The 103,526-nt window shown below is 36.0% G+C and overlaps 4 protein-coding genes across 11 annotated transcripts; all 4 read right to left on the reverse strand.

Moving 5' to 3' along the window:
• Nucleotides 1-1,514: 1,514 nt before the first annotated feature.
• ypel1 (yippee-like 1) lies at nucleotides 1,515-27,721 on the reverse strand. Of its 7 annotated transcripts, none has more exons than XM_079607152.1 (7): nucleotides 25,883-26,140; nucleotides 23,024-23,153; nucleotides 22,451-22,529; nucleotides 22,080-22,367; nucleotides 9,808-9,851; nucleotides 7,317-7,425; nucleotides 3,202-4,904 (listed from the first exon to the last, which is right to left on the reverse strand). In XM_079607152.1, the coding sequence occupies exons 4-7, from the start codon at nucleotides 22,194-22,196 to the stop codon at nucleotides 4,815-4,817; spliced, it is 360 nt and encodes a 119-aa protein (XP_079463278.1). In that variant the 5' UTR covers nucleotides 22,197-22,367; nucleotides 22,451-22,529; nucleotides 23,024-23,153; nucleotides 25,883-26,140; the 3' UTR covers nucleotides 3,202-4,814. The 7 variants fall into 7 exon arrangements, with proteins under 7 accessions (XP_079463275.1, XP_079463280.1, XP_079463278.1 ...); XM_079607150.1 differs by having other exon boundaries at nucleotides 22,983-23,153; nucleotides 25,883-26,128; XM_079607149.1 differs by lacking the exon at nucleotides 23,024-23,153 and having other exon boundaries at nucleotides 1,515-4,904; nucleotides 25,883-26,136.
• A 6,350-nt stretch (nucleotides 27,722-34,071) lies between these two features.
• mapk1 (mitogen-activated protein kinase 1) lies at nucleotides 34,072-64,243 on the reverse strand. Its single transcript, XM_079607304.1, has 9 exons — nucleotides 63,797-64,243; nucleotides 48,462-48,644; nucleotides 46,104-46,293; nucleotides 44,680-44,796; nucleotides 43,738-43,852; nucleotides 39,994-40,125; nucleotides 39,622-39,731; nucleotides 37,724-37,852; nucleotides 34,072-36,717 (listed from the first exon to the last, which is right to left on the reverse strand). Exons 1-8 carry the CDS (start codon nucleotides 63,940-63,942, stop codon nucleotides 37,736-37,738), a joined length of 1,110 nt encoding a protein of 369 aa, XP_079463430.1. The 5' UTR covers nucleotides 63,943-64,243; the 3' UTR covers nucleotides 34,072-36,717; nucleotides 37,724-37,735.
• Nucleotides 64,244-66,357: 2,114 nt separating this feature from the next.
• Nucleotides 66,358-80,900, reverse strand: ppm1f (protein phosphatase, Mg2+/Mn2+ dependent, 1F). Of its 2 annotated transcripts, XM_079607475.1 has the most exons (9): nucleotides 80,654-80,900; nucleotides 80,109-80,257; nucleotides 79,777-80,020; nucleotides 77,657-77,787; nucleotides 74,981-75,183; nucleotides 73,900-74,088; nucleotides 72,088-72,231; nucleotides 70,403-70,496; nucleotides 66,358-69,433 (listed from the first exon to the last, which is right to left on the reverse strand). In XM_079607475.1, exons 3-9 carry the CDS (start codon nucleotides 79,950-79,952, stop codon nucleotides 69,096-69,098), a joined length of 1,275 nt encoding a protein of 424 aa, XP_079463601.1. In that variant the 5' UTR covers nucleotides 79,953-80,020; nucleotides 80,109-80,257; nucleotides 80,654-80,900; the 3' UTR covers nucleotides 66,358-69,095. The 2 variants fall into 2 exon arrangements, with proteins under 2 accessions (XP_079463601.1, XP_079463602.1); XM_079607476.1 differs by lacking the exon at nucleotides 80,109-80,257.
• Nucleotides 80,901-82,204: 1,304 nt separating this feature from the next.
• top3b (DNA topoisomerase III beta) lies at nucleotides 82,205-102,872 on the reverse strand. The gene is made up of 18 exons (XM_079605894.1): nucleotides 102,771-102,872; nucleotides 102,552-102,662; nucleotides 98,753-98,884; nucleotides 98,531-98,637; nucleotides 96,391-96,465; nucleotides 96,074-96,270; nucleotides 95,358-95,514; nucleotides 95,111-95,224; nucleotides 94,919-95,009; nucleotides 93,856-94,010; nucleotides 93,564-93,669; nucleotides 92,386-92,532; nucleotides 92,108-92,281; nucleotides 90,825-90,953; nucleotides 89,479-89,628; nucleotides 88,131-88,231; nucleotides 84,584-84,785; nucleotides 82,205-82,798 (listed from the first exon to the last, which is right to left on the reverse strand). Exons 2-18 carry the CDS (start codon nucleotides 102,619-102,621, stop codon nucleotides 82,320-82,322), a joined length of 2,586 nt encoding a protein of 861 aa, XP_079462020.1. The 5' UTR covers nucleotides 102,622-102,662; nucleotides 102,771-102,872; the 3' UTR covers nucleotides 82,205-82,319.
• Between the last annotated feature and the right edge of the window lie 654 nt (nucleotides 102,873-103,526).

Below are 103,526 nucleotides of genomic sequence, written 5' to 3' on the forward strand. Positions count from 1 at the left end.
GCATAAAAAAAACACCGGCTTTCAAATGTTGTGTGCATGTTTAGTACTGATACTGGCTCTACGTTTTTTTCACTGGGTGGTTTTGCATGTGTTGCTCTCAACACAGGCATGAATCTTTCAGTTTTCCATTGGGGTTTTTTTCGATTATTTTTTTTTCTGTTGCAAAAGAACAAAAATTGCTTCAACAGGTATTACTATTCAACAGAATAATTACTTCAGTGATTGTACATTTCGAGCTTAATCATTACACATGTGCTTCTTAGAAGATCTAAACAGGTCTAGTGTGAGTACAGATGTATAGTCCACACTGACTGACTTGGGTTTCAGGTCCATGAATGAGGTCAGAGGACTTTAACGTAAAAACTCTTCTTTACTGGTCTGACCAAACATCATTACATGCTTTATTTTCCTTAGTGTACCCAACTTCCATATCTGATAGATGCTTTTACTTCAATATAACCATCTCTTATCTACATTATAGGCATGCTGTTGTTACCACAGCAAGTCATTTCAACTTGTGCCTGAATTTATAAAAACAGAAAAGATTTGAAAGGAAATAATGAAGTCTAGAGGTCGACAATAAATGTTTAAAAGAAGAAAATGGCTTTATGGAAACTTAAAGGGTTCTGTCAGGCACTACTTAATGTACAATTGGGGGTTCCCATCATGGATTTAGTCTTTATTAATGTTGAATTTTAATTAAAGCTCATAAAGTACTTGACCCTATAGGGTTCTATATAAGAAGCATCTTAAATGATGTTTTACAGGTTACTTTTCTTCTTCTAATGATAGAGTATCTATTATTAGAAGAAAAAAAAAGTAATTATGCCATTGTTTTCTAAAAGTGTAGCACTAAAACATTTGTCAGTCTGAGAAATGTGTGGTAGAATATATTCATTAAATTCATGCCGACAGGCACAAAAAAATCTATTAAACATGGAAAATTTCACTTCAAATTACTATGCATACAGCACTAATTTACGTAAAACTTACTTAAACATTAAATAATAAAATTGAAAAGTAAAAATTAAAAGTTGTCCAATCACCCCTAGACCTTTTAAATGCATTTATAAACCGAATGAATGCTATTAATGGAATATTCCAAGTTAAATAAAACTGAAGCTCAATTATTTAATACCCTGCATAATAGATTATGATATAAATCTAGACCTTTGTGATATCAGATATTACAGAAACTACATCTCAGCAATAGTCAAATCCAAATGGGCAACGAGACTCAGAAGTGCTAAAAGCATTTGCTAGCGTTTCTGACAACGCATTGCTTTAATGCCACGACTTTTGAATTTTAAGCCAACATGCACAGCGGGAGAGTGTGTCAATTGACCAAAAACACACTAGTGAGGATGTTTGATCAACAGGAGAATAAAGTCCTACAACAGAAATGGATACGACTAGAAAATGTAAAGAAAAAAATGCTTTTTGATCAATTTTAACAAAGGACAACTGATGGATACTTGTGATATAAAATAAAAAAAGATCCAACAAATCCGCAATACCATTTAAGCTTTATTGTGATATCAGATACAGTGAAAACAGACAAATGTGACTTTTCTTTACTAGGACAGAGAATGCAAAGCAATGTAATCAAGTAAAAATAAGAAAAAGCTTCTTTTTTTTTTGCATTGAAGAAAAAAAGTTAAAAAAAGAAAACCAGGCACGACTTAATATAGCCATTATAAACACAACATGCTTTAGACCTTATATTTTAACAGTCCTAAGAAAAGAACTCTGCAAACGTATACAATCGTTTCCTTTGCATACCACTGTCGCCTAAACTAGATGTCGTTTGAATGACAAATCTCAAATAAATGTTTGAAACCAGTGTCACCAAAAGAAACAGCAAAAAAAGGGAAGTAAACAATCTTTTCTACCGCCAACACCTCAATATGTTGCTGTAAAAGACAAATAACGATTCAAAAAAACCCTAACAAATATTCATTTCCCACTTGGTATTCAGAGAGGCCACAAACTCACTTTTTGGTTTGACCAAGTGATTCACTTTCCAGATTGGTACTATATGTTAAAAACATGTGTTAAATGTATAAAAATAACAAACAAAAAAACATAATTTTTGACAGTGACACTGGCTTGGATCTAGTTCTGATTCTGAAAGTCTTCAGGAAAGCTGTTTTTTTTTTTTGTTAAACGGTCTGGGTTTCTATTGTGAAATTTGGGCGGGTGAATCCAGCTCACCGCTGACCATGATGCTAAAACACGACCAGCAGACTTTCTGCTATTAGGCTCTCAACAGGAAACTACCGAAGGATGAAAATCAACTTTAATATATAAAAAAAACAAAGCTTATTATCATCAAGCTAAGAGAGCACACATCAAAACACGCTGTGAGACAGCAAAAGAAGTGTAATAAAGGAAACAGCACAGAGGAACTAGTGAACAACAGCAAAAACGGCTACAAATAAAGTGAGGAAAGTAAGGGAACACGGATACATGCATCCACACACACTCACTCTGTCGTCATTCACACACACACATATAAAGCCAAAGGTACAGTGAACAAAAGTGCTTCAAGTCGGGGAAGTAGAGAAACTAACCCAGTAGAAATATGTATAAAACCTTAAATATGTTACTTTATGTACAAAACTGTGTGAGAGGGACAATGTATTGTCTGTAACTCTGTATCATCTTTCAAGTAAGATATATCTACAACTATTTTGTTTGCATTGTCTTTGACTGATTCAAAGGTCACGTGACCTGACTGACCTTATCGGTGACGAACCTTGACCGAGGGTTCGCCACTCGTTCTACTATTGCCCGCCGTCCCACCCGCCCATAAGCACGACAAAACCTCGATATCCATTCATTATATATAGTTTTACTTGATAGAAATCTACATTTAATTCCCCTCTTTACCTCTACAGGAAGTAAGCTCCGCCCCCTCCCGCTCTAACCACCCCGCCCCCCCCTTTATATACTTTGCAGGATACAACCACTGTTTCATAACATCTCTAGCTCTGAACATAGAACTATGAAAAAATACTGGATTATATTATGCTTCGGTATAGACTTTCGAGCGGATAGAGGTTCTGTGAGGTTCGTTTTCCAAGTTCGTGTCGTTTTTCGAGCTCCTGCTTCCAGTAGATGTGCTGGGTTCTCGGAGTCATGCGCCGCACAACAACAGGAGAGGGAGATTTCTTTTTCTTTTTCTTTTTTTTATCTTTTGAAGAGGCACAAGATTCATGCTGCTTAGAGGCAAAGACGTGGAGAAAAGCTACAAAAAGGAACGCATGGGCTCGCATGCTCTCAGACAGTCCGGGTAAAGTGCAGGAGGTTTAAAAAGTGAAAGCTCTGGATTGCATTTATCTCTATTAGCAGCAAAAGAATCTTTGAATGGTGTCTGATTGTTAAATTTGAGACCCGTTTCGGAATGCGCGCATCAAATTGAACGAATTACGAGCGTAGCGAACAGGTCTGCCGGCCTGTGGAAGAAAGCGAAAGCAGCAGATTTTGTGTGTTTGAAACGAGAGGGAGATGATCAAGCCAGCAACCACCCGACCCTGCAAATCATTCAAAGCATCTCATACAATCATTCGATTATTATCAATGAAAAAAAAGGCCATTCAATGGACAGACTTTTGCCTCTAAACCCATGAACAAGGCCTCTGCAAAGTGCAAACAAAGTAACTGCATTCAAGTATGCCATAAACATAATGCGTAAAACACACAGAGCTAACATGCGTGTGCATGTCCTAACATGTGGTTTAACACATAAATTACACATAGCAATGAACATACACATGATTGTAATATCAACGACAATAGTTTTGTAAAATCATTTGGCGTGAAGGGGGATGAAAACGTAATGCAAACATTGTTCCGAGGAGGACACTAGTTTCAGTTTTCCCCTAATGTCCAGTGCATCCAACCGGCTGTAGCTTGTCTTGTGTTTTACTCTCGCCTATAGTACGGTTGCAAACATGGAACCTGCCACAAATGCCAACTCAAAGACGCGTGTTTGTGTAATCTCACCGAAAGCACCAGAGGCAACTAAAGCTCCTGTAGGGGTCAGACGCTACTGCTGTACCAGAGTGTCCCGCGAATTGCACAGTGAAGTCATCCGAGGAAGAAAAAAAAAACATTTCGATTCGGAAATAAAATGGTTAAAACGCAAGGGAGATGCCACTATGCCACTGCAATGCTGAACGCCCACCCCATCCAAAATATACTGCTACATAGCCTCTCTAACGTAAGTCAGTCGTGTCGCTCGCTACCCCAACGTGAACGGAAAGACAATCAGAACGGGTCAGACTCGGAGAAGGAGAAAAATGCTAACCAGTAACATCAGTCCGCCAGGGAGGACTCCAGATTCCCGTCGAAAAGAAAGCATACACACTAGAGCGCACACCTCCCGCTTATTCACAAAAAGAGCGGAGGATGTTAAACGAAAAGCATGAGACTGTCTTCTGGATACTGTTAACGGCTTACGAGGAGGGCCGAGCACACCGAAACCAGTTAATGGGGCGGAAACTGAGTCCAACAGGAAGGGAGAAGGTTCGGATCCCAAAGTGTTGACATGTACATCTCCGTAAAAAGGTCCTAGAGAGTCTTTCAGTGACCGTAGATGTCTTTGATACGCTTTTCCGTCACTCTGCCTTTGAGTTTTGCGATGACCCAGTCTGGATGTGTCATGGTTGACGTTGGCGTGTGTGTGCGCGCGCGCGTGTCGGTGCGTTTTATTTTCGTTTGTGTACGTGTGCGTGTGGTGGTGTCACTCGGCAAAGTCCACAACAGAACAGCCCAAAGGTCACTGAGCAGAGAGAGGAAGTAGGCCAAGGTCACTCCCAGCCATTATCTTTGATCATGTGAGCCAGCTCGATGATGAATTTGCCTTCTTTGTATTTCTGACTGCTCTCAAATGCATGCTCCTGTAACAGAGACGAAAACAGACAAACGTTACAACCTAAAAAAAACAAACAAAAAACACAAAGCAGTGTTGACTACTGAAATCATAAAATATTTTTGTCCACTTTTTCATGCTCTTAAAGGGATACTCCACTTTTTTTGGAAATAGGCTCATTTTCCAACTCTCCTAGAGTTAAAAAGTTGAGTTTTACCGTTTTCGAATCCATTCAGCCGAAATCCGGGTCTGACGGTACCACTTTTAGCATAGCTTAGCATAGATCATTGATTCTGATGAGTCCAGTAGCATTTCTTTCAAAATGACCAACGAGTTTCAATATTTTTCCTATTTAAAACTTGACCCGGAGTTCGGCTGAATGGATTCGAAAACGGTAAAACTCAACTGTTTAACTCTAGGAGAGTTGGAAAATGAGCCTATTTCCAAAAAAAGTGGAGTATCCCTTTAACTCTGTCCCCCACCACTGACGGGATTTTCCGGCAATCCGCGTTTTCATTGTTATACGGTAGGGGGCGCTATTACGCATCTTCTGAAAGAGTAAAGGATCTCGGGATCGAAAAACAAGAGAAGAAGAAGCAGCAGAAACAAGCGATGGAAGCACTGCTTACGCATACAGTTTGTAAGCTAAAATGATCAACAAACATTAAACAGATTATGAATCAAAGCTGCCAAACGTTACTTAATGAAATGTTGAACGCATGAAGAGGTGCAGGACTGTGCAAACTATGCTTTGATTATCGTTCTGAATCTGTCAAACGTATCTGTCGATATGTTGTATGTTTAGATATTCATACAACAAAATATTCTGGGGGCCTGGAAAGTTTTGAGAAAATTATCAAAAATGCTGCAGCTGGCTGGCAACTTTTGTAAAAAAAACGAGAGAAAAAAAGAAAAAAACTGGCGGAGAAAGAGTAAAAAGATTGTAATCATCGGGAAAAAAATAAGCTCCAGGTTTACTGTGCTTGTTTGTAGGGCTACACAATGTGGCCAAAAATTTCAGAATATGTATCAATATGACTATAACATAATAATAAATAGGGGGAAATACAATGTTATAAACTTGTAGAATATGAGTCTTTTAGTGCTTTCTGTACTCCCCTATTACAAAACGTAGCTTGCTGAAATGATAGTCTTCTTAGCCCCTTTAGGCTGTCTGAACCTCCTCTCACACCTGTCCATTACTCATCTGGACTGAAATCGGCCCACTAGAGCAGTGGTGTGTCATCGAGCCTCAGGATGATAACTCTACACTGCGCTTCAACGCAGTCGGCCTGAAATAAGAGCTGTTCCAGAGAGCTTCTCATCAGATGAGGATGATGAAAAACTGGTCTGTGATCAGTGTTCCAGAGTGACTTCAATCTGAAGACTCAGTGATCAAACATGTGGAGACCTGAAGACTAACAAGATTGAGTCATGATGTAAAATCCCTCTTAACCAATCCCGATACACGATTAGAGCTCCTGTTTAATCGGGAAGAGAAACAACTAAATAAAGCCTCAATACCCGCCATCAACAAAAACTGAGCTTTCTGATATCATTAGTTTTAGGTGAAATGATTAATGGATTACAAAAAACTAATTTATTAACAATATACCAATGCTTTGACAACTTGATTGTAAATATTGTAAATATTTTGCATTAAAAGTAGATCCAAATTTACATTAATCAATATTAAACCATATTTCGCATTTAGTTATACTGTTCAAAAGTTTGAGGTTGGTTAAATTTTTTTAATTTCTTAAAAATTGCATTTATTTGATAAAAAAATACAGTAAAAACACTAATATTGTGAAATATGACTACTTACGATGATTAATTTAAGTTTTAAGTTTAAGTTTCTATCTTAAAATATATATTTTAAAATGTAATTTATTATATAAATGTCTTTACTGTTTGACTAATGCAATGTGTCCTTGCTGAATTTCAAACTATTTGAAATGCACATCACAGATCTGTTGAGCATTATATTATGAGATAGTGTTTGTTTAAGGATTTATCAATGAACGCTATTATGAAGTGTTATTGGTACTGATCTATTAAGTGTCTGCTGGTAAGATTGCATATGAAAACACAACAGCGTGAACACTTCCAGCATGAAAGTGGGCCGTAATTGAGCTGTGAATAAAGACATATATAGAGCTATATCTGTGCTGGACTGCAGAGAGAAGTCAATGCAAGGGCATGTTAATTCTGGTCACTGGAGCCCAGCTAAGTAACAGGATATCAGTAGACAAAAATAAAGAAACCCACACAAGCTCAGATTAGCCAACTGCAGAACAAGCACCCTGACAAGCACATATCAGCGAAGTGCAACACCTTGAAACAAAAAGCAGCTTGTATTGTGATGCAAGGGAAAGAAATGCAGGAGTTTCAAATAATAGTCTATAATTTGTGTGTAATGGAAGAAGAGTCAACTTACGTATTTCCAGCCCAGAGTGGTTTTACAGTTTTCACAGTAGATGTCCGCCACAGCATGTAAACCTGTTAGGAGAACCCTCTCCTCCGCTGGACCACAACCAACGTTCACACTGAGGGGAAAGAGGTTAATCAGTGGTCAAAATGATGATTCATGTGACTGACCTGCTTTCTGAAAGTCATTGAGGGTAACATTACTGGGTGACCACTAAGTAGGTCAGAAGCAGCATTACAGCAGATGTGAAGAGACCAACGGCCATGCAGCATCAAAGTGAAACGAGACTCGGATACAGCTTGGATAACTTTGCCACATTTTATTTGAACATAAATACACTGGCATTTAAAAAAAGACTATGCATGACTTTAGAACAAGTAATTCGCCAAACCATATATACACAAACTGCAGCATTCAATTAAATGCAAATGACTTAAGAATAGATTTACAAATGATTTACACAGTTATGCTTGTGTTTAATGGGGCTCAATGTTAGTAATGTTACAAATTTAGAAGCAAAAGATTATTTAAATTAGCGGGTGAGGATCAGATGCATAATGAGCTGGCTTTGATGTTATAGTCTAAACTTAATAATAAACTACCATTCAAAAGTTCAGGGGTGGTACGATTTTTTTAATGTTTTTGAAAGAATTCTCGTGTTCACCAATGCGGCATTTATTTGATCAAAAATACAGTAACATTTTGTAAAATATTATTACAATTTAAAATAACTTTTACTTTAACATTTTAAAATGTAATTTATTCCTGTGACGCTGATTTGCTGCTCAGGAAGAATTTCCTATTATTATAAATTTAGAAAACGGTTGTGCTGCTTATTTTTGTAGAGTTAAAAAAATTATTCATTGATGAATAGAAAGTTCAAAAGAACACCATTTAGTAAAAATTGAAATCATTTAGAACATTATAAATGTATTTAGTAGCTTTTGATCAATTGAATCCATCCTTGCTGAATAAAAGTACTAATTTCTTGAAAAAATAAAATAAAAATCTTACTGACCCCAAGCTTTTGAACAGTAGTGTATGAGGTATAACTCGAAAAATTAGAATATCACGCAAAAGTTCATTTATTTCAGTAATTCAACTTAAAAGGTGAAACTAATATATCATATAGACTCATTACATGCAAAGTGAGATATTTCAAGCCTTTGTTTGTTATAATTTTGATGATTATGGCTTACAGCTTATGAAAACCCTAAATTCTAAATGAGAATATTGTGGAAAGTTTTTCATAGCTGTAAGCCATAATCATTTCACCTGTATCTGTAAATATTGAGACGTGCATAAACAAGCTTTTCCAGTGCGTTTATAACACGAGTGATCTCATTTTGCAGCCAACTAAATTTGTTGCAATGCAATTCTCACATACAATTTCATAAAGTCTGTATAGGTAAATATTGTATTATTCAGTTCATTTCAGCATTCAGAATATTTCAAGGGACAGCAAAGCTCTCTTAACAAAATAATCTTTCTTGCGTTTACATTTGAAGCTGAAACTTCCACACGTGATGACAGCGGTCTCTATATTTTTGCAATGGCAGTGCTTAACACAGTTCAGTCTGTGAATTGCCTGAGGAATGTCACAGGTCACTAACACGAACAGTCACTCTCGACTTTATCATCGTAATATCTCACACACACCAGAGCGCTAGCTTAAACACACTGGTAGCACAATGCTTAAATATGATGAATCATCAACTGGCATCATTAGATAGCAGTGCTATGTTTAGGCCTACAGCTCTTGTAATATGCAAAACAGCTATAGCCATTCCTCTATGAGTCTCAGACAGAGATATAAGGGATAATGTGCAGTCAACCGGTCATTTTCGGCAAAATAAACCCCTGTAGGGTGATAGAAGACCCCCTGCTTTGCACTCCGTCTGGGTTTATTTTGCAAAAACATCCAGAGACATTCTCCCTTATATACACTACCGTTCAAAAGTTTGGGATCAGAATGATTTTTTTATGTTTTTGAAAAAGTCTCTTATGCTCACCAAGGCTGCATCTATTTGATCAAAAATATAGTATAGTACATGGTAATATGAATTATATTATTAACAATTTAAAATAACGGTTTTCTATTTGAATATATTTTTAAAATGTCATTTATTCCTGTGATGCAAAGCTGAACTTTCAGCATCATTACTCCAGTCTTCAGTGTCACATGATCCTTCAGAAATCATTCTAATATGCCGATTTGCTGCTCAAGAAACATTTCCTGTTATTATCAATAATAAAAATTGTTGTACTGTCAATGTCTGCTTAATATTTTTTATTAAAATAGAAATCCTTTGTGCCATTATAAATGTCGTTACTGTCACTTTTTATCATTTTTGATGCATCCTTGCTGAATAATAGTAATTTCTTAAAAAATAAATAAATAAACATTTACTGACCCCAAACTTTTAAACAATAGTGTATCGTCTTAATTCACAACAAGAAAATGCTATAAATTGTTGATGTGAATGAGATAATTACTTACACTGAATTAAAGAGGTAGGCTCGTCCCTGGCTGCCTTGGAATGACTAGAGAGACAAAAAGAGAAATATAATGTTATGTATGAATGATAATGTTCATATCAGAGTTCTCGCACACTCACAGATGCATCGGACTCGCACATGGTTTTCCATGAAAGATTCACTTTCATTAAGAGGCATTAAAAGAGTGTGTGTGGGAGTTATGGTGCTCTGTCTATGTTTGTTCATGTGTGTGTGTGTGTGTGTGTGTGTGTGTGTGTGTGTAGACGTTCATGGAAAGTCTGTCTGAAATACACTGTGTTCTGACAGCCAAGTTCTGGTCACAGGCCAACATGTGCATTTCATAAATGATTCTTAGCATATGTGTGTGCAAGTATGAAACAGTGTTTCTCTTTAGAAAATGTGTGTGTATGTGGGTTTATGACACTAAGCTCCACACATTGAGCGGACTAGCAGAGAGTAAAGGAACAGAGGTGCTTTTATTCCTCATCATAAAAATGGAGATAAAGCTCCACTGTATGGAGTCGCTTCTGTTGGGTTTCCATTCAGTGTTCAATGATAGTTCATTTTTTGAAGAATGTCCTGGCCACTCTTTTTAAAATAATAAAATCTGTCAAGTCCAAAAATGGCAAATAAATAAATGTAATGAAATAAATAATACAAATAAATGAATTAAAATCATAAGTGATCCATAAGACTCGGGTTCCTAAATTTCAGAACAAGGCCAGATTTAAACACTAATTCACAAAAACCTTGAAATCTTCAGTACTTCCATGGCATGTTCATTATAATTTATGAAAGTATAGTCATTTGTGAACAAATCTTTTTTAGTCAGATCTTTTCAAAGAATCGGTTCATTTAGTTAAGGGGTGATTATTGATTATTGCCACTTCCATAGACATAATTATTATTTTACAACTAAATGTTTGCTAGTACATATCTGTATTTAAATGACAGAAACATGAAATAAACATTATGTGGTTGAAAACACTGAACAACTGTATATATGACAAGCGCCAAGTATGTCTGGCTCTGACGCACTGAGCTTTCTAATCACACCGGTGTGGTCGCACACTTCAAAGGGTTAATTATCCAATTTAAAAATATTATGCAAATCTTTTTGAAGCTGCATTAAAATCCATTTGGGCTCAAAAATCTGAAGGGGACACGTGCCTCAGTTTGAATGGGCATAACGCCTCTGAACTCACATAAAGATATGATACAAAAAAAATGTAATAGCATATAAGTCACTACTTTATGACTTGATATCTTGATATCTCCATTTCCATTCAGTGTAACTACAAGGATGATTAGCATACCACTAAAAATATCTTCTTTTGTAGACAAAAAAGAAAGTCTAGAAAGTCTGGAGCAACATGCTTGTGAGTAAATAATGTCAGAAATGTCATTTTTGGTTGAACTAATCCTCTAAGTGTCAGGTGTTTTTAAAGCTGTCCTTCTTTCTTCTCTGTCAGTATCTCTGCCCCCTTAATCTCTTCTCTGGCCACTTTCTCCTCTTTGCTGATGGTTTTGAAAGCATGAACCTGTTTAGCATCTACCACACCCTAATAACACAGATAATAGAGTTCAGTCTAATGAGGGCAAGACTACTTCAGCCGTACCCAAACAGCACTGCAAAAGCATAGATGAACAGCATACGAATAAAATGTAAATACTGTTCACATGCTATCCACCTTATTCTGACGATTTCACTGCGTTTTGAATTATGGGTGGCACTTCCGGTTTGGGGAACTTCCTTTCAAAAAGGCTGAAACTAATAATTTCAAATCATAAGTTTGCCAAACAAATAAAGCTTATCTGTTAGTTTGACTGGATGAGCTGTCAATTTCCCTTCATGGTTTATTTTCTTAGGCATCATGAGAATAACGTTACACTTGGTATTTTAATTTCTTTTTTCCCTTTGCAATCCGCTGTAAAAGTATGAAAAAGGACAACATATACTGCGCATTTATGGTCTGTTTCCCTAATTTAATTTACGATATATTCCATTAATAACTCACTGGAATGTGCAAATAATCTCTCTCGTTATTCTAATCAAATCCTCACGTCTCTTTCCAGGTTTGTTTTCACAGGTAAATGCAATTTATAATCTGTCAAAATGACGGTAATCATTTTGAAATAGTATCACGTAATGCTGAAGTTAATGAACATTTTTGATTAAGGCAACATAAGTTACAGATATATTACAGTGATATCCAAAGACTCGCGCTTTTGGGGTTATTTGATCTGCTGAAAGTAACGTGTTGATGCTTTTACACTTTTAAATTTCCTTTTCATGTTCGATGTTTGAACGGTGAGTAGATTAACGTTGTTTTATGGTGACACTTTCCTAAATTGGGTTCATATCGCAAGCCTTTTCACTGATTGTTTACAGCTTAACGGAAGTTACACCCATAATTCGCGCAAAGCGTCATGGGGCGCAGGAATAGTGTGGATAAAGTTTGGAACAACACAACTTACCTTAAATGTTATTTGGTTTGTTATTATTAGTGGTCGACCGCCCGACAGATTTTTCGATGGCCGATATACAGCCATTTTCACACTATTTGATTTTAATTTGAATATGCTAAGTTTAGAAAGGATTTTTTACACTTCAAAACACTTCTTTTTAACATGTTCACATTCAGAATGAGCAACAGTTAAAGTGACACTTTCCTTAGCAAACACCACTACTAACAGCACTCAGTGATGGTGAGAATATAGTGAGGAGACTGTGAAAAAACACACAAGTGAACTTAGTCATTAAAAGTCGGTCTGTATATTCTAGCAGTAAGTCGTTAAGCAGACGTATTCATGGATGGAGCACTGAGTGCTCTGACAAACCAGCTAAAAATATGGATTACCAACAACAAGTGCGATGCTTTTCAGATTAGGAAAGCTTTTTTGGAAAACGTATGCATACACCCAAGAATTTTCAAACTATCCACATATGTACATCCATGAGTTGTCTACAAAAGCAGCGCATGCTTGTAGGTGTAGGTGGTTGGATTTAGGCCAGTGTGTAGCTGTCATCCTCGGTCGCAGGAGCTGGGGCATGGGCGAATCGGCTTTACTTTTCCACTGCCGGTGACCCGAGTATAGCGACAAGCCTAATAAAGACTGTTAAAGCCCACAGCGGCTGTCTGCTCTTCTAAGAGGAGTGTCTAACCAGCTCAGGCTGAAGGCAAACGGGTAATTTTATAGGGACATTGACACAATGAAAGGCCCCCAACTGTGTCGTTTAACATTGTGGGACAAGTAAATCTGGCTGTTGATACAATGGCAGTATGTGCATAATGCACCAGGGAATGAGAGGAGGGGCAAAAGCTGTGCATTTAGGAGGAAGAGAATGCATTCAAGCCAGATCGTTGAGATTTAATTACAGATCTGCCTCCATTATTATTATGTCATAATTACAAAAGCAGCACGCTACAGTCCTGGGAAACATTCAGTGCAAATAAGCAAAGAGATGCATTAGCAACTGTTAACAGAAAGTGATTTATACAAGCTTCCGATTCAGAGTATGAAATGTTTAAGACTTACTCTTTTTGTTTCAGAGCTTCTCTTAATAATTCATTCGTTACAGTTACTTTTTTTTACAGCAGAAATGACTAGTGGTGTTCCAAGTGACTCGTTTCTTTAAGGTTTTTGACATGCCTTGAGGATATCTTGGTAAGTGTTGCTTGGTTTTGAACTACTGTAACCATAACAGCAGGCCACACAGAAGGGATCCCTGGGATTCGACAACTCACTCATATTTGCCCGTGGTAAATTTCTCTTTTAAAGCGATTAATGAACACTTTAATGTTTTTTCCCCATGACAAGGGCCAAGGCTATTTGGGTTAATCTGCAGATGCAATGAAGTGTAGATCAATTATTTTAAAATGGTGGTTTGGACCGTGGGGCCTAATGCATAAAAGCTGCATACAAAAAAGGGGCTTTTGCCACAGTTAATACAGTTTCCTTCATCGGGATTAACAAAAAAAAAAAAAAACTTTCAAAACTTTCTACCAAAGCTATGCATACTTGTACTGGTGTTTTCATTTTAGTGACTCCAGTGGTCAATGAGCAAACTGCACAAACAGATACAAGATAACTTTAGCTGAATTTAACTGTCATTTTGAAGCCATTGTTCGTTTTACAAATATCTTTGGCATAATTGTGACCCTGGACCACAAAACCAGTCACATCGGTCTTTTTTTTATTTATTGAGATTTATACATCACAAATAAGTTGAATAAATAAGCTTTCCATTGATGTATGGTTTGTTAGGATAGGACACTATTTGGCCAAGATACAACTATTTGAATATACAACAGATTGAAAATCTGGAATCTGCCAAAAAATCTAAACATTGAGAAAATCGCCTTTAAAGGTTTCCAATTATGTTCGCGACTGTGCAGCATTCACTCACAAAAATAAATATTTTATATATTTACGGTAGGAAATTTACAAAATATATTCATGGAACATGATCCTTACTTAATATCCTAATGATTTTTGGCATAAAAGAAAAATGGATAATTTTGACCTATACAATGTATTGTTGGCTATTGCCACAAATATACCCGTGCGACTAATGACAGGGTCACAATTGACTTTCAGATATTAAACTGTGATTGCCTTGGACCAAAGTAGGTGATACCTACATTTTAACTAGTAGTCACATTGACAGTTCACATCAATTTAAAACAATCTCTTAGCAAGTATCTGAACTGTGCCAACTAGCTATATTATTAAGACATCAAATGGTAACATAAGCTGTGTGCCAGTTTAGAATACAGACAGGGAATACTGCATAAAACATACCATTCAAAAGTTAGTTTTTTATAAGATTTTATTTTATTCTGCAAAGATGCATTAAAATGATCAAAGGTGACAGAAAAGATCTTTTGTAAAATTATTGTAAATTTCTTTCATTTCAAATAAATGTTGTCAAACTTGATCATTAAGAAATGTTTCTTGAGACCCAAATCGGCATATTACAATGATTTCTGAAGGATCATGTGACACTGAAGACTGGAGTAATGATGCTAAAAATTCAGCTTTGATTACAGGAATAAATTACATTTTAAAACGTATTCACATTGAAAAGGGTAATTTTAAACTGTATTAATATTTCACAATATTACTGTTATTTTTTTTATTAAAAAGAAAGCAGCCTTGGTGAGCATAAGAGACACTTCTCTCAAAAACATTACAGAAATCATGCCAATACCAAACTTTTGAATGGTAGTGTATGAGAACGAAAAATTAAATGCATTCTGGCTTATATGCAGATAAACCCAGTTGTGCATACTTAAATATATACTTCAGTTTGCACTGAAACGACACACATACTTGAAAATCTCTGAACCACTGCGCTCTAATCAATAGAGATTTAGACTAGAGCATGTGTATTATCACTTTAAATACTAAAGTAGATTTATGGCATCAATGTATTGATTCATGCTCACATCATAAACTTTGACCAGTATCATCCACACACTTTCAAGTCCACAACCGTAGATCTCTCTCAGGTCTTTATGCAAAATGTTCATCCAACTCAGGCTGATTTTATTGTGAGGCTAAAACTTTCCACCTGGCTTGAAAACAAAACCACCCATTCTTTTACTGCCTTCATTTATCTATTGGCTGAAGATCTACTCCGCACTGACTGGCTGACTTTCCTCCCTCTCTCACTGGCTTTAAACTCTTCGGCTAACGTAACCTGAGATTACTGTTGTTAAAACAGAACAAGTGGGTCATTTACTGTTCTCATCAAAGGCACCTGGCTCAGAGACAAACTGCAGTCAATGCGGGGTTTGTTCTAATTCTTTTCAATCACTACCTGATTGTGGGAGCCGTTATGAGGCACATCTGATAGTAGGGGTTTGGTAATTCACTTTAACTACAGAGGAGGGGAAATGGGGAGATCGGGGCAGCATCCTAACCAAGATGGATCTTCATAAACCTACACAGGCAGCAACTTCACATTTCACACACAAAAAAGTATTCTTTATGGAAGAGTTGTATTGTTATCTAAGCATGTCTCTAATCGGACAATACTCTGATAAGCATAAAAATAGCACACTTAAATATAATTTTTTTAAAGGAATGGTTCGGAGTAATTTCAACCTAGGGTCCTTTGCACCATGAACTCGAGCCAAACACCCCCCCCAGAAGTTTTTTTCCCCCTTGGTCGAACATTATTAAAGTATTTAGAGATATCAGCCGAATGGCTTAGTGCAGGCGCTAATGAATCCAAAGTTGTATCTCGTAAATTACCCCACTAATAATGCCCGGAATGGTACCAAACTTCTACAGTAGTATAAATAGGTTCTGTACTCATAAAACAAGGCACTGGAAAGTTTGTAAGTACATCAGGAGTTTATTTAAATAACACTTGCCTGATGGCTTATGGTAGCGCTAACCCGGAGTGCTAGGTCACTTCCGTGATTCGGGAGAAGCCTGTAAAAGTTTTTGGGTATATCCCTTTTTTTTTCTCAAGTGTTGACAACTTAGTGTTAACTAATAATTGTTGCAAACTGATACTATCAACACAATATTAGTGCATTCCTGGAACTGGGCGTCCTTACACTACATCCTTATGCATCGGTTTCTGCCAGGACTTTTACAGGCTTTTCCTGAATCACGGAAGTGACCTCGACGTCCGGGTTAGCGGTAGCATAAGCCATCAGGCAAGTGTTATTTAAATAAACTCCTGATGTACTTACAAACTCTCCAATGCCTCGTTTTATGAGTACAGAACCTGTTTGTACTACTGTAGAAGTTAGGTACCATTCCGGGCATTATTAGTGGGAAAATTTACGAGATACAACCTTCGGATCTAATAGCGCCTGCACTAAGCCATTCGGTTGATATCTCTAAATAAGCTCTAACTTTAATAATGTTCGACCAAGGGAAAAAAAACTTCTGGGGGGGTGTTTGGCTCGAGTTCATGGTGCAAAGGACCCTGGGTTTAAATTACTCCGAACCATTCCTTTAATAAGATAAAATAGTACTTTTCAGATTTAAAAGAAAAAAAAATTAATAAACTTTTTTCTTGCTTCATCCATCATCTCGGTTTGACTTTTTCACTAAATTTGGAATAATGCATTCTGGGATAATAATTTGGCAGTAATGAGATTTGTTCATTTCTACCCCACTTTCTACATCGTATTTTGCTTAATTCACTAGTTCGCCTGCCCATTCAGCCTGAAAGGTTAATAGTAAACTAACTTGGCTTGCTGTCCTTGGAGGAAGCTCGAACCTGAAGCTCAGCTTGAGTTAAACCCCCCCTATGATGGAATTGTGCATAAGAGGATAGAGATCATTTACTAGAGGAGAAGGGCAGGAGGAGGGCTGCTGGAAGAATTTGTCAATGGGATGACGTGCTTATATACAGTAGTAGGTTCGTAATGATGATTGACAGGACTGATCATTTTGGCTCCTCCCGAACCTACTGTACATTTGGAACTTCATTACAAATAATAGAGCAATGCTTTGTTTAGGTCAATTATTCTGATGATTTTTGACCAGTTTTCGAAAAATCGTTCTGCCTGGTGTTACTTACAAAATATATCAATAGCCATGTAAATATATGGTATACATTTTCTATTTTCAAATATTATTATTGAATTTTGGGCAAATAAATATATAATATAAATGTAAATAAGTGTAAATAAATTCAGCAATAAATAAATATTGATATATATGTGTACACATACACACACACACACACACACACACACACATATATAAGGGATGTAACAATATCCTCGTGTCACGATTCGGTGCATATCACGATACTGAACTCAAGATACGATATTATTGCGATACTACATTGTATTACATTGGGTGTGGAAATGAACAGTCTTGGACTTGGTGCTGGAAACACAATGCACAGGAGAATAGAGACACCAGAATAAAAACATTAATGATTCTGAAGCTAAAAAACAGAATTATTTTAGACAAATATGCTTACACTCTTTCACCGACTAGATATATTTAAAATAATGTAGCCCACTTTTTACTGGTAACATAAGACATGTGGCATTATCATGACCCACAAATATTCCCCCATTGCATTATCATTATATATAGCAGTTTAATGTAGTACTGACACTAAAAACTTTTTTCACGCAGTCATTTTCATTTTGGGTGAACTATACACAATACATATTGTTGCATTTTTGTATTGCAATATATTGTGACACGATATATTGTTACACCCCTAATATATACAGTATATAGGATATTAGCTATTAATATCTGCTTTGCTGAATCACTGCAGTTTTAAAAATTTACCAAAACAACATATCTTAGAAGGTAAAATAATAATGCTGCCAATGGTTTGCATTAATCAGGAAAAATATGCCAATGATCATGGTGCATTATGATTCTGCAAACTAGGTTTTGGAGCAGAGAGATTAGGTATGCAAATCTTCCAAGAACTTCCAAGGACAATTTTTTTGGAGGCACCCAGTATAAGGACTTACTGACACTTAGACTTAGACTAGATTGCTTAAAGTAGATCTTGATGTAGTGCTATACGACCCAATGCCCCATGTCCGGAGCAGATGGGGTGTCTATCTGTGAATCAGAAGGGTGCTTGACGATGCCTTGCTGCAGACAAAGCCTTAGCTTAGCCTTTCCACAATACATTTCGTGCCGTGAGGTTTGATGCCAATCCAATAGTTCAGCATGCAAGTCCTGCTTTTTATTGGCTAGCGCCATGCCTGCTAATCCTTTCTAAAGTTGATCCAATTTTTGGCAGGTTTGTGACAGCATAATGCAAGATATCATGATACCTCACCTCCTAGTTTATGAAAGAATGCATTAGAAGGACGCTATGCATCCTTTCAATGGGGAATTCACCACAATTAATATGTCAAGAATGATTGCATTAAATGAAAGATAAAAACGAGAAGACTGAGAAAGATATCTGACATGGCAAGTCTCAGCAATGGTGGCCATGCTGGAAGAGTGAAAGTACGTCATAAACAAATTAGCCTGCTTTAACAGTTAAAACAAAACAAAAAATCCACTTTTAAGCGCTATACAAAGGCCTCCATTCTGAAATAAACTGGGTCATCTTTAACAAAGCCATCTTTAAGGCATCATCTAAATGTCAGGATATGTAAGGAACATCTGTTGAGCTTTTCATTGTGTAATGTCAATTCTTGCCCTCAAAATCTCCTCACAGATGACAGCGCAGAAACAATGTACCTTTCATAATATACGACCTGCCATTGAGCAGGTCCATTTGTTAATGAAATAAAGATGCGTGCCATGAAAAGAGCCCTTAGGTTTGCAGTAGCTACAGGAGAAAGGTGCTGGACACAGACTATCACCCTCAACGAAATGACATAATCAGCTTAGAGGTAATTCTTGGCATTGAGGAGATGAGGTAGAGAAAGGAAGTCGCAGGCGAATCCAGTGCAGTCGTACAGTATAGCAAAACCTCTTTTCACCAGAGCGACACACCTCCCCAGAGCATGTGGTGTTTTTCAAGTGCTAAGAGCATTAATGCTTTTATTTGGACACACAAACAATCCTGCAGGCCTGCTGGATGAAGGAAAAGAGACTTTCTGACAGATCCTGGAGGATGAACGCACTGGAGCTTGAGCTGAAGCCGATTCAAATGAATTTGGTTTTGCTTACTGTGAAAAAAGTTCACAGAACTAAAGTTTGCCCCTGGTCTACCTTCATGTCCAAAAAAAGATTGTCTAACTGGCATGGCCGCATACAGTCAGTCAATTAATCTGCGTGTAAAGAGGGCATGGTATTAGGGACTGCTGCTCTCAGTCTCCACAGATCTTATTTTAGATTTTGTGTGTATTTATATACAGATTGCAATGCATCACCAACCATTACAAGCCATAACTTGGTGGTCATAGGATTTAAACATTTCTACAGTACATTTTTAGATAAACTGTAAGGAAATGTATTTCTTAATATCAAAAAAAGACTGATTTAATTTAAAAAGTATACAGTCTGTTTGCACTGGGTGTTTCAAAGTGAAACCAGTGTTTTCCGTGTCTCTGAATGGCTCAGTTCACAATAAAATACTCCATCTCTAGACTCTACATTTGAGTTTAGCATGCATTTGGGACGTAGCGGGCAACGGTTATTTTCACATTTGCATAATTTCCACGATTTTTGTGGGCAGATGATTACAGCATTTCACTAGATTTGTAATGAGACATTTGTAAACCCGTTTTCACAGAAATGATGGTTTGGTAGAACTGCAGTTCCATCAAAATAAAAGCTCACGGGTTTATCTCTGGCAAGAAGTTAAGACATCAACAGTATTCTAATTTCCCTACTGCAGCATAATGTAAAATGATATACTTATTAAATATTCATTTGCATTTGTTTTACAATATATAGGCTATTTCTCTCATAGGAATAATAATAATTTACCATTATTATTATTATATTCTAATTGTTTGGCTCCCTATAACACCAATGTGAATGTAATGTAGACCGAGATACTATATATATCATGACTAAAGAGAGGGTTGATTCCCCTTTAAAGTTCAGTCAAAGTTAATGCACAGACTTTTTTCTTTGTTCAATTTGCAGACTGAACATTGGTTGGCTTAATTTTGAACTCTCAAAGTGCACCAGATTGATGAATTTTTCAATAAAAACTTTTTCCTACGAGGGGCCATGTCCCCGGACCCCCAAGAAGGACAGAGGTCCAGCCCCCATACTCTAACAAAATCCTCTGGGAAAGTACATTTAGCCTTGACCTCTTTGTAATCTTAACACAATACAGGATTGCATGACTGCATATCGACATAATCTATGACCTTAAAACAACAACAACAACAGTCTCTAAATATGTAATGGAAATACAAGTTAGCCAACATTCCATTCCTCATGTCAAAATAATCAATAAAAAGTTGCTGGATCACTTGGCAACTCATGAAAACTTGGAGGACACGTCAAACCGCTTCAGATTTCTGACCCATAATGTGACGTGGCTTCTTTTTGTTTGTAAAAATTTTAATTAGACCTTTTCTTTTCTAATAAAAAATGAGAAAGCAAATCTAACTGTGGCTGGATTCATGAAATTCTTCTTAAGAAGCTAAGAATTTTTTTAAAGATAATGTTCATAAGAATGTTCCAAAAAGGAATTCCGAAAACTTCTTAAGTTATCAGATATTTTCTTCAAAGGATATTTCACCCAAAAATGAAAAACCTGTCATCATTTACTCACCCTCAAGTTGTTCCAGACCTCTATGAATTTCTTTCTTCTGCTGAACACAAAATATATTTTTGAAGAATGTGGGTAACCAAACAGTAGATGGGACCCATTGACTTCCAAAATACTATGGAAGTCAATGGTTCTCATCAACTGTTTGCTTATCGACATTCTCCAAAATATCTTCTTTTGTGTTCAGCAGAAGAAAGAAATTCATACAGGTTTGGAACAACTTGAGGGTGAGTAAATGATGACAGGTTTTTCATTTTTGGTTGAACTATCCCGGCTTTAGGAATAATTGTAATCTTAAGAATCTAATTTTCAAATCCCTTTAGCCTGGAAAACAAGAAATCAAACAGGTTAACCAAACCACCTGTTCCCAGATCGTGTCTGAACTACAAGAGGGCCCGACTGATCCTGACAGGTGCTGTGCATACTGGGAAGTGGATCATCTCTTGCAGTAGCGTTAACAGCTTAGCCATCTGGGAGAGTGGCACGTGCCTCCTGTGCGAACATATCCTGCTAAATCCACCAAACAAGATGCAAAGTGTCTGCTGTGGTATCACAGTATATCATACACAAAACGGTACGTCAGCTAGGCTGGTAAACCTATTACGGGTGCTGTCAGGAGACACAAAAACAGTCCAAGCACAGCAGAGACGTGACTTACAGCATGCTGCAAGGTAACAGAAAAATGTTTATTACGCACACATATACATATGTATATGAGAGCTGTCATTTTACCCCACTAAGTTTATTATTTTCAAATGAAGTAAAATGACTAGGTAAATAATTTTTTTAATATTTTATCTAAAGCGACTTACATAAGGAATGCATTTTCAATTCAATGCGTTCCTTTGGTGTTTCTAACGCCATGCTCAACTTTTATATTTTTATATATATTTTTATGTGAGGACCGTTCTTCTCAACTCGTGTTTCTTGAAATCCCGTGGTTACTGCAAAAGCTACAATACTTTGAAAGAACCTGAGCTATGATCACAGTGTAGTTAATAATGTAGCATCGCTACTTTTAGTTAGTTGCTCCCGACACTGCCTGTAAGTCCATTAGAGTCGCCACTGACCTTTGAGATGAGCTCATCGTGATTGGCGAGATGTGCCCGGCAGTGGATGCAGCTGTAGGTTCGGTGACAGTTGGGCAGGTAGGCCTGGAAAGTCTTTGACTTTGTCATTTTGACCATCTCACAGTCGTGGTTCTCTTCACTGGGTTCTTCTGGGCTGGCGCTAGACGAGTTGCAGCTTTGCTGAACTTGCTGACAGAAGAAACACTGGAAGATGCAAGCAAAAGCCGTCGTTGTTGTGGAGTGGGTGTGTGGCACGCTCCACACAGACACCACAGGAGAAAATACGACCTGGAAATAGAAGGAGGATGGAGAAAGTCGTTATTAATTGGCTTCTACCAAGCTATAAAAAGAGAGGGTAATCTTAAACTGACCTTTAGGACCCAAAAATCCTCATGATTTTCATCATTTACTCAACTCATGTCATTCCAAAACCCTATGACTGTCTTTCTGCTGTGGAACACAAAATGAGAAATTGCACTGGTTACTTTTCCATGCAATTACGATGAATGGGAACCAGAGCAAAAGCAGCACAGAAGTAGTTGTAAGCTTCACAAAAACATTCTTTTGAGTCGGCTCTCAAGTGATCCAGTTCACAAAATCAGTCTGAGTGAATCTTTCAAGAAGACTGATTTGATTCTCTTGATCCGAAATCGAATTCCCTTCATTGAGACTAACTCAATGATCCGTTGTATTTAACAAAATGTAACTAAAAGGGTGTATGAATAACTACTTAAAATGATGGTCTGTATGACTTCAGATGACTTTGAATATAGTTCACGAGTTATATTGTCCACATTTATGATACTTTTATGGTACTCTTGCATCCTATTTGAAGCTTAAAATTGCATGGAAAGAGTAACCATTAAATGATGACAAAGTTTTACATTTTTGGGTTGAACTTACATTTGCATTTAGCAGATACTTTTCGCTCCAAAGCGACTTACATGGCATTTAAGGTATGCATTTTCAATTCAATGCGTTCCCTGAATCAATCCCATGTCCTTGGTGTTCCTACCGCCATGCTCAACTTGTATGAACTAACCATTTCCTGAACAATTGCATGAACAATTTGTCCTAGAATGGCAAAAAAAGATTTAGTATGCAAATAAGCAGCTCAAATCAGATAAAAAAAACAAAAGAAAAATAATTTCCTCTTCACCCTTAACAGCTTAAGCCTGATCAGCCTGTGAGACTGATGAAGTGTGAATAATAAAGATTTGCCCTCCAGCGAACACCACATATTTAACATTCACTTTTAGACAAGTTGTTTAAGCATGTCAAAAATGTCAGCTAGTTGCCCTGTGCACCAAGAGGACCAATCTAATCTCTATTGCCACAGTGGGAAACGCATCATCTATAACACAATAACATTCAAATCATCTTGATTTACCAGACCAGACTGCCCCCTTTTTTACAAAACCAAAATAACACTAAAGCAGTGAATTAATTCTGGAAGGTTATTAATACATCAATGATTTTAGCTACAGCACTTCCTTTGATTATCATGCAAAACCTTTGTACATGAACATGGCTATCAAAGTACCATATTGCATGTGATGCCACTGTATCATGGAACTTTTCTGCAGGGGAGGAGAAATTATAAGGAATAATAATAATTAAAGGCATTTCACATTCACACTTAAAGAGATAGTTCACCCAAAATTGAAAATTCTGTCATCCTTTACTCACCCTCAAGTTGTTCCAAACCTGTATGCATTTCTTTCTTCTGTTGAACACAAAAGATATTCTGAAAAATGTCAGTAACCAAACAGTTGATACTTCCCTAGTATTTTTTTCTGCATATGGCCAATGAGGCTCATCAACTGTTTGGTTACCCATATTCTTTAAAATATTTTCTTTTGTGTTCAGCAGAAGAAAGACATGCATACATGTTTGGAACAACTTGAGGGTGAGTAAATGATGACAGCATTTTCATTTTTGGGTGAACTATCCCTTTAAGGCACTGGCCGATTTTAATATGTGGCTTTTCTAAAACACCATCTCTTTTTGTCATTCATCATTCCATAGTTCCCATGCTGTTCACACAGACAATCAGAAAATAACAGGAAACACTGTATAATGCGCTAATGAGGGGGCAACAACACTGTATGCAAAAGAAAACAGTCACTTCCGCAATAGCACAGGAAGCTCCAACCATGCCGACCAACAAAGCGCGCGAGCTCTGGCGCCGATGGGTTGCCAGATCTCGCTAAAAGCATGCAACACACTCTGACGTACCTAACCAAAATAAGTCTGAAGGAGCAACCCCAAGCTGCTTTTGTTTTACATAAAACATACATTATCAATGCAAATTTAATTTTGACGCTAAAATGTATTTTCGAGAACCATCCTTTTCCTTAATAATTTAAATGTTTCACATATTACAACTGACCCCATAAATAAATCTCACTCGTGCACACACGCACGCACACAGAAACGGCTGACGAAAGAGAAACTGTTCAATAATTACATAATACACTGGGATTCGTACAGGAAGTGGGAATATTTGACATCTGCTGCTCATACGATCATACGTCATTTTGATGTTATCAATCTCAAATATGCAACTGCATTATGTTAACAAGCCCTCAAAACGGCCCATAATTATAAGCGACTTCACGTAAACAAAACACAAAGTCGCTTATAATAAACGGAGTTGGCAACACTGTCGCGCGTGCACGAAGAAGACAACAAGACCTCGCGCAGCGCTCGATGTGGCACACGTCTCGGTGGAAATGAGAACTTTACCTGTAAACATCTCTATAGATATTCAATATGTACTATATGATTGATTTTTTCCTCTTACAAATCTATTAATCACATAAATATGCACGAAAAATATCGAGATTATTCATTATATTTAATGTAATTAGCACGAATTAATGTTAACACAAAAATAAGCATTACACGTCAAGCGTGCTTTTACAAAGACAAGTTCATTGGAAAGAACACACATATCTGTAACATTGTTAAATGTGCGAAAAATATCATTATAACTGCTCAGTTATAATATGTTTATAACTGCTCACCCTGTAAAAGCGCTGAAGTTATGAAATAAAACCAGAGGACGATCGATCTGAAGGAAGATCAACAGCAGACAAACAAAGGAGGCTCATGAGCGCGTGTTAACCTGACAGGATAAGGCTAATCATGAGTATGATGATGGCTTAAGAAAACAATAACAGCTATAACAAATCTAACTATTTAAAAGCTCGAATAGTCACGCTAAGCTACTAATCACTTATAAATCTAAGCAACTTATTCAGTGCAACTTATTCCGCAAACGCATGTATTTGTCTCTTTTGTTTTACTTCCATGCAAAGTGACAAACAACTAAAGCAATATGTTCATAAAAGCAATCCAGTGCGCCAACAATAGGCAACCAGTTACAAAAGGTGCAAATTGATTGTTGTCAGCGGGATCTTTAGAGCAAACAACAAAGAAACCGTGAGACCAACGTGGATACAAAACAAAGGCTCGTGCGTTGACAAAACCAGGAAGCGCAGTGACAGAGACCAAATTTGAGTCTCGATATCTGCAAACAGTAATGCCAACGATATATTGTCATTCTTTATGTAAACCAAATACGACATTTGTGTTGTCGTACCGTACAATTAACTTACAAAACGCGTGCATGCATCCAACTCACGTTTTTTTTTCAAAGGCAGACGAGAGATTTAGACAAGGAAAGGTTTTAAGCTTGTGTACATTTACAACTAAGCGTTCTAAAACAATACTCTTGTTTTCACATATCAAATATAAAAGTATATTAGTTTGACATGAGCAGAAACTCGTCAACTTACCACTTGAACTGGATCTCAATGCGAAGTTTGGCATAGATTTTCTATAGGGAAGCTGATATTTTTTTTCCCCTCAACGTATGATTTGTGATATTTTTTTATTATTTTTGGTTCTGGTTGTCTTGTCTCGATGCAGGTTCCGTCTGAGATCTCAAACTGAGACTGTCTGACAGTTTTGTGTGTCGGTTAAGCTGTACATTTCTCTAGTCTTTGTTGCACTCTTTGTGTTTGTGTGGTAGACTTGCTGCTTTGTGAGTGGGCGGGGCGTCGCATTACAGGCGTGTAAAGCAGCCAATAGCGGGGCTGCGAGGGCGTGGCCATCAGTGAAGCGAAAATAATCCCGGATGTGTAAATAAATACAATGCAACTCAACGATTATATAGATGACTTCATCGTATCCATGTTTTGCATTATGTCCCCAGGCAGCTCTCAAAATGGAGAGCAATTCAACGAAGTGTAATGGATTTAAATGTTTTTTTATATAACTGAGTTAATTGATTGATAGTTCTTAGAATAGTCTGTAGTTTGAGCCCTATAGTGTCACTGATTCCTTTTTAGTATGATACACCCACACAAAAGTCCACATGTGAAACATGCAATTAATGTCAACGTATCAAAGAGTCATCATAGAGCAATATTGCTTAATTAATGGTTTGGGACTTGTGTAAGGGTGGGATTCACAGCCTGACAGCATTAAAGAAATGGCCCCATCTTTATGCGTCAGAGAGCATCTGCTACGCCTTATAAATAATAAGTGAAGAGGCTGCCTAAAAATAAATGATGGTCTCAAAAAAACAACCCAGTATTCTAGTAACTGTGCACAACTATAACGGCAGATGTAATGCATAAGGTACAACTTATCCTTACTATATTGACATGCATGTCATTATCATCATTCACTGACAGTGCGTTGCTCAAAGATAAATAACCCATTACCTATTGACACAGGCAGACAGACGCAGTGTTCCGACGATAATCAATACTCATCAATAGTTTCAAAAGCGAACAGGAAGGCGTGAATTCGTGGAATATTATCAAGTCTTCGGGTAAATAAGGAAGCCTGTCGCGTCGCCACCACTGTCCTGATGATGTCATATGTTTTCATTCTGCGTCCCATTTTATAACTCCGCGCCATAGTAACCCACAGTAAAGCTTTTCACACTGACTCAAGGCAATTGTTACCCAGCTCACCAAATAAAATAAAAAATACAGAGTGTTACGTTTGACAGCGTCGTGTTTAAACTTGCTGCCTGCTGTAGGGATATAAAAACACAGCACTCCAATGTGACCTTCGCTGAGGCACTTATGGAGTCCTCTTAAAGCAACTCACACATTCGGGTGTGTGCACTGGAAAATATCATCGAATTTAAAAAAGAAAACATGCCAAATGTTGCACGACGCAGAATGCGATACCTTTTAGGTGGACGTGGATCAGTTGTTCTCCCCACTGCAGGGTTTCTCATTCAGGAGCACTGCTGTGGTGTCCGCATGTGTCACGACGGTGCAAGATGCTGAGCTGCTGCTGCTGCTGCTGTTGTTGTTGTTGTTGTTTAGAGTCTTCTGTTCATATTTATTTCGCTCCGACACTCTTCTCTGCGGATTTTTTTTTTTTTTTGAATGAGAGACTGTGATGCGATCACGTAGCATACGAGGCGGAGGTCGCTATTAGTGTGCGCTCCACGCTCACCAACATTTACATCTGTCCCGTCTTCATTCACAAATATTTTGCAAGCTAAAGAAGCACGCGACCCTTTTTTAAAATGCATCCAAAAAGACCCCCCCCCCCCCCCCCCCCAAAAAAAAATAATGGTTTGGGAAAGCACCATTTGAATTTTAAAGAATGTAAATATACAGTTGCAGTTGCAATTTTAAAGAATGCAACAAATGTTGCCTATAGTTTTTTCACAGCTGTATGTAGGCTAATTGTCCCATTATTATTAATGATCACACTAATTAAAAAAGAATCAGTTTAAGCATGTTGTGGTTCACTTAAATTTAAACATCAGCTATACTGCAAAAAATAGAAAATATTAAATATAAAATAAATTACATAAATAGGCCTAATCAAAATAATATACTTTGTTAAGCTAATACTCTCTAATATTTATTTCGCATCTTGATAGTTTCTGATTTTTTTCTGGATAAACTTAAAGAGTAATACTGATACTGCTAGGGAGAATTTGAGGTAACCGCAAGTACATGTATGTGTGTCGGAAATAATAAGACAAATTTTAAATAAACGTTTTTTTAAAGATCATTTGTGAAGGCACCACTGAATGTTCTCATTCAATTTCCGTATTTCTTTCTTTAATAATTTCTGTATGTGTGCACTTACTGACTCGCTTGGTAGAATTAATTGTGAACTTTAAAAGACACCTCGTCATTTTTATTAATTTGCGTTTGCTTAATTTGAACGTTTCCCTCGAAAATATTTGAGAATACTTATGTTAATCATGACGGATTTCTCGTCCGCAGATATGACAACCAATCAGCTTGAGAATTATTTGTGTCAACCAATCAGCTACCGAGACAGATCGCTCACAGACCCAATCACCGCAGGCTCCGCGCTCCAGACAAACACAGAGCCCGCGCTCACAGCATCTCGCTTGTTTTCGATAATGCGCGTTCACTGCAGAGACACGTGCACGGCAGCGCGCTCCAGTCCTTAAAGCCATAACACGTGGTTCAGGTAAACAGTGCAAAGGCCCGGATGTTGGTGCTATATTCGTTTAAATTAAACAGCAAGGTCATAAGTTATAATGGAAATATTTTTGTAACGATAATAATGATGTAGCCCTAGTGATTATTATTATTAATAATAATAAATAAAACTGTTTGGCGAAATGGAAGTAGAGTTCTTGAGAACTGTCTCGAATAGGAATATGATAAACGATACGTAAAATAAGCAAACGGCCCTCTCACCCAATCTAACTCACACTGTCCATCAGCAGTTGTTGTTTAGAAACTACGGCCAATAATACGTATAACTACGTAGAATGAAAACAATTCGTTATTATTAATAAAGTTAAACTCTGTCGCCATCTAATGTATCAATACTGCAATTGCTCCAAACGCTACCGGCATTTCCATTATGATCACAGAAATACTGTGCTAAACTGCAACGTATTATTTTTAATAATAACTTTTAGACTATTATGCAAAAATAAATAAAATAAATAAATAAATAAATATCCCGTTGTAAGGGACACCCTTCATAAAATATACAGGAAGCATGATCATGTGTATATACAGTACCTCCTGCTTTAAAATGTGTGAGAAATATAATATGAAGATGCATGTATAATTATTTGCATTGTGAGAACTTACCCCACAATGTGACAACATGCCCCACTGGTTTAAAAAAATACCTTTTTATGAATTATAACAACACAGCATGCACTGCTGTTTTACATGAGGCATTTTCAATTAACAGCATCTTTTTCCCTGACTGAAATCGTCAATACGTTTTTTTTGTAGTCAAGACAGATGTGTCTAAACAGAAATGAACCCTAAAAAAAAAGAAAGAAAAAAAGAAGTAAAATGTGACAACTAGCCCCGGTCTCCCATATTTGTAATAGCCTGACAGTTCGCGGTTCAAATAAAGACCCTGCCATCATGCATTAGTGTTGGATAAGGATCTAAGCGTGTATGATGAATTATTATGTAATAGCCTAATGATGCATGTGATGTCACATTCTCACAGGAAAGCATTTATCCTGCAGTGTGCTTGTCATCAAGAACAGACACAGCACTGTTAGCTGCAGAGACTCGTTTATTTTTATCGAATGTCTAAATAGTTTTCATCAAGCTGCTACTGGTTGTCATGGATGGCAGGCTCTCACAGGAACCACATCAGCCGCTCATGCTTGTTTTATTACATCACTGCACTTTACCTTTTCTTATTCCCTCAATCAAGAGTGCAAAGATGAGCACTTCTGTTGCCGTGACAACCAAGACAACACAATGGAATCAGAGTAGGCTATTACGTCGCTGGCCTACAGACAACCTGAACAATACCAGTACATCTTAACTCAGATAGACTTGTTTGTTCTAATTAAGTCCAACTCATGAACTACTATAAATAATTACTATGGTTATTTTAATAAAGCACTATTTTTAGCTTAGCTTAAATAACTGATTAAGGGTAACTAGTAAGAGGCTTCTTTACACAGCAGAGTTAAACAGCTACAGACCCGCAGCACCACCAGAACCCCAGCGCCAGAACCGGAAGTGAGGGAGTTAATGAGACAAGTAATACAAGTCTACAATAACTACAAATTAATTTAGTATATATTCCTTCTGGAGATGCCCGAATGTTTTGTTCAAATATTTGACTTGCTGTATCCACATAATAGATATAGGATCTAAGTTACAGATGCACACTAGCCTACTCTGCATTGTGAAAAGCCAGTGTCAAGGTCCAGCACACTTCTGAATGATTGGTGCCAGTTTTCATAATTAATTTAACAATGTGTCACTTTACAATAGTTTGTGGCATTTTCTCTCATGCTAGTTTACAATTATTAGAAATACCTGATTGGTAAGTGTCAATTTGTAGTGCACAAACAACATACTCCTGCTGCTTGGAGTACCACTTTAATAAGAACATTTTACTAAAATAGCTAAATAGTTTCTATATTCTTGTATAGTTACAAATGACAGCTTAACTGTCCTATATACAAATATAAATAAATGTGTTATCATAACAACTGTATTTACAATATGTAGGTAAATACATTGTCAAAATTATTATATATAAAAAAAAAACATAGGCTAGTAAAAATAAATGCATACAACGGACCACGATATTAAAAATATGGTGAAGCTGTACCTTAATGTATCATTATAACATACATATAAAGTATGACGTTTCGTGTGTAATAAAAGCATACCGTTTCATGTCTAAGCAAATTACGCTCTAAAACGTTAGGTGGCGTTACTTGGTTTAGAACGTAAGCTCCGCCCCTCACTTCCGGTTCTGGCGCTGGTGTTAGAACGTAAGCTCCGCCCCTTTCTTCCGGTTCTGGCGCTGGGGTTCTGAAACTGGTGGTGCTGCGGGTCTGCAGCTGGATACTATAGGAGATAAAGGGTTATTAGTTCCATAGACTGTAAAAAAATAGGTTAGTTCAACCAAAAATTAAAATTCTGTCAGTAGGCTAACGTTCTTCATGTCGCTCCAAACCCGTAAGACTTTCGTTCATCTTCGGAACATTAAAGCTCTACTGCACATCAAAGTTTTCTTAAGCCCTAATGTCCAGTACATGTTTCTTTAAATGTTTGGAACCAATTACACTCTAAAAAAATGCTGGGTTGTTTTAACCCAATTTTAGGTCTAATATGGACAAACCCAGCCATTGGGTTACATTTTTAAATTGCATTTTTGATCCAACCTTTCGGTTTGTCCATATTTGATCCAAAATTGGGTTTAAAAAACCCAGCATTTTTTAGAGTAAAAAAGTATCAAAGAACAGTCCAATAAGGTTTGGGAGTCACTATCATGCACCATTTGAAGGTTGGACGTATTTTTCTGACACATGGTCACTGGTGCACATGGCCTCAGAAAGAAAGATTATTTGCTTTAGTAATGCTGTTTTTAATTGACATGAACTGTACATAAAAAAATGTATGTGTGTGTGTGTGTGTGTGTGTGTGTGTGTGTGTGTGTGTGTGTGTGTGTGTGTGTGTGTGTGTGTGTAAATTAGCCTTTTTTATTTTGCATGTTCACAAATTCAGTTTTTCTTTTTGTTGCCTCATCAACGTTGTGCGGTAAGGGGTACTTTTCAAGGATGTCTTGGACAATACCTCACAATGGCAAATAATGTGTTACAAGAAGGGGAGATGCAGGGTTCCTCAGTGCACAGGTACAGCCAAAGTCACCAAAGTGACACCAATGTGCAGCATCCACCTGGATGATGCGAAGGCAGCCATATTGCACCAGAACGCCCACCACACACTAGCACACCTCGCAGCCTCTGCTCTAATCTACCCCAAAGGTTGAGGTCAGGACAGGTGCGCATTCATGTTAGAACAGAAAGGGGCCAACTACAAACGGTTGCCACAAAGTTGGGAGCATGGAATTGTCCAAATTGTCTTGGTGTGCTGACATTTAAAATGTTCCTAATGTTGTTTAGGGAGTCCCCAACAACAGTTTTACACGCATGCAATGACAAAAAACACTTTTGTTGTCGTATAATATGCATTTATTTTTACCTGATTTGCTCACCGACTCCCAAATGAATCGTTCAACGACTCATTTTTCAAACCCCTCCTCTGCGCGACGCTAATCTGCGGTGATTGGTCAGATGACCCAGCAGTGTTTACAGAGATAATACTTATTGTTTAACACGGAGTACAATGATGCTTTTTATCAATTAAATTGTGTTATAATAATTATTATAGTCCACTGCTTTGTAGTTTGTAGTAAAAAAATAAGATAAAGAATGTAATGTTATGTTAGCGAGCATAGCCCAGAGTTCATATTGTAAAAGCACAATCAGTCTTTGTTTGCGTTAGCCCGATGCATAAACATAACGTTTTTACAAAAATAAAAAAAATAAAATGTAGTTACGCGTTACTAGGTAACGTTATTACTCTATTCTTTAAGACAACTCCGAAAACAACGACAAACACTTCACATAGGCTATCTCAATACAATTGTCATTGAAGACCTAGAAGCTAAACGGTGCTTACACAACAAACAAAATAATTATTAAGCATGCTACATAAAATATAAAAGCAAAATATTATTAATAACACTTACAGGTTGTGATACGGAGGAGGAAGCTGATGCAAATACACTTGGAACTGAACCTTCCTTCAATATCAGCCGACTCGCGAATCCAAGTTTGATTGCATTTAAGTTGGTAAAGCAATCGTCTTGAAAATGGCGCGAGCAAAGCACAAGGCTCGGACTATACTTCTGTGGTATAGTTGTATATATGAATTGTAGCCACTTAGTCTTCAAATGCTCCTCCTTGGGCAGATGAAAAAAGTTTGCTTTTGAGTCGCACTTCAGAACACAGCGTCTGGTCGCCATGATATTTTCCCCTGGCTTTGGAGCGCAATAAGTGGGCGTATCGTATTCAAATAACTTGACAAGTTGACGTCATCTAGTTAGAGAAAAAGCTTCGGTCTTCTAACGATTCATAAAAATGACTCAGAGTCGACTCTTACTTTTGAAAGACAATAACTTTATATACGGTGCACTTTCATATTTCAAACTTTGCAGGATGTTTTTGTTCACTTAGATCTATGTTACACACTACATGAAAGGTAAATTTCAAAATTCCATAAGGTGCCCTTTAAGAGTTATTCACTGGATCTAAGGGGCCGAGCCCAACCCCTGAAAAACAACCCCACACCATAATCCCCCCTCCACAAAACTTTACACTTGGCACAATGCAGTCAGGCAAGTACTGTTCTCCTGGCAACCACCAAACCCAGACTCATCCATCGGATTGCCAGACAGAGAAGCGTGATTGGTCACTCCAGAGAACACGTCTCCACTACTCGAGTCCAGTGGTGGCTGCTTTACACACTGCATCCCACGTTTTGCATTGCACTCGGTGATGTAAGGCTTGGATGCCGCTGCTCGGCTATGGAAACCCATTCCATGACCAAATTATGCCTGCTCTGACCCACAAAAGATAAATTTAGACCCAGTGTCAAAGTATACAGTTTAAATGCATTTAAGCCACCTCTGACTAAGCAGCATTACAAAAAAAAAGCCTGTGTAAAGACACCTTAATGCCAGCACAGTGATTCTGTGCCTCTTGTGCAGTGTACATTTAGATTGATCTAGACATTTCTGTTGAAGCAGGGACCTTTTTAATAGTAATTTTCAGACTAAATGCAACAAAAAACCTAAAAAATATAGATAAATAAAGGGACCCGCTTCATGAAATATATATTTTCATAGAAATACTGCTTAAAATGTGTGAGAAAAATACTATATAGATTGTGCTAAAGGCAAAACAAATATGAATTGTTTTTTTAAAAATGTATAGCATTTCTGTTTTCTACAGAATATAAGATTACTTTCAAATCAAGGCTGATTGCAGGTTTCCATTGTGACAACTTACCCCATATCATGATTCTGATGTATATGTTCAACACATTTGTAGTAGACTTGAAGATTGGCCTATACACAGTCCAACACTAGCAGGAATATCAAGGAGACATGAGGCAAAAATATAATACAATTTGTTTTATTCTGCTGTTTAGGTTACATGACTTGGCAGATGCAGAGATATCGGAAACGAACCGTGGCTGTCTTTTTGAGCAGTAAAAACAAGCCTTTGAGACATAATGCCACCTTTTTCAATATAGATTCAACAAAGTTTAATATATTTTTGAAATGTTTGTAATCACAAGTTTTCCAAGTGACTTTACTGCCACCCTCTGAAACTCCGAGGGTCCGAATCCTGGGAGTTTCCAAGCTTGTAAGTGAAATTCACAACAAGAGTCGGCCATTGCTAACAAAAAGAAGAATTAATACACAGACATTTTTTTTTTTTACAAGATTAATAATAAATCACTAGACAATCATTTTTTTACAATAAAAACAGTTCAGCACAAAACTTTCAAGAACTGAAGGCAAAATGCAACAGGATCAAACCAAGTAGGGCAAAAACAAAAGGCGTATTTATTTTTCTTTTAACTTCCTCAAACAAATCACAGAAATCACAAAAGGTGTGACAAATAGGACTTAAAATTACACAAGAGAAATTTTTTTTACGGGTTTTTTAAATATATATATAAATGTGTATATATATAAGTTCAAGAGTATACCGCAAAAAAGTCACAACTGATCCCCAACAAAACAAAGCTGCACGATAAATGTATTCGTGATTCATAAAGGCACACAGAAACAGACAGGCTGCACACTGATTCGGCAGAAGCTATCTTACAGAGTTTTTCTTTTTTTTCTTCTTTTTTTTTAATGCATGTATTTAAGATAACAGCCCATTCTCTCCTTGATCAACAAACATCTGATACCATCACTAGATGGCCCCTTGCCAGATATTATAGGCGAAAGTAACGCTGAGTAAGTAAACCAAAAAGGAAGCGAGTGTGGGAAAGAAACACTTCGCAAAAAGCCATGCACATGTGCGCACATCAGTATCAATAACTCAGAATCTAAGACATCGACTGAGCTCCATTATCACAAACGTTCAAGTGCTATCTCGCTCACTAATTGCACAAAAGTTTGCATTATAGCACACACACTTCCAGGTAGACATTCTCTTTCATTACGTCTGGGTCAAGCAGACGAGCAGAAAATATCTTATGATTGAAATGGATTAATAAAAGGTGCATTTCCATGGCTATAGAGTCCCCTAATTTCCATATGGAATTAAACCTGACGTTCTGGTCGAGCTGATTTAGGTCATCTAAAAAGCTAAATCTCTTTTTTTTTTTTTTTTTTTCAAACACTGAAAGGAACCTGGATTTTGAAAGAAGTGCAACCAAAATGTACAAGCAAAATAGTTTTTTTTTAACTCATAATACTCTATATAGGAAATATGAGACCACAAAAGGTAGGTTATAACAAAAACCTGAGAGTCCAATAGCGGAATCCCCAGCAGTGTGGCACTTCCATTTTCTTTGTATAGAAAGCTTTTTAACAGTCATGCAAGGGCACAGTCTTATTGATACAAGGCGGCTGGGGTGGACAGGGAAAGCAAAAAGACAAAAGAAATGTACAAAAAGAAAGAATAAATGCAGATGAGCAGAGCAGGCACTGTACTTTTATAATAGAGACATCGATTCGAAATTGACCAGTTATGACTGAAAAAACGAGATTGTTCTTTGTCCCTTGGCAGAAGTTCCTCTAAACCTAGCTAAGTGATAAAGTCCAGTTCCTAAAAGGACCTACGTGCATCTTTAGATTCAAAAACACCTGGATTTTGGGAAATACATTCGCCTGCATAGCAATTGCCTCTTTTTTTTGCAGGTAATGTGGTCAACTTTTGGACACAAGCGGCCTTTCTCTTTGGCTCTTAAGCAAATTTAACAAGATTAGTCTCTTTTCTAAAAGTGATTAAGGGTTTATGATTGAGAATCAATGTACAAATTTATATTTTTTATATATTTCTATATTCTATAACTGATTGGAAGGGGGATTTGGAGGAGTTAAAATGTACAAAAAAATTATTTGATAAATTAATGAAAGATTTAAGCAATTTTAAGGGGTTATTAGTAGGCATTTATGAAAATATATTAAAGCCTTAAAAAGACACCGTGGCAAATTAAGAGCTCTGTGCACTTTGAGGAGATTGGCGATGCACAATGTGGATAAATGCTTGTCCACTGCACATATATATATAATATAATAATAGAGGAGATCTGAGCCCTCGTTCTCTTAAACCCCCTGTTTGATCTCTGTGGGACTTCAAAATGGCTTACAGACACCTTAGAAAAGCAGCTTGTTGGAAATATTAACAGGAGGCTAAAAAGAAGCACGACACTAACACAATCATAGACGTTTCTTTTATGTATCAGAGGACCGAGAGGAAAAGGGTTAATCGAGATGGGTCCATAAACACACGCAGGCACACTTTCACACCGATAAGCAAGAAGAGAGAAGGATGAGATGCAGAGGAAGAGTGCGAGAGAAGCTCTACACATTTCTTCCATTGTAATGAGATTTGAAGAAAGCAGGAGGGCGCAGGAGTCCATGTTTTCAAATGGGGCCAGATGAACTTTGAAGGCTGCCTGTAGTTTTAGGAAAAGGAGGAGATAACGATGATGATGATGGTGATGAAGACCAAAAGATGACCACAGCGCACAGTGGTGTGGAGACAGAAGCATCAGCATGATCGAATCCAGACCAACACCTACAGACAGAAAGAATAGGTTCAGTTATGGTCGAAACAAAACAATGCAAATAGTTCCGGTTACACTACTTTAAGGTGTCCTTGTTACAGCGCAATTATATATTTAAGTACAGAGTAATATTAATTAACAGCATGCACTCACTAAAGGGTTAGGGTTTGGTTTAGTTGCATGTAATTATGCCTAATTTATAGTTATTTCTACATGTAACGTGTAACAAAGACACTGTCAAATAAAGCGTTAACCAAATTCCATCTGGGGTCCAAAATTGATGTTTGCAAAGTGCCAGAAGAGAGTAAAAATGGGATTTTCAGAGTAAATAAAACACATTAGCAGGTACACCAATATTCAGAAGTTTGGGGTCAGTATGCAAGTAATCATACTAATAATATTCATGTTCTTGGCACTGTTTTGTAATCCAGGAAGTGTAAAAAGGAACAACCTTGGAACACCCGGAAACATTACCGTACATGTCTTTAGGCTACTGGCACACACACATTTATTTCTTTATTTTAATTCATATATAAAACAATTTTTTTTTACTCAGCAAGGATGCATTTAATTGATCAAAAAGTGACAACACTTTTACAAATTTTACATTGTTACAAATTAATTATATTTAAAATAAACATTCTTTAAAATAAACTTTCCATTCATGAAATAATCTTGTCTTATGGTTTTCCACTAAAAAAATATTAAATTACAGTCCAAAGATATTGAATCCTATTGATGTGATGCATGCATAGTATTGAAATGAATCTGCAAGTGTTGAACAAAAACTAAGAATTTCAAATGTCTTGCATGTGTGCTACAAATCATTTAAGGGTTTTGAAATAGACAGAAGGAAAATTCCTCTTAAAGAGCTCACAATTGTTGAATCCTTTGCACTCGTTCATGGTTATTTTCTAGGTATAGAAAATACACTCTCATCCTTCTTTCTTTCACTATGTGATTGACTCTTTTGTCCGTTTAACACAAGCATTTGGCTTCAGCAAATATTCAGTTTACCTGAGAGATAGGCTATGGTCTGAAGGCTAGTTGAAAGCGTGCGGTTTCTTGAAAGATCAGGTCTTTCAAGGTCTCTTTGGGCAAGTCATCCAGCTCCATTTCAAACTTAAACGGAGCCTCAGCAACAGGCTGTGAAGAATAAATAAAGCATGGGATCATGGGATAAAACGCTTTAAACAACTCTTTTGCCTAAACCTGTACAACAATGTTATTCACTAAAGCTGCTTTTCAGTGTTGGTAGATAAAGTCCTACACACAAATAGCAACAGTGTGCAGTGTAGCTATTTGTCCAATAGGGCGGGTGCTTGACACGTGCAACAATGTCATTCGTAATGTTATAGACACAATAAGCATCAACAAAACTGCTGTTGTGAAAAAGGCTGATAACACATGACGAGGTAGCATCGGTAATCTTGCATTCATGCTTTAAACCACCAATCGCATCTTAACAGACACTATAGATAGTCAAAGGTTATTGTGGTCATGGGGCTAATAAAGTGCACTTCATAGCGCTTATGTTAGAAACGCTCAACCTTTGATCACCATAAACTCTGAGATGTGAAAAAGCGGAGAACATGAAACTAGTGTTCTTGACGTATACAGCAGGATATACGTTTTTACATTTATCCTTTAGTCACCCAGAATCCCAAAATGGCTGTGACCGGTAGGGGACATATTCGGTTCATTTAAGTTTTTAACATATTAACCTGTGGGAACATAATATGTCGAGGCCACGATTCATTAATTGGTGGGAAGGTCATTTTAACTTTTTGTCGAGGTAACGACATCCTTATGTTGTGGCCACGTGATGAAGTCATAGCCTCAAGATCCTATGTTGACGAGTTTAATGCATAAACAAAGCTGTGTGACCATGACAACCAGGGGTTATCAGAATTTGATAATAATAAATTAATGTAACACTTTATTTTAAGGTGACGTAGTTACACGTTACTACATGTACTTTCTATAGTAATATAACAGTAAATTATGCACGATTACAACAAGTAACTCTATAGTAAGTACAGATCATTCATATTTCTCAGTACTTCTTCGAGTAAGTACAATGTAACTACGTCAATTTAAAATACAGTGTAATTTTAGAATGACAAAAAATTGCGGAATAAATAAATTATTATTAACCTATATAATAGGCCTACTATAATATTATATTGCACAATTTTGCCTATATTCGAATAAAGTTTATATTCGAATAAAGTTATAATCAATAAATGTTAATAAAATAGTTCTACAAGAAAAAATTATCCATTCCATCCCAAAGTCTTTTAAATCCATTACCAGATTATCTCATTTTTAATATTTGTATATTTATATTTTTACTATTACTATTTATTAATATTGTTATGTACTTGCTAGGGATGCACCGAAAGCACTTTTTCTGAAACGACTCGGATACTAATACTCTCATTTTAGGTACTTGCCGATACCTTGATTTTCACTGCATTTGACATTTTTAAATACCTTGGTTAGAGAAGCCAAAATAATATGAATCATATTAATTGGTTTTGCAATCATATTAGTTTGTTTAGCAAATACATATTTCCTTTAGTTATTTTCATGCATAATGAAGCCTTGCTAAAGTGAAATATCACAATTCTCTATTCCAATTTTGATACTACAGCAAAAAACTACTAGCCTAATTAATGTACGGTAAATGTAAAACATTATTAAAGCAGTCAAATTACCTCTCTCTCTCTCTCTCTCTCTCTCTCTCTCTCGTCAGTTAACGTTAATAATACATGCCTCCTCGTTTTACTTTCTTTGCCAATGACATCTGACTGAACTACAAACTTCCCACTGATGTCTGTGAAAAAGCGATACACCCGACAAGCTCGAAAAAAAAAAAAAAAAGTAGAAAAAAAAAGTAGTAGTGAACTGACCTCATCTGAGGGATCATAGTACTGTTCCAGGTACGGGTGAGCAAGTGCCTCCTCCACCTCAATCCTCTTATGAGGGTTAAAGGTCAACATCTTATCCAACAGGTCCAACGCTACAAGAAAACACAGTAATCAAACCCAAATATCACACCAGTTTATTAATAACAAACTTAGTGGATGCTACTTATTTTTAATACATGTTACTAAGCACACTTCTGCTAAGCTTTTAATAGTTATAACCAGAAATTCAAATACCAGTTGTAAAATTGCTCGCAAGTAATTTGTGAGTATGCATACTGGCACTTAAATTGGCTTTGCCTCCAAAATATGAGGGCTAGTTTACTTTAATCAAGGTGTGAGGAGTTGAACTCTGACCTTTAGGATCTGCGTTAGGAAACAGGCGGTTCCAGGGCACTTTGCAGCGGAGAGGAAGTGACAGCAGGTAATTCCTCGCCTTCATGTTGATGATGCAGTTGAGGTCCTCCTGATTCGGGGAGCCCAAAATACCTACAGGACAAAGAAAAGACAAATAAAACTGATTAGGCTAAAGAGGGAGGAAAGGGCATAAGAAAGAAAAAAACAACAACGATAAGATATCAAGAGGATAAAGAAAAAAGGAGTATAGAAATTATGAAAATCTAAACCAGGAGCTCAAGGGAACAAAAGAGAAAAGGGGAAGCACTCCTTTCTTTCAGATGTGCTTAGTTTTGTTGCATCATTCCTGGCCAGGGACAACTGCAACTTTCACAAGTTTTATACTTTACAACATCACTCTTAAAAGATGATCCTTTGTCTTTTGAAATGTGAATTTGATATATACTCTAATGTTGTTTTTGAAAGAAGTGTCTTTTGCTCACCAAGGCTGCATTTATTTGATCTAAAATACAGTAAAAAATAGTAATATTGTGAAATATTATTACAATTTAAAAAAGAAATGTTTTCTATCTTAATACATTTTAAAATGTAATTTATTCCTGTGATCAAATCTGAATTTTCAGCATCATAATTACTTCAGTCTTCAGTGTCGCAGAAATAATTATAATATGCTGATTTGCTGCTCAAGAAACATTTCCGATAATTAATGTTCCACAATATTTTTGTGGAAAACGTAATATACTTTTTTTTCCAGAATTCTTTGATAAATAGAAAGTAAAAAAAAAAAAACAGCGTTTATTTGAAATAAAAATATATTACTGTTAATTTGACACATTTAATGCTATAAAAGTATTAATTCCTTAACCTTTAAAAACATATTTTTTTAAAGGTGCTCTAAGTGATCCCAGTTGGCGTAACCTCATGTTGATGTTTTAAATTATTATCAAACAAAACGGAGGCTAGCTAGACCCTCCCTCCTCCTCCTCATCCGCTTAATAACCCCCCAAACCCCACCCCACATCATTCTTTTCGGTTATTGGCTGGAACAGTTTGTTATGTTTTGTGGTGCGGGTCGATCTGTTTATTGCTCGGTTTGTTTTTATAGTGAGGGATAGTGAGGAGATGTTTGCGGTAGGTGAAAAAAAAAAAGTTTGGCCTAAAAAACGTATACTATACATTCACGTACAAACGTGTACTATAACATTCACAAAACCGCTTCCTGAGTCGAGTCAATTTACGAAAACTGCAAAAATGGTTCATTCTGAAATGGTATTGACATCAGAGCCAGGAGCTCATTAAAGGATAATTCCGGTATTTAACACCTTGAGTCTATATTGTAGTTTGTTTTGGATGAACAAGAGTCGTGGACAACATTTTTTTGACAATGGTTCCTCTCTCGAGTTTTTGACTATAATAGAATTGGCCATGGACCCATTTAACATTGGAGTCAATGGGCATGTCCGAAAATGTCATTAAAACAGCCAATAATGTTCGTTTACAAAACTGTTAAACTCACCGAGTGGTTAGTGGTGTTTGTTGATGATTATAAACAATATATCGTCGCAATATATGATTCCAATCCGTTTATTTTGCTATAGTGGAACTATTTTTTCAGACACTTCACAACCGTGTAACTTCCGCTCAATATTTGAATCTGAAGCGTTAGCACACTCCCGACCACTTGATGGCGATAACCGATGTTTATGTCTCGCGGGACACTCACGGTCACAGTCGAGTTCAACTTCATATTGCACTGGTCAGTGGTCACGTCTTTCAATATTTTCAAGGTTTTGTTTGTTTATTTCGCTTACTCTCCCGGAGCACAGATGCTCTGCTCGCTAGCCTTATGAGAAACGGAAGAGAGCAAAAAGACTACATCGACCAAATGTAAACAGCCCCCTTTCCGTTTCCGGTAGCGCATTTATATTAACGAGCACTTAGTCCTTCAACAGAATTCAATGGGATTTTACAAAATGACGAATAAAACACGACAGAAACTGTATTTCGCAACACTTTTTGTTTCTGGAACATCAACTAACATCACTAATCACTCGGTGAGTTTAACAGTTTTGTAAACGAACATTATTGGCTGTTTTAATGACATTTTCGGACATGCCCATTGACTCCAATGTTAAATGGGTCCATGGCCAATTCTTTTATAGTCAAAAACTCGAGAGAGGAACCATTGCCAAAAAAATGTTGTCCACCACTCTTGTTCATCCAAAACAAACTACAATATATAGACTCAAGGTGTTAAATACCGGAATTATCCTTTAACATATAACTGCTCATGTTTACATAACTAATCAGCAGCAGTGATTGATGACAGTGTGACTATACAACACGGAGGTTAGCCAATCATAAAGGAGGTCATTTGCATGTGGAAATCTTTGTAAGAAAACCAGCCTATAGGCTTTCATTTGAAATGACTAAACAACAAATTGTACAATTGTAGAATATGGCACATTTAATAACCCAACTACAAGATGACGCTTATTTTTGGTTGCTGTGGACTCCAATTTGAATATATGCAAGAAAAGAAGTGTTCAGAGAATGAAAGACGGTACAACAATAACCCAGTGCGCCAAGCTAATGTGCACACGCAATCTAAATGAGGAAATAAGTAGCGTTATCAACAGGGAAACATCTGCTCACACAGGCCAGACGGGTTCAAAGACACATGTTAATGGAAGAAAGTGTTACTACACAGATTGTCTCTTCAGGAGGCATCACTATGGGAAAACACACACCCTCAAACACACGTAGCAGCATGGACAACGTTATCAGCTCGTTGCAGGGTCAAAATCAACAGCATCTCTGACAGGAAACAGAGTTTTTAACTCGTGCAACAGACGGAGAAAGGAAAAATAAAGAGAAGGCAAGCGACTGACATCTGATATGCTTGACTTGCAAGGGAAATGATGATTAAGCCTTCTTGGCGATAACCACCAAATGCTTATCTCAGTCTTACGATGCAAAACTGACCACAATGCATCTTGTTTCAACCCAGAGATGAATGGCCTATGCTGAGCTTTTGAAGAGCGCTCAATGTGCATCAATTATTCAGAGTGAGTGAGCATGTTTTCCATTACAGATGGACAGCTTTATGAAAACTGTGGGAAACAATATAAAAAAATAAAAAGTATATTTAGAAGAAGAGTTTGATTTAAATTTACACAATGTAGAGTTTAGTACTGAATATGTCCCATGTGATTTAAGTACTCGCCTAAACATCAACAATACACATGAAAAGTTCGTAATTAGATATGCATGATTTGGGGAAAAATCGAACAGCAATTTTTTAGATAAAAATTGTGATTATGATTTAAAATGCATATCTCCAGGTTTGCTGTGCTTGTCTGTAGGGCTGCAAAATTTGGCTAAAAAATTACTAATAATTAATAATTATTATTACTATTATTTGTTTTATTGAATAAAAAACTAATATTTAGTCTTAATTTCTTCCACAGGGAGCCCTTAAAGCATCTCCTTTGTTGTCAACAGGTTTATAAATGCTATAATACCCAGGCAACCTATCCGTTAGAGTTCCTATTCATCTCAATGCAGCTCTGGAAGTACGTGACTTGAAATCTACAGCTTTTTGAATCAATGTCATGTGACTAAAGACACTATACTTTCAGGAAAATTACATCATACGACCAAACCCTTTACTAGTGGCTATTCTGAGCTGTGACGCCAAAGGCTGCATGCAGGGAAATATATAAAGTCCACGGGGATGTTTACCTAAGATGTGGTTAAGCTGGTCCAGATAGTGTTTCCCAGGGAAGATGGGTCTATTCGAAATCATCTCAGCCAGAATACAACCAACCGACCATATATCGATGGACTTAGTGTAACCCTGAGAGAGAGAGAGACAAAAGTGTTTTTATAATGCATTTTTTGGGGGTACATATAGTAATATGATATGGCAATCTAGGAAGTATCATGGTACATGAACATTGTACCATATTTAAAATCATTAATTTCATTTTTGTGTGAACTATTCGTGTAAGAAAAAAAAAACATCCGTTTAAATTCAGGGTTTTTATCATTAACTAAACAAAAAACAAATCTATGTAAAACTATTTTCACAGCATTTATTAACCTTCGTTTATGTTAGTTAGTAAAAATGTTAGTTCTTAGTGCATTAAGTAATATTAACAGATACAACTTTTTATCTTTAAAGTGTATCAGTAATGCTAAAATTGTGCCAAGATATGCTGTAGAAGTATTAGTATTGATTGTTAGTTTATGTTAACTAATGTAGTTAACTAATGTTAACAAACGAAACCTTATTAGGGCCCGAGGACACTATTGGAATTGCTCTGTTTATTATTGTAAAGTGTTACCATTAAAATAAAGATTACAAATAAGTTCAACCTAAATAGTAATATAAAAACTAATTAAAGTGACAAAAAAAAGCACATAACAAAATTACAAAAAATGAAACCTAAATATATAAAGTAACTAAAAATGTAAAGATAAATGCCAACTTAAAATTTATAATTGTATACATGTCTTCTAACTAAGGATTTGAACATTGAGTAATACTTCAGGAGAGAGAATACAAACATGTCATTAATACACAGACATTGCCAGACACCTGAATTCATTTCTTACAAATGTAATAGCCGAACACCAAACTGCTGACTGACAGTCGCACAGAGCAACCAAACAACACCTCACCTTTGAATTGAGCATAATCTCTGGTGCGCGGTACCAACGTGTAGCTACGTACTCCGTCAGGAAGCCGGTGTGGTCATGGTCTGGATCGGCCACCCGGGCGAGCCCAAAATCACAGATCTAAGATCAAATAAGCAATAACAAAGAGGTTACAGACATACGCAAATATCCATCGATATCATAGCTGAGAGCCTGCTGTGAATTTAACTCAATAATGGTGTGATGTGATGACAATAGAGTTAAAGGCAGGGCTTGACATCATTAACACCCGCCACCGGTGGATTTCAGCAGTCACTCATACTAGCCACTTTAGCTGGTTGAATTTTATATACAATATACATTTTTCAACTGTTGTCTTTTAAAAGGCATCTGAAATAAAGTAAGTGCAATCAATGTAGTGTTTTAAAAATATAGATTTTTAGATACTGAAATATATGAAACATTTTCCGCAGAATTGATGCACAATACCAGCTGTGCTTTCTTGCGCTCTCATGATTCTCTCTGACAGCAAGTTGACACATAAACCCGCCTCCCTTCACTCACTCATTTAGTTATCTCTGGATGAATATTGTTGGTGTTACAGGACTTGAATTTCGGCGTGAGATTGCGCATGATTTTACTCATTCCCGCATATGACGCACAAAGCCGCGTCTCAGTACTATATTGAGTTCGTTTTCACTGCTTATTGCGATTAAACTATCAGATACACACAAAACAATGTCAAAAAGCTGGCCTTGGCGAGTATTCACGTAACAGTCAGTTATGTTTAAGTGAATGAAACAGTTGAGAAAGAAAACGCATGTGTAACAGTATAACGGGGCGTAAAGTGACAGCCGCCAAATTAGGAGATAATGTAAAAAATATCTATATGGCAATTTTACCCCATGGTATAATGTCAAAATTGTGGCCAGTGAAAATGCTGAGTGGCTAGTAACTGAAAATTCAGCTTTGATCACATGAATCCATTTTATTTTAAAATACTGTATATTAATATTCTTAAAATATATTATCCTTTTGTAATAATATTTTACTATATTATTTTTGATCAAATAAATGCATCATTGGTGAGCATAAGTACTTTTTTTTAAATATTTTGAACGCTGTAAGATTTATAATACAAATATATGATCCACAATTTTATTTTTTTCATTTACATTTATTATACAAATATTTGATCATTTTATTTAATTTCGCTTACATTTTTAAAGGTTGTATGGACAAGCTGTTTTGTACAATGGAAAACTACATATTTAACATTTATAGAAAATAATATTAGTAAAATGGAAATTATGTGCTTTTTTTGTACAAATGACAGGTGTAGCGTTCTGAAAACATTTGTTCAATCCCATTTGGTGACGCAGAAATGGCGCACAACCTTTAAATGTGTTTAAAATGGCATGATGGCTTAGAACCGCAGTGTGCTTCACCTTGAGGTCACAAGTAGTGTTGAGCAAAAGGTTAGATGGCTTCAGGTCTCGGTGGAGAACGTTTGCCGAGTGGATGTACTTCAGGCCGCGCAAGATCTGGTACAGGAAGTAACAGATGTGGTCATTGCTCAAGTGCTGCGTCTTCAACAGCTTGTATAAGTCTGTCTCCATCAGATCCTGTACAATGTAGCTATGGTTTGTCAATGTCAAGGTCAAACACAAAGCTTGGGGTTCAGAAAAGGTTGCATATAAGAACTGATAAAAGCTTATGATATATTCACACACTTTAGACTGGAGATCTCAGTATGTGCAGCCAGTTGAAGAAACGCATTACATTTAATGTGAGAATCTTCTGAACATTTTTGTACTTCAAAATCAGATAATGAATGTTCTTGCTTCCACCATACGCAACTTCTACATATTAAGTCTAAAATCTAAATGTTTTTAAAAAGGGGTTTTGGGGAGTTTATTTAATGTCTATAAGCTTTCAGATATCTACACTACTATTCAAAAGTTTGAAGTCAGTAATGTTATTTTTTTTAAAACAAATAAATAGATTTAAGGATGTGTTAAATTGATAAAAAAATGACAGTAAAGGCATTTAATTTTACACAAAAATTAAGTTTTAACTAATGCTGTTCTTAAAAAATAAAAATTAGGTAGCATAACTGATTTCAACATTGATAATAATAAGAAATGTTTCTTGAGCAGCAAATCAGCATATTAGAATGATTTCTGAAGGGTCATGTGACGCGAGTAATGATGCTGAAAAATCAGCTTTGATCACATGAATCCATTTTATTTCAAAATACTGTATATTAATATTCGTAAAATATATTATCCTTATGTTAAAAATATAAAACACTCAAATTGTAATAATATTATACTATATTATTTTTGATCAAATAAACACATCCTTGGTGAGCATAAGAGACTTTTTTTAAAATCTTTTGAACTCTAGTGTATATGCCAGTTAATCCTAAAATTTGACCTTTTTTAAATACGATTTATTCCTCAATAGTACAAACACTACGGGACCAGAATAGTCTTAACAGAATTAGATTTAGTTAAACAGCTCACAATTCCCATGCCTACTAACAATGGTAAGTAGTAAATCTTTGTTTATTTCAGGCTTTGACAAACTAAAAGCTCCTGGATATTCAAAACAACAACAACAACAAAAAGCACAAGCCTTTTGATATGTTCTGTATTCATTTCAACAGGAAACACAGAAGCACAAGAAAGAAAATTGTAAATCTTGTTTCTAGTCCCTTCAACAGCAGCTCTGGCGTGATGGGAATCACACAAGAACAATACAGCGATTAGATCATACACAACTACTCTCACAATCCACACGCCTACCGATTATTGATTTCGGCCCCCAAATTAACTCTTTACTAGAGATTTTTGCATTGTCTCAGCCTACACAGTTGGAAAAGATCGTTGTTTGTGCCAGAGGCCGTATTTTCAGCCTGAACATGTATATTTGAAAAGCTGAACTGAAAAATTGAATGAATTTGAATTTAAATACATCTTAATATGTCGCTTTTTGCTTTAATGATGGCAACATTTGAACTGATAAACATAAAACCTAATGATCATGTTCTCCAGCATGAAAAAAGAAAAGAAAAAAAAGAGCAGCTGACTGTACAAAGAAGCCACATGATCATTGTCACATTTACTTATTTGATTATTTACTTAGAGATATTGGTAACACTTTACAATAAGGTCTCATTTGTTAACATGTTAATGTATACTTTTAACTAACATGAACAAACCATGAGCAATACATTAATACTGTTTGTTAATCTTTGTTAACTTTAGTAAATAAAAATACAGCTGTTCATTGTTTGGATATGTAACTACATTAACTTCTGTTAACAAAATACTACATTTGATTTTAATAATGTATTATTAAATGTTGAAATTAACATTAACAAAGATGAATAAATGCTGTAGAAGTGACTAGTGTATATATATATATATTTTTTTTTTTTTTAAATCTGTAATCATATGGTATATTTTAGTTATCTTTTTTGTTAGTATTGTTATTGTATTTTCTTTCTAAAAGCTTCCCGTGGACAGGTGTTGAAAATTAGCATGCGTGCTAAAACACTTAAGCAAATGCATACGTTCGTCCAATGTAATTGTATGTCCATGTCAAAAAAATAAAAAAAATAAACTAATGTTAACTAATGAAACCTTATTGTAAAGTGTTAGCACCATTTCTAAGTAAATAAGTAAATTAGCGACAATGCTCCTTTGTACAGTCAGCTGCTCTTTTTTTTGCTGCATTGCAAAGTTGTTTTAAAATAATCCTAAAACGTTGTTTATTTCCAGGTTTAATAAAAAGGATACACGTCTTTCATCTGGTCGATGGTGGGTGTGCGGATGATGTCGTTGATGTTGATGATGTTCTCGTGCTTGAAGCGGAGCAGGATTTTAATCTCACGGAGTGTGCGCTGACAGTACGTCTGGTGCTCAAACGGACTGATCTTCTTTATCGCCACACGCACTTTATTATCACGATCGTACGCCGAGCTGAAAAGAAGCAAAAGAGGACACATCTTCAGATCAAGCATCTCTTTTCTTAAACTGGGTTCACACTGTACCATTTATAATAGTCCTTAACGACTGTTGCTTGTCAGACCGTACGAACATGATCCCCGCTGTGAGCCATGTCACACTGTATCACATTCATGTCAGACTACATCATCAATCCGAGACACGTTCAGTGATGTGAACTGCATGTACATACGGCATAGAAATGCTGGCTTGCAAACAAGAACAATCTCTAGCACTAATTTTGATCACTGCTTGTCTTGAATTTAAGAAAAATGGAAGAAGAAAAAAGCAAAGTGGAGCAAGTTGTCTCGCTAATTCTTGCATCATCAGGTTCTGGTTTATGATTGGACGGGTTTTATATAGGGAGAAGTCACAATGCAGGACTGTGGGTCAAAACTTCTGATACTGGCAGACTTTAATCAGAGGTCATATTTAAATTCGACTGCAGATTTTGGCCTAGGATCCGGGGAATATTTTAGGGTTCTCAACATTTGTCTCAGACGGCCAAATCGTGGCCCAAATAGTACAGTGTGAATCCGGCTTTAGTTACGAAACATAATAGCTCATTCATCAAAGAATAAAAGACTACTGCACAAACCTTTTTACCAAGTGTCAAGTACACAATATACAAGGTGTGAGACAGTGGAAAAGACAATGTGAACGTAGATCACTTTCAATTTTGGGCACTTCTGCTTCTGCGGACGTTTAGAAAAGTTTCTTTAAAACAGTTACACAATGTAAATGTGGACACAGGGTCGTGGTGGAAATTATGTTTGAAGGACTGAAGAATGATCAAAACGTGTCTAAAAAAAATAAAATACATATTTTAAAAAATGGCGTATTTTTCACTCTATTTATCATAGATTTTTTTTAGGATTTTAGGAAGATTCATATTTTAAAAATTTCAGAAGTAGCAAAAACAAAAGCATGGTTGAAAAAAAAAAAGCTTCTGAGACAGTTATGACCTTCATATATGTAGAATTTTTTTTAGTAAAAAACAGTAAAATAAATAAAGTTTAATAGATAAATCAACCAAATATTCATATACAGACTTTTAGATTTATCGTGTTTTAAAAATGTAAAATAATTCTGACGCATTTTCATATTTTGAGCATTTAAGAAGTTGCAAAAACATGTGACCTTCACATAAAAGAAAAACATAACCGTTTCAAAAGGAATAATAATAATATTTTTAATGGATAATCAAATTTTTAGCATTTGAGAAGTTGCACAAAACAAATGCTTAAAAATATTTTCAAGACAGTTTTAATGTGACTTAACTAAAGTTTTCAAAAATAATAATGATGATAATATTAATGATGGATTTTAATTATATATAATAAAAAAAACATGACAACATTTTTAATTAGACCATATAAAAGAACCATTTATTACAGTTATTTAAAGTTACTAATAGTTTAAATAAATAATTAATTTTCCAGTCAATCACCCCTAACCTTTAGCTAAACATGGCTTTGCGTGCGTCACTCTTCTCACATGGGCTCCATGAATGCAAAGAAATTGAAGATGTAATCTCATCTTCATCGTAACCATGACCTGATTCAAACGATTTCTCTGAACTCTCCGCACTGCTGACACACTGTTAATGCTAAATCTGTGTCAGGTGCACCGATAATGCAACATCTGCACCATTTTCTCTCGAACAGCAGAAACATGGTCAAGCAGGTCACAATTTATGACGGAACGGCTGCATTTAAACTTGCATTTTTCACACCATGGCTCAATATGTCTGGAGTTTTTTTTGGTGTTGTTGTTGACGCAGATTTCGATCTTGACAAGTGTAAAGTTCACGGATCGAGCATCTGGCTGGCACTGTACACACCACACTCTAAAGGACAGAAAGTGGAGAAATTACGCAGAGGTTAAGAAAGACCATAAGAGAGAGAGAGAAGCAGAGATGGAGAGACATAGCAAGACAGCAAGAAAAAAAGGGAGAGAGGCATGGTTTCCACGGAGACGGACAGGCGAGACTTTGTGGTTAGGAGTTATGCAACAGGCTGTTGCCATGGTAATGTGAAGGAGGGGGGCGGAGACAGGCTGAGCGTTCGTAGTGAATTTACACAATGCTCTGACAATGCCAGATACCCTTGGTGCGAAAGAGGAGGGGGAAAAAGACGCTCCAATGGCGTGCTGTCATGCCACCAAATAATAAAGATGTCTATAAATAAAGCAGGGTCTGCGTGGAAACTGTGGAGGGGAATGACTGCTGCATGTGAACATCTTGAAGACTGAAAATCAGCACAAACCCTCGGTGAGGTGTAGCTGAAGGTCTATTTGAAACAACTGGACAAGAAAGGCAAAGCAAAGACACTCAAAAAGTCTTTAGTGTAACTCTTTTAACTTATGAACACTGGGATTTGGGTAAAGCTCATTTCATGTTCAGATTTAAAAAAAAATAAAAATCATAATAACAATAATTCAATTTAATTAATACAATTATTTGACCGTTCCAATTATTTACATCGTGACTTCATTATGATTGTTAAACAAGCAAAAAATTCTCATTAACATAATGGGCCCAAAAAAATGTATCATACTTTTTTAAAAATGAAATCGGATATGTTAAAAGGTACAACAAACATTACAATGGATAAATACCAGGGCTACCCCCGACTAAAGATTTTTCACAGGACTAGTAGTAATTCATTTAAGCCATAAGTCGACTAAATATTTATATACGTTTATATTAATTTAATATATATGGTACTGGGGAGGAATACTAAACCTTTAATATAGGCGTAATGCGCCTATTCCACGCTCAAGCGAATGCATAGCTTGTCACAAAGCACCAGCAAAAGTAGCAGATGATTATAAATGTGTAAAAAAAAAATTGCAAGGAAACACCCACTCCGATGAAAATCCAGTTTTTCTAGGTGTTAACATGTTCTTGTGGCATTTTTCTGATGTTAGAGGACATATCTTGAGAAAAATAAGCTCAAAGTTGTATTTCTGAGTATTTCTACATTCAAATGGCTGTGAATCAGTAGCAGACGCTAAAATGCCGGCTAAAATAGACTGGAGTTGTGACGTAGTAACTCCACTGGGCGGGGCCACGAGCTCATACTCAAATTGGAACACATACTGTAACAAATAAGTCACTTTTCACCGTCTATCAATCGTCAAAACTAAAGTTTGGAGAACACAGACTGATCCCGTCAGTAATTACATCATTACATAATGAGAGAGGGCAGCCAGCCTCCTCCAGCCAAGCAACAGGCGACATTCATGCATGTGAAATTCCTCGCTCGTTCTATGGTTCAAGTAGACTTGCACACGCCGGGTGGCGACGAGTTTCGCCTGTCGCAGTCGTTTGTCCCCTCGTGTGTCAAGCCCATCACTCGTGAGAGAGTCAGTCAGTTTTTCAGATATAGCGGTGACATTAGCATCATAATAATCCCGAAATTCTGAGCAATCCACTGATACTAAATATGTCCTGATTGATCACTGTGGGAGGGATGAAATATTGAGGCGAAGTCGAGCTGTTTTTTACCGCGACGTCTCGAAGTGAAATAATGATCGGTGATAAATTTGATTAACTTCGGATAATAATAATTAACGTGTATATATAATACTGTAATGCTTCTCCGTGCCAACGGCTCCGCCCACAACGCAGAGGCGAATTGCTAATGAGCTACTGCCGCTTTGCTGAAGCGAAGTCCCAGACAACGGCACAGGTTTTGAGATTTTGGCTAAAAATGGCATAATCATCATTTAAAGACCACTGGGAATGTTTAAAAATAGCTCAAAATATGATCGGAGTGGGACTTTAAGAAACTAGTGTTTTCTGAGTCGGTGTCGGCTGCAAAGATGAAGTAGACGATGCCAACTCGCCTTCTCCGCTGTATAGTGGACGAGCCTTTAGAGACAAATGCACCTTTCATACGGATTACATAATCAGAGTATTTTTCTTCCATTTGAATTGGTTTGTTCAAAAGTAGACATTTCAAGCTTTCTATAGATAGGCCTATATTTCTCATGTTTGTGACGCAAGTAGCCTAGTTTCCGTTCATTTTTGTGACGCGCTGAGACGGTCACCGAGATCGAGATGTCAGAAAGAGCATATTTTTTTCGTATTCACTTTACAAAAGCATAACATTTTGTTGTAATTGCGGGTTTACACAAATAAAAGTAGACCCTCTACAGTTTTAAATGATTTATTACTCTCATATGCATGAAAAAAATTTAAGTGACCGCGCCGGCTAATACTTTAGCTTCAACACTCTGCACAAACACTCGGATATGCGGTTAATAGCACACATTTCTCTAAGCTAACGTTAGAGCGAGCGGCCAAGTTAAGTTGCTTCTACTTTAGGCATTTAAATAAATAATAATTAAATAAAATATATAGGCCATTAAAATGTTTTGCATTGACATTTTTCATACCTATTGAACAATTTTCCAGCACCTAAGCACATTTCTTCACTCAAAATTCTCATAACGGGTTCAGAAGTTGTTATTTTTCATTATTTTAGTCTAATAAAATCAGCAGACGTTAAAGGCAGTACAACAAATATTACAATGCATAAATACCTCATAATTTAAGGTTTTTTCCCACATTAGAGTAATGAGAATGAGATAAGTTGCACTACGATAATAAGAACTGGGAGGAATGTGCTTTATTTCATATTAAAATAAAATAAAAATATAATGGATAAAATCATAAATAAAAATAATCATAAAAACAACATTAATAATTAAATCACACTTTTTGCCCCAAAATTTAAATTACCAAAACATGACAAGAAGTTCATTTAATGTAGTTATTTCTTAAAGTAATGAGAATGAGATCATTTGCATTACATTAAAGGTTTAGTTCACCCAAAAATGAAAATAACGTCATTAATGACTCACCCTCATGTCGTTCTAAGCCCGTAAGACCTCCGTTCATCTTCGGAACACAGTTTAAGATATTTTAGATTTAGTCCGAGAGCATTCTGTCCCTCCATTGAAACTGTATATACAGTCTACTGGCCATGTCCATAAAGGTAATAAAAAGATCATCAAAGTAGTCCATGTGACATCAGTGGGTTAGTTAGAATTTTTTGAAGCATCGAAAATACTTTTTGGTCCAAAAATAAAACAAAATAAGACTTTATTCCACATTGTATTCTCTCCCGGGTCTGTTGTGAATCTGCGTTCAGGACTCCGCAGTGACGCTGCTGACGGAAGACGCTGATGACGTGTTATCTGGTGCGCCCGAGCTTCGTTTACAGTCTGAGGGAGACGCACGCTATATTCAAGCTATTCTACATTGTTTGCGTGGATTTTATTTTTTTAATGGTGCGTAAATGTGCATGTCGCGGATGAGACACTTTTACAGCGTGCGTTTCCCTCAGACTGTAAACGAAGCTCGGGCGCACCAGAAATACACGTCATCAGCGTCTTACGCCATCAGCGTAACTGTGAAGGATTGACAACAGACAAGGGAGAGAATACAATGCTGAATAAAGTCTTATTTTGTGTTATTTTTGGACCAAAAAGTATTTTCGATGCTTCAAAAAATTCTAACTAACCCACTGATGTGACATGGTATACTTTGAGATCTTTTTATTACCTTTATGGACATGGCCAGTAGACTGTATATACAGTTTCAATGGAGGGACAGAAAGCTCTCGGACTAAATCTAAAATATCTTAAACTGTGTTCCGAAGATGAACGGAGGTCTTACGGGCTTAGAACGACATGAGGGTGAGTCATTAATGACATTATTTTCATTTTTGGGTGAACTAACCCTTTAATGAGAACTGGGAGTATATGTATTCAACTGTCATTAAAAAAACGTCATATATTATCCAAACCCTAAAAATTACTTTCATTTGGTTTTGGGGTGAAACATTACCCAGACAGTTGCTCGGTTTCATAAGATTCACCCATTTAGATGCGTTATGCAATATGGCATGATTATATATGCGTTTTACATGCCTATTTGTGGATTCATAAGATCCCTTTTAGCATGCTTCTCCAAACGCTTGAAGAAAACAGAGATGCTTCTATTTAAATGCACCTTCTGAGGGTGACGGCGCTTCTAAAGCTCGTCGAAAATGGGGCCGGGACACCACAAGGCTGGATAATCCTTTCTTTTCTGTTCCTAACCCAGAAACGCCTGCATATTTACAGCTGTGCCAATAAGAAGCTTTTCACATTCTATAAACCAGAAAATCTTAAAGACATTAACTAGGTTGAACGGTTTCACCATTCTTTGGAGACTGAACAAGCGGATCAAACAGGCCTTACTTCACAAAACTAGCTTTTTACATTTGAAGAAGGAAATGTGAGGGGAGTTTGCCAGGGCAAAAGTCATCACCACGATGCTACAGGTTCAATGGGGTTCTAAATAGAATCCTAGGGTTCTTGATTCAATTTCAAAGAAGTTCCAAAAAGTTTGTATACAAGGAGACATGTCTTTAACGATTGCATAATAGGAGCATAGTGTCAGTTTCATTGAATATGATAAAAAAAATCTAGCAGACTTCCGCTTTAATGGTTGTACCAATAGTGAAGATTGCCTTCGAAATTTGGCAAACACGACTATTAATAAATTAACCATCTTGAATTGCAACCATTTTTTAACTAACGTGAAACAAGTTATTTCCCACCCTGATATGGGCATGTTCTTGACATGCCTGGTCAAAGTCTACAAAAATAACCAACAATGCAAATAAGAACAAAATTAATTGCTCTCCCTCTCTTTCGCTCCCTCGTTTGCCTTCTTCTGACACTCCTCTCAGTCAGGCTGGTTCATGTGACGGCGGATTGACGTCCTTGGCAGAAGGGTTGCCATGGAGACTGGCATCGTGGCGGAGTTTGGCATGGAGGGACGGCCCAGGCAGTAGCCACACAGCCTGCACTCAAACAGCGTGTGTGTGTGTGTGTTTAAACGCAGGCATGTGTGAGCTTGTACATGCATTGACTAATATATTTGTCTGCATTTTTGCACACACAAGGGTGCATTAAAGAAAGTGTAATTATTGGACATACAACAGAGTGCAACAGTTCCGCAAGTAAAAACATACATTTTCTCCATAAGGACATTGATTTTAAATAACTTATAAACCTTTAAAGACTGATTTACTGTGAGCTACGAGGTTAATGGTATTTGCTTCTGCTAAAGCAATCAGCTTGCATTATTGCAGCTTATTTTTAAAATAATTGCTTAACACTGGAATTCCTGGTGAAAAACTACATTATCCATGACGCTGTACAGAAAATTACACCAATCAGAGTCGAAAAAGCATCCCACTTCAAAAATAGCTCTTATGCTCCGTCCATTCCCATGAAGCACTGCAAACGGCGTAATCAAATCAATCTCCCTACGCTCTCTAAATACTGAAATGTTTAAAGGGGTGTAAATCGGACAGTTCATCACGATACGGTGTGATATTGATTCTCTCAGCCAGCGATGTGATATTTGCTGATACCTCAAAAAAATCTGCGATACGATTACGATTCAGGGCAATATCCATTGATTGATCGATATTTAGAGATTATGTACCAAGTTTACACAACCAGTTACATTTTTATTACCTCACAAATGCAACCAAAATATAGTAATAATAACATGAACGTTTAATTAAACTCTTTGAAAATTGCACATCCTCGCCCATTTACAACAGAAGAGTTAATTTGCAAAAACAGATAACTGTCGATCAAACTGCAGCTGAGTTGTTTTGATTAAGTAATAATAACAAATACAGGTTATCGCTTGTGTTTTGTATAGTCACTTTTTTGTATAGTTTGTATAGCTTGTATACACTAAAAAAATGCTGGGTTGTTTTAACCCAATTTTGGGTCAAATATGGACAAACCCAGCCGTTGGGTTAAATTTTTATAATGCATTTTTAATCCAACGTTTGGATTTGTCCATATTTGACCCAAAATTGGGTTAAAACAACCCAGCATTTTTTAGAGTGTAGCTTGAGAGAGAGAGTGAGCAAGAGGGAGGTTTGAAGAAAAACTGTAGAAAGAGAGATGTCTGAGAGACATTACAAATGAGAAAAAGTCAGAGGAATAACCATTATTTTTTCAGTGATGTGATCAGACGAGTGGTTTAGGACCCGTGTTAATTTTAGAAAAGCAACTTGCTTCTATATACTATTGTGTGATCTATGTTAATTTTTTTTCTCTTCCTTGTGGTTCATTCGTCATCTTCACTTTATTTTCATCTATGATAGAGACATCCACTCTAGCATTGCGTTTTCGTACATTTTGGGGGTGGAGCAATGAAGGGAGGGGTGTGTTTGATTGGGTTGATTTCAAATATCAACAGTGTTGCTCAGAAATCGCTTACTGCACCCTTAAAACACTTTTTACACTATGAAAACTCTTAAAACCTTAAGCATCTCAAAAACTGTGAAATTCCTAATATTACTTAGAAATTTAAATCAAGTTAATGGTTTATATTAAAACAACAACAAAAGATGTCGTATTGTAGCACAAAAATTGTGCAAGTGCATACAATAGCACACATTGTCAAGATTCATGTTTTGCAAATATCAAACACTTTTATGCTTGAATAATCAAGAGAAGCAGAAATGGTGGTCACAAATAAAATCTGATTAATCGTGCAGCCCTAAGGTTAATATAATATATGTTGGCAGACCAAGAAACAAGTGCTCCAGAAATTGTTATTCTAAAGTCATAAAAAACTCTTGACCCGTCTCAGCTAAAATCTAATATACAATTCTTAGCTATGTACAAAGAAGAACAGAAACATATTCGATTCACATCACAGGAAATTCAACCTGCACAAGTGGACTGCATTTACTGAACTCAAGCTCAAGTGGACAAACAGTCAATATAGTAATTATTATTCGTAATTTGAACAATAATGAAGAGGTGCTATTTGCAACGAAGGCACAGATCTCGATTTACTACAGCTATAGATAACATGCTAAAGCAAACAGCCATAGAGAGAAAAGCCTTTACACCAGGACCGGAGTGACGCGTTTAATGGTCGCAGCAACAGGAAACTCTTACCCTCAAACAATGGAGGAAAATTTGTATAAATCACCTAATAAGCAGAAGAAATAACTGTGGTTTTATTACTAAAAGCACAATATAACTGAGATGACTGATATCACCTAAAGTCACAATAAGGTTTCATTTGTTAACAACATCAGTTAACAACAAACTATATTTCTACAGTATTCAATAATCTTAATCTATGTTAGCGTTTACATTTACTAATACATTTTGAAAATGTAAAAGGTTAAAAAAAGTTAATGCTCTGCAATTAAAAACAAAGAACAACGGTATTTTTTAACTAACATTAACAAAGATTAATAAATGCTGTAAAAATATTGCTCATTGTTACTTCACGTTAGTTAATGCATGCATTGTTAGTTATTGCATGAACTAATGAGACCTTATTGTAAAGTGTTACCAGATAATTGTCTTAAACATTACCTATGAATGTTCAGTGTGCTATTATTACGTTTCAAAGCATCTATGGGCTCCTCTCTGGAAACTGAAAGTGTGAATTCTTAAAGCATTTATTCTTGGAGTGCAACCACAAAATTCTGAATAAAGTATTTTCACAAAATAAACCAGAAGCCACACAATTAGCGGAAGGATGCTTTATGACATTAGTGAATGCCGTTTGTAGAAAATTAAGGGGGAAAAATTCTGTGAACAGTGCAGAATAAAATTGAAATGAGACTATTATGCTCCAGTATTTTCCAAATAATCAACAAATACAATCACTTTTACTTCAGTGTTATGACGATAGCACAGAGAAAAACTATGAAGTACATGAGGCAGGGTCATGTCCAGAGAACTGGAACTGGTATAGTCAATCCTGCAGCATTCATCCTTAAGGTTTAGAGCCACTACCCACAGAGCCACTTCTGCAATAACAGCATACCACATAAGTGTCGCAACACTTTTGAGAATTAAGCCGGCAAGTAAAAACATATTGTAGTCAAAGGATTATTTAGAACACACACAACAATCTCTGCAGTCTTCAGAGCCGACAAGTATTGCGCATCAATTGAACGGCTCCTAATAAATAAATGCATCTGATCAAGAAGCCTAAAAAGCAATTAAAAAAAACATACAATAACATAAAACATAAGAGATATCAGTAAACTATTTGTACATCTGAAAGAGGCACGATTTTTCTTTTACAATTCATACGGTCATCTAGGTGAAAAATGCAAATATATTTCTCAAAACAAACTTACATCAAGTCATAAACTTGAGCCAAAGGCAAAAACAACCTGCATTAACTATCTCTGGAATATGTGATCAAACTAGAGAACATTTAACAGAAATGTTTAAGAGATAATTGGTAACACATAAGGTCACAATAAGGTTTCATTCATTAACATGAACTAACAATAAACAATACTTCTACAGCTTTTATTATTATTTTTAATATAAACATTTACTAATACATCCTTAAAATGTCACAAAAAAAACTTCTTAACATTTAAGGTGGAAACGCTTCTCAGACGAGAAACACCAATGGGTGGAGCTTGAATATGTCTACTGGGAATTGATAGTTGGATAATTGAACAGAGAATAAATCTTGTGAAAATATATTGCTTCTTGTTAGTTCATGTTAGCTAATGGATTAACTAATGCTAACAAATGAGACCTTGTTGTAAAGTGTTACCATATAATTATTTTTTAAGTATCTATTACTTATGAATGTAGCCTATGGTCTAGCCTAGCGCATGGCATAATCAAATTATTTGGTGATGCTTTGAAATTGCTTATGGACGCATCTCAAAGCATCTATGGACCCTTTCATAGACACTGAAAATCTGCAAAACGTTTGCAAGCCACAGCTGTTTAGGCACAAACATTATGCCAATCCTCAATCTGCAAGACAACGTGTTCAATATCAAGAATATATTTAACATCTTGTTAATTTATACCCAAAACACTAAAAGCTGTATTTAAGTCTCGATAATACAGCTTAATTACACTTGTCGTGTGAATCTACAGAGAACGTCACCTCCAGTAATTAGACGCTGTTAAACAATGGGCACAAGCGCGTGCGTACACACACACACACACACACACGTTTACGGGAATCACCGCTTCAGTGCGGCAGAACAACAAAATGGACTGCAGCCTTTCGCCTCACTTTCTCCATTCCTAAATCCACTTACCCGCCCCTTCCCTTCCATTTCCTGCCCTGACTTCACTCATTCACTCACTCTCTGGTTTAAAACTGAAACCCAGCATGTTCCCAACCTCCCTCAGTAACACAGCTAAACTCCACATTCTCCAGCTATTACATCACAGGGGGCCTCTCAGCGAATGCCGGGCCGGTGGACGGTATTGGAGGAAACTGACCCGCAGTTGCAGTTACTGGAAAGGTTTTGTGTTTACAAATGAGTCTGGTATACAAAGCAGATCCAAGATCATGGACGTCATCAGTTCAGAATATCTGCTGCAATGCTCTTGCAACTGTAAACGTTCTTCATATGCTGTTGGTATGCTGTCTTTTTAGATCTAAAGAATGCATTTGACACTGTTGACCATCAGGTGCTTTTATCTAAACTAACAAATTTTAATTTTTCAGAGGAGGCAATACTTTGGATAAAATCTTATCTTTCAAATAGTAAACAATGTGTATGTATTGATGGTATAACATCTTCTCACATTGCTTGCCCCAAGGGGGTTCCACAAGGTTCTATTTTAGGACCAATTCTATTTTCACTTTATATTAATGATCTGGATGATAAGGATGTAAATGTTCAGTTGTATGCTAAGAATTTTCTGCTATGATTAATATACAGGATTGGCTTACCAGAACAGGTTTATTATTGAACACCAAAAAACTGTGTATGATGTTCTCAAAACGGTTAGTAGAGATGGGACTAACAATTCAAATGTATTCCTGAGAGGAGAGGAACTTGAAGTTGTTAAAGAGTTTACATATCTTGGGGTTACTTTGAATTCTACTCTCACTTTTAAAAGCCATGTAAAAAAGTTTCTAATATTGTAAAATTTTATTTAAAGAATTTTAAGCACATTAGGCCATTCTTGACAGTTGGTGCTGCAAGGTTGTATTTATATTCAATGATTTTCACATATTCAGTATTGTTTCAATAGCTGGTCATTCACAGGTGACAACTCTAAAGTTAATAGAAACACTGTATAAGGCGGCGATAAAAGTGTTGGATAAAAAAAACCTCTCATTTCATCACTGTAAAATTAAAAAAATATATATATTTATTGAAAATGATAATAGTTTTGAAAATGAACAAAATTTCAATTATGCATGTTTTTGTTTTATTTATAAGATCTGGCATGGGCTTACCCCACCTCCGTTGAAATAATTCATAAAACAGAGGACAGATTGTGGTATTGGTTCCAGGTCTATCAGTAGAGGGGATTTGTGAAGTACCATATAGGCGAACATCTTTTGGTCAGAAAGTATTATCTGTGATAGGGAGCAAATATTTTAATAGTGTACCGCAGACAATACGACAATGTTCTACTTATCACACTTTTAAAGAACATCTAAAGTAGTGGCTTATGAAAAATCAGGTGTGTAAACATTTTTCTTAGTAATTTTTGTAATGTATTTTTGGGTATTTTTAGTAGTGTTTTGTGTATAGTTGAGTATTTGTTCTTGTGTGTACCTGCCTAGTAGGGACTACGGACGTAAATTAGCAATGTTGCTATAATCCGGCTTGTTTACATTGTGTACACATGTTCAAACATGCTTTGTCCCTATCAAATAAAAATAAACTAAACTAATATTCTAGTATTCAAGGAAATTGATGATTTGATGTCTGATTGCAATCAAACAGCCTATTGTTTATGACTTGCATTACATTTACTGGCTTGCCAAAATTACTGGGAGCAGCATGTTTTGTTTTGCATAATACAGGACAGGATGGCGGTCACACGAAACGCTTCCTCATGGACACAGGAGTGGAGTGTAATGCACGAAGCAAAATCCATTAGAACATCCAGACTCCCAATCAAGCAGAGCAGCATTTGAGGACAGTGAGACAGTGCATCTGTAGAATATGGCAAAAATGGGATCACCTCAATTGACTAAATGAATTAAAAGGAACTATTAGGGAATCAAAGGATATTATGACTCTGATAGACATTAGTCAGGGTAGTGCCTTATTTAATTTTTGACAGGAATTAAAACAAGGCTGTGCAGTGCGTTCCATGGATTGTACTGTTGTTTAACATAACAATTGTTTAGTTGACAAAACGTATATCCAAAAAAAAAAAAAGTAGACAAAAAATGCATTATTATTATTTTTTTTTTAAGTTGTGAGCTGTGAAAATGACGTGATCTAAGACGTGCCATTGTACGTCTATCCCTCACAGCCTCGTTTTCAATTGTAAAATTCATTATGGCGTCTATTCTGACACCCGAGTAGACATCAGCAGCTCTTCATAATGGTACTTCAAAACAGATGTCAGCAAAAAAAATAAAAAAATAATCTATTTTGTGAATAAATTAAGGATCATGTGACACTGAAGACTGGAGTAGTGATGCTGAAAATTCAGCTTTGCATTACAAGAATAAATAAAATATATACATTTTTTTTTTTACTTATTTTCAATTGTAATAATATTTCACAATATCACTGTTTTTACTGTATTTCTATCAAATAAATGCAGCCTGGGCGAGTATAAGAGACTTCTTTCAAAAACACAAATCTTACCCAACATCCTTTTGTGTGTTGTTTACATATACGTACACACACACAAAAGTAGAGAAAAAAATACTTTTTTTGCAAGGGTACAATATTTAAGACACCTTGTCTTAATAAATGACAGCAAGCCTAGCATGCACGTTTATCCTCCAGTAGAACATCGTATTGAATTATATTATCAAATCAACATTCTTCTTAGCTCAAACTCTTTAGCAAATGCTGTTGTTGTCAGTCAAAAGCAAGGCTGCATAAAGGCTTCAGTGCTGTTACAGCCTGTACAGCACAACATGTTACGGGCCTACACGTCCATATGACAGTCAACCCAGGGTGGCTTGTTCTAGTCTGTAGCTGTTGGAAGTGGGTGTGAACCATTCATTCATCCGTGCGAGAAGAGCAAAACTAGGCCTGCCAGCGATGAGCTCATTCGTTTAGCCAACGGACTCCTCTCACCAGAACAGATGGGCGATCAGACTGCAAATTCGAGCCAGCAGTCTCTCAACTGTAACAAAGCTAACTAGAAACTTAACCATAACAATTCTCCTTTGTTATACAATTTCAACACCACTGTATAAATCTAGCTGCATACATATTTGACTTACAAATTAGGTAACATTCACCAAGTCTTGGGAACTTGGTGATACATTTATTTTTGGAAAAAATGATGCTCATCCACTCTAGTATACCTAGCCAACGGTTAAAGTTAGAGTAGGTCCAACTCAAGGACTATCAATTTCAACTGTTTTTCGTGGGCAGATCCAACAGCGAAATGCATCCAAGTGCCTCTTGTTCCTACCACTTTTGCACAACCTTGGGGAGCCCGTGCCCACGCCGCCCTGGAGAGCCCTGCCACCTTGACATTCCTGGAAAAGCACTGCGCAAATTTCACGTCTATACATCCCTAAAGTTTTAATCAATGCCTGATGTCTGGTCTCAGCTAAAACCGCACAATATTGTTGCATTTACAGACTGGAACTGACCCAGAGATCATGCACGAGCACGTTCCTGCAAATCAGTGCAAAGCAATTGTGATATTAAATTTAGTGGGAAGTACATCAACTAAATTTAGGCCTAATTACAATGTCATCAAGTTGATCGTTACACCAAATGCATTTGACAGAGAGAAAAAAACACAGCTTAAAAACTACATTTGCAATGCATAATGTCTGAATAATGAATTTCCAGTAGCAGCATGATCAGAGCTGCTTTGACAGATGTCAGACTCTGTGTGAACTTGTCTCTTTCAGTCAATGCGAACTAAAACTCAGGGGGGAAATGCGTAAAAGTCCAGCATAAAAAAAGAAAAGTGCATGCAACTGGTTTCAAGCGAAAGCAGCACGTCCATGTTAACGAGAGAAGTGCATAGCGCTGTGATTGAATGAACAAATCCAAACAAGAAAATGAAACAATTACAATAAGCTACTCGGGGAAAACAACGGTTACATGTTTAGAAGTATAAACGCATCTTACCAAACCATGCCGTATGCGCCTTCTCCGATGTACGAGAGGTTGCTGTAACGCGGCCCGACATCGAAAGCCTGACCGCGGACCAACTCGGCACCGGATCCGGGGTTCGGGCCGCCGCCAGCAGGGGCAGATACCGCAGCTGTCGCCATTTCTGAGAAACTGGGCTGCCTTTACACGCACAACAAACGCACTTTTCTTACCCAAAGCAGATTATAAAGATCTGGAAAAAGCTCCTCTGTTGAATAAAACACGGCAAGAGGCAGTGTAAGCGACGTGTTTGAACGAAACCGAAGACTTCGCGTCAGAGTGAAAGGAAAGGGACGACTGGAACGTTGTTGACTGGCATGTAGTGATAGTAATCGGCGCGTGGTGAGACTGACTGACTGCAGGAGCAGAGGTAGCGCGAGCGAGAGAGTGTTGCCGCAGGAAGTAAAGGAGCAGATCACGTGGGCAGGGAGCGGAGAGTGGTTACCATAGAGATAGAAGTTACACTTCAGTTCTCAAGAGGTTTTAAAGACAAGGATAATCTGTTGATATAATCGGGATTTATGATGGGTTGGTCATCCTGATTTTACAAAATTATTAATCTACTAATTAGAAAATTATAAACATATATATCATGTTGTGGAGACACGGATACTCTCCATTTGTAACACGGATTATATGTACTTTTGTTCTTGTGTGTAAACTGTTTTGTTATTATTAAAATTCAAAAAAAAAAAAAAAAAAAAAAAAAACACGGATTGAGTTCAGTTTAAGCATATCATAAGCAGCACGTATAAACCGTGTTCGGGAAAGTTACTTTTAAAAGTAATGCGTTACAATATTGTGTTACTCCCTAAAAGGTAACTAAAGTGCTTAGTTACTTTTATGGAAAGTAATGTGTTGCGTTACTTTTGTTACTATTTCTCACCTGGGCGGGGCTTGCTTGTTTTTAAAAAGAAAAAAAATTATATTTTTGACAAGTGACACTTGACAGTATTGCTGTGTGCCATGTCCAACAGAACAAACTGGACAGTATTGATGTGAAACAAATATGCCAAGAGTTAATTTCTGTTAAAGGGATAGGTCACTTAATTTAAAAATTATAATTATGTCATCATTACTCACTCTCAAGTTGTTTCAAACCAGTTTCTTTTGTCTGCTGAACACAAAAGAAGATATTTTTGAAGAATGTCGGTAACCAAATTTTTTCTGAACTGTATGGTTATCGACATTCTTCAAAATATATTTTTTTGTGTTCAGCAAAAGAAAGAAATTCATACAGGATTGAAAGGTGAGGTTTGGTTTGGTGAAATGTTTGAGGGTGAGTAAATGTTTTTAATTTTGGGGTGAACTATATCCCTTTAATGAAAGATAGAGATGTGTTTGGCTTCTTCAAAAACCAAGGAACAACACAGTAGCCTATTGCACTATTGCATTGCACTATGAAAGGAGTAAAGTTAAGTCTCTGTTAAACTGCCTCCTTGTCTTTATTAGTTACCTGTGACATTACAGAATTAATGAATTAACATTGTTAAGGTCAATATAGACTAAAAACCTTAATACATTATCCTATTAATTTCCTGATTCCTCCAGGGATGTCCCCACCAATCTCGAAATCAAACCTACGCCCTTTTAAAAACTCGTTTTTTGGGGGTCGACAGCTAATAAAAACTTATTTCTGGGGTTAGCTTGTTTGCTGTACACCTTGTCACACAGCAGCTTTTAGGCATTTTTCTGTCTTTAGTTAGAAGCAAGAAATGACAAGGAGGCAGCCTCTCGCAATGCAAAGTCAATGGAGACGGTTGGATTGTTCCCCCCCATTTTGACATAATTTACTCACACTCATGTTGTTCCAAACCTGTATGAGTTTCTTTCTTCTGTTGAACACAAAAGAAGATATTATTTTAAAAAATGTTGGCAATCAAACACTTGACGTTGGAATGCAGTCAACTGTCTGGGTACCAACATTGTTACCATCATTTTTGGGTGAACTATCCCTTTAAGTTAATCAAACAGCAAAACACAACTTCAACACAAAATGTAATTTTTTAAATAATAAAAAAATATTTTTATACAGTGAACAACAATGTTTTTTTACATTTAGGCCTAATTATTACAAGCCTGTACCTGAATACACTAGTTAGATCTTGCTTTATTTGTAGCTTCGTTATATTGTGTGTGTGTGTGTATTACAGTATTTTAATCAAAAACCGTAATATGATCCGAACCATGAGTTTTGTGATTCGTTTGAGAGCTGTAATTTGGTCTTGAAGCAAATCAATAATTTTTGCCTATAAGCCTTGTAGTTTTGCTCTGTAGCCATTTTGTTTTGCGATTGTACAATCATGCTTGTACATTTCTCTGTGTACTAGATTTGCTATATCTGCAAATCTTAAATCAAGCTATCAAGTTTTCTCTTGAGACTATAAGATTATGTGAAAGGAGACCATGGTAAACTATAGTTGAGTGGGTTTACTTGTGCCAACCACACTAGAAACAGCTAAACTAAAACTGTCAAGTGTGTAAACCACTAGTGCAGTCACAGGAAAAAATTTTGACAAAAAATTCAGACACCAAACAGATGTGAAAAGTACTTTATTCACATTATATGAGATTAAAGCCCAATGTTTGTATCATTGGTTCCAAGCCCACGAAAAAAATGCATTAGAGATGCTTCCCAGAATTGCAGGGAAATGCCACAGGACAGCACATTCAGTTATTAACAGACATAAAATAAGTGGCTGACACCAACATTACCCCATGCGAGAACATTTAGTTACACGATTCACTCAGTGTGGAATTGGTATGATTTTATCCAGTATAAAACTTCACGAAATGTTACTTGTACACAACATTAGCCAGTAAGGAGACAAAGTTAGGTCCAAAAAGAGTCTGATCCCTTAGGTTCATCAGTTAAGTTGACTGTACAAAAATGATTCAAATGACATTGAGATAAGGCACTTTATCACGTACATGTTCACTTTTTAGTAATACAAACAGCAACAAAATACAAAATGTCCTGTGAAAAAAAAAAAATGCAGGCAAAAAGTCTGTATAAAATTGCACATCAGCACAAAATCTACTGATGCATACGTTCAAGATTTCTTTATCTTTTATTTTTACTAGACAAAAACACATGTAAGCCTAGTTCAGTGCTCAAACTCTTTAAAAATACAACATTAATACTACTAAGTAATACTACAAATGCATTCGAGGTCAAGATCAATGCACATTTTAAATGAACACTTTCATTTGGCACTACTGTGAATGTAAAAGCAATAGTTAAAAATTTTAATTCTGATATCGTTTACAGTACATCATTGACTAGATATTATGAAGAATGTTTTAACTGCAATGTAAATTATGACAGAACGATGACATTTTGAGCAAAAATAAGGCATCGCGCATTTAAATACGGGAAAACTATAATTACTGCGATGTTACAAAATTCCCCATCGATGGCGCATCCCATTTCCCAATGAACACAGTGCTGATTCTATGCATAGCTTTTTGGCTTTTACAGTCATTGACAATTACAAAACTGATACAAAGGGGGAAAACAAAAAAGAAAAATACATATGACAGAATTACTATCCCATATCTGAACTCAAAGGGCAATTTCTTTGTCAATAGGGAAATTAACACCATATTTACAATATACAGTGAGGTCCTAAAGTCTGAGACCACTAGAGAAAATGCTTTTTCATATTGAACTATCTTGGTATAAAATTCCTAGAACAGAAATTAAAACATAATATTTTTTGAAATCGTTTTAAGACATTTTTATTTAGCAAGGATGCATTAAATTTGTCAAAAGCATCAGTCAAGAGAAGACTTTTACAATCTTACAAAAAAATTCTATTTCAAATAAATGCCATTCTTTTAAAATGTAAAAAAAGTAGTTTCTACAAAAATATTAAGCAGCAGAATAGACATGAATAAATTACATTTTTAAATATATTACAATAGATTTTGTTTTTATTGTAATAATATTTTACAATATTACTGGTTTATTGTATTTTTGATCAAACAAACCATCCTTTGGGAGTATGAGAGACTTTTTTTTTTTTCACACAAAAAAAAGAAAAGAAAAAAAAGGGTAGTAAATATTTTAAATCCCAGATTTTCATTGTGGCCTCAGACTTCAGGATGCCACTATACATTTTGGAGTTTTTTTAATATGCTGAATGACGTGCATTGTAAGGTAATCTCAAGGAGTCTTTTTATTCAAATATCGAATGCATAGGACTGAACCTACCAGGGACAAACAAGACATTTTCCCCATACAAACACCAAATCACCATATCGCTCTGTCTTCACCTTCCTCATATGATCTACATTAGGTTAGCGATATTCTTGGCCTTATCACATTATAGTGACTGTGCTACTATATCAGCTACTCATCACGAGGCTTTCAAAATATTGAGTGGCTGTAATACGAGACGACTTGCAGCATGCAGGACGTGTGGTTTGCAAAGTCTGGCTATGATAATACACACACACACACACACGCCAGTATTAACACTGATATTTAGGGAAAGAAGGCACTGCAACAAAACGTATAAGGAAATGATATGAATAAATAAAAGTTTACTGTACATTTAGAAGAAACTGCAGTAGCGTTCAGCAACCGAGAGACTATCTTGGCAAAGTCAGACTCGTAAATACATTTTTGGCACATGAAAGAGCGTGTTTACACAGTACAGTACAGCCATAAATATATATATTTTCAAATAAATAACAGTTTTAAAAATACTAACCACCTACAACACTGGATAAGTTCATCGGCTGACAAGAGCTGAAGGCCTCGCGTGCGATTATTTAATTATTGAAGCCGATGTGGTCCGAAACGCAATGCAATACTGTATTAAGACAATTCACATTAGTTTTCTCTCCGTTGTAACAGTCGTATCAAATAGGGAGCGCAACCAACAAGCTACGCTCTGAAAAAATGATCTTATCGCATTTCCTTTATATGTCTCAAAGGTTTTTACATCGTTTGAGATATTAAGCACCAGTAAATGTAAAGATAAGCTGGTAAAAACAAGGCAAATAGTTTAAAAAAATGGAAGCAAAAATGAAGGCAAGTTCAGACTTAGCAACAAAGAGAGTTACTAAATGACCAAGGATCAGACATTCTTAAGGGGGGGAGACGAGGAAACGCCTTTCACTGACGTTCAATGCTTTCTTCTGAATGCATGAATGGACACGTTTTGGATGACCTCAACAATCGCATATTCTTTTCAAACTCAACAACTCACATCATTCGAGATGGTGTAAAGACATCAGCTTCTATCATGTATAATTTCTTCCCCTTTCAGATGACCGTGGCTGCAGCCGTAGCTCCTCCCTCCTCTGTTCTCGAGCTCGTCTCGTGGGTCAAAAGTTGCTGCGGTTCCTTCAGGAACACCAGAAGAACTGTGATGTTATCACTGGATCCAGCAGCTTTGGCCTGGGCCACCAGACTCTGGGCCACGTCGTCCCCCGAGCCTCTGCCCTCCCTCAGAGCTTCCAGGACCAGCCCCGGGACGTCCCCGGGCCGAACCACGTCAAAGAAGCCGTCGCAGGCGAGGAGGACGTAGTCTTCATCCCCGTTCAGCTGGACCGATGAGCTGTCAGCTTCATTAGAGACGTACGGCTTCTGATCAAAATCACCTTTTGAGGATAAGAAAAAAAGATTTATAACATTTATTTGACTAACTTGCACTGTAAATACTATTACTATAAATAAGTACTACATTACTATAAAATAAAATAGACACTTTTTACAATATCAGCAAATTAATCAATCTAGCTATAAATGGAGCTGGGGAATAAATATACATTATATATTACAAATATACAATACAATAACGTAATTCATCAAAAGTTACAGTAAAGATATTTATATTTCAAATAAATGTTGTTTTACGGAATCCTGAATTTTTTTTATCACAGTTTATGATGACTAAAGTAATGATGCTGAAAATTCAGCGTTGCAATCACAGGTATAAAATACTTTTTACAATACATATCTTAATATTTTTCACCATTTATCCTGATATGAATGTATTTTGGATTCAAATTGTTTCCCACACCGTTTTTCACTACATAAACAAACATACATTGTATTATATGCACCAATATAGCATCTTAATAATCAGCAATATTTACCTACATATATTTTAACACATTTTGGCAAATGAAAAAGATAATTTCCGTGAACATTGAGCAATTATTGAATCTGAGTTTTGTATTGATACACTGAAATTACCAGTCTCCTTTTCTGCTGCAGAAATGTAAATCAGAAAGTGTCCATCTTATTACTCAATATATCGCCCAGCCATACTTGTAACTACTTAAGAAGCGATTCACACTGTTAAAAAAGCAAGATGCGGGTCAGTGGAACGAGAAAAAAAAAAAAAACTGCTTTTAACTTGAGCGCCGTGTGTCATGAGAGAGATGCTGCAAAATACGCGAGATGTAAGCACAGCGGTTAAAGACGCTCAACTAGCGCGTGTTTACATTGAAAAATAATGAAAAACTAGTGCAGTGGAATGGAAAGGAAAAGCACATTCTGTGTGACATAGCCGAATGTTTTTTTTTTTTTTTGGTTTGCTGTTGTTTTAAGGCTAAGACATTCACCTATTGCTCTGGAAACGGCGTAGGTACCATTTACCCGCCAACAACCCATGAAAGCGATGCATCCACCCAGATCCTCAATCCTTTTCTTCTCATCCTGCACAGAAGCACAAGCACATACAGTCAAAATACTGGAGCTAGCTAATAACAGACTAGCTCGCGTCACATGGAGAGGTAGTCACAAGACACGTAACATGTAAAAAAAAAAAGGCTTACAAGTAAACATTTTTAAAATATTTGGTCGGGATGAGTCACTGGGTATTTAATTATAGAATATCGAATAGGTTGTGAGATTATGGTCTAAAATAATCTCCATGTTTCCGGTGCTGGTGCAGTGGTGACGTGTTCATGTAACGTAAGGGCGGCGCTGCCAATAAAGCACCTAAGAGCTGTCACAAAGAACCAGCTAAAGTAATGATTATGAATATGTAAAACATAGCAAGGAGACATTTTAATTGTTAAAATGCAAAGATGAAGTTGTTGACGATGCTGACTCGCGATCTTCGCAGTAGTGAATGCGCCAGAGAGAAATGCACATTTCATACGGATGACATAGTTTTCTTTCGTTTTGAATTGTTCTGTTTAAAAGTAGAGATTTCAAGCGTTCTGTAGATAATAGATATATTTCTCAGGTCTGTGAGGCAAGTAGGCTATGCTGAGTTTCGGTTCATTTATAAGACGAGCTGCAGTTCAGGCGCCGGCGCCTCCGTGTCGTGATTATCTATTGTCTGCTATATTTACTTATTATTTATTAAATACAGGCAATTGGTTGATGAAACATTGATTAAAATTAAGATACAATTAATACAAAAGGAAATTCACTTTAAAGAAAGGCTTTGTGCTTTCTGTTTGATGTCTCTGTGAAAGTTTTAAAGCAGTCTTTTAGTGACGCTTTCAGGAAACTGTGGCGTCCGTAACATTGTTTTTTCCTCATAAATGCGAACTAAATAAATATTTTATGTTCTGTGGAGAGCAAACCCTTCTTCATCCGGTGGGTATTACTTTTGGTTTGCGCAGTGTAATTCACAGAATTACAAAAAAATATTTTGCCACCTAAAAGTTAAAGATTTTTTGTGTCACGTCCGTAACGCATGTGTATTTCCCTCATATTAAATATAAAATGCATGTGTAGACTTATATTTTTCTAATGTCAGCCTGGACTCCTTTATTAAGGGAGTATATAAACAGAAGTTTCAATATATTAAATGCATTTTCTGAGAATTTACATTTCAAGTTTTCACTGCAAATGACCGATCCCATAAATATAAACGATGTAGGTCTACATATTTTATAATGTCAACTTCAAATAATACAAATAGTAGTTTGAAGATGTGGTAGCATTGGATCTAGGCGGGAAGGATAACTGTGAGTTGGAATTCTGCATCGCGATTTCGGTTTTATATCGCGTATCGCTACAACCCTACTAATAATGTACTTATTTTACATGCAAAATATGTTCAGAAACAAGGATTTGAAGTCAATCACTGCCTCTCTAAAGACCATTCTGGTCTTTTGGCATTCAGTCACTAGTAAGTATGCAGCATACAGCGCTAATATTGATTCAGCATGTAGTCAGCAGTCAGTTCCTCGGTCTCACATTTCAGCTGCTCACAGAGAACAGATGAGCATCTGATACGGTCCTGTGGTTCAGCCGCTATTGGTCAGCAGTGGCTTGTAGTGTCTCGTACCTCTCTCTCTGGTTTGTGCGGGTCCATTAGGGTCACTGGTTCTCCCTGTCGAACCAGCATAGTTTGAGAGTCTCCCAGCCAGGAGACAGTGAGGCGATCAGGGGTCAGTAAAACAGCCACACCAGTGCTGCCGCTGCGCAGACGCTGAAGGAGACACAAGCAAACCAATGTTTAGTTTGCCATCCTGTGGTCACTGAGAATTTTTTATTTTTACAATTATGATTCTCATTACTGTAATACAGTAAAATAGTTACAGTATCATCATCTGTACTATCATCATTACTATCATCATTTACAAATACTAGTGCTGTCAATCGATTAAAACTTAAATCTAATAGCAATATTTAGCAAATAAATCACAATTCATTGTTATTGTGCTATCATGTCCAAAATTAACCGCACTAAATTAAATAATGAATTTAATCAAATGGAATATAATTGATACAAGTAATAAAATAATAAATGAACATTTTTACAATTATATTATTGTAGCGGCTGCTTAATTGTCATGTAAATATTTTTACAATGAAAAATGTTAATGGTTAAAAAAAATATTTATGTAGGGCCTACCCATTTATATTTTATATTTTTTAAATTGAGCTATTATGTTCAAAATGAACTGCACTAAAATTAAATTACAAATTTAGTTTTCCATTAAAATGTAAATAAAATAATTAGCGCATATTAGTTATTAGCAACTAATCAATTTATTTTATTGTGATATTTTATTCAAAATTAACTGCACTGAATAAAATAATTAATTTAATAAAATATAATAAAATAATTTTGTAGAATTTAATATTTTTATTTCATAAAAATAAAAAAACGAATTATTCCTATTTTAAATAAATACATATTAATTGTACATATTAAAAATACTTTATTTTCATGTCAATAATTTCACAATGCAAAAAAAAACAAAAACGTAATGGTCCAAATAATTAATTTACTATTTACATTCAAATAAATTTGGTATAATTTTAAGCATTTTCATAAAAAAATAGATAATTACTTGTTTTATTGAGTGGTATTGACTGGCCCATATAAACTGTCAAGTGCATGTCAATTGTTAACAGTAAAATTAATTCTTGTTTACTTGCACTGTCCGTGTCAGTGAAACAGAAAGCGTTTACTCATATCTGTACCTGTGGAGGCAGACAGAGACTTGCAGCAAGCTTGCTCTGTTTTCTTACCATATAGTTAACCACAGGGGGAACATGGACTATATTTATCTGTATTTATTACAGCGTAGGAACATTAGATACACATAACGGCTGCATCTTCAGAAGTGGGAGAGGTGTGAAAAGATTTCGTTCCATCGTGAATTTCCACAGAATGCACCAGCTTGACAAGTAAGGGGAAAGATAATCTAACCGCTAAAACTGATTGTGTTTTCAGAAGCAGGAAGGCTGATAAAAAAACAAAAAACAAGTGTACACTTTGAAGAAAGCTAACACAAACGTCAGCTAACTGAATAATGTTTTTAGTAGTGCATGTTTTAAAGTGGTGTACGTACGTTACACATACAGTCTGGTTCAAAAGTCTGAGATCATACTAAAATCTGCTATATGTTTTTATGCTATTTTAAAGATTCCTAATTTTGTTTTGAAGGTCTCATTTTCAAATTTGAAGGCTGAATTTTTTTATATTTTGCCAATAAACCTGATTTGAATGGGGGTTGAATAATTTTGATTACAACTGTATATACATTTTTCTAGCACTCCAATTGATATGCTGACAATATAATTTTCTTATATAAATGAGAAAAATGCAAGCATTATCACTAGTGGTCTCTTTTTTGGTTGTTCTTGCCTCTCTCTTGGCTTTGATCTTGAACATGTCATCTGTTAGTGTGAAGCTGCTTTTGAAGGCTGTGGCCGCATGGCTTTTTAGCGCCTCCTGCTGGCTAAGTATGATATGCAGGTGAGTGGCAGCATAAGTGGCAGCATCCACTCCTCCATGTCCATCAAACACTGCGTAATACTCTCGATCTACACCATCCTATAGAAGAGAAACGGAGATAGGAATCATTCTTCACACACAATTTTGGTCCAAGCTGAAAAGTCATTAAAGATTCTGCTATCATTTACTCACCCTCAAGTTGTTCCAAACCTATTAATCTAAAAGAGTATTAATCTCATGATCAACATTCAAAGAAGATATTTCGAAGAATATTGTGACCAAACAGTTTCTGCTCCTCGCTGACTTCCATAATATTTTTTTTTCTAGTATGGAAGTCAATGGGACCAGCAATTGTTTGATTGCAAACATTCTTCAAAATATCTTCTTTTGTGTCAATAAGCACGAGATAGAAATTAATACAGGTTTGGAACAACAAGGGTGACTCAACAATGATTTTTGGGTGAACTATCCCTTTAAATAAAAATTTACTCCATTTACTTTTACCTTTTTATTTAATTTAAATGTCCCAAAACATCAGTCCAAATAGAACTTTTTAACTCCCAATATTATCCCGGTATTGTTCAACTTATGAATATTGCATATTCGGATATACAGTACATACAGCATTTTGCATCCTTTATAGTGAAATATGCCTCTAATTTTCCAAAATATTCGCAGGAGTTTAGAGAATAGTTTAGAGAATATATTCAAGGTACCCATTCAATTTAGCTTTTTAACTCTATTGTTTGGTCGTACACATTTTAAATTACAAAAGACAAATCTGATAAATACTTGATGAGGATTCGGTTGATAGCTTGCAAAAATGATATAACCAGAAAATGGTTAGTGGGAAACTGACAGGGGGATCTGGTACCCAATATACCGGCTGAGTAATAAATATACAACTATATTGTTTATTGAATTACAAAAAAGGCAGTATACCTGAAATAGCATAACATTAATTTGCCTTAATAAATTAATAAAGCCTCACCTTCAATCCCAGAAGCTGGTTAAACTCTTTCAAGATCATGTGACGATCCTCCATCTTCCTGCGAGTGTTTCGAATGGCGTGAACAGAGCAGCTGTGTGTCAGTGAAGAGGAAGAACCAGGACTGGGCAGCTGTTTCTGCCAGGCCACACACACCTCTCTCAATTTATTTATAAAAAGGCGCTGTAGTGGCTCAGACTGCAACACTAAAGGGTCACACAGACACATACACTCATCATTCATGATACATTATTGTTTGAATAAGTTAATTATTCATTAAATAGAAATCATACATTAAGACTGAAATAATGTAAAGAGTCAACAACACAGACATGAACTTTACCCAGGAGAGATAAGTTTTCAAACAGACTGTAAAAACTGCACCTTCATGTACTACTTCTGTTTGAACACTAGAGGGCGATGATGCCAGTCAGAGCATTACAGGTGCAGTTAGCGATTTCTGAAAAAATGCTGTTGAAAGTGGATCAGACCAAGCAAAGCCACTTGAAGGCAAGCGAGCAAACTTAGCCGATGGCTTGTTTTTAATGGATGTCAATGGAGGAGAGGCTTCACTACGCTGAATAAACCACTTTTGTGAGGAAATAGCTTATCATTTACCGGATCGACAGCCCATCGACTAATCTTCAATATGTTTGCTCTTAAACATTATTTTTGGATTGATCTATTTTTAGATCACAGACAATTGTCTGTGATCTAAAATTGTGCAAAAGTCACAGACAATTGCGCGACAGGTATGATTCAGTTTACAGCACTTCTTATTACTCTATTGCAAAAGAGAAAAGGTCAGAGGAATATCACTGGGGAAAGAAGGGTTATGATCAGGCAAGAGCTTTAGGACCGTGTTCAGGGCCGGATTAAGAGTTCAGAGGCCCATGGGCACAATTACTTGTAAGACCAATTCTCTCCCCCCCCCCCCCCCCCCAACATAGACTTCACTGTATAAATTGTACATTGATTCTTATTAAAGCTACTATTAAAGTTCTCAGTCAAGAGTGAGGGGTTTGCTCTTTGTATTTTGTTGTTTTATTATTTAAATTTTTAATTGTCATCATTTATCCTACTCTCTCAAGCCGTTTCAAACCCAAATAAGTCTCCCTCTTCTGTTGAAAATAAAAGTTATTTGGAAGAATGTGGGTAACCAAACAGTTGATGTACCCCAGTGACTTCCATAATAGTTTTTTTCCTACTATGGTCAATGGGGACCAGCAACCGGCCGGTTAGCCACACTCCTCAAAATATCTTCTTTTGTGTTCAGCACAAGAAAGAAATTAATAGCCTACATGTATGGAACAACATTAGATTGAGTGAGTAAATAATGACATCTTTTTTTATTTTGGGGTAACTATCCCTTTAAGGACAAGCGGATGCATGTTTACTATTAGGGCTACTGTCACTTTAAGATCTGCCCGCGACGAGTCTAATATACACGCATTTGACAAGCAGATTTTTTTCTTATTTTTTTCTACTGTTCTTTCACTTTAGACATAACCAACTTTGTTTATGTAAACCTTGTGTGTATTTGACAGTATTAGAGCAATAAGACTCGAAAGATAACTTAGTCCAGTAACTAGACGCTGTTAGACAGGCTTTTAGTGCATGTGCGCGTCGGCGGGTGTAAGTTAACGTTATTGCGCTCAGAAAAGCGCCCGTTAGAACAGCACATCAGCAGCAAATGACATGTTTAACCGGCAAGGCTTTAAAGCACATGGAAATAATTAATTTTTATAAACTACAGTGTCCCGTTCCTCTGCATTTCATGTGAATATAAGCTACGTCGCGCTGTATGTTGAGACGGAGGCACCAGAACGGCAAACTGATAGAATGCACGATCCTACGATATTTCTTCAAAAGCAGATCGTGGAGACATTTTAATCATAATATTTGACATAATATTTGATGGTGCCCAGGGCCCCTCAGATGTCCTGGGCCCCTGGGCAATTGCCCAGTTGCCCTAATGGTTAATCCGGCCCTGACCGTGTTAATATAAGAAAAGCTTTCCAGCGCTAAAATACCCAAGCGTGAAGGCCAGAAAACGGACGCAGAGGTTGCGTTAAAAATTAAAAAATAACTTTTGCAGAATGCAGCAAGCGCACCGCAGGTCATGTGACATCAAACCTACCGATCAGCTTTTGAGTGTCATTGTTTGTCTGGAGCAGATGTGCTGCTGGAGACGAACAACCAACCCTTGCATGTATATACTGTTGTATTCTGCATGTTTTTTTTTTTTTAAAGAGACATCCACTCTTGCATTGAATGTTCATGCATTTTGGGGGCTGAGCAATGAAGGGAGGGGTGTGTTTGTTCAGGTTGATTTCAAATATCAACAGTGTTTCTCAGAAATCACTTACTACACCTTTAAATGTTTATTGTAAATTATTCATATTTATTCATTTCATTTGGATTAGGATTTTTTGCCTATTAGTCCAAAGGTCCAGTCTTGTTTTCTAAAGATAACTTCATGTCAAGATCGAAAAATAATAATGCATGACCTCTCTGAAGAATTCAGATTGGGGCAAAATACCGGTATGATTTATTTTATTTTATGTACCAGTATATACATATATATATATATATATATATCTTCAAACACACAAAATACAATAACCTAAAATGTCATAAACAGAAAAGAACAAGAATCAAATCAAGTGAATCACTCACAAACAACTCCCTGTTCATCCTCCGGTTGCTGTTCAGGATCTTTAGGGCAGTAGTGAGGTGACAGGTCATCTTTAAGCAATTCAGTGACAGCAGCATTGCACATCGCTGCACCCAGCCAGGATGGGGCATTCCTTTAACATATAAAATAAGATTTAAACAAAAAAAAAATCTCATAGGTCAACAGTGTGAGATAACACACACACACTCAAGTAACTTGTATTACCGTTCAAAGGTTTGACGTCGGAACTATTTTTTAAAAGTCTCTTTTTAAATTATTCCTGTGATGGCAAAGCAAAATGTTCAGCATCATTCCTCCAGTCTTCAGTCACATGATCCTTCAGAAATCATTCTAATATGATGATTTGCTGCTCAAGAAAAATTTCTTATTATTGTCAGTGTTTAAAAAGAGCTGTGCTGCTTAATATTTTTGTTGAAACCATGATACCAATTTTTTTCAAGATTCTTTGATATATAGAAAGTTCAAAAGAACAGCATTTATTTGATATAGAATAGATTCATTTGTAACATTGTAAATGCCTTTACTGTCACTTTGCTCAATTTAATGTATCCTTGCCAAATAAAAGTATTAATTTCTTTGGGGGGGTGGAAATCATTTGAACAGTAGTGTACACAGAGCATGTTTAGGTGAAAATTTGTATGACTAATGTAAAATAATTATGTGATATGTCATTTTTCTCTAAACTCTAAATCATACTTGTGGAAAGCACATCTTGCACTAGTGAATTTGTTCTGTTTTTAGATTTGATTTAGCACTTTGCCTGCTTGAGCTACAATTGGCAAATGGCCCGACCACCCACTCATAACAACACAAGAGGCATTTGGCAGCGTCAGATGTTATCTAAGGACATAAGATGTCAGAAAAGAAACTCCCTTTTGTCCTACTTGACAAGAAATGCGGTAACGTCATGCATCCCTGACCTATATCATATCACGAAAAGGGTTAAACCTGACAAATCTGCACTGTGCAGACATCTACGTTCGGCACAGCTTCCGACAAAGAGGAAATGAAGTCTAAATGTCAGGAAGTGGGTATAACAATAGTGATTCCACAGACAGGAAGTCTGCCCTGAGAAATGCGTCAGGGGAGAGAGAGGGAAAAGGATACAGAAAGAGATTAAACAAAAACTCCATTGTTAATTTAGACTTTAAAACTTCTGCACCAACGCTTTCACTTAATGCTTGACAGTACACTGGGAAAAAAAGCACCAAATCTCTTAATCAGCTCATGCACAGTGCAACATGCTGATCTGGGGCAAATACGGTCTACAAATTACAGAAAGAAAGCAAATGGGAGAGAGAGGCAGGAATGACAGGAATGAGAGGAATGACAGACTCCTCTGGTTAAAGAGGACAGGTGTCGCAACATTTCAGGCCTGCTTGTGGGCCTTTTAAAAATCCTGTACATGTTTTTTTTAAATTAAGGACAGGCAAAAACAATATAAAGCTGTATTCATAGCTGAGAGAAGAGTCTGCAACCCAACAGAAAATATAAAATGCATTCTCTCTTCTGCAAAAACCTACATCAGGGGTTTTCAATCAGGGGCCCAAGGAAAAACTGTGAAAAAACATGTAAAAATAAAGAAATACATAATAAAAAAAAGATCTAAATAAATAAATAAAATGATTAAAATAAAATCTTCAAAAATAAAATAAAAAATAATCATAATGAACAACATCTAACTAACTAACAAAATAAATAGATTCAAAAAATTAATTGTGGAAAAGTTAGTTAAAAAAATAAAACATAAGATCTAAATAAATAAAGATTAAAATATGTATTTAATCAATAAATACAAATAAATAATAACAAAAAAGGTAAAATAAAAAATTATTCACATAATTAATATATAACTACAGTACAATAATGAAGAAAAGTTAATTTAACATAACAGAAACTAAATATTTTCCAAACAATATTATACACATATTTACAATATACATTTTTCACATGTTTAGCATGAAAATATTTAGCAGCGTTTTAAATGATAGGATTGGGATTGGGATTGGGTTTTCATGAGGTTGATCACGTTTGGGTGTCCATGACCATGGTATCTAAAAGACTGAAAACCCCTGACATTCAGATTATGCACATAACACACCTGTCTGAGAGCAGGCGGAGGCCAAGATCCAGACTCTCTCCCTTCACCTCCTGCAGGGAGACTTTGCGGCTAAGTGGACTGACGGGAAGCTGGTCTTCTGTGCCAAGTGGGTTTGGAAACTCCTCCAGAAAACTCTTGAGAAACTTTGCAGCATCGCCTTGATTCGCACAACTCATTGTATGGAATTGCAACCTCTACCAAGGTAGGAAGTCAGGGATGTCCAAAGCAACTTGGATGTTTGACTCTATACATAAAATAAATAAATACAATTAAATGTACACGATATAACCATAAATAAATAAATCACCTAGGCTACTTGTAAATGTACTTGCCTCTGTCAGCTCAAAAAGCAATTATGTTGGCAAAGGTAATAGTACACAAAAATTAAAATAGAAATATGACAGTTAGCCAATCAGAACAGGCCCTCTGTCATCCTCAACCAATGGCGTGGGTTTGGGAAGGGGTTACCTGTTTGTCCGAACTATAAAAGACAGAGAAAGTTATATTTTTTAAGTTTACGCTTAATGATGATTTAAATAATAACGAAAGGAAACAGATGCATTGTGATACACACCTCACAGGATGCTTGTAATATGCAGTACACTAAATTCATACTAACTATGTTCACGCTTTCGCAAAAACATTACAAACCCAGCAAAACTGAACTTCTAACGTTAGCAAACTGCAGTGCATTACATGCAGGAAACTTTGGATAGTTCACAACTGCAAGGATTCATGGTTTAACTTAAAACATGACTCATAACGATGTCGCCATTTGGAAGCAGAACAACCGGGTCTTCAACTACAAATAGCAACTGGTTAGTTTAATTAACAACATAAAAGAGAACATAGACGTGCATAAACGTGCTGTATTTACCTTTGCGGGTGGTTGGTGTTGCTTTATGCGCCGACACTCCCTTTTTCCCTGACGAGTGTGGATTGAAGTGCTCGTGCATGAACGCACGCCCTTTCAGTCACTACACAACAAAAGCCAGTCCGTCTGCGGAAGTCCCTGTGGCCGACAGGAAGCACAAACATAGCGATATACAAGTGATAAGAACAGACCTGTGAGGTGCTGAATAGACTTGTTAGAAATGGACGAAGTCAATCCGCTTGGTTGTCAGATCGAGTTGGCTGCCTGGGCGGAGATATATCTATCTTATGAATATTAATACATTTCTGTATTGGGCCAGCCAATAAGCGTCCAGTCATTCGCTCAATTTAATTAATATTCATAAGCCATGGTCTACTGCTCAATATGGAAATAAATGGAAGGTAATTTCTGTAATAGCAACAAGCTTTTCATAAATAATTTTTATTGTATATGTAAAGATGCACTAAGATGGACAAATTCAAACATGTAATATTATTATTAAACCGGAAATTGGTAGACAAGTGAAGTGGCACCAAATAAATTATAAATGTTCTGTACTACTCATGGACATGGTTTGCATAATGTGATCAGTTAAACATTGTAAAATGTTGTTAATTATATACTCTGAATGAACATTTCTCATGATATTATATGTTAAAAATGCATATAATCATAACAAAAGTGTTTGAATTCTTGAGTACATGAGTGCTTTGATAGAGACAATATTTAGCATGGATGTAACTGAAAATGTGTTTTTGTTTTTAACAGTGTCAGACATAAAATACTTAGTAGTACTTTTTTAAAAGAAGCAATGCTACAGTGATGTTATCAAATAGAAATACCATGGAACAGAAACATGCTTTTGCTGTGGTACCATGTAAAATAAAAAAAGAAGCATTATAGTCTGTTTTTTTAGGCATTTGTTTATTTGGATCATGTTTAATATGTTTCTGTGAAATTTATGTAGTGATTTATATTGTATCTATAAAATTGATGTTGCATATTGTTGCACATATGTGTGCTGGCCAAAATAAGAAGCTACATGTATAGACAATTCAATTTTTCAATTCAGAGTTTTTCAAATGATGCATTGAATATAAATTACACAACTTTATTTTTTAAATCGGCATGCAATGGAAGTTGCAATATACATCTATTGAGATGTATATCTGAGTGAAACGAGGGGGACTAAATGTGCGGCGGGACTTGATTTTGGCCATCACGCATTGACTGGATGGTTGTGGTTTGCTATTGGTGGATCTCGTGTGAGTGACAGGTTGCCCCGCCATCGCACCACTAAAGTTAACACCTCATCAGAGAAGAGATGTCGCTGCAAGTGGGAGGGGAAGTTGATTAAATATTATAAAAAAATTATGATAAGCATAGATAAATAATATATAATAAACACTGCAATATTCCATAAAAAAAATTCCAATTTTGATTTCATGGTGACTAAGTCGCTTTGGATAAAAGCGTCTGCTAAATAAATAAATAAATGCATAAGTAAGCAGACATAAGCCAGAAAAACACACACACAAAAAAAAAACCAGCACAGACTCTGTTAAACTAAAAACTTTATTGCCATTTTCATCTTTTTAGTTTGCACATTGAGACTAATTAAGCTGGCTTTAATTTTCTACTGCAAGACAAATAAGCTTTACAAAACAGTTTATACAAAATACGCTGCCAGGGCTGCCATTTTGTCTTTAGGCTTTTTAGGATTCCCTCTCCCCATAGGCCTCCTCCCTCTCCCCTTCCCTCTCCCTCTGCGGGCTCCTCCGGCCCGGTGCATGGGATGCCGCATGGTGGCATGTTTCAGCTCCACCAGATCCTGGAACACAGGATCGCAAAACACGCAGCCAGTGTGCTGCGTTTCACCATCAGGCAATGGCGAGCGTGTCTTGTTGAAGTCCACTATAACCAGAGAGGCTTCGCAGGAATCACAGCTGTCCTGGGACACCTGCACTTTATGGGCGTGCTCGAAGAAATGCACCACCACGTTGCATTTGTTGCAGGCCATGCGCCACTTTGGGCCCGAGGTGGGATCGAAGACCAGGACACCCGTCTCGCATTCAACGCACTGACCGATCCCAAGAGAGTTGAGGGAGTGCTGACAGGAAGGGTGGGTGCACTCGTTACAGCCCATCCCTGAGGGAAAGAAAAAGAGGAATTACATAAGAGCTATTCTAATAGCAGAACTCTTATCTTTTCTTGTTTTAAAGAGTGTTGTTCCTGTTTCAACACAAGTGTTAAAAGGCTACATTTGCCAGAATCTTGGACTTTCCCCCCCACCCAGATGTTTTTACTTTACCGCTATAATAAATGTATAAAAAGCTTACATTTTTTTATATTTTATATGTTTATTTTAAATACACTACTGTTTAAAAGTGTAGGGTCAGTAGAATTTTTCAATGTTCACCAAGGCTGCATTTATTTGATTACAAATTACAGTAATAAAATTATTACAATTTAAAAAAAGCTTTTCCTATTTGAATATATTTTAAAATGTAATTTATTCCTGTGATGCAAAGCTAAATTTTCAGAATCATTATTTATGATCCTACAGAAATCATTCTAATATGCAGATTTGCTGCTCAAGAAACATTTTTCTATTATTAATGTAAAACAAAAGTTGTGCTGCTTGTTGTGGAAACCGTGATACAGTTTTTCAGAATTATTTGTTTAATTTGTAAAACTGTAAAAGTTTGATATTATTATTTTTAAATATTAATTTATTTAAAAAGAAAATCTTACTGACAATATTTTAATAATATAAAATGTATATATGTTATATTAAAATAAATAAATATACATACACTTACATTATTTATTATTATATATATATATATATATATATATATATATATATATATGTATGTATATATATATATATATATATATATACATATAAATAATATAAAAAAAATCTATATTATATATATATATATATATATATATATATATATATATATAAATATATTATATTCAAATTATATATATATATATATATATATATATATATATATATATACACATTACACACAGTGCTTAGCATAAGTGAACACACCCATGCTAAAGTTGACTAAACAGAGGAATAAAAAAAATAATCTTATGGAAATTTATCTTAATGCCTTAATTAAAAAATGAGGAAAACTCCAACCTTTAAGGACACCAATTTTCTTTGTGAATGAATAATATATTGTAAATAAATAAATGTTCTTTCTTAAAATACAGGGTGCATAAGTCAGGACACCCCTATGTTAAATTCCCATAGAGGCAGGCAGATTTTTATTTTTAAAGGCCAGTTATTTCATGGATCCAGGACACTATGCATCCTGATAAAGTTCCCTTGGCCTTTGGAATTAAAATAGCCCCACATCATCACACACCCTTCACCATACCTAGAGATTGCCATGGTTTTATTTCAGTTCGCCTAATAGCTGGTTTGATTTGCATTGAGAGATATGGAAAGTACCCCATGCCAATCTCTAGGTATGGTGAAGGGTATGTGATGATGTGGGGCTATTAAAGGCCAATTCCACACATTTCCAAACATTACATTTGCCATTATTGTATAATCCAGTGAGATTTTTGCAACACACGGAGATCCGATCTCACAAACATCGAGTCCATGTGGGATTACTTGAAGAAACAGAAATAACCGAGACAGCATAAATACAGAAGAACTGCGGCAAGTCTCCGATTTTTTGTTTTCATAAACTTGAAAGATTGTTTATCCAACCAGTATGAAAAAAAATATCTTCATCACAGCAAAGGGTTATCAAGAGCTTGTAATAGTAATCAGATCTTGATTACTGAACATGTGGGGGACATTTTTTTTTAACATATATGAAACCGCTTGAACGAATCCTAACTGAAGAACCACCCAAAAACATTTTGATTTGAGAAACAGAACTTTTTAGTCTCTCCTACCTTTCTTCATGTCTCTGAAGGGAGGGTTCCCAAAGCAGTATGGACACACAGGGTAGCTTTTGCCACGAGACCCTGAGGTCCAGAGCACCAGCTCAAACTCATCCAGAGGACACTTGAGCTCTTTGTACAGCTTAATGGCTCCGTTCTGAGGCAAACTGTACGTCTCGTCGCAGTGAGAGCAGTGCAGACGACTGGGTTTAGCCTAGGGTGATTACAAATGACAGTTTAGACCATATTTGATACTACATCATGATTTACCAATATATTTAAGTTTTTCTAACTTAATTTTCCACAAATGTTACTGTCCACAATGAAGTAGCAGCAGCAAAAACCTTTATAAAGACTTCATTCAGTACATTTGGATCGAGAAAATCAGCATGCAAGCACTGGACATGCAGTCCTTTTAGACCAACAGCCTAAGGTTGTAGTTGAATGATAAGGGACATTGATGAATAATTTGAGTTATATCACATTCAGATTGACACAGGAGAACATTCAGATAAAAAGCTTCCTCGCTGAAGGTCATTTTCAGGTGCACAGGTATAGGCGGAGAGAGCAAGAGAGAGATGAGTCTGTCTAAAAGCCCAGAGTGCGTCACAGCGGAAAAATATACAAACCATGTGATTTACTCAACGGCTATACGGATGGTAATTAGTATCAAAGTTAGTGTACCAGTAGATGTAAATGCTCAGGGATGGAAAAGCTTTAAGTTTTGACTGCATTACTCACTGTGCATATTCAACATCACTGACCCTCTCAAACTGACGTCTGATTTTTAAACAAGGTATTTTTGATGTACAAAGCATTAAATACTTACAATAAAATACTGTTATTTAGCAAGGATGCGTTAAATTGGTAAAACGTGACAGTAAAGACGTTTATAATTTATACAGAGCTGGACAAAGTACACAACTTCCTTAAGTAACAGTACAGATACTACTGGTAAAATAAAAGTTGACCATTAAAAGTTGTAAAGACTGATTTTAACTTAAGTAAAAGTACAGAAGTACTCATTTTTAAAAGTACTTAAGTATAAAAGTAAATGTCAATGCATTGTTTTATTATTGTTGCATTGTTGCATGTTATACTTACAGTACCTTATGCCTCTGAATCTATGTCTGCCTACCCTCATATCAAGTCAAGTCAAGTCATCATTTATATAGCGCTTTTAACAATGTAGATTGTTTCAAAGCAGCTTTACAGTGATAAACGTATAATTTAAGGTAACAGAGATTGTTTTGGCTTTATAGCGGTTCTTGAATAATGTTATTTTTGTGATATCAATATCACATTTATTTCTAGAACACAGTTCCAGTATTGAGATTGAATAAGTGCACTCAATAACGTCCACAATGGTTTCGGACACCCAAATGGCTGTTCCCAGTTTTTTGGCTTTTAGTATGAATATGTTAGTCTTACTGTTATCTATAAGCTAGTGTGCTCCAAAATAATGACAAAATTCGCATTTAGAAGACCAAACCCAACGTTGAAAATTAAAATCAGGTTGGTGTCAGAATCCAATGTCAGATTGAAGTTAATCTCCAACGTTGGACAGACGTTGTATCGTGGTTGAAAATCGGGTTGAGGTCAGAAACCAACATCAGTCGAGGTCTGGCGTCAACCAGACTTTCATTTCCAAACAAAATGCAACCAAAATCATCCCTGACGTTACTACTTTCTACTCAAGGACCTTGACAGAAATGTAGTGGAGTGAAAAGTACGATATTTGTCTTTCAAATGTAGTAAAGTTAAAGTAAAAAGTTTCCAGAAAAAATAATACTCTAGTAAAGTACAGATACTCAAAAAGTGTACTTAAGTACAGTACTCAAGTAATTGTACTTTGGTACTGTCCACCTCTGAATTTATACAATTCTATTTCAAATCAATTCTGTTCTTTTGAACGCTCTGTTTAGAGAATCCTGAAAAAAAATGTATAATGGTTTCCACAAACAATATTAAGTATCACAACTGTTTTCAACATTGATAATAATAAGAAATGTTTCTTGAGCATCAAATCAGAATGATTTCTGAAGGATCCTGTGACACTGAGTAATGATGCTGAAAATTCAGCTTTTCATCACAGGAATAAATTACATTTAAAATATATTTTAACAGAAAACAGTTCTTTTAAATTGTAATAATATTTCACAATATTTACTGTATTTTTCTAATCAAATAAATGCAGCCTTGGTGAGGATTAGACGTTACAAAAATGTAAAAAAGCGACCCAAACTTCTGAACTGTAGTTAAATGGTAACTAGAAACTAAGGTGTGGTGGTTGTTGAGGTGTCAAAGTTTTCGGCTTGTAATCAGAAGGCCAAAGCCCTCTATGATGGTGTGTCACAATCCTAACTTAGGTCAATCAGTTTGGGTCAGGGTCATGGATCAAAGCCCAAGACATAGTGTTGCAATCCTTTAATTGAGTGTGCAGAACTGAACTTTGCACCATATTGAGACAAGCGTGTTTGGTTAAATATCTAACATTCTTCCATTTTACCCTACTGTCAACAGTTCAAACTAAAGGTCAATGTTGACAAATAAAGTAGCTAAAACACAATGTCTGTACATGCTAGTTATGATTGTCTACTGTGAAAACAAAGGGATGAAACCATAAAAGCAGAGTCATGCAAAGAGAAATGGGCTTTTCTTTGATCTTTTGAATGAAAAGAGTTCGATGCACTTCTGATTTTCATAGCTTTCTGATATCAGCCAAATTCATACACTACTATTCAAAAGTCGGTAAGATTTTTTGGTGACACTTTACAATAAGGTCTCATTTGTTAACATCAGTTAATTTTTTATTAACTATAATGTTATAACTAACAATGAGCAATACATTTGTTACAGTATTTATTCATCTTTGGTAATGTTACTTAAAAATTCTGTCATTCATTGTTTGTTCATGTTAGTTGACAGTGCATTAACTAATGTTAACAACTTTTGATTTTAATACTGTATTACATTTTTAAATTAACATTAACACAGATTCATTAATGCCATAGAAGTATTGTTCATTCTTAGTTCATGTTAACTAAAGTAGTTAACCAATGCTAACTAATGAAACCTTATAGTGTTACCGATTTTTGAAAGTATTTTCTGCTCACCAAGGCTGCATTTATTTGCAAAAACAGCAACAGTAATATTGTAAAATATTAATTTAAAATGACTGATTTCTATCAGAATATTTTAAAATGTTATTTATTCCTGTGATGCACAGCTGAATTTTCAGCATCATTACTCCAGTCCTCAGTGTCACATGATCCTTCAGAAATCATTCTAATATGCTGATTTGCTCAAGAAAGAATTCTGATTAATATCAATAATTATTATCAAAACTGCTGTGCTGCTTCATATTTTTGTGCAAACTGTGCTAATTTTTTTTTTCAGGATTCTCTGATGAACAAAAAGTTCATAAGCATATTATAAACAGTACTATAAACATTTTTACTGTACCGTTTGATCAATTTAATGCATTTACATGTTAAACTCCCTAGAATAAGAAAGCCAGCATTTTAAGTCTTTAAGAGCAATATGAGTCCTTACACACCTGGATGTACTTCATGAAGCGACGGCATTTGCCGCAGCGAGAGAGAGGTTTCCCAGTAGCAGCGATGGGAGAGAAGGACACCTCCATCAGTTCATCCATGCCTTTTAAATAAACATTTAAAGCAAGTTTTAAGAGTGAATAATTAGCAAAAACTCAGAGAAAACATAATTTAGGCAAAAAACTGCATATTTAAACTAAACTTTAAGAAGGCACAGGAATAGTTCACTTAAAAATTACAATTCTGTCATCATTGATTCACCCTCAAATTGTTTCGAACCTGTATGAATTTCTTTCTTCTGCTGAACACAAAAGAAGACACATTTATGGAAGTCAATGGGGTCCATCAACTTTCTGGTTACTGACATTCTTCAGAATATCTTCTTTTGTGTTCATAAGAAAGAAAGAAATTCATACAGGTTTGAAACAATTTCAGGGTGAATAAAATATAAATATTTATTATTTTATATATAATATGATTTTTATTTTTAAGTGAACTATTCCTTTGACTTATCTAAATATATTGAGAAACAGTTTAAGCCAATCCCTAATAAAATGGGTCTCAAAGCATCAAAAAACAGTTCAAGACCAGGATCATTAGAGTTAAACTAAAACCATAAAAAAAAATTATTTATTTTTTTCAGCTAGTTGCAGAGACAACATTTCTTATTTTCATTTAGTTAAAAAAAAATCCAAAACCTAGACACATTTACAAAAAAGATTATAAGTAAAAATGACAAAAACACAACCGAATTACTTTAACTAAAAATAAAATAAAAATGAATTCAAAAACTATAAAAGCATCTCAATTAGGAATATGCCCGAAGATGGCAAAAAGGCACGGAATATAACTAAAGGGATGTGGTTAGACTTGCTGCAGTGGTCAGTACATCATGATTTCACTGATCACTGAAGATAGTAAGGACTAAGGAGATATGACTGACAGGATGATGTCGGAGGACTTGGTGCGCAACAGATCGTGAACATTATTGACAAATATCTTATCTTGTAAAATGTGTGGTCAGTACGTACCGCCGCTCCCTAAACACAGAGTATACCTGATCGCGAATTAGAAAACGAAAGTAAAAAGTGAGCGTGATTTCAAAACTCCACATATTGATAGCGGCTTTGATAGTTAATACCCAACTTTTTGGGGGTATTAGACAGAAAGCAAAATCATTGCAATATATTTTTTCCTCCCATCTCATATTTTTATTTCATCACCATGTCCCGTCAGGGGCTTCCTGTCCGAACAGAGCACTCTCAGAACATTCTAATTTAGATTTTTTATTTAACACCGAAACAAGAAAGTATTCAATTCTTTTCATAGGTTCACTGTATGTGACATTACCTGCAATGGAGTCCACAAAGTAGTGGAACTTCCTCTTGAAGATGTCCAGAGTATGCTGTAAGACCTGTTGGAAGTTTGCCTTTCCTAAAGCGATCAGAGTGAGCTGCTTTTCCACAGCACTCCGGATTGTGGGAAGAACCAAATCTGCATCTAACACACACACACAGAGGCACAAGGAAAATGATAAGCATACACAAATGAGTCATTTATCCAACGCTTTGTTTCAAAGTAACTGTCATAACGTGTCCCGTGAAGGTCAAGGGGAGGTGGTAGATAGGCTCAGGACTCAGACATCATCCAAAGAGGATTTTTATTAAATGCCAGTGGATAAGTAGGGGTGAACATATTCACAGTGATGTCTCAAATAAGAAAAAAAAATTACAAAATGAAACAAAATAAATATACACTTAACTCAGTGCAAACTTTGATGTATCAACCAATGGAAAAACAAATTGCTACAGGCAGCATAATCTTCAGGAGTACATTCAGCAATTTGACCCCATCTTTACCTCCCAAGGTTCAGTTTAGACTGTCTTATATAGCCTAGGACAGGCTCATTACCCTCAAGACCGTACCAACTGCAGGGTCATCAATACAAAACCTTTGTAGCAAAATAACTTCCAAAAATAACTTCCAACAATAATTTAAATAAACTCATTCAGCAACTTAAACTAAATGTAAACACCATAAGGCATTTCCCCATAACTACATTACCAAGGGTTAAGTCCCATTCCCTATTATTAGAGATGGTTTGCCCCAACACAAGAAAAGGGAAAGCTGTGGTCCCGCCCCCTCCTTTGAGGAGACACAGGAACAGAAAATGGTGAGTAGACGACATGTGGGGTAACAGTTTGCCATGTGGCAATAACGACAGATTTGAAATAATAAATACCAAAACGTATAACTACAAACTTGTCTCTGTGTGGTTAATGAGAAAAACAAATGAAAACTATAGTAGACATAACATGTTGTGATGACCGCTGATATGTGCACCTATCTGCAATCAACTCAAACAGCATATCTTAAACTTATTATAAATTAATGTAATAGCGTAATGAACCTAAGGGACTGCACCATAGTCAACAAAAAAACACAAAACCATAAATAACAAATGTAAAGAAACATAAGCCCATAAACAGTTCGTAATGACTTTGGCAGTGATGACGTCATCCTAGTACCCGTCATCACAGTAACTTATTGCACACCTATTACAGATTCAGCTCTGTAAAGTGCCCATAGTTCATGAACAGCCCATTTTGGGGTTTCAGTTACCAGGGCAAATTTTTAACTACTAGGCTACTGACACACACTAATGAAATACTTGTGGTTGAAAGTTTTCCCCTTACCAATCTTATAGTAACCGTGAACCAGAACAATCCCCAGGTTGGTGGGTTTGAGTTTGCGACCACTTTCAACCGTCACATAGTTCCTCTGGCAGATGTTGTTAATGTGGACCGGGATACTGGCATCCGTACCTAGTGGGAAAAACTTTTTTAATACAGTTCACACAACCAAACAGTTGTGGGGCACCCATTGACTTTTAAAAATACTATGGAAGTCAATGGTGCGTCAACTGATTGGTTACAAACATTCTTCGAAATATCTTTCTTTTGTGTTCAACAGCGGATGAGTAAATGATGACAGAATTTAAATTTTTGGGTGAACTATCCCTTTAACTTATTCATTGAACTGTTGTAAAAAATCAGTATCACATTTATGCGCATGCTATTCTGGACAAAAACAGCACTCATTGTGCTGTGAAACCTATTGCTTAACTATATCATGATATAAATATGAGACAAAAACTCATACAGGGACTTTGCCCTGATATCTTTAATTGTAGGGGCTAACTGCATTCTATAGGCTACATCACGTAGTGAGTTGTTGCCCTGCATCATGTTCGTCACTAATCAACTTTATGAAATGTTAGATGAACTACGTAGGTCTTGGGTGGACCGGGTATGTTAAATCCGTTAATTTTAACGCGTTACTTTTTCCCCATAACTAATCAACTAAATGAACGCATTAAATCAACAGCCCTAAATATTTCACAATATTAGTGTTTAACTGCATTTTGGATCAAATAAATGTAGCTGTGGTGAGCAGAAGAGACTTCTTTTTCTTTCTTTCACAAAAATCTTACCGACCCCAAAATTTTTAACTGTATGTTTATTAATTTATGCACTAAAACTTGTAACAACATATAAAATAGCCTATTGATAAAAAGAAAGAAATGCGAAAATAGTCCTTGATGTGAAAACCTGAGCACCTGGAATGATAGCATAAAACGAATAATAATGCATGAAACACTTTTTAGAATTCATTGTGCAGTGAATTCTTTATGCATTTTAAACTAATTAATTTAGCAGTGTTTTTATGATGCTGCACACATAAAGTTACCCAAAGGTGTACAGTGGCAATAAACGGACCAAGAGGGGGTGAAAAACTAATATAATAAAGTGCACGTCAGGGATAAAATGCATGATGTGACCCGTTTAAATTTACTCTGCGGCCTTATTTACCTTATCCTCTTCGTCCCGTGTGAGACATAAGTAAATGTTCCTCTCTTCTGTGAACTTGTTTTCTAAAACATCTGTTAAGCATTAACCATTAATGAAACGGATCTCACCAATGCCGTGTTTCTCCATGAGTGTGATGAGCTCGGCCTCAGTGAGGTAGTCTGGTGGATTGGTCTGTTTCTCCAGAAGTTTGATCTCGTCCACTGTGAATGTGTCTCCTCTCTCACACACCGGCAAGGCCTCTTCCAGCGGAATACCCTGCCAGGGCATCACTTCAGTGTAACCTGAGATAGAGAGAAATATTAATAAGTATCACCTCTCCACTAGAATTTTTTATTTTTTTTAAATGGCAAAAGTAAAAAGAAAGTCAATCTGATAATGCACGTACCAGGAGAGATGAGCGTCTTCCCGCTGCACGTGAAGCTCTCTGTGGCGATGCTGAAGGAAATCGTGGTCTGCAGGTATTTACAGTCGGGGCTGACCGTCGCTATGAAGTGCCGTGTGATGTAATCATACAGACGCCAGCCATCGCTGCCTGCAGAGAAAAAAAAGATAGATGGCCTTTTATAGCTCTGGTGTCTTGGATCTTTTGGATTGAATTCTAGTGTTAGGATGTTTCTGCAATATTGATTCATGGGCTGCATCCGAAATCACATACTTCCCTACTATATAGTAGCCGAAAAACAGTATGTGATAAAGAAGTCTGAATTCACAGTACACATAAAATTCACAGTACACACAATTGACTATCCCATGAGGCCACGGGAGAGGATTTATGATTGACAGTGATGCGACGTAACTGACGCTTGTAGGTCACATGATAATGACAGTATGGCAAATGTAGTACATACTTTTTTAGTAGACATAAGTAATTACTTATTCAAAATACTTATTCAAAATAAGAACCTACTCAAGAAAGTATGCGTTTTCAGACGCAGCCATAGTTACGCTACCGTTAAAAGGTTTGGGGTCGGTAAGATTTTTTAAAATGTTTTTGAAAAAAAGAGTCTCTTATGCTCACCAAACTTGAATTTATTTGAACAAAATGCAATATTGTGAAATAACTGTTTTCTATTTTAATATATTTTATAATGTAATTTATTCCTGTGATGCACAGCTGAATTTTTAGCATCATTACTCCAGTCTTCAGCGTCACATGAAATCATTCTAATAAGATGATTTGCTGCTCAAGAAACATTTCTTATTATTATCAATGTTGAAAACAGCTGTGCTGCTTAATATTTTAGTAGATTTATTTAACTTTTGATCAATTTAATCCATCCTAAAAAGTATTAATATCTTTAAAAAGAAAACCTTACTGACCCAAAACTTTTGAACAGTAGTGTTTAGCTAATTAATCTCAAATTATAATGAAGATATTTTAGTCTATATTTTCTCTTCTTATATTGAATAATTATATACAGGATCATGGATATTGTCCTGCAACGCCAGATATGAATCATAGAATGACCTGGGTGTGTTCCCTAATATCTCTCTGCTTGACCTTTCAATATCACACATGATGTAACACATTAAATGTGGAAATATGCAGTCTGACGGTCGTACCCAGCTCGCTCTCAGAGGCGGCTCTCATGGGTGTGATTGGCGGATGGTCTCCTGCGTCCGATCCTTTCCTTGGCTTATTAATGCCCTCAGAGAGAAGTGCTTTTACCTGTATACATAAACACACACATAAGCATTTTTCATCTAAGACAATATTGATCACTTTTAATTATTTATATAATTACTCATTAAAGGTTTTTTTTACATACACAAAACAAAGCTTATCAAATAGGTATAAAAATAGTTCTTCTTTGGATGAACTCATCAGGGTGTTGGAAAGGGGGCGCATGCTCACCGTTTCACCCCAGAAGGAGCTGTTGGCCTGTTGTTTGAGGGTGCCCTTCAGGTCAAAGTTTTCAGGGTAATGTGTTGTCTCTGTGCGAGGATAGCTGATATAACCCTGCGTGTAGAGACGCTCTGCTATCTGCATGGTATGCTGGGGACCCATTCCTGAGAAATACACAGATAAAATCATATATATATATATTTACCGTTCAAAAGTTTGAAGTCAGTAAGATTCTTTCTTTTTTTTGTTGATAAATGCTGTTGTTGTTTTTTACTTTTATTTATTCAAGAATCCTGAAAATATGTATCACGGTTTCCACAAAAATATTAAGCAGCACAAATGGTTTTAACATTGGTAATAATCAGAAATGTTTCTTGAGCAGCAAATCTGCATATTAGAATGATTTCTGAAGGATCATGTGACACTGAAGACTGGAAATTCAGCTTTGCATCTCAGGAATAAATGACATTTAAAATATATTAAAATAGAAAAATGTAGTAACAGCACTTTTAAATTGTAAAAATATTTAAGTTTTTACTGTATTTTTGATTAAATTAATGCAGCTTTGGTGACACTTCTTTGAAAAACTTCTTTGACCCTAAACTTTTTAACGGTAGAGTGTTTACCATTTTCAGTCTAATTATTCCTTTGTGAATAATACTACAATGCTATACAATTGCCGTAATTATTTGCCAAAAAGTGAACAATATAAGGTTTGTGACCATATCATCTAAATTCAATTTCATGACCAGTCATTACTTGCCAAAAAGTATTAGTTGGTTTGATTGCCTCCTTGGATTTATACACTTAAAGGAATAGTTCACCCCAAAATTAAAATTCTGTCATCATTTACTCAATTTGTTCCAAACATGTATTCTTTCTTATGTTGAACACAGAAGATATTTTGAAGAATGTTGAGTAAATGATGACAGAATTATAATTTTTGGGTGAACTATTCCTTTAAGCAGTCTGTGTAAAGCTTGGTCTTTTTTTCCTCATTCAAACCCTATTTCTCATGCTTTTTGATTTGTAAATAAATACACATTTAATATCTCAAGGGGTAATCTCTCACCCAAAGCAGAGCTGGCCACTCTTAACATCTCCACTGTATTCAATGCGAAAGGTCTCTGCTTGGCTTTCTCTTTCTTAGTCACAGATTCAACCTGCAAAGAAAAGACACATAATAACTCACACTTGAAGTGCTTTAGCACATATACCATCACTGAAATAGCAAATGACATATAACTGAGATACAAATACATACTTTAGCCTCCTTAGCAGTCTTTGCCATGTTGACAAACATTTGACCGATATCTCGGTCAAAAACTCTAACGCGGTCCCAGTCCAAGGTGAGTGGGCTGTCTTTTCCTTTAAAAACCTGTTTGCACCAAAAAATAATAATATATATATATATATATGCAAGTATGCAATGCGATATGATATACAGCTATTCTGTAAACAAATGTTGAAAATTTGATTTTGTCATTCAAGTGGTAAAGATCAGAACTGACCTTTGCTTGTACGACCCAGTATGCTTCAGGTTTGAAGGACTGGATCTTGTCGTGACGTTCCACACAGAACCCAAGTGTGGGAGTCTGACAGGGACCAAAGGAAACCAAGGAGGAGTCCAAATTCCCATATTTCCCCTGGAAGTATTTGGTTTGGAAACTAAAATCCAGAGACAATGGTTAGGTGTGAAGAATGACCTACTGAATAATCAGACATCAGAACAGTTTGCACTACTGCTCAAAAGTTTTGGGGTCAGTAAAAACAAAAACAAAAATCAAAGAAATTAATAATTTTATTCGGCAAGGATGCATAAAATTGATCAAAAGTGACTAAAGTAAAGTCATTTATAATGTTACAAAAGATTTCTGTTTCAAATAAATGCTGTTATTTTGTACTTTATATTCATGAAAGATCCGGAAAAAAAATGTATCATGGTTTCCAATAAAATATTAAGCAGCATTACGCACAGGATTAAATTATATTTTGTAATGTACTCAAATAGAATTTTTTATTTAATTTTAATAATATTACTATATTTTTGCTAAAATAACTGAAGCCTTGATGAGCATAAGTACCGTAACTTATGCTAAAAAAATCCTAGAGACCCCAAACTGTTCAACAGCAGTGTATATTGCACAAAACAAGATTGCATTGTAATGGACCTGGAATAAAAATATAATAAAAAAAAAAACATTCAAAGCAGGTATAACATTCCTACCGTGTGAAAGCACACCCGATCCTGAGGTCCAGTTCCTGACGAGCATCTACGGACAGAGCCTCGTTCTGGTTGGGTTCTCCGAGTCGAGCCATGGCGTTACAGATATCGGTGTCTGTGATGGAGCTGAACTTGGCCCGATACACCGTGCGCTCATTACCGTAAGGCTTATTCATCCCAGGCTGAATGGCATCCAACACCTGAGATGGTACAACACACACAAATGGAGAAAACACACTAAAAAAAACAAGGCCAAACACCTCAGCCCCAGTTATCTGGACAAACTTCAGTTGTATTTTCTTTTGTCGATTCAGACTCACCTCAAAACAAATGTTCTCTCCTTCTTTGTCACAGTCCAACCACAGGACGACAAAGTCACAACCTTTTGCTTCAACCTGTCAACAACAGCAACTTTGGTATTTTAAAATTTATGGAAGGATTTTTTAAATATGACTTTTTAAAATAAGTTTGAGTCAAAAGTTTTTGAAAGAAGCCTCTTATGCTCACCATGGCTGCATTTATTTAATAGAAAATACAGTAAAAACAATAATATTGCGAAATATTATTACAAATTAAAATAAAGGTTTTATATTTTAATATATTTTAGTATAGTCACTCCAGTCTTCAGAAATCATTCTAATATGCTGAGTTTATGCTCAAGAAACATTTCTAATAATTCTCAATGTTGAAAACAGTTGTGCTGGTTAACATTTTGTTGTGGAAATTGTGATATTTTTCTTAGGATACTTTGAGGAATAGAAAGTTCAATGAACAGCATTTATTAAAAGTATTTATTAAAGCATGTATTAAACAGAAATCTTTGGTAACATTACAAATGTCTTCTCTGTCACTTGACCAATTTAATGCATCCTTGAAAAATAAAAGTATTAATTACTCTCTTTTTTTTAATCTTACCACAAATGTTTGAATGGAATCATTGTTTCCAAAAAAATGTTAAGCAGCAAAAACTGTTTTCAACATTGATAATGATATTCAAATCAGAATATTAGAAAGATTTCTGAATGATCATGTGACTGAAAATTCAGCTTTGCATCAGAGGAATAAATAAAAAATGTAAATGTATTGAAAAAAGAAAATTATTGTATTTTTGATTAAATAAATGCAGCATTGGTGAACATAAGAAGCTTTAGAAGAGGTCACAGATTTTTTTTTTTTTAATATACATATATATAATTTAACATTATTGAAGCAATGAATTTTGGAAGATAAATGTCATGATAATTATATTTTATATTCTATATATTCTATATAAACTATATTATTAGGGCTGTAAACGATTAATTGCATGTATATATTTGAGAAATATTAGCATTTATATACTGCATATATATTTTTATATTATATCTAAATATAACTATTTTATACATAAATAACATATTTGTCTTAAATAAAAAATCATCTTTTGGAAATTGAACTTAATGCCTTAATTTAAAAAAATAGGAAAAATCCAACCTTTAAGGACACCAATTTTCTTTGTGAATGAATAATATATCGTAAATAAATAAATGTTTTTCCTTAAAATACAGGGTGCATAAGTTTGGACACCCCTATGTTAAATTCCCATAGAGGCAGGCAGATTTTTATTTTTAAAGGCCAGTTACTATATGGATCCAGGATACTCTGCATCCTGATAAAGTTCCCTTGGCCTTTGGAATTAAAATATCCCCACATCATCACATACCCTTCACCATACCTGGAGATTGGCATGGTTTTATTTCAGTTAGCCTAATAGCTGGTTTGATTTGCATTGAGAGATGATCTTATGGAAAGTAGCCCATGCCAATCTCCAGGTATGGTGAAGGCTATGTGATGATGTGGGGCTATTTTAATTCCAAAGGCCAAGGGAACTTTATCAGGATGCAGAGTATCCTGGATCCATATAGTAACTGGCCTTTAAAAATAAAAATCTGCCTGCCTCTATGGGAATTTAACATAGGGGTGTCCAAACTTATGCACCCTGTATTTTAAGGAAGAACATTTATTTATTTACGATACATTATTCATTAACAAAGAAAATTGGTGTCCTTAAAGGTTGGATTTTTCCTATTTTTTTAAATTAAGGCATTAAGTTCAATTTCCAAAAGATGATTTTTTATTCCTCTTTTTAGTCAACTTTAGCATGGGTGTCTAAACTTATGCATAGCACTGTACATGCATGTGTGTGTATTTATATATACAAAATAATTATACACAATACACACACATATATTATGTAAACACAAACTTTTATTTTGGATTCGATTAATCGTGATTAATCGTTTACAGCCCTATATATTATTTAATATATAAATTGAATAATGTCTTTAACATGCTTGGAAGAGCAAATAAAGAGGGTCAAATTTGATTTTATGTAGTCTTTAAATACAGTTTGTCTGAATGTTTAATTATTTCAGACAATAGATACACCAAAAGCAGTCAGGTGATGAAAGGTAAAGTCACCTGAAGGAATTTGACCATATTTAGTTTGGGGTTTGCTTCCTTCTTCTCAGTCGGAGCCTTGCTGAACAGCTCAGCTGGATCGACTTTATCCCAGTTGTTATACTTTCCTGTAAAACAATAAGGATAGGGAATATTACACTCAAGTTTGCATCGTCTTGACTCTTGCACATTACAGAATTTTCCTGCATTTTAAAGCGGCCCTACTGTGGACAAGACACTTGCCGATAAAGTCCAGACTCATGACGTGTCCACACACTGACGTCATCTTAAACCTCACATTTTGGCCCTCGAAGCTTCCTGTGTACTCATGGACTGAGCACGCTCCATTTAGGCCTTTTCGGGATGAACAGCTACCTATAAACAAAAGGAAACAAATGAAATGCTCATACAACTTTTGACTTAACTGCACCTGTCAATTGCAAATGGCTGAATGCACATTTAACTGGAATAAAAAAATTTTTTTTTTAAAGCTAGAGTAGGTAATGTTGGAGAGCTAGCCAGATTTGAAAGTGGCACCTCTTCTAAGCTCCGCCCCCTCCTGTCAGTGCTCCGTCCAAAGCTACGCCCCCCCCCCACAAACATGAACGCGCATCCACATTTGGAGTCAGCTGCATGTACCTACGACCTGTAACGCAACTGGCTTACACCGACAGAGAAGCTACTGTTAGCATTGGGATTTTTTTGAGAGGGGGTGGGATTTTTGTTGGGAAAGTCAGGGGAGAGACGCACACGTAGATTAGACTGGATAAACACATGCAGCATCTTAATTGTTAAGAAAATGAAACGAAATAAATGAATAAATCAAGCCTTTATTACAAAACACTAGGCGATATCATACAGCATTCTGAAAAATGCTCACCCCTAGTTTCTCCGTCTATGGCCCATGACGCGATGAGCATTTACTATAGCTACTTAAAAAAACGCGGGTCAGGAAGCGGGTCGGGTAAAATATTTTCTTTCTTTTTTTTTGCGGTCCGAGTTGCGGGCGGGTTAGTTGAAAATGTCAGTCGGGTGCGGGTTGTTTATACATTGACCCGCGCATCACTGCTGTGCACGCAGTGGTGCTCGGGCACGAGACATGAAGGCATCTGATTGGTTCTTTACATTCGCACCGAATGGCAGTGATTGGTCAGAGTTTTTACTGTCCTACAGCTGCTACAGAGGTCAGATTTTTTTCATTCCTTTTTCTGAACACATAATGTATTGACTACTATCAGAATGGAAGGACCATTTCACCCAGTATAAAAAAAAAAAATTCTAAACAGGATTACCTACCCTAGCTTTAAATCAAAACTACACTTAACCTTAAAGATACACCTTTAGGTGCACTTTAATTCAAGTAATCATCCAAACATAACCTTACACTTTGATACCAGAATATTTGCATATTGAGACTCACTGTATACTGTGTAAACGCAACAAACACGACCATGTAAGCTTGACTACTGCATAAGCGTTCTTACATAAACATGTATGGTGGACATTGACGAAATCAGGCTGAAAGAAGCTAGTGCTGGCATTGAGCGATCCATCATAAAGTGAAATGAGAGAGCAAAAAGCTGATTATGCATTATTCTTTTCATTAATTTTTTTTCCATTTTGTTCTCAACCAGACTTAAACTTGAATGACGCCGATGGTCGCCGTCAGCTAATGAGATGCTGTTCCCAAGGCTGAACTCTCATATCCAGACGGAGCGAATGAGCCCAAAAAAAACATGATGATGATGTTGACGATGAACCTTGAGCACTGGCTTACGCTACGGTCCTTTGGAGGTCTCCATTGAGACTGCGGTACATAAATATAGGCCCGAAACGAAGGGATGGACACATTTGGACCAGCAGATTTACCCCTACAGGCAACAGCAAGCCTCCAGCATCTCATTCCCTCCTCTCTTCCGTTTGTCCACGATACAGCATGCAACAGCTACAGGTAAGTCACCAACACCACTCACACAAGACTTCAGTAAGATTTTGAACGCTTTTAAAAAAGAAGTCTCTTTTGCTCACCAAGTCTGCATTTATCTGATTAAAAATACAGCAACAATAATAATAATATAACTTACTTTTCTACTTTAATATAATTTAAAATGTTATTTATTTATCTGATGCAAAGCTGAATTTTCAGCATCATTACTCCAGTCTCAGAAATTTAGAAATCAATGTAATATGATGATTTGCGGCTCAAAAATTAATTTCATCACATGAAGAAAACAGTTGTGTTCCTAAATATATTTGTCGATTCTTTGATGAACAGCATATTATGTCTTTACTGTCACTTCTGATAAATTGTATGCATCCTTGCGGAGTAAAATAATTTATTAATAGATTCTGGTTTTACTATAAGGAAGAACTAACATTTTACCTGTTATTGGCCAAGCTAGCACAATTATCAGCCAATACCGCTAATCTTAAATTGGCCTGGACGATTTAGGTCTATAGCTAAAACTAAAAATGGGGATTCAAACCTGAAAGCTAGCCAGTACCTTAGGGTAAACCTGCCAGTTTATTATAAATAGTTTTTTTTAAAGACAATTTTAGGCCACAAACCTAAAATGTATATAACTGATAGCCCATCAAAATGTTTTAATAAACTAAAGCAGCCTAGTTATTTATTATTCACCCCTGCAGATTCAGATTCATCACTAAATTGCACTAGATCTGTGAATGTATTCTGTATAATTTGGCATTAGCTTCAATCCATGAAGGTGTCCACAATGGAAGGACTAAAATTATGAATATAGCACAAATTAAGAAGCCCACATGACAGGTGCTGATGCCTACTCCTCATCCTCTCCCTCAGATTCTAGGACTCGTGAGCATTTTTCTGCTGGTCTTGGACACCGGCCATTGCAATCCGATCACGGCCCAGTGTGTGGAGCACACCTACTGCTCCTCCACGCTGAAAGAGTACCACACACAGCTCATCAACCTGCCCAGCGGGATCAACGAACGCAGCATCGCCGCATGGAGCTACGTGTGAGTTGAGCAGATGTTTGAGCCCTTTTGCATGCATGCAATCGTGTACATTTTATTTGACGGTCTGTATGTGTCCTAATTGGCATCAAAATGCAGACAATGTAATCTGAAAGACACTGAAATGTGGTATATTTGAACATAAATTCTTCTGCACCTATAACAGGGAGAACCTGGACCTGGACCGTGTGCCACAGATCGTCTATGAAGCAAACTGCCTGAGCAGTCATTCCTGTAAGGGGGTCGACAGCTCTTTCAGTCTGGAGAGCATCCCCATTGCAATCAAAATGCCCTTTCTCAGAAAAAACCCAAGATGCCCAACTTACGCACTGGAGTTCGAGGATGTCAACATCGCCTGTATATGTGCAAAATCCAGACAGAATTAGAGCTGGGTCTGAAAATTCATGCACTAGATTCCTTTTCAACTATTATAATTGTGTCATTTAAATTGAATGTCATTGTCAACCACAAAGAAGTCTACTGAATAATACTGCTTATTATCTTAAACACCACCACAACACATATACTGCAATATAGATGTCTTAAGCTGCCGAATGCATGTAAACGTGAATAAATAAACTGGTTTTGTAACAAAAACTTGCAATATTTGGGTGTCCCTGTTCATTCAAGAAACAAATGAACAGCAAAGATTCGTATTTATTTAGAAATAAATACTCATGTAAAAAAATAAAATGTTTTTCCTGCAGTTTAATAAAAATAATAATATTTAAAGTAGGCTAGTGTCTAAATTAATATGTGGACAAAACGGCGTATTATAATTTTAAAATAATTAGAAACTAAACATCCTATTCAAAATAGTTTTAGTCTAGCATGTCACATTGCAGGTGTTTGTCATGTTAACTACTCAACTTGTTAAACAGGTATAACGTTAGATGTGTAACATTAATAATAAATGAGTAACTCATCAGATCAAACAGGATATGAGGGTACTGTTTGTATTAATAAACTACCAAACCAAACAATTCTGCATGCAGTAGCATCATTATGTGCTGTAGATAAAATGTATAAAAATATCATACAGACTCACCTTTAGAGAGGATTTTGGCAATGGACTGAGCCAGAGAGGGCTTCTCAGCCACCATAAACACAGTCCTCATCGCTGCTGGTTGTACTTATCTGTCATAAACACCAACGGGACCTGACAATGAAATAACAAAGGTAAATATCTTATTTCAAAGTTAATAACTAAAGCTAAAATAAAATAAAAATAAACTTAATAAAACCAATAACCGAGATAATAACACACCGGTATATGCTGCAGCCACTACTTCAGGCATGTTAACTTCCGGGTTGTTCGTTTTTTGTCAAAATAAAAGCCCCGAGTTTTTTATCCAAAATATTTTACTACATTTACTACATCTGTGTAACCGGGGGTTAAAATAACAATTCAGATTAAATAATAATAATGAAAATATAGGGGGGGGGGAGTGGGGGTTTTACAACTACCAACAAACAAATAAAAAACACTTTATATATTAATAATGCTTATTTATGTATATATTATTGATATAGCCTATTCAAATTATAAATTTATAAATAAGTAAATAAATAAATAAAGTTTTTATTATTATTTGTTTAGTAATACTAGAATACATTCTTAAATCATTTTGAGCTCTGGAAAGGGAAACAATAATTGAACAAATGTATTTAAAAGGCAAAAATATATATATTCACATTTCTGTATGAATTATTTAATATTCTTCATAGTCTCCAGCAGGGGGACATTAATAGAACACTTGCCCATAGCCATATTTTGTTTCCAAGCCCATCCAGACTGTAACATGATGTTATAATGTCATCACTTACTCAAATTCGCTGCAACGTTTGAATATTAATGGCAAATTATTATTATTATTATTATTATATAAAAAGGTAACTGTCAATATTTGTATCCTAGAAGAATTCAGTTGTTCAATTGCTTCTTCGTTTGTCAGTGCACAAATGGTGCACAAACTGCATCCCAAAAGCAGATTATATGGTGATCTACTGCATAAAGCTTGTG

Source organism: Phoxinus phoxinus, assembly GCF_949152265.1.
Source record: "Phoxinus phoxinus genome assembly, chromosome: 3".
Classification (NCBI taxonomy): domain Eukaryota; kingdom Metazoa; phylum Chordata; class Actinopteri; order Cypriniformes; family Leuciscidae; genus Phoxinus; species Phoxinus phoxinus.

What these genes read in the sequence shown, in the direction of transcription:
- ppm1f (XM_079607476.1), bottom strand. Translation starts at nt 79,952, where the DNA reads ATGAGTTGTGCGAATCAAGGCGATGCTGCAAAGTTTCTCAAGAGTTTT. An exon ending in CTCCGCCTGCTCTCAGACAG is followed by an intron (nt 77,788 to 79,776) that starts GTGTGTTATGTG and finishes TATATGTTAAAG; the next exon opens with GAATGCCCCATCCTGGCTGG. An exon ending in CGCCGTTTCCAGAGCAATAG is followed by an intron (nt 69,434 to 70,402) that starts GTGAATGTCTTA and finishes TATCCTCAAAAG; the next exon opens with GTGATTTTGATCAGAAGCCG.
- top3b (XM_079605894.1), bottom strand. Translation starts at nt 102,621, where the DNA reads ATGAGGACTGTGTTTATGGTGGCTGAGAAGCCCTCTCTGGCTCAGTCC. An exon ending in AGTGGCCAGCTCTGCTTTGG is followed by an intron (nt 94,011 to 94,918) that starts GTGAGAGATTAC and finishes TGTATTTCTCAG; the next exon opens with GAATGGGTCCCCAGCATACC. An exon ending in CTTTGTGGACTCCATTGCAG is followed by an intron (nt 88,232 to 89,478) that starts GTAATGTCACAT and finishes TTTATTTAAAAG; the next exon opens with GCATGGATGAACTGATGGAG.
- ypel1 (XM_079607149.1), bottom strand. Translation starts at nt 22,196, where the DNA reads ATGGTCAAAATGACAAAGTCAAAGACTTTCCAGGCCTACCTGCCCAAC. An exon ending in ACGATGAGCTCATCTCAAAG is followed by an intron (nt 9,852 to 22,079) that starts GTCAGTGGCGAC and finishes TTGTCTCTCTAG; the next exon opens with TCATTCCAAGGCAGCCAGGG. An exon ending in CCACTCTGGGCTGGAAATAC is followed by an intron (nt 4,905 to 7,316) that starts GTAAGTTGACTC and finishes TCTCTGTTACAG; the next exon opens with GAGCATGCATTTGAGAGCAG.
- mapk1 (XM_079607304.1), bottom strand. Translation starts at nt 63,942, where the DNA reads ATGGCGACAGCTGCGGTATCTGCCCCTGCTGGCGGCGGCCCGAACCCC. An exon ending in TCCTAACGCAGATCCTAAAG is followed by an intron (nt 39,732 to 39,993) that starts GTCAGAGTTCAA and finishes GTTTTCTTGTAG; the next exon opens with CGTTGGACCTGTTGGATAAG. An exon ending in ACTATGATCCCTCAGATGAG is followed by an intron (nt 37,853 to 39,621) that starts GTCAGTTCACTA and finishes TATTCTTCACAG; the next exon opens with CCTGTTGCTGAGGCTCCGTT.